Source organism: Rousettus aegyptiacus, unplaced genomic scaffold, assembly GCF_014176215.1.
Source record: "Rousettus aegyptiacus isolate mRouAeg1 unplaced genomic scaffold, mRouAeg1.p scaffold_m13_p_5, whole genome shotgun sequence".
NCBI lineage: Eukaryota > Metazoa > Chordata > Mammalia > Chiroptera > Pteropodidae > Rousettus > Rousettus aegyptiacus.
In genome coordinates, this window is record NW_023416308.1 from 27779757 (window position 1) to 27915823 (window position 136067).

The 136067-nt window shown below is 44.2% G+C and overlaps 1 protein-coding gene and 1 pseudogene across 2 annotated transcripts; one reads left to right on the forward strand and one right to left on the reverse strand.

The window, feature by feature from the left end:
• The first annotated feature begins 8084 nt into the window (after positions 1 to 8084).
• On the forward strand, positions 8085 to 118614 carry FLI1 (Fli-1 proto-oncogene, ETS transcription factor). 2 transcript variants are annotated; one of them, XM_016139147.2, is made up of 9 exons: positions 8086 to 8388; positions 67510 to 67718; positions 76549 to 76703; positions 81082 to 81285; positions 89609 to 89674; positions 111994 to 112059; positions 113395 to 113454; positions 115339 to 115386; positions 116617 to 118614. In XM_016139147.2, exons 1-9 carry the CDS (start codon positions 8371 to 8373, stop codon positions 117144 to 117146), a joined length of 1356 nt encoding a protein of 451 aa, XP_015994633.1. In that variant the 5' UTR covers positions 8086 to 8370; the 3' UTR covers positions 117147 to 118614. The 2 variants fall into 2 exon arrangements, with proteins under 2 accessions (XP_015994634.1, XP_015994633.1); XM_016139148.2 differs by lacking the exon at positions 67510 to 67718 and having other exon boundaries at positions 8085 to 8388; positions 116617 to 117939.
• LOC118603124 lies at positions 101051 to 101169 on the reverse strand (annotated as a pseudogene).
• Positions 118615 to 136067: the final 17453 nt, after the last annotated feature.

Here is a 136067-nt window from a genome sequence, read left to right on the forward strand (position 1 = left end):
AGTTCAGGCCTCGGACACCATCTCTTCTGTCACTAAAAAGGAGGCCGCGTCCTTCGTTGTCTTTGCCTCTGCCGGAAAACCTGTTTTCTTTTAGAAGCGGGGGCTCTGAGAGAGAGGCCCCTCTTAGACCTCTGGAACCTTGATCCAGTCTCCCTCCATAAGTGTGGTCCTCTAGCAGGGAAGATGGAGGCAGCTTGATGCTGGCGGAGTCTTAGGGTGGTGGCCAAGTCAGGCAGAAGTTCTGTGCCCTGGGGCCCCAGTGCTGTCGGCTCTGTGAATACGTTCCCTGGGCCCTCGACCTGCAACAGTGAGGAGACCTAGTGCGTTCTCTTCTCTGGCCAGGACGGACCCTGGTGTCCCTAAGTGTGAAGGTACCTAGGCTCTGGGGAAGTCGGATATCTCCTATTGTGGGCAGAAGAGGGTTACAGGACTGTAGGAAACAGATCTCCCGGTGTGAGCTGGCTCTATCTTCACCATCCCTGAGCCTGAAGCCTGGGGTACAGGCGCAGTGAAGGCACGGAGTACCTGACCACTCACACCTTCCCTGAACAGTCCTAGTGGATTGTAGCCTCCCAACTCTGGTGTCTTCTTCCTTTGCATTTCCCCTTTTCATCATCCCTCAATCCCCATCGTCTCATCCGTGCTCCACTCGCGGGTGACCGAGGTTTCTCTCATCCAGGTTGGTTCTTGGGCCTCCTCGACCCTTCCTTACCAACCCAAGATGTTTCAGACAGTCCCCGACACTTCGTCTTACGTCAAGGTAAGACTTGACAGCATCTTTAAACAGGTAATGACTCCCAAACCGCCCGGTTCCCTCGGGCCTATGGTTCTTCCTCCTTTCTCCAGGAAAAGGTGGTGGAGGAGGGTGGGGACCAGTCGGTGCTCTCAGCTGGTGGCTTTGGAGCTAGGGGTGCTCTGACCAGATGAGGGTGGCCCAACCCCTTGGGAATCCCTGACTGAGGAGGAACGCTCTTGGCCGCTTCTATTTGGGAGAACCGACGTGGCTTAGCTGGATGAGACATGCAGGGAAGCTGAGATGCCGGCTCCTGGACTAGAGAAGCAGCGTCTGGTCCCAATGGGTGTGCGCTCCCTGCGCTGGAGCACTGCGGGGTCAGTTTGTACGGTTGTGTGAGGGGCGAGAGTGTGCATGGGTGTGCGCGGGTGTGTGAACGCGATGTGCCTCTCCTCCCGGTACGATACCCCTCGCCTCGCCCGCAAGCTCACCTTCCTCCGCCCCACCCGCCCCTCGAAAGAACAGATTGCTAAATTTGACAGCACATCGAAAGTTTTTTTTTTTCTTTTCCACAACAGTTCCCAAGAATGTAAACAAACCGAGCGAGGCCAGGACATCTGGGTTACACGTTTAATGAAAATCGGCCAGCGGGGCAGGGCTAAGGGTGTGGACCGGGGAGCCCTGCCCCAAGCGGGGACGCTGCGAGGTCCTCACACCGCCCAGGGTAGCAGCCGGGAGTGCGAGACTGTCGAGCCTTCCCTGGTGGGGTGCAGGAGGGACCCGCGTGGTTCTACGAATGCACTCCCACCTCCTCCAGGTCCTGGCCCCGCCCCGCAGCCCCAAACTCCGCCCGAAAATGACCCGCGCCCTCTCGCGTGGCTGGTCCACGAAAACCAGGGTAGTGTGGCTGGCTGTAGGTACGTAGCCACGGCAGTGGGGCGCCAACTCTTGGGTCTGATCCCGAGAGCGCCAATTAGGAGTTATCCCTCCTCCCACTTCTCTAAAGAGAAATTCGCTGACACACGGTAGCATCTTCGCGCCCCCAGCCTGCGGTCTGAAGGAATTTGTAGTCACTGTGGGGAAGCCGGGTCTTGGAGGCTTAGCGAGGAACGAGTGCTTAATCAGCGATGAATGAATGAGAAATGAGTGAACTAATGTGTCGATAATCGGTAAACACATTAATGGATGGAGGGCTCCCAGGAGGTGGCAGAGCGCACAGATGGAGCGCGTTAGGGTTCTCTGTGTTCAGTTTTCCTGAGAGGCTAGGGGATCTGCAACTCCTTCGACCACCCCATCCCCATAGCCAATACTCAGAGCCCAGCTAAAGAGCTCATGCTTCCAGTTCTGCCCCAGGGCTGCAGACGGGGGGGAGGGCAGTCTCTCCCACTCACACGGACTCCATACCCCCAGGTACCCAAAGCCTCAGGGTTGACGAATTTTAGAGGGGGGAGTGGGATCCTAGGAGCCCGACCCAGGCCGAGTCCGAGAGAAAGTAAATTGGCTGGCGTGGGGGGTGGCGCGGTGCGACTCGCGGAGGAGGAGGTGGGGTCCGGGAGCTGTGGGCCGTCGGAGGAGCTACTCGCCGCAGGAGCTCTTTTCAAGGGGGGAAAAATGGATTTTTTTTTCAGCAGCCACAAAGTTTGTATTGTTGCACAAAGGGGTGCATTGATGACTGCGAAAGGTTTGCGTGGCTGGGACAATCTTGGGTCTGTTCCGCCGGCTCCCTGCGCCGACCATTTGCCAGAAGGGCACAAACAGGCCCCCGGCTGCCAAGCCCCTGCCGTTCCGAGTCAGGCACCGGCTCTGAGGTTGCTGACAAACACAGTGATCCCAGACACCCTGGCCCCTGGAGCCAAGGCTGTCCCCCGCCCCTGGCAGCGGCCTGCTTCTGAGACTCCACAGAGGGCTCGGGAAGGCACCAGCAAGAGAGAGCTGAGAGAGAGTGTGAGTCTGAGAAGAGCTAGGGAAAGGGAAATAGGGAACACGGGTGACTTTAAGACAGCGACACACAGTAGGTGAATCATGGTGGTAACATGAAGGTAAACCTTCCCTTTGCCAGGCCCTATTCTAAACATTGTATCTGTACTAACTCATTTAATATTAATAACCTTAGGAGGCAGTCCAGTTTGCAGATGAGAAACTGAGGTTTTGAGAGGTTACTATAACACAGTTTGTAGGGAGCAGAGCCAAGATATAAATAAGAATAAAGTTGCGCTTACTTACTGCCCGGCAAATTCTAAACTCTTATTTCATCTTTACAATAGCCCTTTGAGGTAGGTCCTATTATAATGCCAATGCACAGAAGACAGTAAGGCACAGAGAGGTTAATGAACTTGTTCAGGGCCACAGAGCTATTAAATGGAGAGATAGAATTCAAACCCAAGGAGCCGGATCTTTCAATTGGAATGTTCAACCAGGACGTTCTACTTGCAGATAAGGAGTGGAGGGCACAGGAGATCCTGTGGAGTAACCCTAACCGCCTACACACGCAGCGCCGGCACTGTGCAACGTATTAGCCAAAGCCCGCCGCAGGGCACTCGCTGAAGGCGCATGAGAGACTAGCAGAGTTCTCCACTTTCCCTCTTTAAGAGTTTCCCAGACCCCTTGGTTTCGCTTCCCCACCAAATAGCTTGCGAGTTCAGCTCATGCTGCATTCTGGGGGAGAAATCCCTGACCAGACGAAAGGAGGCTGGTAACCCCAGAATGTTCACAGCCACTGGCCCGGGAGCAGCATCTGGCCTGCAGGGCCTGAGCCGTTTCAAGGACACAGATCTGTACTTGGAGAATGAATGCTGCTTGGGGCGGCGGCTGGGTGGTAGAGTGGATGGAGACTGAGTCTCTCTCTCTCTCTCTCTCTCTCTCTCTCTCTCTCTCTCTCTCTCTCTCTCTCTCTCTCTCTCTCTCTCTCTCTCTCTCTCCAAGGCCTCTGTCTATGCGCCGCCGCAGGGTGAGGGTCCCTGCCCCTGGCTGGTCTCCACCTCTCGTCAGGCTGCCCTCTCTGGTCAGCCTTGGACTTCCTTGAGGTTTTCCTTTTCGACGCCGCGTGGTCTGGGGACCCGGCGCGGGAGTGCGGGGGCTCGCGGCGCAAAGACCCTCCCCTCCCAGGACCGCCCCTGGCCTCCCGCTGCCCGGCCCCCCACGTAGCGTATGGAACCCGCTTGGCGATCAGGCAAGAACGAGTGCGGGGAGCGGGCCGGGCGAGCAGAGGCTCTAAATCTTCCCTTCAACTGTGAGCAGATGAAGTCTGAGAAACAAATTCAAAGCAGGCGCGCCTGCAGAGCCTTCCTGCAGAAATATGCCCCGGCATTCAAGCGCATCCAGGGGCGGCTCGAGCTGCCTTGTTTGGCTAAGGTCAGACGAGACTCGAGTTCTCCAATAAAAATAAATCTCAAATTAATTATGGCCTCGAGCGAGGGGCCAGACACTTGAAGCTGCAGTTGTGCAGTCTGGAGCTTTGGCGCTCACTCGCCCATCCCTCCCCCGCGCCCGCGCTTCTCCCCCTCCCCTGCCAGCTTGAATACCCGCCGCCGCGGCTGGACGGGAGGGGCGGGGAGAAGGGAAGACGGAGGGGGAGGATCCGCCCAGGACGCTTGGTCAGGCCCGGCAACGCTCGGGGTTTCAAGTGATTGGGCTCTCCAGGGGTCCTGAGGGACCCCAAGGACCAGGCTCCGATTGTCGCGTCCTCCCACCCCCAACTCGGGCCGGGACCGAAGAAGCCCGGGAAGTCGCGTCTGGAAAGTCTTGACCGGGTCAAAAGGGCTGACATTGAGCGAGCCAAGACAAGTTTCACCCCGCCGCTCCCTTCCCAGGGGAAGCTGGACTTCCGCATCTTTGAAAATATAGTCAAGTGCGGAGGGTGTGAGGCAAGTCGTCCCACCAAAGTTCCAATGAAAATGCTCCAAATCCAAATGTTTCCTGAATATTCGCTCCCACGTGCCTGCTTTCTATAAGTGACCCTAGACTTAGAAATGTGAGACGGTCTGTTTTGTTGGTCCTCCTCCCCACCCCCCCCACCCCCCCCCCCCCCCCCCGCAACACCATCCCAGTTGATAGCTTTTGTTTTAAACGCTGGACTAGCTTCTTGGTTGTGAGCTTCCTCTGACTTAAAAGCCAGCTGGGCTGGCTGGACTGGGCACCGATGGCAGCCAGCACCAGCTCCTGGTTAGCAGCCCTGCCCAGTCTGGGAAAGGGAAAGGCAGGACAGTCTCTGGCAAGCCGGGAAAAAGAGTGTGTGCCAGTGTGTGGGCTGGGATAAGGAGTCCCTTTCTAGGCCAGGGTGGTGGGGAGAAGAAAGAGAGAAAGGAAAAGGAGAGGGAAGAAGTGGGGTGAGGGAGAGACTGAGTGGGAAAGGAGAGAGGAGGCAAGCGTTCCCCTCTTCCCAACTCCAGGACAGTTTTCATTTGTAGCAGGCCTCACCACAGGCTCTCTATCAATTTGTCTCAATGCAAACATTCGAAATATTCTCTTTGGCTGCTCGTGAAAACAATGTGAGCTGCCAGGATCAAACCATCTTTCCAGATGTCTGGTGGTAACCACATTAAACAGCTCAGACTTGTTTACTGTTGTGTTTGGTTAGGGCCTTTTCCCCCTTTGGGATTTAAAAAAGCAGCAGCAGCAGTACAGTTGAGCATCAAACCCAGAGTTACATAAGTGGGTGCGCTTGGCCACTGGCATATCAACATGGGATGGAGGGGGGTCTCATGTTCCCTCTGAGTCTTTTCAGAGTGTGTGTGTGTGTGTGTGTGTGTGTGTGTGTGTGTGATTCTTCATTCTCGGGGGAGGAACTTGTGAATGGCGGAGGTCCTTAGAAAGGGCCTGCTAAATAGCAAAAGTCATGGCACCAGTGCCAAGCGGTGAGTCACAAATTGGTGACAGTTATGCCTACGCCAGCTGCACCCCTCCCCCATCTTCGAAATTACAAAATTGCCATCACTTTAGTTTTACAGGCAGAAAGAGTACTATTGAGTTCCACAGTTAAAACAGGAGAGCAAGTCCTCATTTAAATCTAGTTCCATACTGTGCACTCCCAATGGGAGAGACAGTTCTTTCTAAAAAGAGTTGGGGGTGCTAGGGATATTGTTGTGACTACGATCAGTGCAATGAAGACAACCTGTCATTTGCCAGGCTGAACAGGAGCTGGAAAGAGAAACGTAGCCAACTGTCTTTGCCACAGAGGAGCCTTCTCAAGCACTAGGAGGAGCCTGTGTAGAAGGGGAGAGTCAGACTGGTATGGGGTGGCCATTAAGGGCCTCACTGTTTGCCCAGCACCAGGAAGGGGGCCTCCCGATAGTGGAGGTGGAGTCCTTTCTGCCTGAAAGAGGGGCAATGTGGCTGGGGGTTCCGGGTTTCTGGTCAGGTCCGGGTGGGAAGCGGTCTCCCTTCACCCTCCTGAAAGCCCTGTTGTCGTTTGAAGGTCGGCAGAGTCTGGGCTGAAAAGGAAACAATTTGGGGTTTGAAAGGATGTAATTCATTCTTCCTTTCCCTTTAACCTCTTTCCTCTCTGGAAAGCATGTGGAAACTCTGAAGGGAAGAGTGAGAGGGAGGGTGGCTGGGCCAAGGGGAGGAAAGGGTTAAGCCTGATTTCTTTTAATTGAACTCCAGAACTGGTGGCCCCAGGCAAAGGGGGGGGGGGGACTGACCCCGCTAGCGGTAACCAGATGTGGCGGTCCCAGGGGAGCCCTGGAGCAGACCCCTGGATTGAGAAGCAGACAGGAGTTGGAGGGGAGGGGGGGGGTCGGCCCGGCCCCCATTCCACCCCCCCCCCCACACACACTTCCCCATACACACACTGAGTCTCAATTGCTGGCAGCCTGCACCCGACACTCCAGGTCTAGTCACGTTCAGACCCGTGTCTGTATTCGAACCCAAAATTGGAGCTGAATTGATGAGACTAATTTCGAGAGAGGAGGGTGGGGGGAGGGAGGGAGGGAGGCGAGCGAGCTCTCGGGCTCAATTGCTCCTGAAGAAATAAAGAATTAATAAGTCACCTTTTTCGCCGTTGTGGACACCGTTCTGAAAAAAAAAAAAAAACTTTTTTTTTGTTTTTCTTTTCGATTGACTCGGATCTCTTCTGGATTTTTTTTTCCTCCTTCCCCGGGTGGACTCTTAAATAAAAGTGAAAAAGTCCAAAGCGTGGTCTGGAGAGCGTGAACAAGGTAACCTGTTCGGGGAGAAGGGAGTCAGACTGAGAGCGCCTGGGGGTCCCGTCGTTGTACCCGGACTTCTGATGTTGCCCCAATTGGAACGCGTGTCGGCACTGCAGGGGGACTGGGGGCCTCGGGGTAGCGCGCGGGGGGTCGGGGGTGGGCAACCTGGAGGGCGAAGGGAGGCTGGCCTTACGCTGGGTGGGGATGGTGGTTGGGAGCACGAGCCCCGGAGTCTCACTGGGGGAAAGTCTGAGTCTAGGCTGCGATGTTGGGTGTTGCGCTCTGGAGACCTGCTGACCAGCGTGGAGGGAACGTCCTGCCCGAAAGTAGGTTTCCTGGGATCTAGGTGGCACTGCGTGGGTGGATCTGGCCTGGGCACCTGGGTTTGGGCCACCAGGTCCGGTTAAGCGCCAGGAGTTTGACCCTAGAGAGCGCGGATAGCTGGCCTGGGGTACCGCTGGTCCCCGCCCTCGGCGGGCGCCAGGAGCTCTCCAGGAGCAGAGGGGTATAGGCGCGCCTCCCGGAGGGCGCCCGTCTGCTAACAATGAGCTGGGAACCGAGTTCGCGCTCCCGATGGCCCGCGTCTGTCCGAAGCCGCCCCAAGTCAGCGTAGCTGTGTGGGTGAGCCGCTCCTGGAGTCAGCTGTGACTCGGCAGCCCAGCGCCCCAGTGGAAAAGTTCCCGTTGGATACATTTGTAATGGTCGGTTTGCTTCGGTCTGCGTCTGGATCTTCCCGGCCAGTAGGCTCCAGGTTATCCCCAGCCTGAGTAAACTCTCCCGCCCCTCATCCCCCCCACCAAAAAAAAGTTTGACTCCGGCTGGAAAAAGCATTAATGAATGTATCTGTGGGAAGAAACGGAAAGTGAATGAGTCAGGAGGGCCACCTTCGGCCAACGGCCCCGGGAGAAGGAAGAAATCCAAAGGAGTTTGGGTTTGGACTTTGGGAGAAGGTGTTGGGGGTGGGGGGCGGTGCAGACTGCGGGAATCAGGCCGCGGGCGCCGGGCGCGGACGCGGGCATTGTTCCCAGCTCGCTCTTATCTCCCAGGAGCCAGCATCCTGTGTGCGCAGCGCATGGATGTATCTGGGCATCTTCGCATATATTTATATAATGTGTGTGATGCGAAAAGCAGGAGCAGTAGAGGGGAGGAAAAGGGGAAGAGGGGGCATGGGGGGGAGGGAAGACGGGGGAGAACAGAGAGAGAGGAGAGAGAGAGAGAGAGAGAGATAGGACTTCCTCTTCATTCGCAAAGTGAAGTCACTTCCCAAAATTAGCTTAAAAAAAGTTTCATCCGGTTAACTGTCTCTTTTTCGCTCCGCTACAACAACAAACGTGCATAAGGGAGCGCGGGCAGGGCGCTCGCGGGGGGCACGCAGGGAGGGCCCAGGGCGCCGGGGAGGCCGCGCCCCGCTAATCCGAAGGGGCTGCGAGGTCAGGCTGTAACCGGGTCAATGTGTGGAATATTGGGGGGCTCGGCTGCAGACTTGGCCAAATGGACGGGACTATTAAGGTAAGAGACCAGGCGGTGGGCACAGAGCGCCGGGGCTGGCCGGGGCTGCGGGGCGGCGAACAGGCTGGGCGCCGGGCGCCGGGGTCCCGGAAGACGTGGCCATTCTCAGTTGCTTCCGCGCCCTGCTTCGCGCCGTCTCCTCCCGCGCGCGGGTGGCCAGTCTCACTAGCGGGGACGACCTGCTGGGCTACCAGCCATGGGTGATGTCCCCCGTACCCCTTGCCCCAAAGCAGAGTCCGGCCCCCTTCCTCCGCGGTGCCACCCGGCTGCAGGCGGGGGCAGTGTGAATTCCGGGACCCCGGTCGCAGATCCGAGCCAGGGGCCGGAGTCCTCAGGTCCAGCGCTTCCCACCCGCAAACAGCGCCCTGGCCCGGCACTGTTCATTCGCCTGTGGCCGGCTTCCCCTCGACAGAGGCCAGAGGCGGTGGGGGCGGGAGCTACAGCCACCACCAGCTCGGGTCTCTGCCTGGTGGGCCCTGGAGCGGGCAAGTGGATTAGTCGCAGGAGAATCCGGGTGCAAATGTTTGTTTCTTGGGTCTGTTTGAGCTGGCTCCTCCAGATGGAAGCCCTGTTTACATGTCAGCGCAGGCTGGTTTCCCTTCCTCTTGGTATTTCTGTTGCCGGTTCTCGGCTCTCAGAGCCTCCAGCTCCTGGGACTAACGGGCCGCCCCTCCCCTTCCCCCGCAGGGGCAGGACGTCTCTCCGTAGCCTTAGTCCGCGTAGCGCCCCGCGCGGGGCTCCCGCACACCGCGTCCGGGCGCGCTCCCGCTCGGGGGAGAGGTCCCCGGGGGTAGTCTCAAAGAGGGTGCCGCGGCCTTCAGAACCCTTTCCTGTAAGGTGGCCGACCAAACCCTGCCTCTAACCCCTACCCTCACCCCACACCCCACGACTGGGTCTAGGTTGCAAAAGGCAGCCCAGAAACGCGACTGAAGGTCTGGGTTTCATGTCCGATCTCAGGGGGTTGACTGCCTCCTTCCTCTGGAAGGGGAAGTAAGGCCGGGAGCAGAGAGGAGGGACAACCCCTAGTGCTAATGGACTTGGAGGAGCGAGGGGAATGAATGGGACCAGGAGTCCTCTGGGCTGCGAGGCTGTGGTGCAACACCAAGCAAGAATCGGTCTGGAAAAACTATTAGGCTGGTGAGGTGAGGACTGGCAGAGCCCGCCATTCCTCCAGAACCCAAAGGAATCAACTGCTTGCTCAGGGCTGAATAAGAGAAGGCTAAGATGTTAGGCTTGGAGAAGTCAAGAGATTTTTATCATTTGGGTGGGGTAGTGGTTTTTATTTTCTAAGTTTTTTTTTTTTTTTCTGAAAGTCTGAAAGATGCTGACTTAAGTAAAAGACACCAACAGAAGGAACTTGAAAATCTGGAGATAAGATAAGGGGTTGTAATGGGTTAAAGGGTGCCTGTGTGATTCTTGGTTCCTCAGGTTTAAAGTGTGTGGGTGAGGAGTGGGTGAGAGAGGATTCCTATAGTGAGGGTGAAGTGGTCACTGGACATTTTATGCTGCTTTTTCTTCACGTCGTTGTGTGCATTAAAGTGTCCTTGTATTTCTGGTTTAGTAATAAGATGCTCCACTCCAGAAAACTCCTTCTCATTAGGACACTTACCACTTACACAGAAGGAGCCCCTCTGATCCGGAAGGGTGGTAACATGGCTCCAGGATCTTGATGTGGACATTCTAAGGAGAAGTGAAGCAATTTCTCCAAGATGCTCAGACCTCTAAGCACAGGCCCTGAGCAAAGGGAGGAAGCTGTGGTCTGCGTACCCAGGATGTGCTAACCTCTTTAGATACACACAGGGATTGTCATGGTAGGCAGTGAGAATAGGCTTTGACCAGGACTCTGGCACTTCATATCAAAAATGGGAGCGAAGGTCTTCTTTTTCATGAGGGTAATGGGAGCTTGTGAATCTCTCCAAACCCTTCACAGGAGCACCCTTGCTGTGTAGACCCACCCACAAGGCAATGGCTTTTTAAGCTATCTTCAGTCCCTAAAGTTCTAGAGGATTGAGTCTTTAACTGTATACTTTGATAGTTAAATTGTATGAAAGCCACAGCTCCCTGTTTATATGTGATCATTGGATCTTGAGGTTTCTGGTCCCCACTCCCACAATGGTTTAAACAGTGTTCTTGGAGAGGAGAATGGGCAAGGTGAGGCCGGCATATTCTGGTTTCTATGTAAAAATGTACAGTTCATTAAATCTGTCTGAGCTTCGAAATCTTTGCAAAAATGAAAGAATGGGACTAAGTTACCTGTAGAATCGCATCTTTCCCAATCTTCTCTATGCCTAAAATATAATGCTTGTATGTTCTTACAAGAACATGTACTGACGTCTATGAAACACAATGTTCTATAGTGATAAAGGTCTGAAGATACTATATATCATATCTAATCTGCAGACACAAATCCAGAATGTGTATTCCCAGTTTGAATGGCCTTGAGAAAACTCATCTTTGAGTAAATCTAGGATGTGATTTTTATGCACCTACATATTTTTTTCCTCAAATATAAGGCATGTCTATATTTCAAAATGCCTGTCAGTTTCAGTACTGAGGAGGTATTTGGTCCAGGATGCCAGAGAAGTCTGGATTTCTTTACAGAAGCCCTTTATTTGTGCACAATTCCATCTGATCACAAAAATCTCAATCTCATTGCCTTTGTTATAATAAGTCCTTCCGTATTATGTTCTCTTCTCATTTCCCAGAACGTCTCCTGGGAAGGCTCTCGACATTGCGTTGGGAACACCAAAGTTTGCCGGGCCATTTCACTCTTCTTCTGCCACAGCTAACCTGCAATATTAAACAGCACCCTACCCCACCCCTGCTCCCCACAGTGATATTATCAGTGTTGAAAAACACGTGATACTGGTTGCTGCTTTAAGAAATGACCTGGTTTCAAAAACTGCATCTTAGTTCTAAGCAGTCTTCAATCGAGTTTAATTATTACATCTGTGGAAGCTTGATTCGATGCATATGGCACCATTAAAGATGGCGAAACAATCAGAGAAGGTGCAGACATGTGAATGAAATAGGGAAACAAACAGCAGACTTGGAGTCAAGAAACCATGGTTCACTCTCAGAGCTCTGCTACTTAGTTGCTGATTGCCCTACAGTGAGGCACTTAGCTCCTTGAGTCTCAGTTTATTTATCTATGAAATAGGCCAAAGTATGTCCCTGACATAAGTCACAGTAAGGATTAAATGACGTCTGGTACCATAGTTGAATGCACATTGGTTAAATTTCTCCTAGGCATCAGGGCTAGGATTGGTCAGAAAATTAGATCATAGGTCTGGATTTACCGTAATATGTATTTCACTAATTCAACAAGTAATTATATGTTTCTTATGCTCCAATACTCAAAACTCATGTTTTGAGCAGCAGGATGAATACCTCCAAACAGAGATTTTACTTCTGTCCTCAAAAAGGGAGGCTGCCTTCACTTTGAAGAGTGAACTCCCGCCCACCACCACTCACACCTTTTCACCTTCATGTCACCTAGATCCATTTATCTGTCCCCTTGACCACATAGAATGGCTTCCCTCAGGTAATTACCAAATGGTGAATTGATGTTTACGTTTATTTTTGTGAATAATTGCTACCAAAAAAAAAAAAAAAAAAAGATACCTTCTACTTCTGCTTCTTTGCAATTTTAAGTTTCCAGATTTGCAACTTTAGAGATTATTTAGCTCAATATTCTCATGTTTTGGGTGGAAAAACTGAGGCCCAGAATTGTTTAATGAATTATCTAAGATCACACAGATAACTGAATCAAGGTGAGAATTCAGGTCTCCTAACCCTCAGGCTAGTGTTCTTTCCACTATACCATTAAGATTTCATTTGCTTTCATTACATTATTATGAATTATAGAATCCTTGAGGCAGTGTGTGTGTGTGTGTGTGTGTGTGTGTGTGTGAGAGAGACAGACAGACAGACAGACAGACAGGCAGACACAGAGATAGAAAAAGACAGAGATGGCTTTAAAAGAAAAATCATGGAGAATCCGGCACTTTGGATTAAAGACACTTCTGTTATTTAATGAAAAATGTATTACTACCATCTTGAACTAGTTCCATACTTTAAAAAACATTCCAGATTTTCAGATAGGATTTTTACATAACTGTTTTCCAAAAAAAATTCTCCTTTTCTTGCAGACAAACAATGTCTCCATTATCAGGAGACACCAAAAAATATAGTATGTTACTTAAATATAGTATTTTATTTAAATAGGCCCCTCTACAGATCAGGAACAAGTGGGCTGAATACCTGTTTCGATTCTTTTAATAATTGAATATTTGACTTTTTAAGTATAATACTTTCAGATGCATTCGAACATATCATATGGACCCACATTCCAGGCTATGTAGTAAGTAGGTCTTGAATAATAACCACATTAAATAAGGTTTTGGATTTTCAATGTCTTTTTATGTCTGAGGTCAACAAGTTAACTTGGCATTGATTTTCAAAGTGGTTGATTTAAACCAAGCCTATTTTCTAGAAATGTAACATTAGTCTAATGTTAATACTGAGTTGCCCCAGGGGGAAAATTTTTATGATGATGAACCACTAGGCAGGATTTCTTATGGACGGAGGCCTCTATCCTACCTCTAACTTCAAAAAATATCTCCAAATTGTAAGTCAACACTCTGGCCATTGGCAAAGACCTATTCTTCTCTGGAAGAAGTCTTATTCTCTCTGAAGCTTAAGAGACAGATTTTCAGATTAGCAACTAACTATGTAGGGTTAGAACTGAAAATCTGCTATTTTCATTCATTTTAAACAATGAGCTGCATTATGAAGTGTAGAATAATGTCTTTGTTTTGTTTTGTTTTGAATAACATGACTTTCTTTTTTTGGTTTGTACTTAAAACAGTCTAAGTCTATCTTTTGCTTGTTATTTTGTGACAAATTGAGAAGGCTAATGGACATTGGCCACTATGTACACACACACACACACTCACAGACACATATGCAATCTCACGAAATCTTCAACCAACTAACTATAGTAGCTTTTTTAGTAATCTCAGAGCTAGCTGTACAGGTGTCTTTTTCTTCTGTAGAAAACTATACCCTGTTTCATTTTCTGTTGCTTTTATGATATATCTATAGTGTTCAACTCATTCATGTGTTAATTCATCAGTGAGATGGTATTACTAAGTGATATCACTCTAATTCTTTTACTGACCTGATAGACCCAACATTGGTAGCCTGTGTACTTTGAGATGTTTCCCCAGAGGCAATGGATAGGGTTTGTCTATCTTCACGTTGTCACCTTAAGGCTATTATTTTGGAATTTTGACAGAATTAGACACCATATGGAATAACCTTGTGCAAACCTGGCTGGCTTTATGGGAATCTATAACCTTAGACTCACTGGCATTATGTTAATGCAAGTCAGTAACCATGCAAGTCAGTAAGTTCTATTGCATGACTGTTGTGCAGGGACTGAGCTAGGTGACTAAACACTGTCAAGATATAATGTTGGTGGCAAAAGGGCTGCTTCCCTGGAGACCTAACAGGAGGATAAACCATGTGTATGTGTGCACAGCAGAACACATTAAGTGTTATGTTAGCCTTAAGGAAGGAAAGGGCAATTTCAAATGGAAAGACAGAGAGAGCCCTGATAACAATAGTTATTTATATAGTCTCTTCTGTTTACAAAGGACTTTCACATGCACCCTTATACTTAATCCTCACAACAGCTCTATGGGAGGTAATATTGTCCCATCTCTGTTTCATATGGGAGAAATTAAAGATCAGAGAGGTTAGGTACCTTGCCTAAGATAACAGCTAATAGGTGACAGAGTTGGGTTTCAAGTATTCCAGAATACTTTCTTTTTTCGACATACAAGCCACACTGCCTATTGGCATCGGTAGATAGGTGGATCTGGACAGTGGCTTTGAAGGATGGGTAGAACTTGCATAGGAAGATATGGTTCAAGGTCTTTCCAGGAAAGTGTGGCATGTTTGTATATGTGTGAGGGGTACACATTAAGGTTAAGGTAGGAGTGGAAAGATTCTGGAGGACCTTAAATACCATAACAAAGAATTCGAGTTTTATAAAATATGTAGGAAGGAGGGATCACAAAATTTCTAGTAGAGGGATGATCTATTGAGCTGTACATATCTCTTAGGAAATGAATCCTTTCTATTCTCATACTTCTCCTTAGAAAATGGAGATGGGAGTGGCTCCATCACTTATCAGAGGCCACAAGAAATGAGTAGCAGACAAAATTAAACAACCAGTGATAGGTTTAGGCAACCAGACCGTGCTATCAGCTGTCTTTTAAGATATGTTTATTAAATATGGAGACTGGGGAGGGAAGAGAAACTCTATTTCACCAGATCCCATAAAAAATGTGTTTATCCTTTTACTCCCTTAAAATGTGCCTTCCTTCACAGTGTTCTGGAGAGTCTACCACAAGCTGCATTTTCAATTGGGTCCTTTCTCCTGGTCTACAACATTAGTTCCTTTTGAGAATAAGTCAGCAGATAGTAACTGAGAAGGGACAAAAAGGAAAGGTTGTTTCCCTGAGACTCAAATCGAATTTCTATGGAAATTCAGACAGGCCTGACGCACTGTCATAAGTTGGTTGGGTCCATTGCCTCACTTAAAAACACTTATATTTCCCCCAAAGAACCCCAAATTTCAGAGCATTATTATCATCATCCAAGTAGGATCAGAGATTAAGTGTTCAGACGCATTTTCAGATAATTCAAATCAACTTTACAGCAGCTTCAAATTTGCTTATACCTACAAAAATAGTGAACAAAAATTCTAAAATATTTAAGATAATTCCCATCTTTAGGGAACAACGTGCTTGCTATTTAGTATAGAATCAAAGTCCCAGAGTATGCAATTGTTCAAGCCACTTCCAAGAGCATGCAGACCTGAAAATTGAAATGCCTTCCCAGCAGTGGGGCCCATTTACTCAGACAGCGCTGTGTGTCCAAGGCAATGAAAGACCTTATGTCACATCTCAGTGCACACATGCAAGAGGCCAGAATTACAGGTGCCATGGGAGCTTTAACCTTGCATTTCTAGACACGTGTGGGTTTCACATGTCTACTGGAATCTAACATTCCAGTAGCAGAGTGTTAGGTCTGCATATATGAGTATTCATTAATTTTATGTGTGAAGGAGTCAGAGTGAATGATTTGCAGTATTGTTCATATAGCAGAAAGATGAAAACAGGTTAATATTATAAAATTACTCAGCTTGTGAGTTGTCTTTATGTTAATGGTGTTACAACCTATCTAAATGCACATATTTATGTGCATTTCTTATTGAAAAGTCTTATGCCTGAAGAGTCATTCTGTCTTTTGGCATTTATCGCTTAATTCATACTCATTCATTTATTCATTCAATCAAAGGTTGAATAATGCTGCCAGGTACAATATGCAACAGAACTCCATATAAAAAAATGAGAACAAGATGCCCATACTACTATTTCTTCCGGATATATAGAGAGCAAAAGTTTCTCTTTTTTATTTTAAGCTCTGGCTATTGGCTGTTCCAAAAGAAGCAATATTCATCAGAGAAAATCTTTGTTTGTGGCTTTTTATTATTTGGAAATTTAGAAACATTTTCCCAAAATTAACACCCAGAGTATAATTTCCTTTGTCCTTTCACTTGTGGTGATTCTAGGATTCTAGTTTATTGTATTGACATTTTTAGAAAAGTAAAGAATATCGAGAAAACTCCTTCTTGTTATTCTCCTTTGCTCAGCTTTAATTCCTCCATTCACATATTAACAGAGAAAAATACCACATATAAAGTGAAAAAATGAACACCTGAGAAAGGAAATTTTGCATACATAAAGCAAAGGACAAATGACTTAATGTACAAAAACTTTTTACAACTCAATAATAAAAAAACAAGAAAAATAAGCAAAAATGCTATGCATATAAAACAATGCTAGAAAAAGAAATGCAAATAGCCAATAAACACACGGAAAGAATCTCAAGGACATGCTTGAAGATATTTATATGAAAATAATGAAATTCAAACACTTATCTCCAGTGAAGATAACAAAGATCAGAACATCTTAATCATGCCTCATGTTGGAAAGAGTAAGGGGACATGTCTCTCTCCTACACAATCATTGGGAACATAACCTGGCATAATCATCCTGGAGGACAATTGGGAAACAACTATTGAGATGTTAAATATTGGTACAAATGTGTTAATAATTTAAATTCTAAGCATTTATCTTACGGACATGTTTATTCAGATACCAAAGGTATATATACAATATGTTTAGTGTAGTGTCATGTGTAATGGAAAAAATCATAAAGAATCTCCATATCCATCATTAGGGGACTAGATAAATAAATTATGGAAGATTCATGCAACCGTTACATGGAATAAAGTCAATTGTCTGTATACACTGATTTAGAAAGTTCTCCAAGGGATATTGTTACATGGAAAAAAGCAAGTTACAAAATGTGTGCTCCCGTTTCTGTAAAAAATTGAAAACAAACACATATATATGATTATTTATGTATAGATCATTTCTAGAAGAATATACAAGAAGCTATTAACACTGGTTGCTTCTGGGCAGGGAGAAGTAGATTTTTACTTTTTACTCTATAAACTTATGTAGCATTTGATTTTTTAAATCATTAGTATATATTACTTTTGTAATTTAAAAAACTGGCATAAAAAATAAAGAGGGACTATTAGAAATAAACTCGTCAAAAATGGGCTGGGCACCATCATTCTAGCCCAAACATGCTGATCTCAGAGACATTTAGATCCTACTTTATAGTAAATACAGAGAAAAATTGTCAAGTCTAGGATCTGGAGACCTGAATTCTAGCCCTAACCCTCTCCCCACAAATGAGTTATGGGGTCTTAAGCAAATCACTTCACCTCTTCGGTATTCATATAAAATTGCTCACGTTAAAGGTTTCTCATGTATAAATGGAAGTATAATTTCAAAATTTCCTTTCAGCTTCCATGTTTATAAGATGCTGATCTCAAGCATGCTTTAAAAACATTTCCTATTTTGGGACATGGATGACTGAGCCTCTCATAGGAGCTCTATCTGGCCCATGTGTCTCTTCTCCACAATCCAAGGCCTAAATTATAGAGTAATCTTCAAGGCCGGTTGGAGGCTGGGGCTCTTAGGGGGTGCTTTATGAATTTCTGTGAGCTGGTTGTTTTTGTTACCAAGTGACACTGGCGCTGTGCTAATCCCTTTGCATTAATGAAAACTAGGAATAAGGTCTGACTCTGCTTTGGGATCTTACACTCTTTTCCAAAATTCGGTCTCATTTAAAATTCAAAACACATTTGGCCCCAAGCTCCTTTTCCCTGGACTTTTAAAAAATGCTGCTTAATTGAAGGGAAATTGAATTTGTCTGGTTTCGATTCATTTACACTTAATTCAAACAACAACAACAACAACAACAACAACAACAACAACAGTATTTTGAGGACTTATTTGATATCCAAGAAAAATTTCGAGCCTCTTAATGAGTGTTCTGGAAGACATTTTTTCTTCTTCTTTTTAAAACAGGAAGTGGCGCTGCACTATGGGCAAACACAGGCAACCCCGAAAGGCTCCAATTCAGTTTGAAACTGTATCCCCACCATTTTGCATGAGCCCTAATGGCCTTAGCGAAGGTCTTTCTATTGCTACTCCTCACCTACGAGCAAGAGACTCACTCACTTTCCACCTAAAGGGGAATAACAATGAGGAGGAGCAAACAAAATCACAAGAAGAAAAAAGAATAAGCTATTTATCTAGGTCTTACTATGTGTCAATACTGTTTTAACCTTTGCAGACATACTCACATTTGATCCTTATAACAGTATTATGATGTATGTATTATTTTCATTTTGGAGAGGTGAAGTAACTTACCCAAGGTCATTTAGGTAGAAAGTGGAAAAGTAATGGTTTGAACTTAATCCTGTTTGCCTCCGAAGTTCATAGAGCTTAGCAACTGTGACGCTTTGCTAGATGGACACACATATCCATGAAGTTTAGGCTCTAAACCTAAGCCAGTTTTTGAGGACCATATAGGTTTTATTGTTATATGTTTCGTCTTCCAGTCTAAGTGACTCTCATCCATCCACAGTCTACACCAGTCAAATCCATGGTGTTGCTTAGTCTCCACCACTCTTTATCAAGAGGGCTTCAGCCCTGTATTTTCCAGGTGAGAGAGGTGCAGGTGCACTGAATAGCCGGCAAATGAGGGTGAAACCAACAGATTCTGTTTAATTGTAATGAGCTAATGAAATGATTAAAAAAAGGGCTGTAGCTCAATAGAGAATAGCATGTTCTTTGACCTGACAATGCTTCCTTTTCTACCCTCCTGCCTCTTCTCTCTCTCTCTCTCGCTCTCTCTCTCTCTCACTTTGTCTCTTGCTCTGTCTCTGTCTGCCTGTCTCTCTCTCTCTGTGTCTATCTTGCTCTAATTCTTGTTCTATTTTTTATTCTCTTTCACTCGTATACACACGTACACACATACTAATCACACTTAAAAGAAAAACAGACCGGGGGGGGGGGGTTGTTCTAAAAAACACAAAGAAAGGAATGTTTTGCAAGGTTAAAAGGAAATCATCGAGAAAGGCTAACTTCAGGCTCCAGTTTCTCCTGAATAGCATTTCTTGTTATTTCAAGGCTGATTGACTTATAACTGCATCCACAGCCACCTCACATCAGTTCCTTTTATCAGCCCAAGTGAGACTTCCTGTGGACTGGCCCAGCTTCCTGATGTATTTCCTTTTTCCTTTGGCAGAACAAAGAAAACCATAGCCCCAAGGATCCTTGGGACCAAACATAATTTAGCACTGAAGAACCTATTATTTTAAAATTTTCATTCTCAATACTAGGGCCAAGTGTCTGCCTTTGCATTTTCCCACAACATTCTGTACAGCATTATGATGGACCCCATGTGCAATTATTAGGGTCCACTTGAACTCCTCCTAGCTGTAGTGTGATTTCATTTAGAATGAAACTTAACTTCTTCTTCACTAACGCTGCATGAGCAACCCCCACTCCCACCCCATACACACACATATCTTCAATAGTTACATGGAACGTCTTTCTATATAGGGGTTTACTCTTTTTTACCCCACTTCAACATAACAGGTCAGCAAAGAAATGCTTTTATTTAGAGATTTCAGCCTATCTGTGTTTGAAGTTCTAACTCTAGAAATATACATTATGAAAAGAAGCCTCAAAGTATATCCACAGGTTCATCAAAGTCAATTGAAGAAGAAATTCCAGAAATTGAGATGAAGGTATTGCTTTCCTCTTTTAGCTGGAGTAAGCTATATCTTAATACTTGGCCTCACCACCTACTCTGCATATGATTTCTGAGAGACCTTCAGGTATAATCCAGGGTAACAAGGGAACACTACTGAGAGAGTTGCTCATATCTCCCAAGGCAAATATCATAAGTTGCCAACTTTTAGTGCCTCCCAATGCTCTTAGAACAGGTCATCATACAGGAGATAACCGAGGCTTCAAGATGTAATGAAAACTGGGCAAGAGACACTGGAAGCAGTACTCAGGTATTCATGCAACCCAAACAACACATTCCACAATAAGGGTGTTTCCAGGAGCAAAGATATAAAGACTTATTGACTCCACAGGCATTCATGCTTTCATTGTTCATTGGTCTTATTTCCTGACCTTTGTCTTAATATTCCTAGGGAACTGAAGACAGCGATTTTCATAGGAACCACCTAGGCAACTAAGTAATCACACAGACACCCAAATGTTACTGAAGTAGCCCTTACTCTTTACAAGGATCACTGATTGAGAATGAAAAACAATTGAAACTGAAGTAGAGCTCCCTTGGCAAGAGACGTACTGCTGAGACAAGAAGGATAATTCATCATGGTTAATTCATACTGATTTCATCCAACCCAATCTTCAATGTAATCATCTCTAGATAAAAGTAGTTTGGAAAGGTTTTTTCAAAGAGAAAAGTAACTTAGAAACTATGGCAGGAGGGAAGTGTGTGAGGGTAGGTGTGGGCATGACTGGGGTGCAAAGCATCACGTAACCTGCTTTGGTGATGCCAAGGGGAAGGGTTGGAATGACTGTGCCTATATGTATTAGCATGAGATCTTTCTTTTTGTGGCCCTATACTCTGCCACCAGCCCTGTACCCAGGTCTGCGATTAGTCGGGAATCCTAGAGCAAAGATCCATGTCATCTCACATACCTCCCCCAGCTCTGATAATGTTGTTTGTAGGAAATCATATTCCGACCTTGGACTTCTCCACAAAAAGAGCATAGTGGATCAAAGTGCACAATTAAGGTCAAAGTGCACAAGTAATCTTGTTCAAGTTGGGTCTTTGAAGCAACATAGGCCTTCCTTAGAGGTCAGAGACTTGAGAGGTACCTGTACTTTCTGCACTTTTCTAGAAAGGGGAGGGAGAGAGAACAGACTACTGTTTTTGAATGCTCTTTCAGTAAACTAGCATGAGGAGAATTTTCCCAGAGTGCCTCAGAGAAGACATCCAGGGACTTGGATTTGCTGCTCTGGACACTAGGGCCTCTAAGCTCTTCTTTCTGGAGTTTAGTGAATCTCTGTATACTTACTGTGTCTGTAGTGTCATAAAGGAATACCGTGAGCACCCCTCCCTGACTTCCCAGAATTGACCCTCAAAGGTCCTATAGACAAAGCCATGATGAAGCAGCAGGGCTGAGTTTTAGCTCATTAAAATTAATCATTTCTTCCTATAAGTTTGGACTGGGTATGACCCAGACTCTTTTCTTCCCAGAGCACCTTTTTTTTGATTTTTAAACCCAGTATGTATTTCATGGGAAATTTCACATGCCTGTTTCTGATTCACTTCCAATTAAAGCTCAAAAATGATGGTTTTGTAAGAGCTCTTTGATGATTCAGATTCTTTTGGGTTCTTTTTATTCCCTCCTAAAAGTCTCCAGAATTTTAATAAATGTTATTCAGGCATTTGCATGCTTAATTGTGCAAAGTAATTGGAAACAGGAAAGGATGTTTTACTAGTGTGCACAAAACAAGCACATTTATGAAGGGAGAGAGACAGATGCTTCAGTGAAGTGAACTGTGGAAAATAAGGGATATCACCGAAGGTGGGCATCTTGTTGTGCCCATCACAAGGAGGGAGGGGTGCTCTGAGCTCACATCTTCTGGTGGGGTCAGGAGAGTGTTACATGAAACATAGGAGTCTCTCCTAATGCAGCAGATCAGCATCACCAAGCTGTGAACTGAGTGGTCAGTCTCATCAGAGATGGAACAGGTGGAGTGTAATTTTCTAGATGCTAATGCTCCTTTCAACTCCCTTCTGACTGAAATGAGTTAGTTGTCTGCAATTACAATAACACTCATTCTACACCTCTTTCCTCTTAGTCATTAAAACTTTGATGATGAACCTATCTGGGTATACTTCTGCAATAAATGCAGATGAGACTGACAAAGCAGATCAATGCTCCCCTGGGAGAGATTCCAGACTCTAAGTATGTATCGGTCCCTCTAAAGTGCTAGAGTGAGACAAGGTTTGGGTAATCTAGGTCCTGGTCTTGCCTTAGGCTGGCTGGGTGACATTGGGCAAGATACTTTCCTTTTGTAACCTCAGTTTCTCCATCCACTCAAAAGGATTTAGACTAGCAGCAATATAATCTTCTCCCATGAATTTGGTTAAAAACTGGAGTGATGAGTCGCTTCAAGTTTCTTGAAGAAAGGCATTAATTAAGTACAGCGATTTGAGTAACTATTGGATGGCTTGTTACATGGTTATTCTGGTTGTCAATCGTAAATCAGGCAACATTTCCATTCTGAACTTTGTTTGGACTTTTAACTACAGAGAGATAATCCCTCCCTCTTTATTGTCAGGGGCTGGTTAGCAATATTCAGTCAACAAGACTTACAAAAATTTGTGTTCACACGATGTAATGTAGGGATGCTGTGTGCTATGTGGTATTTCTTGACACGAAATTTTTATTAAGGCTGGCAGTGAGATGCTGGAGTGTTTTGAAAATTATTTTGATGGTGGCAGAATGGTTCTGTGAAAGCCATATGCAGTCTGAAGTATCAAAGTCTAGGTTTAAACCCATTTATTAGCTATATGATTTTGGACCAAATATTAACTTTTCTAATCTTCTCCTTTCCTATCTGCAAAATAAGAATAGTAATGCAAATAATAATAAGTAACATTAAGTTTTCTGCCTGCCTTCCTAATTACAAGAATCAAAAGAAGTGTGGATGTAAAATAACTTTGTAAAGTGCTGTGAGAATGCTAGTTATGTTATCTTAGTTACTTCCATCCAGGTGGATGTTTGAATCTAACAGATAATAAATGTTGCTTAAATTGAATCTATTGGGTTGCTTTCTTCTATCTTTAATGATTTCAAAGACTTATTTGCATTGGTTAAATTCGTCAGTTAGCTACTTAGTCATATCTCTTTGCCCTTATAAAAACCATCTCCTACGAATGCACCAGTATAGACCAAACATCACATATTCCTCCTTTCCCTCCCTCGCATCCGGCCATTGTTCTACTCATGAAACTCCCATCCCAATCAATGGGGGTTTTACGTAAAAACTGATGGCAGGATATGAGTGCAGTTTCAGGAATTCCAGGCTTGTTCTACTGATAAAGAGAGTTGTGTCAAACAGAATAACATCAGAGAAACAAAATTCTCCTGTCCAGCCTATGCTACTCAGTTTTTTTTTCTTTTTTTTCTTTCTTTCTCTTTTATTTTTCAGGTTTGTCTCTGCCTTTGAAGAGTCAAGAGCCACCTAGAATATAAAACAGATATTTTTTTACAATGCTCCTTGTTAATAGTTTTTTTAAATGCCTCCCCTGGCTAGCCAGATATCTGCTGACTACTCTCAATCACCTGTGCCACCTCCTCTGTTACAGTCTCAGTGTCTTTGTGATAATGGGTTAAAGGAATACAAGGCCAGTCCTAACGTTGGTTGATTCAGAGATTTCAGTTATTCTATATGCTCTGCTTTACCACCCCCTTCCAGAAGGAAGAGTTTTCCAGCCTAAGAGGAACAGTAGAACTGAACTCCCTTGATTAAGGAATGTGAATTTGGGTCGTAATGGTCTGTGTTAAGCATTAAAGCTAATAGGTGTAAATGACTTAAGTGTAAGTGAAGGTCCAACAGAATGAAAGAAATTTTCCTTGAAGATGGTTCCCTGTTAGTGTTAAAGTCAAGGATGATAGTGACTCTTCTCCCACCTTCTGAGACTAGACTAGGCAAGTTTGGTCTTTATTCTCATCACACACCATCAGTAACATAGGAAAGGCTGTATCTCTGTCTTCTATGCTACATCACACAACCAAATATGATGATGTGATCAGAAGTGAAGTGAAGGAATTTTTGCTCCTATTCTACCCATGCTGAGGTAGCTAAGTAATAAAGAGAAAGAAAGGAAAATGAAGTTGACTCTTTTCATATTAAAGTATTCATCCAGGCATTTAGGATCTCCTTATTTTTTTTTCCTGAACATGTCAAATTATGCATTAGGGTTTTGTTTGTGACCAGAAGAATTGGGGTCAAAATTCATAGGGTTGGGCTGGACTTTAAGTTGCTCAGACATTGATCTGTAGTTTCTCAGGAACCACAATCTAGCTAAGACCAGTCCTACCATTTTATTCCCCATAAGAACAAAGAACATCGAGATCTTGCTGTATTGAAGGAACATTCTGTGTTTTTCTACACCAAAACTACAGAATGAAGGTAAAGAGATTAAAATTATGAAGGTCATCTCACACAATGGAAGTAAATGCAGCCTTATAGGAAACTCATTTGTTTGACAGCGGTGCCTGTCTTTGTGAAGTTGGATTATATACAGGTTCTGGATAAAATCGTCATCCTACCATCTTAACTATTTCTATGTCCTGCCTAAATAGTTACAGATTTGGAAATAACTAATGTAAAATTTTCTAATCTTTTTCAAGTAACTCTAAATTTCTGGTTTTAAATTGATTTAGGTAGAAGGGAGCAATATTTCCTTGAGCTGTGAAATGCTCCAACATCTCTCTTTCAAAAGTACTGATGTATAGGGAGTTCCTGCTCAATCTTTAGGACAGGAGATTTGGGAAAGTTCATCAGTACTTCTCGACTTTCTTAATGTTATCTTAAAGACAAAGGAAAGTGGACTATTAAGAAAACTGTCTTTATCAGGGCTGTGCCATAGAACTGTCTGCAAAGACGCAAAATGTTCTAGTCTGCACTGTCCAATATGGCAGCCCCTGGTTTAGCTAGTTATTCAGGTGGCTACTGAGCTCTCAAAATGTGGAGAGTGCAAAGAGGAACTAAATTTCAAATTTTATTTTGTTTGATTTTAGTTCATCTAAATTTAAATAGCTTCGTATGGCTGGTGGCTGCCACATTGGACAGTGCAAGTCTACCTAGTTTAGGTCCAAAATTATCTAAAATACGACTTCAGTCAGGAGGCTATGTTTCCATGGATTATACATGGTTGTTGTTATCTGAGTCAGCAATGTGCTGTCCACATGGAGACTAACACTTCCATTTACTCTTATGACTAACATTAAAGAAAACAAAATGAAAAGTGAATGTTCAGCATTCTTCAGGTACTACCACTCTTGGCCTGGAGCTAGAGCTAAGATTAACATTCAGTCTCCTGGTCTCATCACCATTTCCATGCTAACCTTTAAAGAACATAATGCTTTCTTTTCCCTTATATAAAATGAGCACAGGGAAGCTTCGAAATTTATCACAGAGATATTCACAAGCTATGATTAAATGTCTATGAGGCTTGTCAGAAAAAGGTATATAGGCATTTTCTGTATACCTTTTCATTGAAAAAATGATCTCGGCCGAAGAAAGTCTTGGACAACGTGGTGATTTCAGTTTCCTCATTTGTAAAACACTAGCATTGTACTTAAATGTTTTTTAAGCTCTAATGTTTTCAGCTCTAATGCTTTGTGCTGCCGTGAATATATGATTTCCTATTACATGAGTCTCTGTCCTATTAACAGATGATTGGCTTTTCTACTTCCCAGATCCTTATAACTCATTGTGGGAAGATTTCTCCATAAATATAAATTTGAACAAAACAACTTAATTTATCAAATAATTAGCTAGCATGGTGGCCTTTGAACCTCGGTTTTTCTCTAGTGAGTGTTCCCTAGGTTTGTACACTTGGTTGCAAAGATCCACATGCTTGATATCTCCAAGACACAATGCAATTTCTCTCTTTCCTTTGTGGCTCTTGCCCACGCATAATAGGAACATATGAGATGCTATATACACTGTGGCTTTGGAATTACCACGAGGAATTAACACCCCAGTTTTTCTCCAGGGGACATCTGACCTTGTTACTAGGCTTCTCTAATGGGCAAGCAGACCTATGGTGTCTTTCGCTGTGCAAGTCTTTAGGTTGACATCACTGCGAAGGTCAGTCTTGTGTCCATCATTTAATCAGTGGCTTCTGAGTTGAATTGTTTCAAACCAAGATGGACAAAGCCACAGAAAAACGAAGGCCAAGTTCTCTGAAGTCTAACTACATAATGGTTTTAGAGGTAATGAACCATCATGCCCCTGCTTCTTAATCACAATTACCCTCCACAAAGGATTAAATACAGATCAGCCCAAAGATCCCAGTGAATGCCCATAAAGTCCTCAATAGCCTCATGCTGATTACATATAGTCCATTATTATTTCAATATTGCTGCATGCAGCTCATGCATTTTTAGAAACATCTCTCTTTAGATTAAAATCTTCCACCTTTGTTTTTTTCAGATTGCATCAGGAATAAGGTGAGGAGGTGTGTGTAGAATACAATTCTCTGATTATGCTAATTTAGTTCCTCCTGTTACATCCTCTTAAGCATCTAAGAATGAGTTTTTAATGTTTTAAATGTGTTTAATGTTTGTTGTAAGCAACTTGAGGGCAGACACTATACCAATTTGTTTTTGAGACCCCAGCACCTGGCACATATTAATATATTTATCGAGCACCTTTGATGTGCTACATGCTGGGATCCAGTAGTAAAAAAAAAGACAGGCAAGGTTTTTACTGTGGCAGAAATTATAGTTGGGGAGGGAAGACAGATATTTAGCCAGTTATTATACGTACGAAGAGTTCTATGAAAAGGGAAGTATGGGGTGCTTCAGGAGAGTGTAATATGGAGACCTAACCTAGCCTCAGAGGTCAAAGGCTTCCCTAAGGAAGTGACATTTAGGCTGATCCCTGAATGATAAGCAGGAGTAAGCATGAAAGAGAATAGACCTTTGAAAAGTCAGCTGAATGAGTGAATGAATGAAAATGGCTGCTCTCCTACTGGCTGCTCCTTAGTGCTGCTAAATTAAGTATCCCAAGTTTAGTCATTCTAACAATAGTCCCTTCAGGCATTACCTGTGGGTCCGTAAGTCATTTTCTTAGCCGCTTTCTTCTTTATTAAAGGTGAGTAAAGTGTAATAAATAATATTGTGAGAGGACAGTTACCTTTGGAGACATTAGCAGACTAGTGTTTTCCTGAGGCCATAGAATACATATATATCAGTTGGTATGTTTTTAATATGCAATGCACCCAGAAATTTCAAGGGCAAAAAGATTCTGGAAGGCTTACTTCCACCTTTGAAAATCCCAACCTATGGAATCAGCTTGGTCTCAGCTTGGTATAACTCCTCACTGGCAGAGCGAGGCAACTCCTTGGCAAATAGAGCCCTGGAAACTGTGTTTGCCAGTTTTGATATGAATGGCTATCTGTCCCCAAACAAGGATCTGGGTCTCCCCATGCTTCAGCTTCCTCAAATACAAAACAGAGAGATTCTTGCAGTGATAGTTTTACCTCCAGGCAATGTAATAAGGATGGCCCTGAAAGCATTTTGCAAGATCAAAAAAAAAGAAACAACAAAAAAAAACTAAAAACGCCTACTGAAGAGGCCCAGATATCTATATCTGGTATTTGCTAGAATGTCAGAGAAAGCGCTCTGATCTAAGACTTTAGATAGGTAAACAACTGGGATTAGCTTTCAAGATCTTTTCTGGAAGTACCATGCCCTTTACTTCATTATTACTTTAAAACAACTTTGGCAGGAGGCATCAATAACGTCAATAATAGTAATAGTAATAATAATGTTTATTGAGTATTTACCAATAAGCCAGGCACTGCCCTGAGCATTTAATGCACTTAGCACTTTGGTCCCACCCCAGCCTATGGAACACATCTATTATTAGACATACTTTGCCAATGAGAGGAACTGAGGCATAGAAAATTCAAGTGACTTGCCAAAAGTTATGCAGTTAGCAGGGTCTGTCTGATCCCAAAGACTTTACTCACTACATATGTGAAATATTTCAAGCTTTTCAGAATAAGAGCTTGAGGTTGCCAAGTGACTAAACATATACAATTAATTATTCCTACTCTGGAATACAAGAGTGTTAACATTAGCAGTAGTTTATTTTTGCAATTCCTTTGGCCTTCTGGTGTTCCCACATGCCTCCGCCCCTTTTCCTAACTGTATTGCTCTCCTGTTGTTGAAAGGAGGGTGGGGGGGGGGGGAATCTATTTTCAAACATGTTCAAATAGAAAATGAATTGCATTAAAACTAGGAACAGCTGCAGTGAAGGACTGAAGAAGCTGAGGTGTCAATCATGTCTGATGAGAACTGTCTATGTGGAGAGGGAATGCTAGGACCTAGGCTGTTTCATTGCCAAAATCTTAAACAATTTTTAAGGATCTTTTTATTACCTCCCTTCTCACCACCCCACCTCATTTAGTTGGATGCTGTAGAGAGAAAACATTTTTACCTTCTCGAAATGGAAACAATAGACTTTGGCTGTGCTACTTTTATTTCCCCACTGGGGAATCTAAGAGATGACCTGATTGAATTCCACTCGTAAAGGTCATGCTTTGAATTCAAGGCAGAGGAAAAAGCGAAGAAAACACTTTTCAGTGATACCCCATGAGTCCTGAGCATGTTGGGCCCTCTCCTCACTGCACTGTCGTCTGCTGATAACGATAACGTGGATGACAAGCGGAACATTATCAAGACAGAGGAAATTCCCCGCTTCATTGTTTAAAGGAAGCCACCATCCACTCAAGAGAGTGTTCTTTTGGGCACTGGGCATCGGCACAGATTTCTCTGTTGACAGGCAGGAGAGGCAGGGCCAGGCTGGGGGTGAATTGGGAATGGGGAGCTGCCTAGCTGCTTGGAAGCACGTCTGTCCCTAATTTCATCTGGGAAGCACTGGCATGGTTGGAAATTAAGAAGGAATCGTTGCAGTTATGGCATACATAGGGGATCTCAGCCAGACTGTTAAAAGATGGAGACACATGGACCAGGAGGTAAACGCCTGATTCATACAATGTGGCCCATTGAGGAGTCACAGAAAAAGCACCAGGAGATTTAGAGAAGTTGATCTGGTTTTGAGTTTAAATTCTGGACCTCCTTCTCTCTCCACCCCCTCCCAGCCAAAATGTCAGAAAAAGGCCTGGTTTCCCTTTATGGAGTGCAAAATAAACAGATCTTCAGCAGCAGGAGAGGGGCCCAGTTCCCCAGACCATAATGCAGAGCTGGGGGTGGGGGGCCGTGGGGAGAAGCAGTTACTCTCTGTCTGGTTAGTATTTGGCATTGACTTTCATTTTCTCCAACCTCTGTTTTCTAGAAGCCTGCCTGTACGAAAAGTACAGGAATAAAAGAGAGGCCGATCTTGGGGGTTTTCTTGCCAGGCTTCAAAAGAGGTGGATTTTTGATTCTTGAGAGTTTGGGGATGCATTGGCCAAATTAAAAGTGCTTTGGGGAGTAGAACCCAGAGACTGAGGTCTAAGCTGTTTGCCTGTCCGAGGACACTGCTCTTCTGATGGAACCAGAGCTCTCAGGCCCAGCCTGGGAGCACGCCGAGCCCCGGGCATGGTGGGGTCAGCTGTGGTTAGCCTGGCCACAGGGCTCTGCATTCCTCTGGGCTTTACTTGGTTTGAATGGGTGTGACCACTCCTTTGCTCTGGAGAAAACTGAGACAAAGAATCTAAATTGGGCAGGATCTCGAATCTAATGACTTGTTTACAGATCCTGTACTTTTTCCAGTGCAGGGAGGAGGAAGAGGAAAGGGCAAGCTCGTCACTGTGGGCATGGCACATTGCTGTTTTTCATTCTAAGGAGGTAGGATGGTTTCAGAAACCAGCAGGGCATCTGCCTGGCAGCCAGTAGGCAAAGCGGCACTCTGGGTAATTTTCCAAGGTAGGGAGGAGCAGAGGTGGCCTTGGCTTCTGCCAACCAGTGTGGCTTCCAGGAGAATGGACTACTCTGGGGAGACTGCCTGACCCTGCCACATGAAAGGCCCCATCCCTCTCACTGCAACTTGCAGCGATGGGGGAGATTACCCTCTTCACCCTGCTCTAAGTAAACCCCAAGCCGGTGTACCCAGCAGAGAATGTGCACCTGTGATGTGGCCAAGGAAACAGTACAGGACCTGTGTAAGGAGAGAGGAAACTCCCAGAAGGTTCTCTCTAATAGGAAAGCAGACTCATTAAGGTTTTGCTATAAGGTGGCATTTATTTAATGATTGCCAAGTGTAAGAAATTCCTCAAAAAAAAAAAAAAAAGTGTTCTGCAAATTTGAGGACTTTTTCTTCCAGATTCTGGCAGTTCTGGAGCTCAGAGGTTGTGTTTTCAAGACATCTAGGCCCCTGGGGATTATCCCAAAGGGCAGTGTTGGACTGCAGGTGAGGGCAGGAGGAGCTGGCATCCATTGGGTGCTGAGCGCTTTATAAATATTCCCTTTACTTCACACACCAACTCACAAGGTATATAATTCAATTACTGTTTTATGATGAGGAGATGGAGATCCAGAGAGGTTAAGTAATTCACTCAAGGCCACACAGCTGCTAAATATGTCAAGACTACATCTCCTGTGCACCCTGTTCGCACAGGTTTTCAGGGTGAGACAGTGACCTGTACACCTGAGCTCTTCAAATTAAAATGGGGGTGGGGCCTCAGATGTGGTCTATTACCTCTCCTGGATTGTTTCAGTTGGATGTGGCCGATTCAAAATTGTGCTTCACTCTGTGAGTGGAGAAGGCCGAACCACAATGCATTGTGGGTTCTTGAGATCCAAAAGTTCTCCAGATCTTCCCAGGTGGTGCTGGGGATGGAAGGGGTGCTCCTGGGAGCCTCCAGACCCTTCTGGCAAGGAAGCCTCATAGAAAATGACATCTAGAGAACTCCATGTTTGATATGGAAAGGGATTCAAATGAAAGATAACATCACTATACTAACTACCCCACTAAACTTAATACATATAAAACTATAATAGCTAACACATACTTTCTATTTTGTCATTTAAAAACCCTATGATGACTACTAATTCATTTTAATACTGAGAGATAAACAGGGCAGCTGTCATAGCTGGACAAAGAGACAACCTGATGCAGTCAGTGGACGTGGATTCTACTCCCAGCTCCCGCCGTCGGCTGGATGTGTGACCCTGAGCAAACCACTTAACTTCTCCTACATCTACAACATGAAGGACGTTCTCTCCAAAATTCCTCACACTGTGGAAGCTGGGACACAGAAATGATTCTCCCAAGCTTCTGAGGTTCCCCCAAAGCTAACCATCCAAGGTGCACTGCTGAGCCTCACTACCTTCCCTTCCTCTTCTGGCCTGGCTGAAGTCTAACCAACAGGGAGGCCAGGTCGGTGCAAAGGAGGAGGTGGCAAGGTTTCTTTCCACTTGCTTCCTGCACCTGGAGACAAGAACAGAGACCATTACTTGGATGACTTATTGTTTAGAGCTTTTGTGTATTTTTTAACTTTAGGAAAAGAAACTTGCATATTGTTCAAATGTCAATTATTCCTCTCTACTACCTGTTCCATCTCACCACCTTGCAACTGGCCAATCACTGGGTAAATCTTAGTTAATGGCAACAGATTATTTATCTGCACCCCATGCTATAGGTGGAGAGTTGGTGAAATGGAAGAAGCTGCAGAGCAGCTGAGGTTGGACTCAGTGGAAAATCCAGAAGTGCAGATGTAGATCCAAATTGGGCTGAAAAATCTCATGAGATCAGGCTTTCTTGGACTTCCTGATTTAGCCTAAGCAGTATGTTCAACATAAACGAACTTTCAGTATTTTGAAACTTCCGTTTCTCATCTCAGAACCTGGAAGTAAAGAGCTGTTGAGAACATTTCCACAACTTTGGTCTTGGTTATTCTGGAGGCCAAGTCAACCCCAGTGATTATGAAGCTTTAGGACTCACTCCAACCACAGCAGCCCCCTGGGATGGCAGTGTTGGAGGCAGAGAGAGCGCTGGTAAAGAGTCCAGGCTTCAGAGACAGGCAGGACTGCATTCAGATTCTAACTCTGCCACTTCCGGCTATGTGACTTAACCTCTTCGACTCTGTTTCCTCATCAGTTAGATGAAGAAAATATATCATTTCATAATGTTGTGAGGACAAAATGGTGTGTGTGTGCACTCATGCTTGACCTCTTCCCTCTTTTCTCATATATATGTGTATGATATGTGCAAATGTGTATGTATGTGTGTCTACGTGTGCACATGCACATACGTATCTCTGTCTACATATGTACAAATGTGTGTGTGTATATATATACGCGTGCGTGTGTTTATACACACACATGTGTGTACATGTGTGTGCGTGTGTATAGTTTGTTTATACCTCAAATAGGTTCCCCTGTGAATGTAAAACAGCCAATTTCTGACAGATGTGGCATTTGGAAGTTGCTGAAATCTCCCTAATTAATTGTCAAATGGTGCTTTACACAAAGGCAGTAAGAACTCAGAATGCAGAAAGAATGAGTTCTGTGGGACTGGAGAGATTTCAGGCGTTCTCTACTGACGAGTGAGACATACACTGGACTTCACATGGGACTAGGGAAACTGTTACATTCGTCACATCTGCTTTTGCTTCCAGGACCTCTCTTGCTTTCCTGGAACAAGCTAGGATAATGCCAAGCGGTCAGGGGCTGTAGGAGCAAGGTGCTACTGGAGCACTGCAGTCATCGGTTGAAATGAACAGCCGTGCAGGGGGAGAAGGGACGGCAGAGAGAGTCAGGGGCAGGAAGGTAAGGTAGATCAACCCCCACCCAGCTCCGAGAGAGTGGGCTCCTTAGCAAGCCTACACTGATGTACTGCTACTTCTTTCCGTCCCTGTTTTTTGCCTTAACATATTCTTTTACTCATTAAACATATCGTTTAAGTATGTTTTGAAAACGAATGACTTCCAAAGTAATACATCATCTTTATATAAAATTTGGAAAATACAGAAAAATCACAAAAGAAAAATGCAAAAGTGCCCATAGTCTCTCAACCCAGAAACAACCTATGCATATTTTGATATATTTCTTCCCAGTCTTTTTAATGCAAATATGCAGAAATGTATGTCTTATTTTTATATAACCAGAATCATATTTTGCAACCTCCTTTTTCTCTTACCATTAAATAATAGATATTTTCCTGTATCATTAAATATTATTCTACATCACTATTTTTAATGGTTGTACAGTAAACCACTAAGTGAGTGTTAAGTGCTGGGCTTTTGAATAGTATATGTCATGTTGTTTCTCCCAACTTCTGGGTCTGGGATGGCATTTTGTAACAGGGCCAGATTTATTTCATTTTTATTTTAATAAAATATTCTTTATACATTTTAGAAATGAACCCACATAAAATGCTGAAAGGGAATCTTAAAGAAGTCATAGCGTCCCCTTCAAGTCATTGAACATTGTGGCACTGGGGTTGGGGAGGCTGGCCTTAGCTCACTTCCCTGGGCAAGCCCAGATGGAAGCCCAGCTGAGACTGGATCACAGGCAAACCCAAGACCTGGTCTGATAGTGCAGAGCCACCCACAACTCTGAATGTCCTGCTACCACGAGGCCTCTTTTCGCATATGCTGTTTGACCGACACATGTGTAGAGTTGCCTCTTCTTCCATTGTCAGGCTCCCAGTTACTGCTCAGTGACTCCCATGCTTGATACAGCTGTCTGCCACTCCTTTGCCCCTTACGGCAACAGGGTCAGCCAGGCTCGTTGTCAGAGAGAAGCCAGGCACTTTCTGCCTTCTCCGTGTGTGGCAGAGGTTGGGAAGGTAGCTTTCTGAGGGCTCTTTGTCTGGGGAAGGAGTGGACTGCTCTGCAGCAGGAGCCCCTCTGTCTACCCCTGCCCCCTGCTCTGCTCCCTCCACCCAGCCAACCATTTTTTTTCTCCTGCAGCCCCCACTAACCTGAGCACCTTCAGTTAATCTTGAGAAGCTGGAACCTCCTGGCAGCTTTGGTAGAATCTTCCTTCCCAACTGAGTGCTGACAAGTTTGTGAGTGAGAATTCTCTGTGAGCCACACAGGACCACTAACTATACCAGCTCACCCCTGTACGATGCCTACAGAGCTGGGAGAGTCAGACTCTTCATTAATGCCTCGACTCACATGGTGTCATTTAATCATTCATTCATTTTAATGACATGTATTTAGTGCTTCCTGTTCCAGACACTGTGCTGATGATGGTAGTGATGGGATGGAGGGTAAAATAGACAAGATTCCTGCTCTGACAGAAGATACAAAAATAAAAAGTAAAGCAACTAGACTAGAAGAGTCAATGGTGGAGATCTCAGGGGAACTATCTGCCAAGTCATAAAACCCTTTGATACTCCTCTATCTTATATTTGTCATTGGGATTCAGTCCTTAGCCTATTCCTAGCCTCCTTTGAGCATGGTTCAGGCTCCCAGCTCTCCCAGCTACTGAGCTGCAGAGAGACCTTTTTTGTGTGCAAAATCAGTTATGGGCAGGAGAGCGCGCCTGGCTCAAGCACACAGCCCCACAGACCCTTGTGGTCAGGGAGTTCCTAAATGAATTTGAACCATTGGGGGCTGGGATCTGTTTACTCTTGGCACACTGGGATTTCCTGTTTCTAAGAAAATGGGCTTAGATGCTCAGCTGCATTAACCAAACAACATGTTGACACAAATGAATCTGAAATTTGCCAGCTCCAGATTCTCTATAGACAGTCAGGTTCGGGAATAAAGGCATTTGGGTGACTTTCCAGACCCTGAAGTCCAAGCCAGATGACTTAGGCCGGTATTTATGGGGGGGTGGGGGGGTGGGGAGTGAGAGAGGACTTCTTTCCTACTCTTCCAGCCTAAAATCCCACTAAATGGCTTTAGAGTTAGATGCACTGGTCATCCACCAGCAGGGAGGGGGTGGGGAGACCTTTCTTTCTCTCTACAGATAGTCTTAGATATAGGTGTTCCCAGTAGCTGTGGAAGGAGACTCGGAAAGATTCATTCCCCCCAAAATCTCCATCACCAGTATCCCATCTGCCTGAAATGGTCACCATAAGCTCATTCCTTCAAGCCTGCAGGAGGTTCATGTCAAAATGCGGAAGTTCCTTGTCGATGTGACTTGAGTGACTGCATTTTCTATGTGAGCTTAGCATAGCAAAGTCCTGGCAAATAGGCAAACCTAGCAAGTTTTGACCGGGCATGGGGGAGGAGAAGGAGAAAAGGCTCAGAGGAGACAGCTGTCATTGGATGCTTTCCAGAGAGATGCAACTTAGGGAAGAGAGGGCCTCATGGTAGGAGTACAGTAGGAGAATGTCCGCACAAGAGGCAGAACAGGCTGGAGACACCAATTTCATGACTTCAGGCACCAAAAATACCCCATCTGGCTTGCTTACTACAGTTGGCTTCATATGGGGCTTTCGCACTCTTATACGTGGCCCCGGGGCACAGGCAAACCGCAAGGATTTGCCTGTTCAGGGCCCAGGGAAAAGAGCTCTCTCTGCTGGGGAGAATTGTATAATTTCTATCACTGTTTGAACCAAGAAACTAAGAGTAATGCTTCCACAGAAAAGTGCAACTATGTGGGTCAAAAATATTCAAATTATGGAGAATTATTTTCCATAACAAAAATTATGGCCATTGAGATGTCGCTAATTAACATTTGCTTGATCAGAAACTAGTCAGAAGAGGTAAAGTTCCCTTGAGAGAACCAGTGTGCAGAAAGGCAATGAAGGAACATCCAAGGCAGTCATTCGTTTTGTGTTCTTAACGTGTATCATGTACTGTGAATCGTGGGGTGGGGCTAAGGGGCTGTCCAAAGAATCAGGAGAAAAAACATCCATGACGACTGCATAGACATCCAAAACAACAGTGGAGCAGTTAGAGAGAGCAGAGGAGCAAGAAGGGATCCGGCAGGGTGAACAGGATAAGCCCAAAAACTTCAGAAGGAAAATCCCTGTGGGTTTGGACTAGTGTGGGAGGGCTTCCTGCAGGAGGTGCACTGTGACCCAGGAAAGCTCATCTTCCTGGGTATCTACATTGTTGAGTAAGAAATGGCCTGAATCGATGTCTTTACCAACATCGGAGGCCCAGGAGCATGGTGAGCAGCAATGGCTCTGGGTGAGTTTATGGAATTTGTATATATTTCAGAAATGGAAATAGAAAAACTGCATTCCTGGCAGCATATGTGTGCTGAGCTCTAAGAGACTGCCACATGTGGAAAAGAGAAGGAGGAGCGGGGGAAAGGAGAACAGGTACAGGAAAACCCTGCTTGAGATTCTAAGGAGTAGATGAAAGGAATGGAACCCATTCCTTCTTTCATTAATTTAATCATAGAACATTTATTGGGCACCTACTATTTCTGGGCAGCATTCAGCACTGAGAATGTAATTATACATAAGACACAGTACCTGTTTTCCATGAAGTCAAAGTCCCCCCGAAAGAAACAAGCATAAACGAACAGCAAGTGCTTTCACAATAGTATGCACAGAGTGTCACAAGAGACCAACCGAAGGAACAACTAACTCCTCTGGAAAGGGCTTCACAAGGTGTAGGTGACGATAGAGTTGATTTTTTAAATGACTTGGCATTTGTCTGACAGGGCATTCCAGGGAGTGGGCAGAGCGTGGACGGGAATGTGACCGTGGAAAGGAGCTTGCCGTGTTACTAAGAATGCCACAAACGTGGGACCGTGGTGGGGAAGCTGGAAAATAAAAATAATAATAATAATAATAATAATAATAATAATAATAATAAAACCCTTTTATTCCAGGCTACAGAGAATTTGGATTTTATGTTGTAGGCACCAAAAAAAATCAGTACGTGTTTTTATAAGAGAGTATGACAAGTGATATTTTATTCAATTCCGTTAAATAAGCACTTATAGAACACCTACTATGTGCAGATCACACACTGTGTGGGTTAGCTTTATGGATCATGCAAAGAAAATGTACCCCACAAAGGACCCCTGATAAATTTAGGAAGGAGTGAGTAGAAAGAAAGGGTGAGGAGAAACAAGACCATGAATGATTTTTATATAAGGTAGAAGTGGGTTTCTAGTTCCAGGAGAGACACAAACAAAGGTTTATGGAGGCAGAGATGTCCAGATCTGTCCCTGCCCTTCAGGTCAAAGCAGTCCTGAATTGGAGGCCCAACCATTTCTCATTTCCTTTCCGTGGTAATGTCACCATGATTCTACCTCCTCCCATCAGCAAAAGTGCTTATATTAGGCCCGCAGAGAACTACGGGGTTGAAATTGGAATGCCAGCCAATACATGAGATACGGAAGTCACCCAGAATGAGCTTGACAGCTGGCTGTCCTGACAGGCCTCCACGCTCGGCCCAGACTCTAGGCTGTGACTCTAGGTGTTCACTTGGTTTAGATAAAGACTATAATTAGCTGCCACAAATGCAGGTAAAGGTCGGAGGGGGAGGGGAGACCCGAACGTGAACAGTTTTTTCTGGATTCATTTATTCCTGGCTCCTCTCCTTGCCTCAAGCCTGTGTTCAGCTAAGTACCTATGTTTGCATCTACAAAGGGACCCACTGGATGTGTTTGATTCCTACGTAATGCTCGGAAACCCAATAGGGTCTTCCGTGTCTCTCTTCCCCTCCCTCCTTTCCTGTCCCCAGCATGGACACATAATATGTCCACATGTGCACACCTTCAAGCAGTACATAGGAAGCTGGCATGTCTTCTTCAGATTATAACCGAAAGTCTCGACTCCTCACAACTTACCTGTGACCACAGTCAGCCCAGGGCTCTGAGTTTCACAGCACGCATCATCAAATACCCATAGACCCCTAAAGGTGTCCAGGAGCCTTCCACTAACTGAAGCCTGGCAGAAAAGGTAGAGCAAGGACAAGACCGCCATGCAGACCTTGCGAATGTAATACATGATTTACAGAAAGACATCTTGTCATCCCTTTCTTTATTCTCTCTCCTTTTCTTTCTTTCTCGCTCTCTTTTTGAGTTGCCTCAGGGTTGGTGGTTTCAAAACTAGCAGCTGCAAACTTATGAAGGAAAAAACCCAAACCACAAAAACCCGTCTTGTGAAAACTATGTGTGCCAGTCTAAAAGTGGTAGGCCGTGCGGGAGGAAGGCTAGTGAGGAGGACAGAAGCAAGGAGTTTGAGGATCACAGCTGGGGCTTGAGAGTGGACAGCAACAAGGCATGGGGAAGTGTGAGACAAGTTAGGAGAGGAATCTGGAAGAAGCGAGGAGTCCTAACTGGCCAGGGACGCCTCGTAGAAAAGGCTCTCTGAATCAGCTGAGCTGTCTGAAACAGTCCAGCTTCCCAAATGCAAATCAGACCAGCTGTTACTACCACATTACTGGTCTCTTCTTCCAGAAGACCTAAGGTCCGCCTCCACCCCGAGTCCACTGGAAGCTTTCAAAGTACATAGTAATGTATATAACGGTGTCCAACTTCTAGCTCAGCCCCATCCTCCCAGCTAACACCCACTCATACTCACCCACGCATTCACACCTTTTACAGTATCACTGATTAAACAGAAAGATATCTCCCTAAACCCAGCCCCAAGCTCCTACTCCATTTCAACCTACAACTCACTCTAAGGAGTGGAGTGAAGGAAGGACATGGTGGAAGATCCTAAGACCTCTTAGAGAGAATCATGTCCTTGTCTGGCCCAAGACTAGGAAAGGAAGTCCTCAGAAGTTTCATTGAAAGGTGAAGTTCCTTGAGGGACCTCAACTGGCCTGGGCTGTTTCTCCTGACCTCCCACACAAGCTCCATATCAATATCACTTTTGGCAGGAGCAAAGAAGGTGCTTGAGTCATTTGACCAGGCAGTTGGGAGAATGTCCTTGCACCTTGCTGTGGATGGGGAGAGCAGGCCATTCATAGACCCACAGACAAAGACAAAAGAGGCCGACCCCGAAAGGCCCCTGTGGACCACTTTCATTGCTAGCACCGTGGTAAGAATGCAAAAGGGAGGACAAGATCTAGCTTAGAGAAGAAAACCCACGTGGACTCCTGTTGTGAAAACAAGGCAAAAGAAATCTAGTGTAAATTTAAGTGTGAGTATTTGAGGTGAAGTGATCACAACTGGGTGGGGTTAATGAGAGAAAGCTTCAAGGAGGAAGTTGAGTTCTGAGTAGAGGTTAAAGGAGGGGAGGGACAACGGCTGGGGTTGGGGTGGGAAGAGGAAGTGTGCTCTGTGGGGGAGGGTGACATTGCCTGCATGGTGGCCCTGGGAGCTGTGCCATACTTGAAGCTCCTACCTAAAGTTAGTATTAAAGTTAATACTTGGGTATGTTTTCAAGTAAGAAATGTAACATTATTTATTAAAGATAGGCATGTCATATAGTGGAAAGAACATAAATTTTGGAAGGAGTACGTTTTGGAAACAGACAGATCTGAGTTCAAGTCTTAGCTCTGCCACTTATAAGCTAGGTAACTTTCCAAGCCTCGCCTCGTGAACTATAAAATGAGGAAATTATTTCATAAGGCTGTGATAAGAATGAAATTAGATGAGATACAATGCTTAGTTTCTACCTGGCAAATTATAGCTCCTAAATTGATAATGACTAGTATTATATATTTTATAAGTTATAGATTAGAAAAGCAGCCACAGAAAACTGCTTTACCTCCTCAAAGGTATAAGAATAAGGAATTAGGATGTCTGGATGCTAATCGCAGCAGGTCAGGCCCTGTTTCCACCATTTAGTGTAATGGAATCAGTCAAGATTTAGGTAAATCCAAGTTCTAAGTCTATAATAGTGGCTGTAAATAGGGCTGATATACCAGGTTCAGTATATGGTCTACTGTAGACTGAGGCCTCAGTGCATGGATTTTTAGTCTTAGTTGATCAAGAAGCAGGTACGTTCAACCACATATGCTGACAAATATTTAACAACCAGCTCTCCAGCTCTGTGTAACATTCATCTCTTGCCATGGCGTAAATATACCCATTGTGGCTGACTTCAAGCTACCAATGGATTGTCACTGACTGTGGAGCTGGGAAGACAAACCTAGATGAGCCAGTTCCATCACACCACCGCGCCCAGAACCCCTATCACAAGGGCTGGCCATGGCCATTTCAGAGCAGAACAGGCACCCGTCCTCCATGCCTGACCTGGGTTTGCCTATTGTTTGTTAAGTAAAGGGGTAAGTAGTTGAAGGGGAGGAAAGAGCAGCATTCCTACTCTCTTCTCTGTCTTACACTGGGCAGAAGTAAAGCTTCCCACTTCCCCTCAAGACAGTTCCATACTGACTAGCAAGATCATTTTCCTCATGAGCCAAAACAAAACAAAAAGGGGGGGGGCGGTGGAGCGCTCTCTATAGTGGGCCTTGAGTAGAGTAGCTCTGCTTCGTGTAAAATCAGAAGGTACAGCCCCAAGCCCACCACACTCGTTCCAGAGCGTGAACATTGCCTCGCCACTCACTTTCCTTTGCAAGCGGATCACCTCGGCTTGGTCACATGGGCCACAAGGGAGATGATGAGGCAGTGCCCTGCTGGTTTTCCTTTAGGTGGCAGCAGGGTCTGGCTTCATCTTTAATGGATTATCTGGTGGGGGCCGTCATGAAATCATGAAATGCCAGAGCAAAAAAATCTTAAGACTGGTCTGCTGCACAGGTGAGGGCACTGAGGTCAAACTCCTCGGCCCTGTCCTCGATCTAAAATTAGACCTCCCTTTCTTGCCTGCTTTTGGGTGGTGCCACTATAGACTGACACTCTCATACTTTTTTCACCTCATTCCTTCTGTAATTCCTGGCCCCTCTGAGTATCAGCTCCTCAGGCAAGTGCTTTGTCTTCTGCTTCTTAATATCCCACAGGCACCCAGCATAGCCTTGGGCAGACTTGTGGTGCTAGCCGATAAACATATCCTCTCCTGTTTTTCAGTGAAGGAAGTGATAGAAGGGAGTGGTGGGGAAAGGAGTGGAATGAGGGCAGACCGCCCAGCTAATTCTGGGCTGGGATTCCTCCCTTCGGTCATGGGGAGCATCACTAAATTTACCTATCAGGTAACCCTGCATTACCGCGTCATGCTGAGGGATATCATAAACATGGAAAATACCTAATTCAGTTAGCCCCCTAGCTAGGGTGTGGAGTGAGGGAAATGAAAGGAACCTACATCTCTGCAGAACCTCTACTCCAACCATGAGAGAACACACCCTTCTTCCTGGAGTTCTCTAATTCAAGGAGTAGAGGCCCACATTGGGCCTCCATAGTGATGACAGAGCTGTCTGGGCATGTGCCGGTTCACGAAGAGCTGGCTGGGCTCCTGAGGGGATCCTAAAGATGAAACAGTTTCACCTTGCAGGGAGCATCTTTTGCTAGGCACTGACACTTTTTGTCAAGGTGTGAATGAGGACACTAAGGACACCAACAGGGCTCTGCCAGAGACTTTGTTATGCTCAGTATTAAAAAAAAAAAAAAAAAGTAAGGGGAGGGATTAATACAGTGACAGGAAGTGAGCTTATTATATTTATAAACAATGAGACCATGTTAGCATTTCAGGTGTCCTGATTTATCTAGCAGGTGGGAGGGAAGAACTGCTGGCAACCTTTCACTCAGGGCTCTGAGCTTTGGAACAGGATTTCCTCTGCAAGCTGTCGAAGATCAGATAAAAGTCTTAATCTCAGGCACACACAGCCACAGGCTTTGGCCCCTGCCACCGAGTTCTCAACTTTCAGTAAGGAGACAGAACAATGGTTTGGGACTCAGTACAATGAAAGAGGTGGGAAAAGAAAAGGATCAGGCTTGAGACACATGGGGTTTTCCATGGAAAATGCAGGTCCACTGAGCAGGCTTTTCAGGTTCAGTCCGACTCCGGTCGCTTTTACTCCCTTTAGCCTATTACTACCAAATAAAAAGTATTTGAAATAGATGCACATACTTCCCATCTGTTTTGAAAGGATGGAAACAAGAAGCATTCCCTCTGCTTCCTGAGCTGGGTTCTTCTGAACCGGCCCGGAAGAACGTGTCCCAGGCATTGGCTGGTGGAACCGGGAGGCTGGGAAAACTTATCAACTGTTCTCCTGAATGTTTGTACTAAATGGATGCCTGTGTTTTTCCAAATGCATCTATAACTTTAATGTCTTTTCAGAATAGGAAGAACCACGACTTTTAGGTGCCACGTTTACTAAGAGACACCCTTTTAGAGAGTGCTCTGAGGAACTGTATAGAACCAACGCCTGACTTCTAAGCAGTTCTAATCTCAGAATACAGAGTTTATCCTTATTGAATGAGCCAGCCAACTAAGTTAGCACAAAAACTCTATAGGACATAAATCAGTTTAAAATCTTGAAATCAGGGTCTATACTCTGCAGAAATCTTTCTGCTCTCAAAACCCACATTGATTTCATATTTTTGGTACCTCATCTCTGCCTACCAGTAATGTATTTGGTTATGTGGGTACTGTGCCAAAAAAGTTATATTTTCTCATCTAATTCTCACAACCTTATTCATCCTTATTTTACAGATGAGAACTTGAACCTCAAAAACGTTTCCTAATTTGCTCAAGGTCACCCAGTGCGCACATTAGACCAAAGCACTTACACCTACCTCTGTGGGACCGGTGTTTCAATAGCTCCACTGTTCCGTATACTCATTCGCCGTTTATGCAGCAGGGAGAGGAGCATGGTAAAGGGCCAACCCAAACTGCCAAAGCCATAGCCCAGCTCAAGAATATGCCTGTAGTCTAGAATGTTGATAAAAGAAACTGGCACCCCAAGAAAATCACACCCAGAGCAGTGAAGAAGGGCTCTGCACTGAGAGACTGTTCTCCTTTCCCCTGGCTGGTTCCCGTTTGAGGATGAAGCTGATCTGTGGGGTGGGCCCTACAAGCCTGGATACCCAGGGCTTTGCTGTTGTTTTTGCTGCTGGTAGAATTTGGGGAGCTAGACTGAGGGGTTTGACGCACACATTATAAATGGACACTCTTCTTTATTTTTCAGGAGAATGTAGTAGGGTGGGGTGGGGTATGGGGGAGGAAGGAAAGCCTAATTAATGAGTTTCAGGGGGGAGTCAATCTATGGAATGAGAGATTTTCCCAAATGGGCTGTATTTAGAGGCTCCTGGAAATTCTGCCTTTTCCCACTGCTGTTTCCCTTGGGGAAAAAAATGCACTGGTCTGTTCACCTTGCAAATGAAGCAACTAAAAAGATGTCATGTCCCTCTTCCTTCTCAGGTAGAGAGAGATTAATTTTACAGACTCCCAAGGAGCCCTGAGGAAAGGGCAGATGCTGTGTCCTCTCCCCGTGAAAAAGTTCATAATAATCTGTTCAAAACAGCAACTTTGGATAAACACAATGTGGCTATATATACACTCCTGGCCGTTTCCTGTCGCTCTTGCAGCTTGTGCAGGCTTGAAGGTAGGGTGAGGCTGTGACCAGAAGCCACATAGTGACATGTACATTAGCAGTGCCCTCTGCTTCCTGTGCTGCCAGCAACCTGGGCTGGAAGAGCCAGCACTGATATGGCCGCTGCCCCGGGGGGCCGGAGCCCCGCCTGAGACCTGTCTGGGGTGTCTGCAAGGTTTACTGTCCTCTTCTCTGGGTACAAATTGCCTCACCGTAGATAGCCGTCTTCGGTGGGAAAAACACCACCGAGCCAGCATGCACGTCTAACGGTCTGCTTGTGTAACTTTTGCACCACAAAACAAGAGGTCAAGTAAGAAAGGGTGGTTAACAAATTAAGCAGTCCTTTTTGTTAAAGGAGCAGTGTCAGTAAAATCTTCCTTCTTGAAGTCATGCTTAAAATCATTTGGCAGAACCCAAGGTTCAACACCACGTGATAGAAACCCACCACGCTAGAAATAGCAGCCATGATTCGAACTTCAGAATGGCTTTTCATCTTAGCATTTCAAAATACTTAAGTAGACATCTTGCAGTGTCATTTTGGAGTAACAAATGGGACTCTAAACAGTGAAATTTAGGCAGCAAAACATTCAAAGAGTTCTCCAAAACCTGTAGCAAGTCAGGAGAAGAGACCAGAACAGAATTCGCCAGTACCTTCCTTTCTCCTCCACTAAGCCACTGATTAGCACATTATTCTTGCATGCCCCTTTCCTCCTCCTCACAAAGAAGGTCTGGGGCAGAACCTCAAATCTTTTAAAAGCTTTTCAGGAAATTCTCATGTGCGGACAGAACCACTGTAAGTCTAAATCACTTTGACTCACATGTTCTGTGTGAATGGCTAGATTAAAACTCTGTAATTCACTCAGTCAACAAATATGGATTAAGTCCTTACTGTGTACCAGGCATTAGGCTAAGTCTGTGGGTGCACAAGTGCATACCGTAGACCCGAGATCCTGCCCTTATGGAGTTCAGTCTAGTAGGGGAGAGGCATGAATCACCCTATTCTACAAGTATATATATAATTGTAAACATGGTATGTATAACGGAGAACAAGTAAAGAGTGCTCTGAGAAAGAACTTAAGGCTGGAGGTGATTTAGATCAGGGGACTCAAGTAAAGTCCCTCTGAAGGTATCATATTTACACATAAATGATGAAGATGGGAGGACGGAATCTGCAATATTGCTTTTAAGGCATAACCAAATCAAGTTAGGATTCTAAGAAGCAGTTAGTTAAGCACCACACCCCTCACCCCCAAAGTAATTGCTCCCTTGAGCTTCAGTGCATTTGTCTTTGCCCAGCCACACCTCTTTCTCATCTTGATTTGGGTGGTTTATGGCAGGAAAAGAAGAAAAGTGAGACCCAGGTAGGTAGGGTCCTCCAATCACTTGATATAAAGTTTCTATTAAGGCATTTTATTGATTCCAAAATGTGTCTGAGAGATGTTCAAAGGTGCCTTTTACGAATTAGTGTGGGTGACGCTGAGCTATATATACACACATATGGGCCTGTTTGCCTCCGGACTTATCAGAACCTTGCATATGCAAACATACATCAAGAATCTCCAAGGGAAGCAGAGATGCGGGATTATTTGTGGTGCTTTCCAAATAAATATGATGGTAGAACAGGTTTTTCCCTGAACCCCTAACATAGGTTCTGGAACTTGAATCTGCCTAAGACTCACCTGGGGAGTGTAAAGAGTGCTGATTCGTGGGTTCCGTCTCCTAAGATTCTACTTCACTAGATCTGCAATGGTCCCAGGAAGCTTCATTTTTAATCAACGCCTCAATTGATTTTGATGCAATAAATGCAGGAACCACACTGAGAAAAACTAATAGAATTTGTTTTCCAAGGAGTATCCCAGCAGCTCTACCCATTTCTAAGGCAAGTTTTCTTGCCTTCCTCTCCTTCCTTTTAACCCAATTTATGCTGAATGAACATAGCTAAGTTATTGGGCCAAGACAGATTTTTTTTTTAAGTAATAATAATAATAAACAAAGTGAGTCACAGGCAGCAAATCCAGCTTTGGTCTAGAATCTGTTGGGTGTCACCCGATGAGCTGCAAGGACCATATTTGCCATTTGGATTCAGTTGGCAGTGACATCATGTGTGGTATAAGAAGCTGTGAAAATACAAGATCCAGCAGAATTCTTTCTGATGTGCCCATCCATCTGTCTTTGTCTAATTAACTACTCTCTTTGACTGCCTCCCTTCCTTTCATAAGGAACAAAGGTACCCAGAATGACACATCTTGATGCATTCATATGCAAAGAAGTCTGCGCTTTTTATTTCCTCTCCCTCTCATCACGGCCTACCAGAATGAAAAAGGCTGGAGAAACTGGCCCTTTTCGGAGAGGTGTCAGCTCCCACAAGCTTCTCCTATCTGGGTTGCCATCAGCAGCGTGAAGAGAGGGGACCCAGCACACATGATCATTATGGGGCTTGCTTCTAAGAAGCAAGGGTTCAGATTACTGTTACTGATGCCCCAGCAGCTTCCCAATGTACCAGGGCCAGAGATTTGACTTGGTTACAAAAGAAACAGGAGATGGGAAAGAAAAGATGTAGAAAGGAAAATGTGAGAAAAAAAAAATGTGTTCTGTACATTAAACAGCCCAGCCTTCTTCTGAGGACATTCGACCAAAACATCTAGAGAAGGCTGTATTTGTGCCATGTGCAGAGCCCATGATTTTAGTGAAAGACAGGCCAAAGGATGAGTTTATACACAAGTACATGATTTAACCTATTTAAAAGCTGAGGATGACTGTGACCCAAACCAGAGTGAGAGGAAGAAACCTGGTACATTTCTTCAAAGATAACTGCAATTTGAATGTGTTTGTCCTTCTGACCCACGCGGTTTTGCATCTTGGTGTGTTCTGCTTGGTTTGCACTAATGTTCTGGCTGGTGGTCATTTGCTCTTGGTGGCCAGTTTCATTTCCTGGTTTGAGAAAATGGCAGGGACGCCTGTTGCTCAGGCACGTTGTGTCACTGAAGGAAGTGTGCAGTTTTAAAATGTCAAAGCCAGCAGCCTCATGTCCAGGGCATGCTATCCATCACCAAGTGTCTCTGGGCCTTAATGAGCCCACTGCAAGTTAAAATGGTAACGAACAGATAAAGATCTTGCCTTAAACCTGCCTACAATCTAACCAAGAAAGCAAGATCAAAAGGGGGAGGGGGGGGGGGAAATGCCATCAGTATGAAAAATAAGTGTACTTACCAACATGGTGTTTTGGAGCAAAGAATGCATTAGAGAAAAGGTGGCCCCAGAGAAAGGACTGGGTATCTGGAGTCCAGAGAACTGGCTCACATCCTTCTACATACCAGCTTTGTGACCAGGAATGAGGTCTCAGCCTTTCAGAACCTTCCTTAATTCATCAGCAAAGTGGAGGAGGGAAATAATGCTACCAGTTCTCCAGTTTATTAGGTCCTTAAATAAGATTATAGATGTGGGAAGCCTCCTATTAAGATAATGTTTTAAACTATAAAATAGTCTAAAAATTTTAGTTATTACTGCTATAATAACAGTATGAAAGGAAATAAGTCTTAAAAATGCATCTTCTACCATTTCCATTAAAAAGAGAGAGAGGCAGAGACTGAGCTGAATATAGGGATTAAACCAGTCCAGGACTTTGTTCTGGCTCCTTGCTAATTGCTTAAATTCCTCTGTAATAACTGAAAGATTTAAGATGAACTTATCATTTCTAAGGTTTAGAGAAATCCAAAAAAATAATGTATTTCGAAGTTACCATTTAGTTTTAATTGTAGTTGGCAATTCTTTGAGAGATCAGATTGATGATCCAAAAAAAAAAAAAAAAACAGTGATTATCAGTATTATTAAGTCTTTAGCTAAGATATGCGAATAAAAGGTAACTTTAACACGTGTGTCTTTGTGATTTCCTATGTAGCTGAATGGAACAGAAGTCTAAATTTGGTTATATTTGGAGAGCAAATTGTGAAGTACTTAATGAATTTCATGGGTCTTTTGGAGCCTTTCCACCCTTATATGCCAGGTCCCCTGGGAACATCATATGATTCCCACAAACAGAAAGTAGTATTAGGAATCAGATGTTTTTAAATTTACCTACGAAAGTCTGAGAGACTGTTTAATCCAATTTTAAAGGGAGGACCTTGGAAGAAATAGGACAAAGGACAATTGAAGCAAGCAGCTAGTATTGGGGAGTGGTTGATCCTGGAGCTTCGTAGTACTGAAGCCTCCATCTGGTATCCAGAAGCCAAATCTCAGCTCATTGAACATCACCAGTGAGGCTATCTGGGTTAGCATTGAGACTTTCCTCTTAAACCCTTCACCCAACCCCACTAAACAGGAAATGCAAGCTACTTGAGCTGAACAGACAACGCCCCCCAGGGCCCCAACCCCCACCCCACCCACCATAAGTACATTATTCTTTGTTTTCCATTCTGATGAGCCATTGACATTCATTTAATATATGCAGGGCAATCCATTAGAAATTGCTAGAAAAAAAAAGAAGACCTGGTAATAATTTTTACACTCTGAAAACCTCCAATGAAAGGGGTAATGTGAATTGATAAGCTATAGCTTTTGATGGTGGCCTTAGCACTTTGGCTCCTTAAATCCTTAAGATATGTACTTGTAGCAGACTTGTCACACCTGAAATTTTAACTGTCTTGATGTACTGAATTGGTTTGTCACTTGAGCAACTTTAAGAATGTAGGAACCTGGAGAGCTTTCTTGAGACACACCCAAAACATGCCAGATACACATAATAATCTCCACTATAGCTATAACATCTAAAAACTAAAGCCTGTGGCTAATAGTTTGCCAATAAACTGTGTTTTTGTTTGCTGGTTTCCCAAAGCAAAAGTTCAGCAAATACTGTATATATGATCAAAAGAAAACTAGAAAGAATTTCTTTTTTCTGATTCTAGAAAAGATAATCACTATTTTGTCTATGTGCATACTTTCTGCTATAATACTATTTGTGTCATTTAAATATTTATGGTGCAATATTTAGCAGCTTCAAAATGTATTATAATTTATGTGTATTTATGCATGTGCAGGTGTGTTTGTAGGACCATGAAAAAGACTAAGACCTTTTGTCATTGGGAGTAGAGCCTGATTCAGCATCCTAGATCAGTTCAGCCCAGTCTATGTCCCAAAGGGTGATACAAAGCAGACAGCGATGCTGACCCTTCCTCTTCATACCCCAAGTGAACATTTTCTAAAGGATCTATAAGTGTATATAAAAAGAGTGTGGGTATCTTTCTGAGCTACAGAGGCATATTTCTGCAGTAGATTTAATTCTTAAATGGACTAGGACTTCTGAAGACCCTTTTGTTGAATCCAGCTTGCTACTTAGTGAGGATGGAGTGGGCCCTTGGAGCAGGAGAAAAGACTTCCTAGTATAGAACTGAGAGAAAGAAAGGCGTCCTGGGGGCCATCATAGCTCCATCCCCTCATCTGTGAAGTACACTTTCCGACCCACCTCATAGTGTTATCTTCAGGACCATGTTTTATTGGGAACTGGAAAAAAAAAAAAAGAATGCAAAGCACAAAATAAGGCATTCATGAATGAGACTCATAAGACAGACACAAACGGGGCGTGTTTTGCATCTCTCTAGATGGCTACCACCACACCTGAGCACCGGCCCTCTGCAGCAGGGCGCTTCCCTCCAAGGTCAGTGAGCTCCACAACTTGAATAAACCCTTGGAGGGAATCTTGTCTAGCCTCTCCATGACCCTACAGTCTCACTTTCCATCCTAGAAGTGGCTTTTAAGGGTTTATTGAGGTTTCTAAGATAAATCATGTGAATTGATATATCACTTTTCCCAGGAAACTTTCTTTTAGGCTGAGGTCCAGTTACTTTCATTATAATGTTATTTGTGATGTTTCTGTGAAGGGTTTGCTCTCTACCCAACTACAATGGTCAATCTCTCTCTCTCTCTCTCTCTCTCTCTAACGCGCGTGCGCGCGCGCACACACACACACACACACACACTTATAATATTGAGGGCTTGGCAATCAAGAGCAGAATTACTTAATAAGAATTTGTGGGGAAACAACTCGTAATCTTTACGTACATAAATAGTCATCAATAGTTCCCTGAGCTAAAGCCTCCCACAGTAGCACCACAGAACTTTGGAGCTAGGAGAGGTAAGTGTAGCCAGATTCTACCATTGTGTTTTTCATTTTAGTCTTAACAAGTCATGTCGACGTTTTACCTTAATACTGTGATTGTGGTTGTATAATTTTTAGACAATGTGCTCATTGGGGAGCAAACACTCTCCATGCTACCCTCATCTTCCCCCATCCTTTTGCCTTGGGTGCTATCTTGTTCCTTTCTTTCATTTTATGGAAGGTAAAATGGAAAATCAAGGAAGTCCTCTTTGCTTAAGACCCCGTAGCTATGGTCACTGTTGAATCGGAGGCCAGGGCTCTGGAACCCCTGTCTCTATGCCCTTTCCACTCTATATTACATCTTCAACAGGTACTTCTTGCTAATGCACTGTACTAAGAAGTCAGATATAGCCAATGCACTGAAATATAGGACAGCCAAGTCTCTGCCTTCCTTACATTACTCAAGTAGTGGAAAACTCAGAGCTCCCACCACCTCAGTTCATCCACTGATACCCCAGCTTTCCAAATGCTTCCAGGCAGGATGCCCAGATTCTAGGGCATTTCAATTTCTGGGGATGCTCTAGCAGCTGAACTTCTGCACGGGATAGAATGAACAGAACCCAACTTTAAAGGCAGAAGGATCTGGCTTTTACTTCTGGCACCCCCACTTCAAGTGGCGTGACATTGGACAAGTCACAAAACCTAGCTCAGGCTGTTTCTTTGCTTATAAACCATCTGTTCTACCTTAGAGAGTTGTCATGAGGGCTAGATAATGCAAGCCTGTGAAAGCATGTTAGAAAAGAAAATATTCTATAGGCAGATTGAAACTGTTACCAATGTCTGGTTCACCCTCTTATGTCCAGGACCGAAAACATCTTCTCTACTGATGTCAGAACAAAAAAGTTAAACAATGCAGAGACCCAGGGCTGCATTTCTGCTCTGAAGTCCCCTGTATTACAGTATCTAGGTTGGGATTTCCAGTGTGTAGACCGAAACAAAACAAAATGAAAAAAAAAGAAGAAGAAAAAGCAGCAGCAAATACTGCTTGGTTTTGCATTTTCCCTTCTGTTTTCTGATTAGAGTCTCTATGGTCTCTGAGTGCAGAGAGAACCTCAAAAGTTTGTGTTTGCTGTGGATAAGCACCAAACCCGATGCTTATCAGCGCTTATCTCCTGCAAACTCACTCTCCTCGGGGCTTCAAAGACGGGGAAGATCTCATAGCCTTGTTCTGAGGAGAGGCGGCTCCGGCTTCAGCTGCAGGTGTGGCCCAAGAGTCCTTGCTCCATCCGTAGGCACATGGTTCTCTTGTTCCTCCCCATGCAAAAGGAGGAAGCAGGAGGTTTGCCCAATGCTTAGGGATGGGTTGTGCGTGGGGTAGAGGGAGCAGCAGAAGAAAAGGAGCATTTTGAAACAAGCCCAGAAAGGCTGAGAAAGGAGGTAAAGCGAGGAAAGGAAAGGCAAACTACCTACCCACCCACTCTTCAACCCCACCCTGCCCTCACCCATTGCAGTCCTTAATCTACCCAACGAGCCCATTGCACCTTCAAAGGGTGTTTTAATTCCCATCATCTGCTCCCAGTTTATCGTCCTCCCGCCTCCTTTGAGTGGGCCCACTACTCTCTATTCAGAGATTGCTGGCCAGAGAGTGGGACAGTGGGAGGGAGAGAGTGGGGGGAGGGGGAGCCAGCATTTTATTAGGCTGTTGAATTTGATTTATTAGGGGGGAAAAATCCTTCGCTTGCTTGCCACACAGGTTATTCTCAAAGTGAAAACTCTATTTTACTTTGGAAAAAAAAAATGGTGAAAGTGCCTACAGTTATGAATGGGGCTCTTTGTTACCTTCCAGGTCGACAAGACAGACTGTGTGGTTCATGTCTGTGCACCAGCAAAGGAGTGCGGGGCCTGGGAGACAGATGTGGCCTTAATTGCATGGAAATATTAGAAGATCGTTAAGCCATTTTGACAGGATTTTCCTCTTGCTGCAGGAGCAAAGGGCCAGGTCTGAGCTGCATCAGGCCTGGCCAGACCCTCCAGCAGGGCCTCCTGTCCTCTCGTGTGAGCGACACATAGACTTTGATTCACTTGCCCTGATGTTAGAGGGAAGTCGATGCCTCCTTGTCATCAACTTCTACACATGTCTGTGCTCTATAAGTACAGAGAGTAATCTCCCTAGAAACCCTCTGACCCAGAGTGGGGATTGGAAGAGCAGCTGTATATTGAAGTGAATATTGAGGGATGTGCATGCACGTGCGCAAGGAGGGAGAATGATCAGATGGTCTCTAAACTGAAGGGTGCGCTCCAGAAAGGTCTCGAGGACCCACAGGGGCCCTGAAGAATAAACCTGTTGTCACAGCAAATAATGGTATTTAAGAAGGACATCTTTTCTATCTGCTACATTTCCCCTTGGAGTTTACATCTGATGCTCACAGAAGTAGTCCTGAAATTAAGTCGGAGAAATCCTTGAACAATGTTGGGTTCAAGATCAAGACCCCATCAACATAGTCAGCCTGCTCCCTCCTGGGCTGGGCTGTCACGCTCTGCTACACTTCACCCCCTCCTTCTCTAGTTGCCCAGGTTGTTTTCCGTGTGCTTAGAGAACATAAGGTTTTAACATTAGCCTAAATTAAAAATAATTAGGAGGATTAATCTGCTGGGAGGGGAGGGGAAACCCCTCTAGAATACAGTTTAGTAATCCCTCTGGTTTACGAGTGTAAATGTTTTAGATCAAATCTTTCTCAATTAGATCAGGCCAGCCAATGCTGACAGTTGGGGCCTGGAGTGGATTAGTACCATACAACCCTCCCTTCAGAGGGGCAAGGTAATCTGAGCATCTTATTTCTGGGAGCCACTTCTTCAAGTTAGGGTGGTGGGTGGTTGCTTAGATGATGTTTGGACCATGGGCTGGAAGGGATAGGGACAGGGTAAACAGAAAGGAAAGAAGGTAGAGAGGAAGGAGAGAATGTGTGGCAGCAAAGATCCTGTTTTCATGCAAATCTTGTTAACCCAAAGGGAAAAAGGGAAGGACCTCCAGGCTGTGCGCATCGGGGTTGCTGCTCTCCTAAAGGCTGAAGGTTTGAGAAGCACTGGTGATCTGTTCCAGGGCCAACAGCTCAGTGCATGAGCTCCAGTTTAAAATATAGTCACCCACCCACTGGGACCTGGGCTCTGGGGCCTGAGTAAACAGAATGCCTTCCGGCCAGTCAGGGTACAGCGCATCTTACTGCAGGATCCCTGGAGATGTCAGTACTGTTTTAGGACCCTCCAGTGAAAGACACAACATTTTACTAAATGCAGACAGTGTCCTTGAAAATCCCTCACAAATAAGAATAAGCCTTTGAGGGTGGTGGTGGCCTTTAGAGGATGGGACCGAATGTTTACCTGAGGCCCTAGCTGGCTATTTTTGACGGGGAAAGTCCCTCAGTACATTTGTTGACAGTCAATGAAGTGTTAACAGCCTGTCCCTGAGCCACATTCCTGCTCAGTTCACTGCTTCCCCCTCCTCTGAAATCCCCCTGTTCGCAGTTGGTTGTGCCATCTCTTTACTTCACGTCCTGCCACCTTCTCCTGAGGTGGCGCGCCGGCCGCTGTGCTGCTTTCAGAGGTGCTGCACTGAGGAAGCCACAGCCTCAGGTTGTTTCGTGAGCTCACGGTAGCTCCGAGCACACCGCCTTACACTTTTCCGAGTTCTTTGGTGGACCTTTCTTATTTAATTTAATCTTCACGATATACCATCATTCCCACCGTATTTAAATCAGAATCTTCTCCTACTGTTACCTTCCAACCAATGAGCACAGACAGTGATTACACAGCAGACTTGGAGCTGCTGCTTAGACGTCCAAGGTGACTCTCGTATTCACAAAATCAACTGCATCTAGTCAAATACTTAGTTCACTGCAGGGACAAGTCACAGCAGTGGAGAAAAAGTTTCTACAAATCTTCTCATTTCATACTAATCAAATGCCATTAAAACTCTCTAGTGTCATTTGTCTGTTTACGTATTTCTGACTTTTATCACAGTGCCTGGTACATAGCACATGTCCAGAAAATACTCGTTAAATGAATGAATGCATCAATGAATGAATGCCTTTTGGTGACAAATCTGTTTCCTGATCCCATAATGAGAAAGAATGTGTTAAAGAAATATCCGAAGCGACCTTTGCGTGTCCTGAGTGGCACATAGTGTGGCCACCAAGCACAAGTGTCTAGAACCTATGCTGGTCAGTGTAGTCACCACTAGCTATATGTGACTGGTGAAATTTAAATTAACTAAACTTAAGCGAAATTTTAAAATGTAGTTCCTCGAGCACACCAGCCCCATTTCAAATGCTCAGTGGCCACACACAGCTAGAGGCTCCTGACTGCACAGCACAGAGTTTGGAATGCTTCCGATTGCAAAAATTTCTATTGGCCAGCCCTGGCCTAGAGGATCGAATTAAAGAATTCAGTTTCTTTCTATGTAAAAGAATAATAAGCTTAGATAAACTCTTTTCATTGTTTTTGTTTGTTTTGTAGAGAATTTTTATGAGTTTATTTGAGCCAAACTGACAATATATGCCGGGGAACAAGATCTCAAGTGCCTCTCAATGTTTCTTAATTCTGATTTTATTATAAGACCAAGGTTGAAGAGTATGCTCTTGTTCTTTTCCACAACCCTCAAACTTTTTGAAAGATCATTCAGGCTGTTAGACCTGAAACCTTTCTTGGTTAAGGATTAGAAGGAGCAAGGCATCCCAAGGTTCCCCCAAGGGCATGTTGCTCCCACAGTTTACTGAGAAGGGCAGGCTTGGGAAGGTTGACATGATCCAGTTTGGCCTACTCATGAAAATCACCAAGCCCATGATGGACATAGGAGATCCGGAGCATGTAGAAGACCAAGCAGAAGGAGCAGTGTAAGAACCTGAAAGTCTTTACCAGTAGCTCCTGAAATAAAGGGAACCGAGCAGGGAAGAAGAGCTGGGAAGCTTTCTGATGAGGTATTTGTACATTTCAGGGCATCCCCATCTGGTAGGCTAGTTATGCATTTCCCATAAGTTTTTGGAATGTCAAGGAATAGGCCTCACTGCTACCAGGATGCGGGGCCTTGAGACAGACAGGCGTGGCTCCTGCCTGTCCAGAACACTAGTACCCTTTATAGAGTAACTAAACCAGTCTCAAGTCCCTAGGAGCTGTCAGTGGGCTTCAGTTGGGTTTTCTATTCAAACAGCTTTACTGAGATTGACAAAGAAAATATCTCCATGTAATCCCACTGAGGTGTTTTCGTTGGAAGACTATGGCAGGACTTGCTCACAAAGTATCTGCTTTTCCTATAGATGGATGCTGAGAGACAGGAAGCCCAGTGCCAGACTGCCTAGGTTTGGCTCTCAAGTCAAATAAGGATGAAGGCCAACCCAGTGGGCGACTGCTCTGAGGGTGGCTGCCAACCAAAAGGCCAGCTGTGCACCGGAGATGGAGCCTGAGCTCCAAGATGAGTGGATGCTTGGCTTCTTGTGTATAGCCGGGGCTGTCCTCGGTTCCCCTTACTTCCTCCCTGGAAGAGAGAGCAAGACGACAACCAATGGGCTCATGAAGCTAAGACACATAACTTATAGATAGCGTGGCAGCAGAATGCATCATCCAAACCAGGGTAAACTTGATAGTGAAAGGAACCATTATTAAGCAATTTCTGTACAACAGACAAAAACTGGGAGTACCCCAGGCAAATGGGGCTGTAAGAGCAATCCATTACTGATTTTGAAATTGAAGCACTGGCAGGGGTCTTCCAGATCATCGAGTTCAGTCCTTATATGTTATAGGTGAGGAAACGGGCCCAGAAAAGTGAAGTGCGTTTTCCGTATAGACCCTGTGAATTCTGAGAAGAAGATTAAGCTTAGGGAGTACTTACTATGTGACAGGCATCAGTTAGAATACTATTATTGTCCTCACTATTTTACCAAAAGAAAACTGTGAAACAGAGAGGTTAAAGAACTTTTCCCAAAGTCACACCTAATGAGTGGTTGGTGCGGAATCCCGATCCTGACAGTCTTGCTTCTTAAGTAGCATCTCAAAGGCGTTGGCACTCACCTGCTTCTATATGTTAACTCACTCAGTCCTCACATTAACACTCTGAAGTCGCTCCTGTCATTGTGCCCATTCTAAGGCTGAGGGACCACGACACACAGCTAGTAAGTGTTTATAATGCTAATAAAACCACAAAGAAAATTGATCCTTGAAAGCTCAAACTAGTTAGAGAGACAGAACACAAACCTATGAAGAACTATGATAGAGGGCAGGAGTTAAATAAAAATAAAAGTGATACGATAAGGCGGTCAAAAATAAAGTACTGAATCGGCGGTGGAGGTACTTGGAGGTATTGTGACAGGTTACGGTGGAGGGCTGCAGGGGGCAGGAAAATGTCCTGGAGCAGGTGGTGGGACTCACGGAGTTCTGGAAGGTCCCTTTTCACCCATCTGAAGCTCTACCGCTTCCAGGAAGCCTTCCCTAAGCGCCTCGCTCACTGTCATCTCAGCCCACGCCAACATGAGTATCTGTTCTGATGTCAGTCATCTCCCCAGACCTGAGATCCTTGAGGGCAGGGATGTGATTTTTTTGAGTCTCATGTGTCTTTCTCTCCCCTGTGCCTCACTGAATGCCTGACACTAGTAGGTCCTCCATAGAAGTTTGGTGAATAAATGAGATTTGATGAGACTGTTGGGATGAGGAAAGCGATTCTAAGCAGGACAGCTGGACTGAGCGAAGGAAAAGGACTGCTGATTTTCACTGAAGTTTTGCAGGTGCCCAAAGAGCAATCCAGAAATGTACATTAAACAGGTGTCTAAAGGTGAGAAAGGAGAGGGAGGTCTTATATAACAAAATGAGAAATTATTGAAAATAGAACGTTAAAATGCAGGAGAAAGAGCAAGAAGCAGAGAAGGAATGGGAGCAGGATGCAGGAATAAGTGAAGAAGACAGAAAGGAAAAAATAACAGAGGGTGTAAAAGGAACGGAGGAGCAGAATGAAATAGGCAGAAATGAGGCCAGGGCTACTGAGCCAGCCCCCAAAACAGACCTCCGTAGGCACCACCTCTTTCCATTACTCCCATCCTCAAAACTTTTGCCACGTGTCACTGCAACAATGTGGTAACCATATGCCCTGGGCTACAAAAGAACTAAGCACCTTGGATAGAATGGTTCATCCAGATGTGAAAGTTGGAAATGCTGCACACTCAGGACTAGATGGGCGTGAGGTCACCATGCGCAGCTCCTCAGGCATGAATCACGGAAAGGAAACGGCCATTAAGAAGTGGGAAATGGATTTTGGGGGTTCCTCTTTTCCCGATTCCCTGTGAGAAAATGAAATAAAATGGAGTCTCTCCTGCTATGCCTTGTCTGCCCAGCAGGGTGGGATGGCATGAAGCAGGATACCGTGCTTCTCCAGGCTCGGTTTGCTTTTGTCCTCTTGCCAGGGTGCTCCTTGGATTTAGCTGGAAGGAATAGAGCCAAGGGTCCCCTGCATGCATGTCTCTTCATGGGCTTCCTGTGATTGTAAGGGCACCAGTTGACACGGAAACTGTCACGTGGGGAAATTGTCAGATAAGATCATAGCTTCTAGGAAAAGAACCTTAAGTTGCTTGGGGGAGTGGTCAGTGGCTTCTTGTTTAAATTTGAACAAGAAACGGTCACTGGGTGCGGCTGGTTTTAAAAAATGGACAAGCCTGGGGTGCAAGTCTTAATCAAAACTATTCATAGCCAAGAGATAAATGGGAAGTCTGGCTAGCAGCAGAGGTGCTGGCAGGGGAAGGAAGGTTTCTGCATTTCCCATCATGCTGTGGGATTTCTATCCATTAATAAAAAGTATTGCATACCTACTAGGTGCCAGGAACTGTAAGAGCGACTGGGATGAAACATCAAATAGGAATCACATGGTGCATCTCCCTAGGGTGCCTCTAGCAGCACATTGGTCTTTGAGGGGAAAAAATGGGAAAGTTCCCATGACTCCAGGAGTCAAAGAAACACCCAAGGGCACATGCCACCTACATTTCCTCCTCTCCCTAATGCTTACAGAAAATTGCAGAAAGTGCCATCCCCACCCCTGGTAGACTAGCATCTGTTTCCCCCCTGGAGGAGCTCATCCTATCAGATCTGAACTGTGTCACTTCCCCTGTGTCCTTGTCACCACAAACCAGATTGAGATCCTTTAGTCCAACTACCGGTCCAGACCCATAAAGCCCGGGCCCCATGGGAAATTCTTCAGGCTCCTACTCTCAATCAATAAGAAAACTCAAGAACTTTATCCTGGCTCCCAGACTGTTCTATCATCCATGCTGCAGGTGACATAAAGATTCTGATGGCCTACTGCAGCCAAGCCTCGTAGCTGATGCTTCCTCCAAGCTTTTAGCTCTCTGTGATCAGGGCAGTGTGGCCATCTATCATCATCAAAGAGCATTAAACATTTAGTAGAAGACAGTTAAAATTTTCCAGGAACCAAGATGTTAGGTCGCACAGCCAAATAAAACTCCCCATTGACCCAGCTGGTAGCCAGTGCCTTTTATTAGAACAGTTTTAAAGTAGCACCCTATGGAGTGAAGAGAGTGATGAAGTGGTCTGCTTCCTTTGCCCTTCGCCTTTTGGCCCCTTTTGCAGCAAACATGCTCAGGGACACCCCTCTGGGGGACAGAGACTGCTCCTCGCCAGTCCAGATCTCCAACCGTCTTCACATGCCACCACCTGTGTCATCAGAAAACCACAGTGCTGCTCAGGGAAAACATTCAGATATGTAACCACTTATGTGACTTGGGCAACAGCGCAGCAACTCTTTGCCTTGGAGCAGGGTCCCTGAGGACCCGCTATGCCAGTCTTTGACCTTTTAGTTGTCCCTAGGGCAGAGACGGGAAAGGAAGGCCTTCAGAGCCGCAGCTCTTTAGCCACCAGTATAGAAGTATCCCAGTATTTTTAGTGACTGGCACAGTTGGACTTGTGAGACCAGGCAGAATGCAGTCCCGATGCAAGCGCTGAGCAGTGAAGTGTGTATGTACAGGAAACTTCTGGTGTTCCAGGACAGCTGCCTCCCTTACCAGCTTCTCCCATGGTTTGGGGGTTTTGTTTTGATGGTTGGCAGTTCTCTTTTCATCACCACCCTTTGCTCCAGCGAGGGCTTGATTTAACCCTTTCAGCCCATTAGAACCAGCAGGAGAATACGGTTTCGATTTCACGGAAGAGGACACCTAAGCTTCCTAACCATAGTAAGCCTCAATGTCCCACCTTCATTCTGCCCTGTCCCTTGGGCTCCACCTTAGGGTCAGGTCAACCGCTATTATCAGAGAGGAGTTTGGACCCCGGACTGTCAAATGTGACAGATTATATACACCTGATCATTTTTGACCCTTTTGCTGTCTCTGTTGTCATGGAAAAGAAGCTGCTTAAAGAAGCAGTCAGGCTCACTGTAAAGAAACAGAAAGGAAAGCAGACTGTAAATGTTCTCTTCCTGGGGCTCAGACTAACCTCTGTCCCCCTTCTGGTTACCTTCCATATTCAGCACTTCTTTCTTTTCAGCAGTAAAATCATTCTCTGTGGGAGGAGGATTTAACTTTGATCTTCAGAGATGCCCTTTAAATGTGGTTATGGTCAAAAAAGTGACTGTGAAGACTCAAAGTCAACCGGCAAAGGTAAATACCCACGGGAGACCTGGAGAAGCATCTAATGGGAGACAGTGATTAACAGAGGGCCACGCTCTGGATTTTGTTACATGTGTGCCTTTATAAGACCGAGACCCTCTTCTCTGAACTCACTTAGGCTCATTCCCTTAATTTATTAAACTCCATTAAATAAAGTACTTTCATCTGCAAGGGATTCCAATTCCATCTTCTGGGAACTTGGCTGGCTGCCTTTCTCTAGGTCATCCACAGCAGAAGCCCCCCTCCCCAGTAAGCGAAGATTTAGGTGACAGGGATGGGGAAAGGAGACTGGGGGAAGTGGGGTTGGGGTGGGGGAGAGTAAATTTTAATAAAATACTTTAGAAATCAGCCAAGCACTTTGAATTTCCACAGCAGATTGGCTATGTGTCACAGCCTAGGATTAGAGTTAGCAAACCAGAAACAGTTTGGGGGAAGAACAGAAGCTTTGCAGTCAGGCTGCCAGCTCAGAGGGTCACTAGTTGAAGGACCTAAGGCAAGTACTAAGACTCTTTAAGCCTCAGTTTCCTTTTCAATTATATTAGGATCCTAACTAACATCATTTGTGACATGGCTTTAGGAAGCCTTAGAAATACTGAATGAGGTAACAGTTATAAAAGTTCCTTGTAAGTTTCATGCCTTCAAATAATCCTTGTTCTATTTGTTCTTTCTATTTGAAAAAGTGGTCCTTGTTTGTTTTTTATTTGTTTTCTCATTGTTGTTTTGTCTGGAGGTAAGTCCACCATGTAGTTATCAGAGAATGAGGTCTTAATGTTGATATTGAGTCTCCCTCACTGTAGGAACCTAGAGAAGCTATGATTTGTGCCTCAGTTTACCCACCTGTCAGTCGTGGTGCTGGTACCTCCAATTTGGTGCCAGTAACTACAGTAAAAAGATACTCAATGATAATCCTGTGCTTCCTTTGAATATGGGTTCTCTTGGTGCTGATTAAAGTGATAACAGATGTTCCAGTGGCTACATAAGATGTTCCACTATCGCTAAATAAGAAATGACCTGAAAATCTAGTGACACCAAACAGTTGAGTTCCATCAACTTTTATCCGAAGATTCGTCACTCCCGGGTCTGGAGGTTGATGCTGGCTGGCGGCTGGTGGCCTCGGGTCCTCTCTGCGTAGGCCTCTCCACGCAATTCCTCTGCTTGGGCTGTTTTGAGCTTCCCCATGGGATGGTGGCTAGTTTCCAAGTACTAGGGGCCCAAGAGAGAACAAGAAGCAGGCAGAAGTCATAATGCCTTTTATCACTTTGTCTCGGAAGTCATGCAAGGTCACTTCTGCCACCTTCCACTTGTTGAGGCAGTCATGGAGTCCCTTCTGGGTTCAAGGGGAAGATAAATCAACCCTGCCTCCTGACTGGGAGTAGCAAAGATCTGAAATGTTGCTCTGGCCATTTGGGGCAAAGACAACCTATCAGACAGAAGAACGGCAGCCCCTGCACTGGGCCCTGTGCAAAGGTACTTTCCGTTCGTCTTTGGTGACTGACTGATGTTTTACACGTTCTTCCTTATCCAATGTTCAAACACTGCCTTTTCTTCCCTTTTTCCACCTGCCCTCTGTGGGATGGAAATAATGAGCAAGAAGTAGGCAGTCAGTGAGAAAAGAGGGAGAAGCAAAAGGCTTGAGCTACCTCACAGCAGCCACCTTCTCCTGATACTTTGGACACACTGTGGTGAGGCCTCCCCCATGTCCCTCAGCTACAGAGCCTGCTGGTTCCCAAACAGAGAAGATAGAGGACACTGCTCTCTAGAATCTTGTCTGCATTGTGCATGCTCTCAGGCTAGCAAGATAAGGGACTTTGCATCATTATGCAAAGAACACAATAAAAGGCCAAAGTTCCTTCTGCTTGCAGTGCCCCAGATGTTAATTTTCCTGAGGCCTGGTCTGGGAGTCAGGTGGACCCACCAAGGGGGGCAGGGTGCAGCAGGTAAGGACTTGGCGAGGGTGCTTTCGACATCCCTTTCCCTTGCCTCCAGCAGAGCTCCTCAGTCACTGAAACTGTCCTTAGAGAGTCCCAGCAGGAGGGGAAAGTACGGGAAGGAAACAGTGTGGGCCCATGACTTGGGTCAGTCCCCACGCTAGCGATAAAACTCGGCTTACTTGTAAGAATTAGAAAAAGGTTGAGAAGAAATTGGGACTTTTCCTTCTCTAACTCCACTTGGCTCATAATCGTGGATCATGTGTGTGTCCTTCCTGCATGTGGGACACTGGCAGAAGTTTCTTTCGTGTATTCCTGGATAGAATGGTGAGAACCTCAGCGCACCTCTGAAGCCTTCTCTGGCTGCTCTGGAGGCTATTCTATCTCTGCTTCAGCTAAGCCGTTTGTTCATCATTAAGATCAGCGGGGGTGTCATGTGGCAACGTCCAGGCCATATCCCTCTACCTACCACTCAACTGACGTGCACATGGAAAATAATTTTTGACTTAATCTAAGGAAAACAAATGTTGGGAAGATTCATCCCTTAGTATAAAAAAAGGAAAAGAAAAGATATATACACACACACTCACACATGTATTGCATGCATATAACAAATTCCAAACTAAGGAAAGTTTTTTTAAAATTAGTGAATTCACAGACATTCACAGAGCATTCCTCTGATATTCACTGCCTGTATGACGTATGAACAGCAATATGAGTAGGTGCTAGTCACTTATTATATAGATTATCTAGGCATGAATGCCTCTTCCTCGCATTTGCATGGCCATTTAATAGAGTCTTATCTTTGCCACCTAGAGGCCTGAAATCAGAAGCCAGGAAGATAAAGAGGACTGAGGCTGCAATGGAACAATGTCTGTGGTTTGAAAAAGAAGTGGAAACACACGAATGAAATAAGCTCTGGACTCTAGAAGCCCATGGAATTCCCTTTTCAAAAGGGGTGATAATAGTACATCCTTCATGTACTATTATCATGTACTTAACATCCTTATCTGTTAAGTTTGAACCTTAGGCAAACTTGGGTACTTTTCAGTAACTAACACAACTAAGAAGGGGGTATCTCACTGCTTTATCTTCTCTTTTCTGCTCCTATCTCTAACCCAACGGTTCCTGAGCCATCTCTCAGCATTGTGCTTCTTAAAAAAAAAAAAAAGAAAATTCAAATGTATTTACTATGCTCTAAGAACTTTAGGTGCTAGATTCAGGTACTTCGCTTATCTCATTTTATGTTTATTTTTGACATCCTTTAACTTTGGGATATAGACTGAATATAGACAACTGTTGGGACAAGGAGTAACCATGCAAAGTCTACCAGTTTAGGTATTATTATTATCCCCATGCTACAGATGAGGAAATGAAGTTCATAAAGTATAAATAAATTGCACTAGGTGATTCACGAATGAGCTTGGATGGGAACGCGAATCTATCTGGCTCCAAAGATTGTGTTCTAGGTTACAATAAACACTAGATAGAGTTACTCCGGAAGAGTGTGTTCTAATTAGGAAGTGAATGATAGTAGCTAAGTATCCAGACAGCAGATCTGAATTTTAATCCCAGATTGCACTCATGTGCTGTGTCACCTGAGCAAGTTATTTCATTTCTCTGAATGTCCACCTTTTTATCTGAAGAAATAGGGGTGATAATAGTACATCCTTCATAGAACTGCCGAGAGGATTAAATTAGATTATTTATGTAGAGTAAACAGTGTTTTGAATTTGATAAATGCCTTGATTATTATCTGCTGCTTTGATCTGTTTTCTATAGTGAGAACACAGGATGTATTATAAGTGATGTGCTAAAGGCGCCTTACCCAAATTGGATGAGAAGGAGAGTCTCACACCGAGACAAATTCCCCGTGCATGTACCTCTGCTGGCCCAGGGAGCCAATAGAGGATCCCGACACAATTTGTTTAGTATTTCTACAGGCATATATGGCCATCTGCTTAGCTCGGGACTCAAACTGCCACTCCAAGTAGATGTCCTTGCTTGAGCTCTCTGGTAATGACACTAAGTGTGCTGGGACACTTCTGTGCTTGTAGTCAAGGAACCAAGTACCTCCCTCTGGATCTAAGTCTCATTGGCTGAGGGACCAGAGCATCTTGAATTTTGGGCCTAGCCTTTCCAGCACTCGGCAGAGCAAAGGAAGAATACTTCTCAGACTCTAATAACTAAGCCAGCAAGGGCTTCCTTTCACAGTGACGACTACTGGGGCAAAGAGTAACCCCAGAGCTGGATGCCACACAGGTTTAGGGAGCCCTCGCCTCTATTTCCTACTTGGAAGTCAGTTTTTACGTAATATACACTAAAGCAACCTGGACTCCACAGGTCTTTAAAAGGATAACTTATCTTCCTGCGAATGAAAGGATAAATGTAGTATCCAAAGGCAATCATTAAATAAAGTCATTAAAAACCCAAAGAATTTAGGTCATCCTGAGAAGAGTTTGTGATTTTTTTATGCTGATGCTTTTCTGTATTTCAGTCTATCATCCCAAAGTTAAACACTTAACAATTCATCAGTGAAAAGTTCTTGTTAAGTGTTTAACTTAACAATTCATGCCTATAAAGAGTTTTAAGTTAAAGAAAAAAAGAGTTTTAAGTTCATGTAAGAGTTTTCATTTAAACTTCAAACGTTTTAAGAGTTTAAGTAAAAGTATACAGCTTCATAAGACATGCATGAACAGCAACAGCTGCACATGTGTAATAAGCTGTAAGTATGTAACTGAAATGTCTTCCAGCTCAGCGGTTCCTCACCTGATAAAAGCATCACCTTAGTGCCCACACCCACACCAAGCTGCCCCCCCCCCACCGTGCGTTTAGCGAATCCCCAGCAGTGACATGATGTGCTCACACACGTCTGTCAGCTGCAGTCACCCAGCACCAAGTTTTCTGTCTGCCTTTTCTTCTTTTATGTCTGTCTCCCCTCATTGTGCCTGCTGTCCCCAAAGAAGTGTGGAGAATGTCCCCCTGCCCCTGCCCATCAAAAAGACAGCAGTGTCCTTGCCGAGGTTCCAATAATAATGGGGTCTTGAAAATTTCCCAAAGCTCTCAGCTTTGAATGGCCAAAGTGGTGCTATTTCCTTTCAGAGGCAGTGAGCATGTTCTCCCCAGGTCTAATTTTTTGTTTGTTCGTTTGTGTTTTAAACCAGAGCCTCAAATCAGCTTGTTTTGGGCCTTGTCTATCCAAATCTGTCATTCCGACTTACTGGCCTTCATCTCCCTCTCCCTGCCCATATTTGGTTTTCTAATTCAGTCCAGCAGGCCAAGCAAGGAACCCTTTTTTCATCTTCCTCTTCTTCCCAGCCTCCCCCAACCATCAATTCTTTTCTCCATGCTGTTATGGAAAAAAGAAAAAGCCTTTTGTCTTATCAATGACTGTGAACAGAAAAGTATGTGTGTGTGCGTGTGTGTGTACCCAAGCGGTATTCTTGCCAGGCTTTCGGAAGCTCAAATGAGCCACGGGGCATTATCAGGGAAGGTTTCGTGGAGTAAGGAAGATCTGTTTTACCTCACAAAGTAGAAAGGACTAGCTGTGCATCCAAGTGAAAGAATGCTCCCAGCATAGTGACTAAAAAACTCTCAGATACAAAGGTGTTTGTAAGTGGGGCTTGTTTGGTGGGGCCATGAGAATCGTTAGCATTGGACAGGAGTTACAGTGGGGGAGTCAAACAATACGAGGGTGGACAGCTGGAGCAAAGCTGAGTTCTCGAAAACAAGCAGATGAAAATAGATTCACTGTGGTCAATAACGAGAGAGCTCCCCAACGTATTTGAGCAGGGGTTGTGTAGCAGGATGACAAGAGTATTTACAACTTCCGAGAGAGTTCTAGTTGACCAGGGGCTATGCAAGTACTGGCACAGGGAGAGTGTGGAAGTGTGTCATCACAAAGAGTCCAAAAGAGGAACTCAGAGGGGAGCGCACGTGCTAGACCCCTGCACAGACTGGCCAGGCAGGAGAAGCATGAGGGTTTCTGGAACAAATGTGGGTTCCCTCCTCCTGTAATGTTGCTGCTTGACTGAAGTTTCCTTTGACTGCGAATTATATTTTAAAGGAAATATCTATTCCAAAATGAGTTCAGACCGGTTTTGTGTCCTTTACCTCACCTACACTTTGTCCCACAAATTATTTCTTCTCACTGTGTACTGTTCGTTTCCTTAAGACACAATCTGCCTCCAGAATCCCCAGCTTTATCTTGTCTGCTCTCTGTTGCAACCTCTTGCTGTGAACCTTGGTTTTGCTTTTGGTCTTGACCACCCTGCCTTCTCTTGCTTCCTGCCCTACCCTCTGTGGGAATAATGATGGCCTTACCTCCCTCACCAGAGAGCATCACTATGCCCAGTCCTGCCCCCAGGCCTCCTTGTGTCAGTTATTCCATCTTCTTCTCCCCTAACCTAGAGGAAGGGAGATGAAAGAAATTCTTTAATTGGAAACTCCAAGATTTGTGCACTATAAAACAAGCATAAAAGCCCCTCCCCACAACAGAAGATGAAACCCAGTTCTTAAAGCTGATCTTTTCTTTGTAGCAGAACTGGTGACTGTTCTTCGCCTTGATTACTGAAAGGGTATTAATGGACCTTGGATAGTAACATTGCCCTGCTCTTAGCGTAAACCCTGAGAATTTCATGAACTCAATCTTAGCCCTCTGGAAGGTTACAATGTCATGTTTTTCCATGTGGGACCATAACACTGTGCCTGGGTGATAGTTCAAAACTGGTCTGAGGTATAGAGACAGGGTTGACTCTTAACTGAAATGGATATTGGATATAATAACCAAGAGTGGTCATTATATAGAGATAATGTATGGATAATGGATGCAATACCAAAGGACAGATGGCCTCAAGAAGCACAGCGTTTCTCTGAGCATGACACGAGGGCATCAGGTGGAAATGAAGAAGGGTCCTAACAAACTTTAGATCTGGATCAAGGTACATCCACTTGGGGAGGATATGAGCCTTTTACTATTGTACAGGCAGTTTGGCTTTGATACTGCCATCTCTGGCCATATCTATGCTATCCAAAGCTTCGGGATGCAGGAGACTTCCTGGAGCATATTCCAGTAACTCCTCCCTGATCCCAGCCAGAAACAGCCCTAGGAGAGAGCCTTTTTCTTTGAAGGGTGGCTGTCCTCCTGCTGAGGTTGAGTATGACACTGGGAGAAAGGGCAACAGTTAGCTGGTGGAACAGATTGTAATTGTACAGGTACAGGGAGAGCTTAAGTAAAAGTGGTGTGTTAGGGCCACCATAACAAATACCACAGACCAGGTGCCTTAATCGATGAAATTTATTTTCTCACAATTCTGGAGGCTGGAAGTTTAAGATCAAGGTTCAGAGGCCTCTCTCCTAGGCTTACAGATGGCCAGCCTCATGCTGCCTTTTCCACATGGTCATCCCTCTATGCATACACATCCCTGGTGTCTCTCTGTGTGTCCAGATAGCCTCTTTGTATAAAGATACCAGTCAGATTGGATTAGGACCCACCTAACAGCTTCATTTTAAGTTAATCCCCTCTTTAAAGAACCTACTTCCAAATATAGTCACATTCAGAGGCATGGCTGTTAGGGCTTCAACATTTGAATTTTAAGGGAACAGTTCAGTCCATAGCAGGTAGCCTAAGAGAGTCTTTACCTGAACACTAATAAACTTCATAACTAACACTGATGGGGTGTCACTTACTATGTGCCAGAGACTGTTCTAAGCAATTTTCATGTATTTTTCCATCTCATCTTCACAATCGTAGATGATATAATTATAGATTTAATTAATTATAGATTACTACTTTTTTTTTCCTGAAAAGCAGTCAACTTAGCTTGGTATAATTATGTGATATAGCGGGCAACACACCCCAGTCCATGACCTGAGGTGCCTGTGATTTGATGTAACTTGGAATAATGGAAGAATTTCATTATCGCACTTTGGTTGGTAGAAGGTCTCTTCAAGGCTTTCTTTCTCAGTCCATGATACCCACAACCAAACCTGTGTCAGGTGATGGGGCAGTCTGAATGGAAAGACAGTGCAACTTCTTTCAGAAGCTCTTCCCCTGACTCCCCTCCCCCCCCTTCTCGCCCCATCCTTGTAGCTGAGACTCCACCCTCATTTTGGAGCAGGTTGAATCCTCAGAATTCAGACAGGAAACTGTCACTGTCACTTCAAAGAGTCAGGCAACATAGCGTAATGAAGCACTCTGTCCCAGGGAGGCAGGCAGCTTCCTGTTCAAATTGTGGATGCACTCACACGGCCTGCACAGCCCCTAATCGAATTTCTGAGTGGTTCTTACAAGCTAGGCATCTGTACCTAGATCTTTGCATTCAATCCACCTATCAACTCTGAAAAAGCTATTTTTATTCTTGTTTACAGATTAGGAAACTGAAATTAGATGGGGCCACAACCCTGGGCACCACCCTTCCCCTACATGACCTTGAGCTAGATACTTAACCTCTCTGGGTGGGTCTCACTGACCTCACCTTTAAAACAAATACTTCTTCTCATATTCCTACTAGCTTGGCTTCTTCACAAAGCTAGTCAGAGGCATTTCTGCTTCTGCCTGGAAAAGCCCCGCGTTCCAGCAAAACCACAATACTCCATGCACATGCTGTGTAACCACTCTTCTTGGCCTCCTGCTCCCCACCCTCTTTTCTGAGGATCCCACTGAACACACTCCTGTGGGTCCCCATCCTCATTTTAATGCCCAAACTCCCTCCTTACCCAGGGTAACCTGCAAAGAAGCCATCACTTTTGCATAAGGGTAAACTTGCCCCACGTGTGAGTCAACCAGCATCTGGAACAGCATTCTGGGGGAGCCCTGGGTCACTCTGCCAGCTCAAAGGGAGAATAGGTGAAGAGTGACACCGGGCAAAGAGTGACACTGGGCTTTCTCTCTCCTTCTCTGGCCCTCCAGGAGGCTCTCTCGGTGGTGAGTGACGACCAGTCCCTCTTTGACTCCGCGTACGGATCGGCCCATCTCCCCAAGGCCGACATGACCGCCTCAGGGAGTCCTGACTATGGCCAGCCCCACAAAATCAACCCCCTCCCACCACAGCAGGAGTGGATTAATCAGCCGGTGAGGGTCAATGTCAAGCGGGAGTATGACCACATGAATGGATCCAGGTAAGCACACCAGGCCTGCGTGGCTCCGAGGCTGGGCATAGCTGCTGCCAGGAGTAAGGCTGGGGAGGCTCAAGGCATGCTTGCTCCCCGGTGTCTGAGTCAGGCAGGTCTGACCTAACTGGCTTCTGACACTGAGGGCATCTGCAGTAGACGAGGCTCTGGTGCTGGGGCAGGAAGCCTGAGCTGGTCCCTAGAGATGTGAGTTTGAGATGAGAGAGAGAGAGAGAGAGAGAGAGAGAGAGAGAGAGAGAGAGAGAGAGAGAGAGACAGAAACAAAAGTAAGGACTGGGCACAGAGCAGGGCTGTGAAGCCCACCTGACCTTCTGGGTCAGGTCCATGACCTCCTCTGCTAATGGTTATATATAGAACATCTATTTTGTGTCAGGCCCAGCTATACCTCCTCTTGGGATAACTTAGCGATAAGATATTCTTCCCTGTCCTATTGAAGATACTTGACCTCTCTGGGTGAGTCTCACCAGAGCAAAGATGACCAAACCATTCTTATAGTAAAAATTCAGAACCGATGACACTGTGTGAGGGAGGACACACCACACTTAAGAAGTGTGTTCAGAGTTGGTGGTGTCCAGGGAAGGTAATGCTGTGCTTGTAGAAGTAGAGGAAGAATCTGAGGAGAGAAGAGTCACAGGGGCAAGAAAGCACTCCTGGTGGACAGGTAGCCCAGGTTCCAGTCCTAGCCCTGCCCTTGGGCAAGCTTTCTGCATCTCTGAGAATCCACTTCTTCCTCCTTAAAATAGCGCTGGAGGATTTACTTCTTCACAGGCTTGTCCCAAGGACTTGTGCCATAGAGGAAGGGCCCAGAAAGGTGCCAAGGACTCCAAATGCTCAATGGGGATAGTGATCATCATGAGCAAAGATTCAAAAGAGAGAATACATTGGTCTCATTCATGAAATATCAGGTTATCCAACGGACATATATAGTACAGGGAGATAAACATGAGAATAGGAGTGGGCCTTGAGTGGCAGGCTAAGAAATTATGGAATTTATTCTATTTTCAAAGACTGATGTTAAGCATAGATAAGACATTTACCATCGTCAGAGCTGTGATTTCAGACTAGTGAGTTGGCAGTCATTGTATACAGAGTATAGGAAGAGGAGATTCAGAAAGATAAGTTAGTGAAAGATCCCAGGAAAGAAATTATGAAGTTCTGAAGGAGGATAATGGTAATGATTATGGGAATAAAGAGGGTTAGAAACCTGAAGGGCATATCAAAGGGATAATTAACAGTGCTTAGGCCAACAAATATAGAAGTGTGGCGGGCGTGGATATGTGAGAGGAAAGAATCAGAGATGACTGAAGCCTAGATGTCTCCATGAAGGGTGGTGCCATCAGGGCCACAGGGGGTGGGAGAAGAAGTGCTCTGAGGGGAGACGTCAGTGCTTCTTGTGAGATTCCTTGTGAGCAATCTGTAGAACAGCCAGACGAACATATCTGCTAGGCTTTGGAAACCTAAGCTCAGATAGTAAGTTGAGACTGGAATTTAGGTTTGGGCATCATCTCTAAAGTGCTTTAACTGTGAAACAGATGAAATCACCAAGGAAACAAGTCTAGAGAGAGAAGAGAGAAGGGTACGTGTGTGTGGCTGAGAGGGAGCCCTCTTCCAGACAGCTTCTGGTCTCAGACCTGCCGTGGGAACACCCGGCCCTACCACATTTCAATCCCACTAACCAAAGCCAGTCACTGGGATCCCAGCCACCTTCCCAGAGTCTAGGATTTCAGGAAAGCTTAGAGATTCTGAGCTCAGAGCCCCACAAATGAGTGTCATTCCACATAGATAATAAGGATAATGAGTTCCTCATAATGTGGGTAGGGTATAGTTTGTCAAAGATTTTTTCCATATTATCTTATCATTTGCTCCTCACCACTATCTTCTGAGGTAGATATTGTAATTATATTTTGACATATAAAGGTAAATCGGGCTTTGAGGAGGTAAAGAACTTGTCTCAGGATTTTGAGGAGGCAGAGCTGGCACCAGAGCCGATTCTTCCTGACTCCTGGCCTGTGGGCCACCTTCCCTCCCCCTCCCTTTCTGCCTGTGTGTTGTGCTTTTGCATTCATCTTCTCATTTCTGCCAACACCTAGCCTGGCAGCAAGGGGAGCTATTCAACCACACCTCCCTAAACCGGCCTGACCACAGCAATGCCCAATGCTTATTGAAAACCCAGATTCCGCCCTTGGAGAGTCTTTGGTCTGTTGTAGCCTGAATTCAGTCACTGCTCACCTCTACTGCCCCACCCTAATCAAAGCCAGTAGCACCTCTCCTTCTAGGTCACCCCAGTAGTATTCTGTTCTCCCCATTTCCTCTTGCCTTCCTGAAGTCTGTTTTTCACACAGCGGCTAGAGTCATCTTTTCAGGGTATTCAACCCTCTTGCTCAAAACCCTTTACTGGCTTATAACAAAATCCAAAGTCCTTCACATAGCCCCACCACCCCTGTGAACCTTCTTTCTATCCCCCTCCCCATCTCACTCTTTCCGTCCACACCAGCCATACAAGATTCTAGTTGCTTCTGGACCCCAAGTCCACTCCAGCCTCAGAGTCTCTTCCTTTGCGTTTCTTTCTGGAACATTCCTACTTCATCTAGTCAGACGACTCTCTTACTTGTTTTAGGTCTCTGCTCGAATGTCACTTTCTCAGAGGCCTTCCCTGACCACTTAAAATAAAATAGCACCTGTCACTCCACTCTGCCTTGATTCTTCTTCTTAGCTCTTCCTGGCTCTAAATGTAGGCAGGTCTTCATTTTTTTTTTTTCTTGGTAGTGCATAGCACATGGTAGGTGCTCAATAAATAGTTGTTAAATGAATAGGTGAATGTAGTGTGTGGTTAACCAGACTTAAAGGTGAAGATGTCCATTCAAAATCATGTAGGGCATTAGTTATAATCTGACAGAACGGATACCAAGGTCTGCTGGCAACACCTCAGGCACAGCCTGTGTCTGTGTTCAGCCAGGTTGTATTTGTGACCTGACTGTTCAAGCAAGCCATAAGCACTCCAAGATACTAGTCCAGGGCAAAGAGGGTCTCCCAAGGAAATCAATTTTCAGAACCCACTTGTCAGCTCCCCCCTGGCTCTGGTCACACCAGAAGCCAGCTGGAGGAGAGCTATGTGAACGCCGCAGAGAGCAGGCACCTGGCTCTGGTTGCACAAAGCAGCCTCTGCTTTTGATCTGCCTGTCTTGATTCAGACCATCAGCAGGTGACAAAGTAGGCTCAGAAAGACTGATGTATTCTCACCCCTGCCCCCCGAGAAACAAAGAAGATACAGTGGACTCTCAGAGCCAAGCAGGTTAGGCGCCACCATCGCCAGCACCTCATAAATATTTTACGTGTTCACATGTAAGGAAAACTGGTGGGCAGAGGGAAGCAAAGATTTTCAGAAAAATGTCCTTGTTTAGGATGGAACCAGTATTATTGATAATGGCACCTTAAATGCAAAAGATCATTCCTCACTTCAGATGAGAAAACCAAAGCAAAGGATACGATTTGGGATCACTTGGCTCATGGACTAGAGATGAAGTGGACACAAGCCATGTGTTGCTTTTGAGAACTTGAAATGTGGCTAATTTAAAATTGACGTGCTCTGCATGTAACATACACACTGGATTTTGAAGACTTAGTATGGAAAAAATGTAAAATAGCTCATTAATTATTTTTTATTGATCATGTTGAAATAATCTTTTGACTATACTGAGTTAATATATTTCAATATATTATTAAAATTCAGTTCACTTTTTTTTTTTTCAATTTTAAACACGCGGCTACTAGAAAATCTAAAACTGTATATGTGGCTCATAGTCTACTTTGAGTGGACAGCACTAGGCTAGAGTATTTTGGACCATCTTATGATTCAGAGCGAATTCTCTCCATGCTCGTTGATACTGTCGATTTCTGACTAACTTCTCCAGGCTTTCTGGAGCCTCCATAGATAGCTCTGTCTCTGGAGGAGATATTCTGTGGGCCTAAAGCTACAATGCCCTTTTTGCTTTTTTAACCCAGCAGCAAGCCATTTGGACCAGGGGCACAGGGTCCGGTGGAGAGACTAAGTTGAGGTCTGAGGAGCTCAGAGAAAGTCTAGCTTGCCTAAGCTGTGAGAGGTTTGCTCTCTTTCTTCGTCTCCTCCTGTTGTGGTTGAGCCTGCTAGGGTGAGTTGTTCTTGAAACAGCATGGCCCATGGGTTCTGTGTTGGATGTATACTTCAGCAACTTGATCCACACTGTGGTCTGCAAATAACTCAGCTGCATCCTGTCTCAGCCAGGGGATTGGGGAAAACATCCGTGAGAGAAAGAACATCAGTTTATGGAGGGGAAATGCAAGGACACACTTGTTTTGTGGGCCTGGGGTGCAGGACCTGAGTTCAGTGTTAGTCTGCTCCAGGACTCCCTAGTCTGGCCAAGCTGGGTTGGGGTGCCTAGAGACTTCACATTCCAGTTACAGGAAGGTCAGCCTTACACACCCTGTACCTCCTGTCTCTCCGACTATAAAGCATCTTCCAATGGGGCTTTGTAAGGTTCTGAACCTTGCAGTCTGAAGTATGTCCCACGTAACCTGGGTAGGAAGCTATTTGCAGTATTCTGAAGAAGCTATGAGTATCTACTATGTATGGAGATGTAAACAGCTACTAGGTCAAGGTGATGGATGGCCTTATTATGGGTGATTTCTTTTCTTAAAATTCACTTTTAACTCATCGTATTTCCTTTTCAAAAACAAAAAATCATATGCACACATCTATGCATGGATCCTAAGGAAATCCTAAGAAAAACACAGATCTGCTTAATTTTCGTACAGTGTACACATCATGTGGTAGACACATATGATAGATACTAATGCAACTCTGTGGCTTGGGTAGCCTTGAGACCTCACAATGAGCTATGTGAATTCTGGGCATCCATTGATGGTGAGCTAGACTGCAGCCTTGTGGATCCAGGTGACATACTGTGAATTGAATGGGAAGGTAGAGAAGATGTTTACATAGTCTAAAGGGATATTCCTTGGGAGGACTCTTTGAAATCACCTTGTTTTAAATTGCTTAACAGTTTGCAAGGCACTTTTGGAAATCAGTAGCAATCTTTGTAAAGCAATGTTCACTGAATGCACAAAACTAGAACCAGAGGAGTAGAAAGCTTCTATCCAGTGGTAAAAATAAAGGACCAACCAGGTCACAGCGTTCACGTCACTTTTGCTGTGGCTTCTACTGTCATGGCTTTCTGAGCCTGGGAGATGCTCTGAGCTACCCTCTTGACGCCACCACCTCCTCCCCGCTCTATTGTGGCAAACCCAGGCCCTCTTGTCTCCTGTCCCAGTGCTATCAGCTGCCAGTGGGCCCCAACCCCATGCGCAGGTCTCAATACAAATTAGCAGCAGTGTAGACAAGCTGAATGGCCAAACCTCTTCCCCTCCATCTGTGCTCCCCCTCCCTTCCCTCTTGTTTTTATCTGGCCTCTTCACAGGCGCCAGCTGCCTTATTAAAGGGCAGCCTTTATACTGTGCTTCACCTGGAGCCCCCTTAGCAGTAGCTGTCGAGCCCAATGGCTGCACACCAGGCGGGTGCTGTCTGGAGGAGGCAGAGTGGTCGAGAGCTTGGGAATGGAGGGGAGTGTGTCAGGCCAGCAGTAAAGGTACGGCTTCCCTTCCTTCTCTCCCTGAGCCATCAGAGTAGGGCCGGCCTGGCAAGTGTGGTGGTCCAGGGTGAGGGCCAGGCTTCTCCCAAAGGGCTCCACTTTGCAGATCCCAGCTGAGGGGTCTGGGACTGAGGACAGGGCCTTATTTCAGAGAATAAGCTCCCAAACAGATCACCTTGTCCGGCCGGAGAGCTGGTGCATACACAGCGGCTAGAGGAAAGAGGAGAAGAGGAAACAAATATTAGAGCTTCCGTGGGATAGGAAATGAGGTTCCAACCACTGCGTGGCTTCCAGAGGTCACCCCAGCAAAAGAACCCTGGTCTTGACCGTGGGTCTGACGTGCTCCTCTGGGAGCTGGCACTCCTGCCTCCTCAGTGCCCATCTGTCCAGCAGGTGCCTATCTCACCGCGGTGCTCACACCTCCTCTTCTTAACTGGTGACATGCCAGGCGGCTTTTTCTAAATGTTTCCTTTTTAAAAATTTATTTTTCTCTACTCCTCGAACCAGGGACTGGCCCTACCTAAAAAGTCACTTCTTTTCAGTGATTTCTGAGGTTCTCACTTCTCACCTCTGCATGGTAAGAAGTCAGTTTTGGGCTCCAAAATCCCCAGAGGCCTGGCTGGTGTAGAAAAGAATTTGTCGCAACTCAACTCCCTGATGCTTCCCAAGAGGAGTGCAGCCTGGGGAAGAGCAGCCGCTTGTCTGTCATGCCGCCCCCTGACAGACAGTGCTCTCCTGGCTGGAAGTGCTCTCCCCCTGGCCCAGGCCCTTACACTCTGGCTTCCTCCAGGGGACTGTGTGCTCTGCAGCCTCACCCTCTGCCACTGAGTTCCCAGCCAATGAAAATGTTGCTCTCTTGGTTGAAGGCCAACTTAATCCTCCAAACTTTTGCTGCACTTGGGTTGTTTCACAACTGACAAGTATGCTGAGAAAGTCTGCCAGACCATGGTGGCTCTGTGTGTGTACGTGTGTGCATGCATGCGTGTATGTATGCACGTGCGTGTGTGTGCATGGACATGTGCATGTGTGCATGTTGGGGTATGCATGTGTGTGCACATGCGTGTGTATGTGTGCATGCATGTGTGTATGTGTGTGCCAGGGTGTGGGTATGTGTGTATATGTGTGTTGGGGTGTGCAAATGTGTGCATGCATATGCATGTATGTGCATGTATGTATGTATGTTGGGTGTGTGTGTATGTGTGTGTGCACATATATCCCCTTGCGGTTGGCCACCAGGAGGGGGGCACCCAGTGAGCTCGACTAAAGCCCAGCTCAGACCCAGGACCAGGGTCTTTCAGGGACGGCTTCATCTCAGGCCAAGTCCTTCAACAGCAGAAGCCAAAGGCCAAACCCTGGTGAAAAGCCCTGATGAGCTACTGCCTCCCTCATACTGCCATGGGGACATTAAACCTTCAACAATCTGGGGCTCTGACGGCTGGTTCTTGGTTCTCTGCCTGGAAAAACAGTAGGCGAATAGTAAAACCTTAAATTCTAACATGTGTAAGTTATACATCTTATTTTCATTTTCAGCCCATGTTCCCTTCTGTAAGACATCAGGAAAAAATTACCGTCTGCCTTCTAATATCTCAGTGGAGCATTTATCTCCCAGCTATGATAAGTGATCTTCAATATTTTTTTTCCTTTCAGATTAAGAAACAAATTCATTTAATTTTCTTTATTGAATGTGCTCAGGACTCCCCCGCCCTGCAGAGTCCCCACCCTCCAGGGCTGTTGCTCCCTTCTTCTCTGTTAGTAGCTGCTTTCTCTGCCTGGAGCTGCCACCACAATGTTGCAGGATGGGCAGGACCTAATCTGGCATGGCCTTACTCCTTAAGGCCTCATGATGGTCCGTCCCTGCCTGTAGCAGAGTGAGGGAAAGCAATGGCCAGGCCTTTGGAAAGTCTGGAGAGGTTCTGTGGCCCAGAGTTGGACGGCTATAATCTGAACCTTATCTGAACTTCTTGGTCTGAAGGCCAGGTTTGGAGCTCTTGAGAGAACTGGCTGTCTCCCAGGTGGCCAGAACTGAAGCTTCCTGCTCCACAGAACCATGGCTGCAGCCTCTCCTTGGTCTTCCAGTTGTCTCCTTTGGTCGTGCTTCTGCCAAGTGGCTTCATGGAAGCTAGGGCAGGGCAGGATGGCGTTTGTCCTGGGCATACAGAGAGGGTCCATGATGCTGGGTGGGGGTATGTGGAATGTCCTGCCAGCCTGCTCTGGGCACCAGGTGGCCACAAGTTGGTTGTCAGCTCAGATCTCCAGATGGCTGCTCTTTGCTGAGCTGAAGCCAGTGAGCAGCCTCTGTGCACCTGGGATGCAAAATCCCAGGTGCTCATTGGGCTATGTACTTTGAAAACATGTTGGGTGATTTGCTCTGTCCCTTGCGCACTTCCATATGCTTCCCCTGTGAGCTTGGTGGCCAGGGCCGTAAAATTCCACAAGGGCTATATCTTCTCCATCAGGTTGAAGTTATTGTAGTCCATTCCTTTTTCATGCAGTGAGCAGCTCTCCTGCATGTGTTTTGACACTGAAGACCTGATTCCTGCTTCCACCTTTATTAGCTGTGTGATCCTGTGCTAGTCACCTCCGCTCTCAATATCTTGGAAGGTCGATGGGACAATCAAATAAAACAGTGTATGAGAAATGCGTTGAAATCATATACATGCAATAGAAATAATTTGTTCAGGAAACATCTATTGTTTATTTCCTATAGAAGGCTCTACATGTGACATCTCAGGAAATCTCCTTGCAGCAAGGGGATGGGGCACCTGCTAAGCTAAGAGTCACACAGAATGACAGTTCTAGAATTAAGGCAAAAACACTATGAGGAGCAAGGACTGATGTAAGGGCTGCCAGAGTGTAGGCTGGCTAGTAGCAAGGCAAAAAGTGTTAGCTGCAGGCAGGTGGGAGCTGCCATCTTTTACTGAGAAGTCCAGACTCTAGTCTGAGGAGCAGCTAAAAGTTTTTAAGTCCCATAATTACAGGATCGGACTGGGACTTGAAGAAAATTCTGGTGGCAGCATGGAGGATAGAAATAAGGCTGCATCAGCAGCATCCTTCTCATCATCGTTACACCAGGGTGGGGGCTCTGGGATGTGACTCCCCAGTTGTCTGAGCAGTAGGCTGGGGTGAGCCCCCGTGCTGTGCAGATGGCAGCGGCAGTGATGACTTCCTCCGGGCTTTTTCTCTTCTTGCTCTAGGGAGTCTCCGGTGGACTGCAGTGTTAGCAAATGCAGCAAGCTGGTTGGTGGAGGCGAGTCCAACGCCATGAACTACAACAGCTACATAGACGAAAAGAATGGCCCCCCTCCTCCCAACATGACCACCAACGAGAGGAGGGTCATCGTCCCCGCAGGTACTTTGGGAAGTGGGCTGCTGGCTGGCATCCACACTCTCTCTTCTGGGCTGTTGTTGAAGGCAGGCCTGTCTCAGTGGCATCTAAACCTTTTACCTAGTACCCTCTTCTATGTGGAAATGCTAATTTGGCAAAGTTGCACTTGCCTTCCCCCTCAACTGCCCTCCAAGACAGTATCTCAAATGTCACCAGAACCCTAAAGTGCAGATTCCAGAAGGCCCACCCTCAAATAGATCACATCACAGACTCTACGTCAGTGCCTGGTCCCATAAGATGAGGCCTGCAAGGCCGTCTGAACCCAACAGGGGTCCCAGGGACCCCCAGACGTGCTCACCCCGGCGTTTAAGGAGAAGCATGGCTACGGAGGTCTGTCATGCCTATCACGCATGTGCTTCCTGGCATTTTCAGGGTTCCACCTTTCCAAAATTATAGCCAGCTCTTTCAGTTTCAAAATAGAAATGACTATATTTAACAAATGGAGCGCCTTAACATGTGTGGAGCAAGTTATGTCATTATGTAAAAATAGCCTATTTTTCCTAGGTATTGGTGCTGTTGGTTACAGAAAATAAAATCATTGTTCAAGGCTTTGGTATATTAGCTGGACACTCTGCCTCGGCTAGACCAGCAAGTTCAGCTGCTTGGTCCAAAAGAGAGTTTGGAAAGTGCAAGGTGTACAGTTGGTGCCAGGTAGAAGGAGCTAGAACATTCAAATCTTAAGTAAAGTGAATTGTAGGGCAGAGATTAAAACTCATCTTACCAAAATAACTTCACCAAAAAGGCAAAACCCCTTCCATTTGGAAAAGGGTAAATGCAGTTGTGTCTGAGGGCAAGGATTAGACAGCTTCTCGAGGTGATCCAAAGGCATTTGCTCCTTGGTCTAGAAGACGTGGTTTCATGCAGGTCTCTCCTCCCTAGACCTTTGTACTTATTTTCCATCGGAAACTGTGCCTCACTGTCTCCTGGGACTATAGCCATACCCAAGTGTTCTGAGCTAAATTCAAAGTGGCAGGGGTAGGAGGTGTGGCAGGAGAGGGGTGGGTGAATAGGAAGGTTTCTGTGCCCTGTTGGACCTGAAAACTGTTCACAAAGCATTTTTAGTTTCCTTCTTCCACAACATGTGATCTCACAAAGGGAGAAGAATTGCTCCCTTTATTGAGCATTTTCCAGGTTCCAGGTACCTTGTAGACTGCTTCATCCACATTACATGACCTAGATCATTTAACACCTGGTCTCCTCCAGGACGCCTGCTAGGAATGTTTAGTTCAGGTGCCTCTGTAAGGTCCAAGAGAAAGGTGTCTTTTCTTTGCTCATCAAAAGAAGGCAGACATGGAACTGTACTAAAGTGGATGTGGTATGAACCTCTCCTTAGTCCCCAGAGCCGAGCCGAGCCTAGCCAAGCTACACCGGGCTGTTGCTCATTTCACATCAAACTCCCCTGCCTCGCCAGTGGCCAGCATAGGAAGGAGATCTTGAAGACTGAAAGGTTAGGGGATCAGAGATTGTCTCTGAACCAAATGTTGACACCAACTTATTTCTGTAGTCACTTTTTGAGGGAGATATGAAAAGGAGACAAAGATGGCCAGACTACTTGGTTGGTCCTTCAACTCTGAATGGGTACTAAAATGCTTTCAAAAAGAATAGCAAAATATCAGTCTTCAATGGGCCGTGGTAACTATAGCAGTAATAATGAAAATAGCTTAAATTTATATCAAAGGGATTCTAAAACACATTATGAAATGAATTCACTAGCTATGGATTTGCTTTGTTATTTTACCACTGGCTTGGTTTTTAAGCATTATCCTCAGACATTTTGGCTTCCTCCAGGTCAGTCTCCTGGATACGAGGAACAGTCTCATTTGGGCAAGTCCACAGATCTAGGCAATAAAACATCAGTGGAAGAACCGATTGAATTACGATGGGATTTTAGGACAAATATAAATGAGGTTCCTAGTTAATCAACAGGTCTAAGTTCAGATGGGAAGAAACTGGGACTAAATCATCCAGAAACTACATTTGGAAGAATTTAGTGTGATCCAAAGTGGAAGATTTATAATTCATTGTGCTGTAAAGGGAGAGAAATAATATTGTGATAGAGCTCAAAGGAAGGGAGGAAATAATAAAATAAATTAAATATAAAATCAAATCTAAGGCCTTGGATATAAAAGTGAGGAATTAGGAGAAGCAAAGGAGATGAGATGAAACAATGCTGCATAATCTAACACCCACCAGCCCCCACCATTTTTCTTTAGAATTTAGAAATGGTGCAAAATCATTTCTAGTTACCCATGGTCCATGCCTAATTGTTTCTGACCTGTAAAATGAAACTTTAAGAGGAGCTCTGATTTTTGGTTAATAGCAGAGTAACTCACAGGTGAATTCAGGCAGGATCACAAAAAGGCAAGAGAAGAGGCTTTGGACGGTGGTGGTGGGGACCTACCCTCTCAGCTAAGTGGGGTCCTGGGAAGACCTAGATTGGAACCCCAGCTCAGAATGAAACTTAAGGTTGGGCTAGAGACTTAACCTTTCAAGACTCCATCTTCTATCTGTAAAATGAAGATAGAAGCCATTTTGCAGGATTTTCTTGATAAGCGAAAAATAAGACATGTGGAGCACAGGCACATAGTCAGCACCCCAAACCTGGGCTGTTACTAGTTGCCAGGTTGTGGTATGACAGTCAGCAGTAGCCTGTGACCTGTAACTCCAGGTTCTCCCCTCCTCACCCTCGTCTTTCACCAGCCCCTTCACCTTCAGCACAAATGCAGTAACCATTCCTCGAAAGGGCCACTGCTGGGCACTTTACAAAGTAGACCCAGGCACTGCCACCCTGATTCTCACATATAAAAACCAAGGAGAAACAGAGAACCCATGCCAGGCAAAGGCAACCAGCAGAAGCTCTGAGTGAAAGTTGGTAGTAGATGAGGAGCGTCACTTCTGGCAGTTCAACTACTGGGTGTAAGGGAGACCAGAGAGCCTTGCTTCTTTTCTTTTGGCCACTCCTAATCATTCCAACCTGGTTCCCATTTTCACAGCCTCTTAGCAGGAGAGGGCGAGGTGGTTGAGAGCTAGCACAGATATTCCTGCTAAATAAACACGCTAATGAACAGGCCCAGTAGAAGCTGGGGCTGACAGCTGACATACAATGTCCAGTCTCCTCTCCTCCTCCAGGAAGCCTTCTGTGACTCTTCAAATTAACGCTGTTCCCTATCCATGATTGCCTCAACTACCACCACAAAATCTGTTGCTTAATTATGTTTTTTCCTACTTGAATGCTACATGTGGATATGTCTTTCATGAGGCCAAAAGCCATACTGTTTTCTTCTATGATGAGCACATTTAAAGTGTTTATTGGATTCGCTACTAATTGGATGATGAGGAAAGGAAAGAGATGGCCTCCAGAATGAGATAAATGATAAGATACAAGGGCTCTACCTACTGCGGAACCTGCTGGGTGGTGGTGGGGTGGGGGCTGCCCTCTCCACCAGCATTCGAGTGCACACACTCCCTCTCGCACACACCCCTGGCTGAGAAGGAGTGGTGAGGGTCCCTGGTGGAGGTGGCCTCAGCCCTTACATTATTTATGTTCACTGGAGAGCTAAAGGTTTTCTCTCTGACACCATTGCTCATCTCTGGGGATTCAAATATCCTAAAAACGTGACCTGGTAGAAATTTCAACATGGCTGTCTGCAAAAGGAGAAAACCCAGGCCGGGTTCATGTTAAAGACTGACACCACTGGGTTTCCATCTGCACAGACGGGCTTGCAGAAAAAAATGTGTGTACAGATGTATTCTCCCTATAGCCATCTGAGAGATCCACATCCTTCCATAAAATCATTCATGTTCTCCAGATACAAATGGTTTCCCTTTCTGAAGACTCCGGACCCTGGACCTGAGGAACTGTGTTTATTTTAATTTCGATGCCACCATTTCTCAGGCAAAGGTTTCAGTTGCCCTCCCGAAGCTTGAAAGACAGTGTCCTGTCAGGATGCGTAGTGCGGCATCTGCAAACCTCTCCAGAGTAGACAGTGGTTCAGGCAGTACCAGACGCCGTGAAGCTAGACGGGAGTTCTGAGAGGACCATCTGGGAGGGAACCCACTTTCCCCATGAGGGTCCGGGAAGAGGGAGAGAGAGGAGGAAGAGGAGGGGAGAGAAACGGGAAGAGCAGGAAGAGCATGTGGAGGATAGTGGGGGGGGAGGGAAGAGTGAGGAGAAAGGTGGTGGTGGGGAGGGAAAGAGAGAGGAAGACAGAGAAGAGAGGTGAGAGACAGAGAGAGAGAGGAAAAGGGGGAGGGAGGAAGACAGAGCGAGGGTGTCCAGCCTTCGTGGAGTGAAGGGAGCCGCTCGCCTGCAGCCCTTGCTAACAGGTCTTCTTCCCTGCAGACCCCACGCTGTGGACACAGGAGCACGTGAGGCAGTGGTTGGAGTGGGCGATAAAGGAGTATGGCTTGATGGAGATCGACACAGCCTTTTTCCAGAACATGGATGGCAAGGAACTGTGTAAAATGACCAAGGAAGACTTCCTTCGAGCCACCTCCCTCTACAACACAGAAGTGCTGTTATCACACCTCAGTTACCTCAGGGAAAGTAAGTGCCCTATCTGTTTCTGGACAGTGAAACACCCCCAGGCAGCCTAAGTCCCCAGGACTCAGAGAGAGTTCTGCAAGGCCCACTCTCAACCGAGACTAGCTCCCTACGGAGCCAATCCAGGAAAGGATATTGGGTTCCCTGCCGTCAATTTATGTTGGGTGGATGTTGCAGGCACTGCAGGTTTGTGCCTGTAAAGGTACTAAGGTTATATGGACTTCTATAGGTACTGCAAGGGGGCTGACTCAGTCCCTTAGTGTCAAGGAAGTAAAACAAGGAATAGAGAAAAAGTAGGGAGCTGTGGCCCAGAGGGGTCTGCCAGAGGCTGGTCACATACTTCCCAAGAGAAGCTTTTCCCAGAAACCCCTTTGGCCCATAATTATAAATGGGTGCCGTAGCTGGTATCTTCCTAAGCAGTGTTTAGAGTTCCTACAGTAATTCTGGATTCATGGATTTAGGATTTAAGGGTTTGAAAAGTTACACATTAACTTCTTCTTGTCCTTGAGGTCACTCTGGCCCCTCTGAACCCCACCTTTACGGCTGCTATCCATACACCTGTCTTAGCTAAACAGGGAGAGTAGCAGACGCTACAGGCCTCTTAGGATCTGTCAAAAGCTTCCTCCTGGTACAATCAGAAGGAAAAGAGCTTTGGTAAGGGAGAGTTTATGAAAGAAAGTGCATAGTCATCCAAAGGATTTCTCCAATATGAGGGTTCTGTAGCACCAAACTCTCAACAACTTTACACGTATTTTATTTGACATGAAACATACAGAGGTAGGAACAGAATTCCTTTAGGCTTGCTAATAACCTTTGCTCTAACTCTTCACCAGAAATCTAGGCCAGGTAGTACATCAATGACCCCAAGTATTAAAGGATTATGCTGTGGTCAGAAAAGATGGTATTACGGTCTGGGAGTTGAAGCAACAGGAAAACAGATGTGGACTTCTAATCGTTGGCCCTGCCCAAAGATAGACTAGCAGCCTCAGGATGCAGCGTTTGCTGTCAATGGCCAAGGCTGCTGGGAACCACGAAGGACTTCAGCTTCCAAGGGAAGGGGTTGGATGATTTTAAGCCCCTTCAAAGTCGAGATACTTGGACTGTGCCTCTGAGCTGCTTTTCCTGGTCTCCTGGGCTCTGGGTTAGTTGGTTCTTCATTTGCTGTCCATCGTTTAGTGGGTCTTCAACTTGCTATCCGTATAATCATCTGTGTGGGGTGGGGACACATACGAGCTGGCTTTAAACATTAAAAAAAATTTTAAATGCCTTCAGAAGCTTCCACCGGTGCCTCTGGGCTCTTTGGTCACCTCTCCGAGGCGCCTGGTAACCACTGGGAGAGTGTGGACGATGCAGTGTGTGTTAACACCAGAGTGATTACCTCATGTCTGAGTCTTGCTATAACATGAGGTCAGCCCGAGAAACAACCATTTCAAAAAAGGGGGACAGTTTTCCACCCAGTTATTCTGAGCTTTGGAGAATTAGCATTTTCTAACAACCTATGTTTCTCAGCCTTTAAGTGTTTACAGAATTTTTTTAAAAAATAGAACCTTCACATACAGTCCTGCAATGATGCTAGCTAGGTAAGGCAGGAGTGGAAGTGGGCTTGAGAAGGAGAGACCAGCAAGGCAAAACACACTGACCGAGTCTGCCTCTTTGCTTCTGCTGGCATCGTATAGCAGGAGGCCCAGGAATCACTGGCCCCTTTCCTTCCTTTGCGGGAGAAAAGATGAATAGCAGTAGCGTGGACAGCGTGCACGGAACACTTAGAGGGAAAATGTCCAAGCGCATTCTGACCTGAGGTGGGGAAAGCCCATTCCTGCCACGTGATCCCCGGGCCCTGCTTTCTGGCAGAGCCATCAGCAACACAAATCCCCACTAGCACTGACGGTCACTGAAGAACCCAAGCCACAGCCCCTGAAGTAAGACCAACACCTGCTCAAAGGGCCCAAGAATTTGCTAGAGTGGTCATTGGTAACCATTAAAGAGGCTCTCTGTTGGAGGAGGGCAGATAACACGAGCAAAGCGGCGAGCAGGTGGTGAAGAAGTAGAGGCATGGGAGTGTAGTTTTGGGGGATAAATGTAGGAGAGCGAGGAAAAGTGTGAATGGCTTCTCTTTTCCTTCTTTCTTGTTAAGAATATTTGTAGACATTAAGGAAGATGCCCCAAATATTTAAATAAATAAATAAATGAAGTTTCCGGAAAGGAGATTATTAGTGGAACAAATTTCCAGAGTTGAGAGGAGATGGAACAAAGCATATATGTAATACAATATTGAGTGAAACAGCTCAATAGAAAGTGGTGTGTGCATTGATATAAAAACCATATCTGCCCTCAAAAGCAAAAATTAAAATGCTTGCATTAACTTTGGGGAAAACATGCTCCAGCCTAGTATTGAACTAGTGTAGAGCAGGGGTCCCCAACCACCAGGCTGCGGACAAGTATCAGTCCGTGGGCTGTTAGGAACTGAGACAAACAGCAGTAAGTGAGCGGTGGGTGATGGAGCAAAGCTTCATCTGTATTTGCAGCTGCTCCCCAGTGCCAGCATCACCGCCTGGCTCCACCTCAGATCATCAGGCATTAGATTCTCATAGGAGCACTGGTCCCTGGTGCCAAAAAGCTCGGGGACTAGTCTAGAGGCCTTTTACAGAATCTAGACTTAAAATGACCCGCTATTCTGAAAAACAATTTTGATTCATGCTTCTTTTGAATTGGTGTCTACCTTCAGCTTCCAGCCTCTGGAGCCCTGTAGCATTTGGAGGTGGTCAGCCTGCTAAACCACTACAGGAGATCATGTGCTTGGTGGCTGTCTGCCGCTTGGGTTGCTGGGAACCCTCTAGTGTCTACCAGTGTGTCTTTAAACACCTTATTGTTTTTCCAGACTAACTTTCAGCGGATGTTTTGTGCTCAGGCAGGGAGGCCAGCACTTTGGGGAAAGAGATAGAGGCAGCCAAGTAGAGACAGGGGGAAGGAACACTAATGTCTTGTGCTTTGTCACCTGTCTTTTTGTTGAGGAGGAGCATGGGGTTTAAACTTTGCAAGACATGGAAGGAAAATAGCTGAGCTCCTTGATACAGATGGAGGAAGTACCGTGTGGCTAAGAAAAGTCAACAGAGAACTGGCCACCTGAGAACTTAGCCGCATGTCAGAAGGTTACAAATCCTTTCTGTTTCTCCAAAGTGCCTGATCTTTCTGGACTTTAGTAGAAAAAAAAAAAAAAAAAGAAACTTTGCAGGATAAGACCCTCTGGCATTACATCTACACTTGCACAAAAGGTGCTTGAGTATTTATTCCAGTCGTCTGGTGGTGGGGGGGGGGGGCGGGAAGCTATACTTTAAATGTTAAAATAGCAAATTTTAAATTACAAGTGCATTTTCTAAAGGGGAGAATCAACAGCAACACCCTAAGCTCCTCTAGACCCTCTCTGATGGCCTGGCATGTTAGCATTGATCCAGCCTGCCTGGAGGTGCTGGCCTTCAGACCTTGGCTTTTCAGCTATTCCCAACGGAGTGGCTGTCCTCTATACTGTCCGTCTGTGACACTGCCCATTTTCGAAATGTGAAGAGGACGGTGAGGACTGGGCCTGGGAGGATGCACACAGTACTTAGGATGATTCCAGAGTCTCCTAGGAATACCAGGTTTCAGGTGTGTACATCTTCCCAGGTGTCACTCACTTTATAAACAGAGGATGCCCCCTTGTGGACACCAGGTAGACAACTGTTTATAATCCCCATTTTAAAGCCAAAGCCACTGAGGCCAGGAGTGCTTCAGAACTGACTCAAAGTCGTCCTTCCAGCAGATAGCAGCCTGGCATTTCAGGCCCAGGCCCCTTAAGTCCCAGACTGAAGCCTGGCCCACAGCCTCGCCCCTGAGGCGAGGTGAATAAATGGAGCGCGAGCTGACCTCACACTCGTCTTCCCTTTGCCGCTTTAGAATCGGCCTCGCTCCGCCAGGGCTTCCACGTTGAGAGCCAGGCCACTTTCCCCACAGCATTTTCTGTTTTTGTTTGTACCAAGAGATAAATGCTTTCCGAAAACTTTCCTGCGGCCTCCTGGAATGAGGCAGATTAAGCCAAACCTATCGCCGCACTAACCCTGTCCTTCTCCCTTCCCCGCGGCGCCCCACACTTTGGACCTGACTGGCGGGCCCACAGTATCTCTCTCAGGCACACCCCCGTTTGGCAGAGGCCGTATTTACAGTCCACAGGCTGCGGGAAATGAGATTGGGCCGGACCTCAAAGGAAGTGAGAGCTGTCCCCAACTGGCAGTTCAGACTCAGATCCACAGGGGGGAGTTTGGGGTTTCTGGGAGCCCAAAAGGTCCTCGGTGGGGCAGCCAGAGGTAAAGAAGGAAAAAGAGTCACTTTTTATTTCACATAAAGTTGGGTTCTATATGTATAACTGGGTCTGACCTGTGAAAAATACTAAGAAATCGTTTTTAGTGGCGGCCCCAGAGAATGAAATATGTTGTGTGACAGGGAGACCACAGAGAAGGTATCTATCTTGATTCCCGTTTTTAATTTAAATCTAATGGAAAACACATTTTGCATCTTGCGGCCTTTCCACCAGCAGCCTCAGATGGTCGGGCAAAGGTGATGGGTCCCGGCCATTCAGCGGGTGAAGTATCATCCCTTCCAGGCCCCGGGTCTGGCCAGGAAAGGAGAACAGGGTCCCAGTGAACAAAGGACCAGGTTTCCCTGGATGCAGCAGTCAACCAGGCCTTACTTCCCTCCTCCCTCTGCTCTTACCTCCTCCCTCTGCTCTCCCCTCCAGAGCCATTGACTGAGAGAAAAGGGAGATCCAGACTCAATAGGCTGACCCTCGGGGGAGGGGGCACTGGAGAATTCTCTCTGAGGCAGGACACAAAGGCTTTGGCACTGGGACACCGCTGTCTGCCCCGCTCCAGGTGTCCGGGATGAAGAGCAGGTTAGGTGGGGGCAATATGGAGCTGAAGAAAGCCCGATTATTGGGTTCTGCCCCACACCTGCAAAGCTGGACTCTGCTCATTCCCATCTTCTTTCAGATCTCAAATACTGTCTCCAGTGGCAGAAGTACTCACAACTGGAGATTTATTTTGTCCTCATGTTTTCACATTAGGAAGACCATTCCATTCTCCACAATAGCCACTTCATGCTTTTCAGGGCCCCAAATAAATAGATATACACATATTCCTGCATACATATACTAATACGTAAACAAAGAAGCAAGTAAACATTTTAATTGAAGTATAACTTACAGGCAAGTGCAAAATTCATAAATGCACAACTCGAGGAATTTTCACTAAGTGAATCGACTCCCATGCATAAGCACTCCCAGGTCAAGGACTCGACCAGAGACCCCCTTGTACCCTCTCTCTGTCACTGCCCCTTCCTCCCCAAAGGTAACCACTGTAATAATTCCCAACACCCTGGTGCATGCTATCTATTTCTTAGATTTAGTCTGGAAGCTGCAGGGTCTGTTGGTCCAGAATGGAACTCCTGCCTTCTGGGCTTTCTGGCTGTGTGATTCTGGGCAAATTAGTTGACTTCTCTGAATGTTGATTTCCTCAACTGTGAAAGGGGCATCATGTGATACTGACTTCCCATGGCTCATGTAAGGATTAAGTGAGAGACTAGACATAAGCGTCTAGCACGGTGAGTGGTTCACGAGTATTGGCTTCCTTCCACCCCATCTCAGCCTGTTTGATCTGACGAGGGGGTGTCAGGAAAGTGTAGGAACTGATCAGCTCATTAACCCCATGCAGATGGAGGCTCGAATCTGGAGAAAGAAATCCGAAGCCACAGAGCAGAGCAGGAGGCCAGGCTCCTGGGAGGAACTTTTCACATCAGAACAAATTCCCTTAAAAAAGAGTGCAGTGCCACCCTCTGTAGCCTGAGGACCTAAATAAGAATCAGAGAAGAGAATGTTAGTCTCTTGGGAGGATGGTCAGATGCCCCTAACCAGCCCCTCCTAGGGAAGGCAGCCTCTCTTTATAGAAATGAAACTTGAACCACGAACAGTCTTCAGGGCGAATCATTTTCCTAGGTTACCATGAAATATGTATTTCATGCAAGCTTTGCAGAGGTCAAATGACCCTTTCTCTTGGCTTTCTGGGAGTTTCCTGTGGAATTCACGTGTGCCCGAAGAAGAACTTTCACCATGAGGGAAATTTAATAAATGTGGTTTATCTAAGCTTCGTGCTCTCAGCTAAATCTGCACTAATGACTCAGGCAGTTTGTTCCTCCGAGACCATCATTTTTCTTTATTTGCTCCAGCCGTGAGGTTTCAGCCTGAGGGAGAGAATGTCGGGGACAGAGAGGCAGACATTCTTGGTTTTACTCCTGAGACTTTTTTCTATTCCCTTGGAACGTTTGGTTCCGTTTCTTAACCTCCTTCCAGTCATGGAGGATTATTTCTTATTGCAGCAGAACCCATTCATAACTCTAATTCCAAAGGACAGGACTACTGCTCAGCAAGCTCTTTTATAAAAGTTTATTGTATGTAATTGTGGTGTCTGTGGGAGAAGGCATATAAAAATAGTAATGAACATAGCTAGCATTTATTGAACACTTATTATGAGCCAAGGTCTTTCTGAGCAATTTATATGTATTATTTAATTCAGTCCTCACAACGCCATGTTAGTTAAGTGTTATTAGCCCAATTTTTTATATAAGGATTCTGTGGCTTAGATTAAACTGATGGAGGTCACAAAGTGGTAAAAGGTGGGTCTAATTTTAAACTTTCATTTGCATAATAACTGTATTGAGATGAGGTTGTCCTAGCCTCACTTTGCCCTTAATATTTTTGAGAATGGAATAACCAAATGCATGTAGTTCTTGGATGTTACTTGCAGGTGACTGTCTCATTTCTAAAATAGTATCCACGTATCCACACTCTGGCAACTAGCAGGCATACTACCACCAGCCATCACTCCTCTTTTTTGTCTAGCATTATTTCAGAACTAAAAGTAAGTCTCCCAAGCCAGAAGTCATAGGTCCTAGGCAGCTGGATGATTTTTATAAAAGTCTCTCCCTCGCTGTCTGGCCGAGAAGGGCACACATTTTCTCTGAGGCACAGAACCAAACGCCCACAGCTGGGTGAGCAGCAGCTCCACTCCTGCGTCCCTTCTATGACTTGAGACTAAAAATAGGAGTGTCTGAGAGGCCACTCCCTGTTCCAAGCTCTGGCACCCAAGTCAGTCCACTCGTCCACAGGGAAAAGGATTGTTTTGAAAGATTTTTTTAGCCTCAAACACCTATGTCAAGTTTACTGTGTCCTTAGGCAGATCCCAGCTCTGGCCTTGATAGCATTTTAGAGTTTTCCCAGGAGAATCTCAAAGAGAATTGAGGGGGGGAGGCGGTGGGGGGAAGCCTACACTTTACAAAATGAAACTCTTGAATTTGCTCAAAACTAAGGAACAAGACTAGGTTTGGGGAAAAGGGGAGAATTTTTTTTTTATATGCGACAACAACAAAAAACTATCAGGCCTTTAAAATGCCTACACTAGTGCCCGACACAGACTAGGTCCACATTAAAGTTTAATATTAAAAGATTGTATATCAGCATCCAGGGATGACAGAAAATTCAATGTATTATGGCTCATGTTTAGTTGTGTTCTCTTAGACATGTACAAAAGGAGGCAAAAGTTACTACTGGAAGAATCATCACCTCTACCCCCTTTCCAGCCCCCAAACACTCCCTCATCACAGTGACTAAACGCCTTTCACGCACCTGTGAAAGAACCTGCACATAAACTCAGAGCCCATCATAGCAGGAGGGATTGTACTGTCTTCTCCTCCAGGGCCTGGCCAGCTACAAACTGCAGGCCAATGCTGGCCAACTCTGGCCCATGCACAAAACAAAACAAAAACAAAGAAGAATGTGCGGCAGAGACTATATTTAGCCTGCAAAGTCTGAAATATTTACTATATGGTCTTTAAGTTTGCCAGCCTTGCTGTATGTAGTTCAACCCCTTCATTTTTCTGATAAAGAAATCCAGGGTAAAGTTGCTTACAGGGTGTTAGTAGCAGAAGTGGGCCAGGCCCCAGGGTTCTGATTCCTTGTCCTTTGTTCCTGCCACAACATGGTATGGACTCCAAGAACTTCTGACCCATAAATGGCTGCTGGGGAGGGCTTGTCGTGTCTCACTCATAAGCATTCTGTGCTAACTGACTCTGACTCTAACTCCAGGAAACTATTACAGTCCCCAAAATGGATTACATTAACTTTTTCTTTGAACGAGTCATCTGTCCCTTTTCTCCTCACCTCATCTCTTCTCTTCCCACTCCATTCTCCTACGCTTGATCTCAGAAGGATGTCTTGGTTATAACCTGCTTTTGCTTTCCCTTTCAGGTTCACTGTTGGCCTATAATACGACCTCCCACACAGACCAATCTCCACGACTGAGTGTCAAAGAAGGTGAGTCTATTCTCTCATGCACTCAAGTATTTTCTTCAGTACCGGGCATAGCACAGTTCCATGCTGTAAAAATGGGTGTGGGGAGCCTCAAGTCTGAGCACCAACTCTCGTTTTACTCAGCTTTTTCTAGCATACAAGGCGAGAAGCCAAAGCTGATCCCACTTGCGCCACTAGTTGCAAAAATTAGACAAAGTTTTAAAATACCTTGTGATAATATCATAGAGATATGGCTTGAAGTTGTCAGTCCATGAAAGAAAATGTGTTGGCTTTAGAATGAAAAGGATATTGCTCGTTTTCAAAGCTGAAAGTTAGTTCTTCTCAGTTGAAGATAATGAAATAAAGATTTCAGGAATTCTTTGCAATACCACATTTTAAAGGTTGTTTTCTCTTTCTTAAACAAATTTTAGCAATTCCAAAGTGGTGATTTGGGGATTTCATCTAGTTGGTTTGGTTTGGTTGAGAGAGAAAGAAAAAAAAAAAAAAAGAGGTTTCAGCAAACAATTTTTGCCAGTAAGGATTTTAGTAAACATTACAATAACATTTCTCGTTATCTTTATTTATGAGACAACTTTGTAAAGATTTATCACTCCAGATACTGTGTTAAATTCCAAAAATTTAAACAGGTGAATGATGCATGGTTTAAGGGAGAAAATGAATGAAAAAGAAATTCACCCAAGGCAAAAGAAAAATTCCTTGGAGGAGGGAACTTATGTGTGGAGTCTTGAAGAATGAAAAGGAGTATGGCAGGCATTCTCTCTGCCTAGACTCTCCTTAGCTACTTTTTCTTTAATGCACACCTGCCATAATATAGAATAAAGGCAGAAGTTTTCAGTACTGGTTGTATGGAGAGTAGTAGCACAGCATAATATTTCAGAGAAACACAAGTTTCTATGGGAAGAAACTTTTTGAAACTATTTGGTTCAAAATTTTCATGGGTTTGGAGGAAACAAAGACCTAAAGAACCAGGATGTCTTGGCCAAGGTCACACTTTGATCACATAGGACTTTATGTTTCCTGTTAACAATTTATAATCAGACGATGACCAAAAATTTAATGGAATAAATATACGTGATGAATCTGATTGTAAATTTGTGAGTTTTGTATACTCCTTTCTTCCCTACCCTACCCTGGGCTAGTCCTGTTTATGCTACTGTTTTCCTTTCCAAATCAGATTTATTAAATTTTACCATGAAAACTGAAGTTATATTGACTCATTCTATAGTCCAAGTCACGTTTTACCCGATCCCCTATTTAATATCACATTGCAAATATTTATGAGAGAAAATGTATTATAGTGACAAACACTCAATTGGAGGTTAGGGCACTTTTGGCTTACTTTTGGGAAATAACTTCACCCCCAGAACCTTAGTTTCCTGTGAAATGATGGGGCTAAATTAAATCAGTTTGGGTTAAGCCCAGACTTTTGAGCTCTTAGCTTCTAAAGTGATAACCTCGAAGCCACAGGTGAAAGCTTTGCCTTCATTCAGAGCCATTCGCTTCAATCTATTTCAGTCATGGAACTTCATTTCATTTCCAGATAGGGACTCACTTCTTGGAAGGAGGAAAGGAAGGAAAGACAGAAGGAAGGAAGGATGGAAGGAAGGAAGGGAGGGAGGGAGGGAGGAAGGAAGGAAGGAAGGAAGGAAGGAAAGGGAGGGAGGGAGGAGATCTTTGAAAGTTCCTCCAGTCCCACAGGCTAAGTCCTACTGACAAAATCCGTATTAACTAATGAGACTCTGGGTCAGAGCCAATGCGAGAAATTTTGATATTGGGTTTAAAGTACAGATTTTAAGTTAGAAGCTAGTTAGTCTGAATTGAACTGCATTAATAACCAACTTATTATTCCTCCAGGGGTCTTAGGTTTCGGCCCTCTCCTCTACCTGCCATACTGCATTTTCTTCCCTTGGCCCTTTTGTTTACAGTGAGTGTATTTGTAAGGCCACTGGGCTTATTCAGGCATTGCAGGAGCAGCCTGCTCTAGCTGGGTAGCAACCCCTCTTCTAAAATGAATAAACTGTAGTATCCAGGCAAACGCATGCTGCCAGGACCTCATTCAGGTGGTGCCGGGCATTTATCTCCCAACATCGGCCCTTGCCTCTAGAGACCATTAAGGGTGCGCTTTGCAGGTGCATCTTTTGTCCCCAGTAACGCTTTCCACTTGAGCTGTCTTGCTGCTCAGTTGCCTCCCCCCTTGTGAGGTGGTCTGAATCTGTCTGAAGGGACATCAGCTACAAAACAAAGTACATTAGCAAGACAAAGCTAACTAGGCTTCTCTCCCTCCATTTCACCCTCCCCTCCACCTTGCTCTCCTCTACTTTTCTCTAATCTCTACCTTTATTTCTTAAAATATGAAATGGAAGAATAAAGAGAACACATCATGCAACCTTGGCTCTATCTTGTTTTAAAAGATACATACAGAGCCCCAAACAATCCAGAGTTCATCTAAAGCACCAGAGCTGTGCGTGTGTGTGTGTGTGTGTGTATGTGTGTGTGTGTGCTGTGTTTCCCATAGGGCAGGTGCTGGCATCGTGCACAAAGGAAAGAAGTTGAAGAGATGATGTCTATTAATGCTTCTTCAATGCACTTATCAAATTAGAATACCTTTTGACTTTAACATGGCATAATCACCCTTCCAGCTTGTCTCTTGAAAGTGATTGCATTCTCTAAAGGTTATTTGTGCTCAGGAAGTAAGACTGGTTTTTAAAAATTAATTTATAACAGTCTTTAAGCCCCTTAAAATGAAACATTCTGTAGTCAGAGACTGGACCCAGCTAAAACAGTTGCACTCTCTCTACCTTTAGTTGTCAAGGCTAATACCCTTGAATAAAATAGGATGGAAGCAATTATTGCCTATTTGCAATAGCAGCCACACTGTCATCTAGTAGGATTCTGTAATGCCTCAGACACGATCACATGCCGTGCCTCTGCTTTTGAGTCTGGCAACATTTCTGGAAGGTATATATCATTATCTCCATTTTGCAGACAGAGAAAGTGAGGCTCAGTGAGATTAAGTGGCTCACTGAAGGGCAACACAACAATTCAACAGCAGAGCAAGGACTCAAGTACAGGTTGTAGGTTTCAAAATCTCTAGCTTCAGATGGTCCCTCTGACAAACACAGTCTTTTCCTTCTGACTTTTCATAAAAAGGATATCTGGCTTAGGTGTAGTTGGGCAGAGATTTGAATTTTTTCCCATTATTTTTGTCTGTTCCTGCAGTTTTCCTACTATTGTGTCGATCTCTATCTATTCTCTTTTCCTAAAGACAAATTCATATGCAACCCCTATTGGCACTACCCCCTAGCCCTAACTGTGCAGAGAATCACCAGAAAGCTTTTGAAAAGTACTGATGCCTTAGAGCTAATATTGTGTGACTGCAGTCATGTGAGGCACTCTGAGGAGGCACACGGAAAGTGGAATGGTGGTTCCCAGGCAGTGGGGAGGCGGAACGAGGAGTTACCGTTTGTTTAATGGGGACAGAGTCTCATTCTGGTAAGGGAAAAAGTTCTGCTTCTGGTGGTTGCAAAATGCGAATTTACGTAACGTCACTGAAACACACTGAAAAATGGTCAAAATGATAAATTCTGTGTTTGTGTTACCACAATAAAAAACGCAAAAATAAAAATAAAAAATACGATAACATTTTGAAATATCGATGACCAGATCCCTAACATGACTAATTAATGAAGATTCTTTAGGAGGGACATGTGGGCACTGGAAATTTTTTTTAAGCTCTCCAGCTTTCTCTGATAACCTACAGCCAAAATTTAGAAGCCCTGTTGTACATTGCAAGCATAGACTAGAAAGGGGAAAACAAGATTCATCTCAGAGCCACCACAGGTTTTGTTGGAGACACACTGGGCAGTTGATCCTGACCTTTCATGGCCCCATATCAACCTAGCAAAGGAAGAGCAGGACCTATTGGTACACTAATGAAGGTGTAGGTTGAGTGAAGGGACCACCTGGTCATGATCAGTTCTTTTTCATCCTTGTCACTGATGGTGGTGTTATTATCGCTGATGTGACAACTTTACATTAGTGCATTCAGTTCACATCTCAGAAATTCTTTCCTTATATGCCATTATGTGTATCTAAACAGTAGGGATGTGGTAACTTGAATTTATAGGGAAGACACTGGGGTTCCAAAAGTTGGTGGCCTCTCCAAGTACATACAAGTCCTGGAGCCAGGACCACTCCAAACCTCATTCTCATTCTTTCCGCCCTCCATACTGGGGTGCAAGTGCATCTGCCAAGGTCACAGGTCAGAGTTCCACCTTGTTTTCAGGGTAAACCCTCCCCTAGGGCCCTCCCTGTGGCCTCAGCTAGACAACCAGCATGCAAGAATCAGCGGATCTCTCCTTTAGAGCTGCTTTGCATGCCTAAACCCTCATTTCCTCGGGTTCTCATGCGGGATCTGTTTAAATACCTCTGACTCTCCAAAAGTCAGAGGATATTGAGCTCCTTGTTTATTAACTCCTGGAACTCATAAACCCGCCATGGCCCGTGTAGCCCTGAGCTTCCAGCTCTGGCCTGGGAAGCCATTCAGGACTTGCTGTTGAATGCAAAACTGCTTTCACTGTGGGTAGATTATCTGCCTGCAGAATGGCCATCTCCAGCAGTTTCCTTGGCTAATGGATAAAAGGTCTGTCTGCTTACACGTTAAGTATGGGAAAGAGAGCTGGAGAAACTCCTTTCTGCATCCTTTATAGAGAAATGCCTAACAGGCACTGAAGATCATGCTAACGAGAGCCATGCTTCTCTCAAGGAGGTTTCCAGATGGCAGGGGCTTGTGCATGTCGCAACAACCCTTTGCAGCTCTTTACTGTTGACCAAGCATTGGCTGGCCGATTATCTCATTTACGCCTCATGTCATGCCGGTGAGATGGCAGGGCTGGTATTATTATTCCCCCATGCTGTAGAGAAAGTGAACAAAATGATAGGGTTTGTTTGAAGTCTCCCAGGTCTCAAAGCAGAGCACGGCTCAAATGTAGGTCTCTGGTGTTTTTCCTCCCTCCATGCTGCTCACATTATTATCTTAGCATACTTAATTCGAGCATCTGACAACATCTTAAACAGTTTTTAATTAAGGCTCTCGATTTACCTAAGGCAAGTATCGATCTCCTATTTCAGCATTATAGCATATTGATTAAAAACCCGTGCTCTGGACACAAATGGACTGTGTGACGTTGGACGAGTCACTTACTCTTTTCTGCATCAGCTCATGTATAAAATGAGGATAATTTTAGTGTCCCTGCAGGGATAACATAATACCCACGAATAACAGCACAGTGTCTGACACACCAATAAGTGCTCAATTTAAGTGAGATCCATGAATTATAACAGTAATTATATTATTATCGCAAAATAATTAGAATATTTTTGAGGGCTTACTATACACTAACACACTGCCAAGGGTTGTGAAGGATACCATGCCATTTCATATGATGTGGTAATATCAGATGAGACAGCCAAGTTGCTTAAAATCTTATTAGGAAGAGACACATATGGAACTCTTGAGAAATAATATGAAACTACAAATCATCAAGTAGGAAAATGCATGCTATATACAAGAAGTTCTCTGAAAGTAATGAAGAGATGAAAAATCATTAAATGCTAAAGTTGAACATCCACTCCAAACCTTGCAAGTGACAGAAGAGACATGAGGCCAGAGAAGGTGTGGCCTCAGCCAAGGCCACACAGAGAGTAAACAGCAAGTGGCAGAACTTGAAGTCACTTAATGCCTTAGTCGGGAATGGACTTAGACTCTGTGATCCGTGCCCTTCTCCACCCCATTCATTCATCTCTTCATTTATTAAGAATCTACTACATATGGGACGCTAGGCTGAGCCCAGGAAATATGGTGCACAGCCAGCACCTACCCTCAGGGGCTTATAGTCAGAGATGCAGACAGGTCAGTAAGTAATTAATACTTCGTATTGGAGTCTGAGTAATAAATAGATCACCAAACCTTGCCATTTCCTCCTGCGTTTACATCCTCTATAGGGTGTCCTTTCTGATTTAATTTTAGAGGTCAAAAGGAGGCCTCCGGAAATAGGAAATATGCAGCATCGTAGTGCTGAAAATGGATATGAAAGGAAGGGACAATGGTAGACGCTGAAGACAGCAGCCAGTGTGCCTGAGTCTGTTCTGTGTGTGTTTGTGTGGTGGTCGGGGGGCGGGGAGGGGGCGGGTGCTGCGGTGCTGAGGGCTACATGTCTTCAGATTGAGATTTGGGGCAGGGACCCAGGTGAATTCCTGGGAGTGTGTACAAGTATGCCCTGAGGGAACACCAAGGTCTCAGTGTGACGTGACTGTGAGGAAAGGAGCTTTGGGTGGGACTCTTGGTGGCTAACATGAAACTGAAAGACCAAGTATGCTGGATGTCTCAGTGTGAGACAGGAAGCTCAGCAAAGGAGCTGAGAGCCAGGGATTTGCTTCAAAATAACTAAGGCCAAGGAGGGGGAGTGAATGGGAGTAGAGCTGAAATAAGATCGGTAGTGAGTTCATGCTTGTTGAAGCAGGATGAAGGGCCCTTCAGGGTCCAGTAGACTTTCCTCTCTGCTAGTCTATATCTTCGAAATGTTCTATAATTTAAAAGCTGACCCAAGAAGCATTGTTTTGATGGGAGAAAATGTAAATGAGTGCAGAATACTTATTGCTAAAGCTATGCACTGGATGTGAAGGAGGGCGATGTGTAGGAAGGTGGGCTTTGGGCAGCATTCTGAGCGGAGGGAGGCTGGGTGGAGTGTTCCCTGTGGCCGTGGGCTGTGTACTGTTGCCCTGGCATGTGGGGGGTGGGCTGGAACACATGTGCCCATAGGAAAAGGCCTGTAATGCGTGAGGTAATCTCCTGTTATTTTTAGGGAGTAAATAACATCTCTTATGCAGCAGGTTATGTGGCTCCACAGGCTCTGTCTATGTCAACTAACATGCACTTAAATTGGAGGGTATTGAGGCCTCACAGGAGGGCCTGTTAAGAACTTTGTCATTATATATTTTTCCTTTATGATGAAATACCTCTAATCCATTTTTAGCAAAAGTAGGGGTGATTGCTAAATGCGCGTGTGTGTGCTGTTTCTGTGGTCCAAAGGCAAGATTTATGATTATAGAATAGACAGTAGCTTGCTCTCTTGCTTTTTTTTAAATTGTTTTCCTTTGAAATTCCAGAGTTAATGTTTTGTCTGCTTTCGATCTGACCCTCTTTAGAGAGCAGCATATTTGTGTGCATGCGTGGGTGTGTTTGCGTGTGTGCGTGTGTGTGTGCATGCATGTGTGTGTGTGTGTGTGTGTGTGTGTGTGTGTGTGTTTACCAGAGAAAGAAAGAGAGAGAGAGAGAGAAAGAAAGAGAGGGAGCTGGAAACAAAGAATCGTTGTCTCTAAGCCGTAGCAGGCAGGAAACCCCAGTCCTCAGGGAATTCAGCCAGCCAGCCCTGTCCTGGAGTCAGACTCCAGCTCTCTGAATTCAATTTGACAGCTTGTCTGGGACACTTTCTAAGTAACCATTATCCTTCCTTTCTCTAAGTAAAAGAACTGTTATTTTTTTCTGTGGGTGTGCTCTGTGCGCCGTTATCGCACACGTGTGGGTTACACAGTGACTAGGACACGCTTTCTCTAAATTATTGGAAACACTTAGCTTGTTTCCTAAGACAAGTGTAAACTTGTTCCAGGATAATGAGGCAAACGATTTTTAATATTGTATCATTGCCTTTTGGAGGCAGATATAGTGGAATTTGGAGGGGCACTTCTTTTTTTCTTTAGTTCCAGTTAAGGCACAAATTCCCTTATTTGAAGGAGCTCTTCCATTTCAGGAATAATTCAAATTATTCACATTTTATTCCTTTCAGGATTTTAAAATATGTATACAAAGGTATCTTCTAACAACCATTCTCCTCAGTTTCTGTGTTCGACTGATTAATCAATTATTTTAAAGAAATACATCAACATACATCTCACTGCAAGAGAGAACTCAGAGGGACATGCACGTCAGCCTCGGCGCCCCGGGAATTGTGCAGGGGACAGGCACAACCAAGGTGACCCCCTGGAGTTCAAAGCAGGCACTTCTCTGTTCTGTCTCCTCCAGTTACTCAGACTAGTCGACTTTGCCATCACAGTGTGAGGGATTCTGAGGCGAAACCAACTCTTCTGTTGTGCATATTTGAAGGCTTCCCAGATTCGGCTATGTAGAGTCGTCAGAGGCACAAGTCCCAGAACAGTCTAGATCACTTCGGGGTTCAGAGATGTGCCAGCTTTGCCCAATAAGACAGTTTTGCCTATGTAGGGTCTTACCAAAAAGTTGATCTTTCAAATGTGAATCGATTCCTGTCTAGTCCATTTTCAAACAGAATATCGACTGTTTCCCCATCTCTCCTAGTCTGTCACACCCTTTCTTCCCTGTCTCACCCCACAGCCCATCCATATCCTAGGACACCACACTCCCCATTTAGGGCCCAGGCCAGATGACCTCTCCTCAATAGGGTCTCATCCGCCCCCTTTTCTACATACTTTGCTTGGACTTATTGGTTTTCCAGTTTAGTGTTCAACAGATTCTATCATAACAGTCTTATTTTGCAAGACTTAAAGCATTTTGGAGGTAGAAATTTAAACAAGGCCATTGGATGGATGGATGAAAATTATAGGTAAAATGCCTTACACTACTCCCCCTAAGAGTTTTCTGTAAAACCAACACTTCATGATGTTTCTAAACATGAGAGTCACATTTTGGTTCCGTCTACTGCAGATATGGGCATGCTACTTACCCTTCCTCTCTACCTTGACTTAAACTTCCCCTTCATTTGACCCCAAGGAGAATCCTCTGAGCTGCCATCAGTCCTACCCATGAGTAGAGGGAAGAGATCACCAACACCTGATTTCAATCACAAGGTGGCAGGCAGTTCTATTTCACTCTTTAGGCCGATTTTATTTTTAATCAGCTCAAACTCGCATTGGCGGCCCTTCAGATCTGGGTCTTCTTGCTATATGTGTCAATGTGAAAAGAGGCCAAGGACAGAACCGAGCGAAGGAAAAGTGGTATTGCAGGGGAAATTGAACTTCTGCTCATTTCAACCTTCCTTCCCTTCCCTTTCTTCTCTCCCTCCCCCATAAGGATACGTGCTAAGACTTATTAAGTTTTCACCATGTGCCAGGAACTTTTCTATTCTCTTCACACTTATACCTCACAACAATCTTATTTAGTTGGTACTATCATCATTCCCTTTTCACATATGAGAAAACTGGGGCACAGATAGCTTAAGCCCAAATCGCAAAGCTAGTACGAAGCAGAACAGAGTCCGTTTCTGCAGTCCCCTCCCCGCCCAAATAGTGACGAAGCTCCACAGGTGCCTCTTTCTATTCCATCCACCGCCCTGTGGAAAAGTCCATTTCTTCCATAAAGCTGACATCATCCAATTGTTGAGATGATATGATTAGATTAATGGATTCCTTCCATGGTCCAAAATATCAGGAACCCGACTCAATATACTCAGTTCTTGCATTTCACAAAGCAATTTGGTGATTTCACAGATGTCCTTTTCATTATTATGTTTTATAATTTGTTTAATATTACTATTTTTTTGATATTACATTTAAGAGAATAAAGAAAAAGATTTAGAAAAGGAACTTATATACTGAGTAACACTCTATCAGTAAAGATTGCAATAAACTTAATTTTTAAAATGAGGGGAGGTGGATATTTGGTCAATAAATCTAGTCATGAAATTTCCCTCAAATTACAACAGGTGAGCAGTCCCTTGCCTCTATAAGCTTTATTGACCCATGCTTCTCAAGGAGGAGAAAGAAAGGTATCAGAATCACCTGGGACCATTTTAAAGACACATGCCAGCACGTTCCAGCAACCTCCATCTATTCTCAATTCATATGTGCCATTGGTAGCTGAAGAAGCTGAGGAAGAAGTTGGAGCTTATCATCTTTGTCCTTAGAATAAGCTCTTCCCATCGCTTCTGAGATCTTCTCTCCCCACACCACCCCCACCACTGAGAGCCAGGGCTTTACTTGAATATCTAATGAAGAAGAAACATCCCTTCGTTACTCTGCATTGGTACCCTTTCTGCCACCATAGTGTTGGCCCTTTCTTGTCCCTGTGTCAGAAGGCATCCAGGTCCCTGGTCCTAGTCTTGACTGCTTAGAAGTTCCCACATGGGCCTTCCTGTCCTCCTTGGGCATGTCTTTTGTCTTTATGTTTATTAAAGCTGTTCTTAGATGCTCCCTGGAGAAATCAAGAATCTATCTGATAGGCACCAACTTGCTCTGCAGCAGTAATATTGGTGACAGTGAATGCATGAGCCAGGCTACATTTTAATAAGGGAAAATGGCTTTAAGTGAACCTCAGACAGGAAGGGGAAAAGGTGCAGAGCTGTGAGAAAGGTATTTGGGAGCAACTTGACCTTTAGAGCACCCTTGCAGTCAGATTCAGCCATACAAAGGCTCTTCTCACCACTGCCAGGGAGGGGCCTCCCATGACCATGAGTGCTCAGTGGGGTGGAGCTCCAACAGTTACAGTTACACCAATGTCTCCGTGGCATTTCACACTTGCTAACTGAGACATTCGGGTTATGCATTTCCAATTCATCTCCAGATTCTTGACTGTTACTATTTTAGGCCTCCCATCTCTACCAAGTTTCACTTTGACTCAGACATTTCATCCCATTCCAAAGAGCAAAGCTAAGATTCAAAATGAAATTGGCCGTGGTTGATGTAACTTCATTTCCATTGCCATGTGGCCTCAGTTTTTATAGAAACTAGAAGTGACCCCTGTTGGCTGTTTTGAGGAGCGAGGGTCCCAAAGTACTTGGGAAAGAACAGGCCATGTCCATAAGTGTTCCAGATATCCCATTGGTGGCCACCTCAACGCAAAGTATTACAAATACATTCATTTTGTGGAATAAACTGATTAAGAAATTCTCCTGGGAGGTCGTTTGGGGGCAGTAATAGCTGGAAAGTATTTAAAAGAAGCTTATTTAGTTTTATGCTCATAAACCAAATTCTACCTATTCATCTACCTCTCTATATGAAGAAAAAAGAGCAAAGCTTCTCTCCTGCCGGAGGTGCAGGGTTTGGAGCATCTTCTAGTGAAAAGTAAAGATATGGATAGCATTCTTTGCTGTTTTAATATAGTTCTTTTACAAATGTAACCGTTTACTCTCATTAGCCAAGTCCCTATCTAAGCTCATGAAGAATTTCTTCTTTGGGAAGGAGATAAAGTCTTCAAGGATCTGTAAACTGAGGGTCAATAAAAAGTGTATTCTTGTTTTGGGGGGTTTTGTTTTGTTTTGTTTTTGTTTTGCCAGGCAATCCTTGGTCGACCTCACATATTGCAAGGGCCTTATCAGCTTATAAGTCCTTATTTATTTATTTATTTATTTACACCTACAGCACCTGGTCTTCCTAGGTGGTCTCCCATCCAAGTACTAACCAGGCCCGACCCTGCTTAGCTTCCAAGATCAGATGGGATCAGGCTTGTTCAGGGTGGCATGGCCTTAGACAATAAAAAGTTTAACATGCCTCTTTGATAGAGTTCAATTTCTTGTGTCAGTTACACTCTAAAGAGAAAGTGGTAATTAAGTGGGGTTATTACATTATCAAAATTCAACACAGGCTTCAAAGCCCAATTCGAATTTTTTCCTTATTCCCAGCACTACAGTCTCTTCTCTGAACCTTACCACATTCACAAGGTATCCACAGACCTAATTACCTAATTACTACAAGATTACCTTACAGTCTTTAATTGTGAATTTTTTCCTGTACCCTATTTCCAGGCTTATCAATATTCAGTAAGTATCATTGACAATTGACAGAGTTATTGAGGAAGTAAAATCTAGTCTTTCACAATCAAATATCTACTCAATCCTTTTGTTCCACTAAAGAAAGAACCAGAGGAAATTAGCTTTGGTCAAAAAAAGAAAGATTAACTTCTCCTCTCCAATAAATTAAAATATGGAAGAGTATAGCAGCTATAATTCTATAGGATACTTTGGAGTATATGAAGCATTTTTATATGCACAATCTCAATTATTCTCAACAGAACTCTGTAAGGATTAAACAGGCCATTTGCTTTTCCAAACTCTTAAATTTTAGAGGAATTATTTTCCCCTAAGTATCTCCCTTTTATAGATTAACTGAGCTTCAGAGACATTAAGTCACTTGCTCAAATTCACACAGCTCATAGCTAGCAGAGATGTGAGGCAAACCAAAGATTTCTAAATCCCAGTTCAGCATTCTTTCTATTACAATGAGCTCTCTTTGCTGTTTGGAACTGATTAAAGAGAAATTATGGAATTCTTTCCCATGAAAATTTTTGAGCACCTTTAATAACACCACAAAACAACCTTATGCTTGGTAAGATTTAGGTACCACTCTTCCAAAGAGATGAAAATTGTTCTTGGTATTATTTTGAAAAATATTTAAGCTTAAAATGTCTTCGGCCTGCCTGTAAAATAATTATCAGTCCTGCCCAATATCCTAAAGGAGTTTAGAGAAAGGAAGTTTTTATGCTATGACTCATACTTTCAATATCTATTAAAATTCTTATATGTCTTTATATGATTTCTTTTGGGCTTTAGGCCTCCAGGCCTGTGCTAATTTGCATGTCTGGTTTAGATAATGTCTGAGGTAGCTTCCAGCCTGAAAAGAAGCCTCTGATTCTATTATGTTAAGTGGGACCACATTCCACCTACTAAGATTTAATAGTTCTTTTTCTTTCACTACTGTGCTCTTGTTGTGTAGATTCAGGACTCAGGGTTGGAAGAATTTCATGCTCACCAACCAGGCCACAGAGATAGCCTCTTCCTTCAAGATGAACTCACCTGTTCACTCTTCCCACACTGACCCCAGAGAATTGCCCTTTCCTGAAAACCACTTCAGATCCAGGTCAAAAGGCAAATCATAGGAAGGGTTTGCATTTTAAGTTTCTTGATTTAAATGGCAATTCTAAGTCAGTGTGAGTCTAAGACCACACAGATTTGGCAATTAGCCTGATTTTACACATGCAAAAATTGTTGAACTCTTTACTAGACTAGGCTCAGCTCATCTGTTCCCTCACCCGTATATCAAAAAGACATTGTTAAATTTTTTAGCTGATTTTGTTGTCTTCCAACACAAGGTAATTCTCATTTTAGATAAAGAACTAAATAAAAAGGAATGCACTCTCCAGAAGGTCATTGAGATCAATGTAGAGTGGATCACTTTTCATAAGAAAATTATAGTGTTATAGAGAGCTCTATTTTTAAAACATTGGAAAAATCAAGTCTTTGCTCAACTTATTTTATTTTAAGTGAGGCCATCCCCAACCCAGTACTGCTTACTCTTCTTCCCGTGTTTTCTTTTTCTCCAAAGCATTCATCACTTTGTAATCTACAATGTAGTTTACTGTTTGTTTGAATATAAGTTCCACTGAACCAAGATGTTTGTCTAGACATTACGAAGTCTCTCCTTATCCACAGAGCATACATCCGAGACCCCCAGTGGACACCTGCAACCCCCAATAATAATGAACTCCATTTATACTACATTTCTTTCTTATACATACATACATACATGCATACCCATGATAAAGTTTAATTTATGAATTAGGTACAGTAAGAGATTAACAACAATAACTAATAAAGATAGAACAATTATAAAAATATGTTGTAATAAAAGTTTTGTAAATATGGTCCCTCTCTCTCTCAATATCTTATTGTAACTAATGGCTTGGTGTCACTCCTTTCAGGGGATCCCTTGCTGAAGTTTTCGTATAGACTCAGTGCTTTCTGGAGCAACACATTGCTGTCAATCAGAACATGTTTTCTGTTCCTGTCTTTCAACCACAATCTGATGCCTCTTGCATCTTAACTATGTACTTATCACACACTGTGACTATAACTTTTGTAGTTTGGGGTGCAAAAGCAAATCTAGCAAGAATTTCATCTTCCTTTTTCACAATTTCACGGATTGAGTGTTCTTAATGTAGATCTTAGTGACCCCACCATACAATTTTTCTCTTTCTTATTAAATTGAGAACTTTCACCTTTTCACTTAAAGGAAGCACTTTATAGCTTCTCATTGGCATATTTCAAATTTCCAGCATCACTACTCCTGCGGTCTGGGGCCGTTACTAAGTAAGATAAGGGTGACTTGAATGCAACTGGAGCGATACGAAGACAGTTGATCTGATAACCCAGAGGGCGACTAAGTGACTGAGGGGCAGGGGGCATCTGCAGCATCGAGATGCTGGACACAGGGATGAGTCACGTCCTGGCCAGGACAGAGCAGGGCAATGCGAGATTTCATCACGCTATTCAATGGCACACAATTTAAAATTTATGAATTGTTTATTTTCCATTTGATATTTTTGGACTGTTGGTAACTGAACCTGCAGAAAGTGAAACCATGGATAAGGGGGCACCACTTGTATTTGTAGCACAGAAAACTGTGTCTGGCACAATAGTAGATATTTAACACAATTTTGTTAAGTAAATGAATGTGTTGTAGGTATGAGATATTGGTTAGGTCCAACAAATTGGGGGAAAGGAAGAACCTTGGGATAGGAGAGGGAAACAAAAGTGATAAAGACACAGTCCCTCTCTGCCAAAAGATCATCACCGAGCAAGGGTGATGAGTACACAAAGAATCGCATGAGAAGACTAAACAGGACAAGGGCAATAAACACGAGACTCTCACAAGTGACCTTTGACTTGCAGAACTTTGGAGAAGAAAAAGACGCAAAGCTTAATTGCGCACAAGATTGGGACACAAGATTGCATCTTCTATTGCCAGAAACACAGAGCAGCAACCTCATTTTGAAATGTCAGCGTGAGAGGTTCAGACCAGGGCTCTCAGCAGAGCGGAGGGGGTTGAACACAGACCACCTCTCATTTATCCTCAAGCCCTGTCACCTAACTGAATTGCTAGGTTTTCTTTTCCCTACCCGGCAGATCTGACCAAAAAGTATGCAATTTAGTTGTGTCTACATGGCCCAATGTGGAAGGGAATTTTGGCAAACATCCAGTTAATCTAGTCAGTATGAATCGCTTTTCCACACAAGGCTGGCTCAGAAATCCCACTTTGAGGCTTTATCAAAATAAAGAGGTCATTTAGACTTCTATGTCACTTAGACACTGAGCACATAGGAGAAGCAAAATAAAAGAGAGGTCCGGGCTCGGCAGGAAGCTTTGCATGACTGTGGCGGGGCTGTGCCTGGTGAATGTGCCACTTGCCTCTCCAAACTTTTCAGACTTAATAACCATCCGCTTTTTCAAGCACTTTTCTCATATGTCTTTTTTCCCTTTGCACTTATACTATCTTAAACAGTACCTCCATTATACTCCACGCAGCAGGGCCAGTTCTGAGCCGAGGCGCTGTTGGATTCCAGGACAAGATCCTTGAGCAAAGGAAATCTGATCCAGGATGTTTTTTTCTATGAGTTCCAAGTTTGAAGAAAGTCTTCCCTAGATACTTCCCCCCTCCTGAGGTCTCAATGGAAGCCTGGATCCTCTGTCGCCCTTTGGAAAATAACACGCCACTGAGGTGAAGGCTGGGCTGTCCCCACAGAACAGGTTGAAATGAGGTGAGGACCCAGTTCTGAGCTCTAGGGCTAGCTGGGCAGGGACTTGGGGGAGCTGACAATTGGGGGAGCAAGAAGGGTTCTAGATAACACTTAAGCCTAATATACCAGCAGACAGTCCATAGCCCGCAGCCCTCACTATCTTTTAGGACAGTGTTCCTCAAACTGTGGTTCAGAATAATTCATTTCTTCTTTTAAAAGAGAGCCACCCTTTATTTCAATTTGAGAATCACTGATCTGGCACAGGAGTGGAATTATCCTCTCTCCTGTATGGCTTCTCTTCCTTCCCAAGGCCTTCCTTAATGAGCTTTTTAACTCCAGTTCATCAAGATAAAGTTTTTAGAGGTATAAGCAAGATTAGAAGACTACATGTATATTTTTAAATTGCCATTTATGAAATGCTTGTTTAATCCTCATAGCAACCCCTTAAAGCATTTGTAATTAATCCATTTTAGAGAAGCAGAACCTGAGGTTCAAAATATAGAGTAATCTTTTGACCAAGATCACTCAGCAGAGTAAATGGCAGAGTGGGATCAGAATCCAGGGAAACTGGATTCTAAATACCATGTTATAACCCCTGAAGTAACCCCAAGGCCCACGAAGGAACCCTACACCTTGCATAACTGTTCATCAGTATGTGCTAGGTGCACTGTTTTTGAAGTGGGAAGCCAGGCCAGTAGGTCAGATATCTGGCGTGGTCACTGGCAAACGTTAAGGTGGAGACAGTGGCCAACAAGAAGCTGATTCTGAGTTGTAGGTTGGGAAGGTTCTAGAAGCAGAGCAGCCTTTCACAGGTGGAGCACAGTGTCAAAGGCAGCATGGAAGTGAGCCCAGAGGAGAGAAGCCTGAGTTGGGTTGGTGGCCTGTAGACTCCTCCCCAAAGACTGAGCCATTAGAAAACAGGACTACAGAGAGAAAAGGGGTTTGAGGGGATCATCTAGCCCAATCCTCTACCATCAACAAGGGTGTTGCTCCATATGCAGTCCTTCCTTGTGAGAGTCTGAGTGATGTCTCCTACTGGACTTGGCTCTTTTTTAGGAAGTTCGAGGCTGTGGGTTTCAAGGTCCCTTTATTAGAGCTTTTCTCCCATGTCATCCTCACGCTTTCAAGAAGGGGTCTGGAGCTAAGAGAAGCTTCCGCTCTGAACATGAGCAGCCTTGCCCACTCCTAAGCTGAAAGGTTTGTGTTTAGAAGCTGAGTTTTCCAACGATAAACAGGATTACATGCTGCCAGCCTACTCAGCAGCAACCGGAACTTCGATGAGAAGTTTCAGGGAAAATACATCTTTTTCCTTCAAGTAATTGAGAGTGTGGCCTTATGTCACAGCAAATGAAGAGAAAGGCTCTTGTGTGCTGGTGTCACTGCATCGTTGGCCTCTGGGTGAGGTCATGACAAAGCAGAGAGCTACGTATTACCTAGGACACTAGGCCTTCAGATGGGGAACTGTACACATCAGAACAGAAAGAAACGTCTTGCCTGAGACGTTTGGCCATATTTCCAAGACCATTTAAAAGCTTCACACAGAAACTGAGTTAACACTGGGATGTCTATGAGGAGGTCATGTCCAGGAAAAAGATTTCCCCTTCCAGCAGAAACTTTTCAGAAAAAAGTCTCCATGCTCATATTTCTCTACCCAGGGAGGCACTCCTGGAATCTAAGAGGCCATTTAGTGACAAATTCAGCCACACTGAGCATCACATAATAGAGATACTGTTCAGGTCATTATATACGTGAGGCAGAATCCTCCACAATGCCTGGCAGTGCCCAGATTCTTCACAACAAGGCTCTGGTCTCTTGTCTGTTTGGGCAAAAATTGATCTGAAAAATTGTCTGAAAACAAACTCCAGGCAGAGCCCTTTTGGCGACTCCTCTGGAAAAGAATCACAATAAGATGTGTCATTTTGGTACTCTATAAAGCTAGGAGGCGACAGCCTTTACTGAAGTCAAAAGTGAGTTTGTTAGAATCTGTGCTTTTCTGCTGATGAGGCCATCTGCCACCACACGAAAGTTCTGAGATTGTCAATTTGTCTGCATATCCCTAACGGTCACATTTTTGCACCCTGTGCCCTTGGCTGCTACATGAAGCTTGTGTTTTCAGAAGTCAGATCTCAGAAAACAAACAACAGGCACCATATTCAGGGTAAGGCAGAGGAGCTCAATGCATACTCAGGTTGCTTCACGGATCCACTGGAGAACTCTCCACACGCTGACCAGCAGCCGGGGGTCAGGCCAGGGAGGGATGGCATTTGTGCAGAAATGTGAGGAGCTCGGTTAACTTCTCGAGCCAGGCTTTTTCGTTTTGATTATAAGCATATTTTTGTTTGCATGTCTGGGACTACAGCTGACCACACTGCTAAATTTTTACTTGCATAATTTCTGGTAGAAAAAAAAAAACACCTCATTTCGACAATGACATTAAAAATATATAAAGTAAAATGCAGGCCACTTCAGTAAGTGGCATCCAGTCCTTGACTTCCCTGTGGGAATAAGTGTTAGCTTCTGCCTTGTAACAGGTGGACTGTTGTCCATTACGTTTAGAGGGCACACAGAGTTCATGCAGTCTGCACTCCTCGTCATCCAGACTTAAGTCACCTAGAGACCACTTAGTGAGGAGAAATCAGGGCAGAGGCCTCAAATTCTCTTCAGCTAGTGAAATAGTAAGCAATAAAAGGAAGTGTGTATGTTTAGCAAGAAGGAGAAAATATTGGCCCAGTCCATTCATTCAACAAATATTTATTGTGTGCTTCCTCTGGGATAAATACTGTTGTAGATGCTTGATTATATCAGAGAACAAAAGAAAGATCCCTGTGGACCTGACATTCAGCTGGGAGATGCAGACAATAAACGACATTCAACAATTAATTATTGATTAGCTGATCAGTGGTAAATAAGAAGTAGAGCAGAGTAAGGAGGTAGAGGGGAAGGGAGGGAGAAGTTGATATGTATTGAATAGGGCTGGTGAACATGTTTCTGGGTCCAAACATCCAGAAGTCAGATCTCAGAAAACAAACAAGGCACCATATTCAGGGCAAGGCATATGATGCAAATAATAGTATTACTTGCTAACATTTTCCATGGCTGACTCGGTGCTAGGCACTGTGCCAGGCATTTACTTAGATATCTCATTTAATCTGCAAGGCTGCCTGGGTTCTCTGAGTCTCCAAGGCTAGACCTATGCTAGACCTTGGTTCTTGGCTTTGATCTTATCCATCTACCTATGCTAGACCTTGGTTCTTGGCTTTGACCTTATCCATCTTTATGCTTTGTCTTTGCAGTAGGACTTACTTCGGAAATACTGGTTTTATTTAAATCTTACATTTAGTGGATGTCCCCGTGAAACCCCAGTGCCCACAGAGTGCTTTTGTTAAACTCCTCAGTAATGGACTTGGTTTGTCCTTCGTGGCTCAGGCGCCAGGGGCAGGACTTTCCATGCAAATAGGTGGGGATGAAAAAGCAATGGGAGTGAGACTTACATTCTTTATTGCTCAGATTCCACACACTGCTCCCTGACTGTTGGCTAAAGACAGCAGCCACCAGCATGACTCTTTGCTATTAATGTCTCTCTTAACTTCACCTTGAGGACACAATTCAGACAGATTGCTACTAGCCTCTCTGTCTCTATTGCTTCCTTTTTTCCTACTAGAGGACTTACGGGTTGGTTGGGACTGCAATCATCTTCTCAGTTAGGCTCCCCACCCCCAACCCCTAGGTAGGCCTGTGGGAGAATCACGTCCTAACAGCTTTGCAGGTCCCAATGTATCGCTGCCAAGATGGAGGCTGATGAACACTTCCTGATAAGGCATCAACTTCAAACTTAGAGTTACAGAAAATGGCAGCCATCAACCACCCTCTGTTGGTTACAGGGAATTCATCCATGCATTCTGTAACTTTTGCACATCTACTCAGTCCCTGGAGCTACAATAAAAGAATAGGAGGAAAAGTTGATAAGAAGTCAATGGTAATGATAGCCTTAGCCATAGTTTGTGCTAAAAAAGATGACTCTGGATGCATGTAACATAGCTTTAATATAGAATGGAAGCCTTCAATAAATGAATGATTGAGTAGAAATATTGATTAGAAAACTATGAGACAGAGATTTTCACATTACAGCAAGTCAGAAGGCAAGTCAGGACTTCAAATAACACACACCAATTCCTGGAACTTAGTGATTTGTTTTTTTCTTTTTGCATGAACTTGTCACCTTCTATTCCACTTTCTGTTCTGTTCCTGCTAGATTCACCTCCTCCAGGCACTCCAACCCATTCTACACACCACCACAAGCTTCGTTCTTCACCACACCCTGCTTTCACGGCATTGCTGCATGCCCAAAACATCTCTGGGCTTCCACTGGCTGTAACCCAAGGTCATTAAGCTTGCTGAGCTGCCATTACATGGCCTTGAACATGACCTTGGCCTTCTCTTCTAGCCCTTTCTCCCTACCCATTCCTCTACTTCAGTCCTGCAGTTCCCCCATGGTTATCCCCCAGATATCACTTTCACATCTCACCACCCACTTCTTCCTTATTCCTGCCTGCATTATTCACTCTCTTCTCTCTAATAAGGTCTTACCCAGGTCACATGGCCCCAGTTACACTCACTTCTCCCTCCTTAACCTTCAGTAGCCTGAAAGTCTCCACCACTTTTTAATCAATTACCCATATTTCCTCACAATCTTAGTTATCTTCTCATATATAAATGTAAGGACAGGGAATGCATTTCATATTACTTCAAGTCCGCTCTATGGCCAAGCACACAATACATTGCAGAAATCACTCTGAAATAAATTACTGGATACCTAACCAGCATCCCCCTACCACAGAAAAAACTTTGAAGAATCTCGCCTTTCTTTTGGCTTATACCAACATTTCACACACTACAGACCCCTGCATGACAGCCCAGAAAATGCCCATGAGAGCCTTCAACCTCATTCCAAGCTCGTAAACAAGTTGGGTTTTTGTTTTTGTTTTATGTTGTTTTTAAGCAAGCAGAATAATCTATGTGCATGAAGAATTGTGGGGGTGGGGAGAGTCAAATAAAAATAAAAACAGACGACTTAAATGAGTTGATCTTTGTTTTCCGCATGTCCCCTTCCCTGCTCTTCCTCCCCCATTGCCACCATCCTCACTTTCTGTTTTGCTTTTCATGCCAGTCGCTAAAGACTGTAATTTAAAAACTGCACTGGCTTTTCCAGAGCCAGGAGGAATGTGCATCTGCACGTGGATTTTTCCACAAGAAAATTGTCCCTGTCTTTTGGTTCTTCTTAGCCAGAAACAATGAGAACAGACAATCAGATGAGCCCATCCATCTTTGCAGTTCTTATTCTAATTTGAGAGGCTCAGAAGGGGTGGAGGGGATGGTTTGTGTTTCACCCTGTTAGGCTGTTGTTTGATGAGGTTTGTGCTCCATTTGTTCGGATGGTTTTCATGGTTTCTTTGTTGTTTATGGAAAGACTTTGAAAGTCATAATTCTGTATCCTTAAGCTCTTCTGCTATTTCTGCTCAATGTCTCAACGGGACTCACACCACGAGAAAGGAAAATGGGAAGTTTCCAGCCAGTTAGGGAAGCCATTTCTGAACATGATTATGGAGGCATGTGGATTTTTTTCAAGAAAGAGGTTGGGATCATAAATGTTTGGGTTCAATGAAATAGATTCCATAGCAATTTTGAAGCAAGGTTCTAGTCATTTCCAGGCAGGAGGCATCTGTCTACCCCTTCGTTTGTTTTTCAAGCCCCCATACCTCTGGCCTTTTTCCTTCTCTGTAATCCTCAGGCCCAAACTTCTCCACTCTCAATAGAAAAGCATGAGGGGCCTGGGAGAACCTGGACTGTGCTCACACTTCCAAGGTATCACCCACAACATCAGTGTGCTAAAGAAAGGGGCTGGAGTCAGCCACCTGAAACATCATGGGCCTGAGCTTTCTTCCCATGGAGTCTTGAATCTGCCCATCTCTTCAGTGCTGCTATAGACAATTTTTTTTTTCTTTCCAAACTTGCATTAGTTTATATATGTAAAAAACTTCACATATGTTGTCTCATTTGGTCATTACCTCTTAGCCCACTGGAACCATTTTAACAAAACACTATAGATTCGAGTGGCTTATAAACAACAGAAATTTATTTTCCACATGTCTGGAGGTTGGAAGTCATGGTCGGTCGGGTTCTGGTGAGGGTCCTCTTCTGGACTGCAGACTGCTGACTTCCTGCTGTGTCTTCACATAGGAGGAAAAGGGAAAGCTGGCTCTACAACCTCTTCTATGGTCACTAATCCCATCCCTCAGGGCTCCACCCTCATGACCCAATTATCTCCCAAAGACCACACCTCCTGATACCATCGCATTGGAGGTTAGATATAAACATATGAATTTGGGGGGAACATAAACATTCAGTTCAAAACATTTGCATGACTCTAGCAAGTAGATAAATCACGTAAATTTTTTTTTTTATATTACAGAAGGTTGAGGCTCCGGGATGTCTTATGATTCATCCAAGGTCTCACAACAAATAATGCCAACTTGAACCATTCCTCAGACTTCAAATTCAGGGTTCTTCCGGTTGGTTACTTAGGCTCCCAATCAGAGTGTCCGTGTTCCTTCCACTCACTCCACCCTTGCCCCAGGGAAAGAACACACTTCCAAAATTTAGTGATGCTTAAGAGCTAATGTTGCATTAACTTTCATTTCTCCTGGTTACTGAAAGGTCATCTTCGTGCAGCCTTTGTGAAAAGCAGGAGGTGCTTGATATATGACAATTTGTTGTTTTTCATTAGATCCTTCTTACGACTCAGTCAGGAGAGGAGGATGGGGCAATAATATGAATTCTGGCCTCAACAAAAGTAAGTAAACATCACTCTACCTTTGGGAGGAAAACATTTTTCCAAGGATGGGGTCGAAAACAAAGCCATGGGTTAAAAGAGGATAGGAATGAGGATTTGTTTTCCTGTTTTTTTTGAGTAAACATCAAAATTAACTGCCAATTCAGGGCTCATCAGTGATACCCGCTCTTTGAAAGAAGGTGTGGGGTTTTCATTCAGGTGTTTTGAGTTTTGTTTTGTTGCCTTTGGTTTTGGAATTATTGAAGTCAGGTTTCTCTAGACAAGGCTCTGTGTGAGAAGAAGGTCACTGGATTTGGATGCTGTCATTTAAATGATGAAAACAAACCCTCTGTAACCTTGCTTCTGGAACTGTGGAGGCTTGGTCATTCCAACATCATTATCCCTATTTCATAAAAGGCTAAGATGTAGGATAATCTGATGAGGAGATGGAAAGAGTCTGAGACATCAAATTGAGTTGATGTCTGACTCAAAATCTCCCTATAAGAGAGAAAGGAAAGAGAGGATTCAAAATTCTGAACCAGAATTTGTCAATCTTGCTATCTCCAGGAAGTAAAATACCAAGCACATGAATGGAATTCTTTCAAGAAAGAGGTTAGATTACAAATTAATGTCCCAGCAATAACCAAGTTCCCTTTCATTATATGTATTAATTACATGTTTACTATGTGCCCAGCACTCTGGGGTTTACAAAGACGAATCAGGCATAGACCAACAGGGAAGAGGGATCACACACACAAATCACTCTTCATCCGGGTGGTTCTGAGGAAGCCTTGTGGACCTGGAAGCATTTGAGTTGGCTCTCGAGGAGGGGCAGGATTAGGACTTGCAGAGATGGGGAGAACAGACCCTTCCAGAAGGGGGGGCCAGGAAAAGACATCAAGGTCCACATGTCTGACAGTCAGCAAAGACTCCAGGTTCTGGAATTTAGGATGCGTGAAGGGAAAGAAGTCTGGAAAGGTAAGGAAGGGAGCACGAGGGACACTATAAAGATCGACCTTGATTTTTTAGTCAATGAGAGGTCACTAAGGTTGTTGGACGGTGGAGTGAGATGGGCTAAACCGGCTACATACCATATGATGCCCCATTAACATGTAAGTTCTAACAGGAGCTGCTGGTTCATAGTGATCTCTAGCACCAAGAATAGCGCCAACACATATATTGTAAGTTCTAGAGAAATATTTATGAAATAACATGATAAATTAGTGAGTGGAGAATGAATGAATGAATGAATGAGAAAGCAAATTTATCTTCCTTCTGAGAGGCATTTGACAAGATGTTTCTCTCCTCTCATGAGTAGTGGCCCCACTTACCATATTTCTTTTTCTCTTGCCGCAGGTCCCCCCCTTGCAGGAGCACAAACAATGAGTAAGAATACTGAACAACGGCCCCAACCAGGTACCTGTCCATGATACCCTCTTCTGCTTTTTATGCAACTGTTGATTCCATGAAGTCAACTGAGGAGGGTTTAAACAATATGCTTCATTTGTCATCACTTTTCTCTTCCAAAAAGGGTCCATGTTTGACTCTCAGTAATAGATCTGTAAATCAAGTAACAGGTACTAACAACAGGTAGAGACTTGTGAAATATCAGAGGTGAAAGGAATATTAAAGATGAAATTTTCCAATGCCTCATTTTGTAAAATAAAGCAACTGAAGACCAGAGAAGTGAAGTGATTTGCTAAAACCCACACAGCTAGTTTATGAGGATTATAACCCCACCTTCCCAAGTTGCTCTCCAAGCCTTGTATGTTTCACCAAACCTTAGTTTCAGAAATACTCTCATTCTGTGATGGATCTACTTAACAATTTAGGCATGGGAATCTTTAAAGCCACGGAATTGGACATTCTCAGTATTAGAAAGGAGCTTAGAGACATCTAGGTCTATAGCATCCCTCTGTTACATCTGTCTTATGATTACCTCACTTCTACAACAGGGAGCTCACTACCTAGCTGGGCTTAAGTCCACTATTTGAGCCAAAGTCCCCCTCCCTATAACTTTCATTCAAGCTTCCTAGTTTACCCTCTGGAGAAATCTTGCTCCTTCATATACCTAAAGATGGCTTTTGTGCCATCTCCCCACGCCAGCCATGGCTTCTTTATGTGACATAGCTAAGATTAAGTTCCGAACAAGCCATTTGCTTAAGGATCGGCAAACACTGTTTTTCATCTCCACTGAAGATAGAACAATAGAAAATTGACTTACAATTCATCAGGAAAGTTAAGAAAGAACTTGCTGACTATGAAACACAAGCCAGACAGAGAGGATTTGACATAGAGGATTTAAAGAATCCCCAAAACAACAAAATCAGATATGGCCTGCCAAAAAAAATTTTAGTTGTCACACTGTATATGAAAAGAATAGGCCGAATGGCCTTAAAGACTCTTCAAGTTAATTTATGGCTATAAGTAGAAACCCTAGATCATGTTGATTTTTAAAAACTGAAATTATAACTGTAAAATTAGTAAAATTTTAACAAGCATTTGACAACTTGGCCGAGTTGTAATCCAGCTCTCTACCATGATTTCCTCACCTGAGAAAAAGATGAAAAACCTCACATAAAACCAATATTTCAAAGATTTTTTAATGGCTAAATAGTCACATAAGTTCTAAGTAAGCTGAGATATCAGTAACGGTCATATTTTAGTTAAAATACAGGTTCTGGTTAGTGTTGACACTTCTAAGCTTAAAAACCACAGAATGTTGTTCTAGAAGGGAACCAAGGACTCTAGTAGCCCAGCCCGCTCACTTGGCAGGTGAGAAAACTAATACCCGAAGATTGTCCAATGAGTTATTTAGTTTATAACAGCTAGGGCTGGAACCCAGGCTACTTGATTTTCAGGCATGTATTTTTTATGCTACATCAGAAAAAAGAGATCTGTAAAGTTTTTAGTAACAGACAGAGCTTTTAAAGATCAGTAATTATTAGACCTTCTTTAAGCCCATTTAATAAGCCATGTTTACCTTATTCATTATGATTAAATATTAGTTCCTTTCCAAACAGTTTCATTACTCTAAGGTAATGACAGCATTATCTACAAATTGTAGACACTAAATGCAAAAGAAATGATGTTACTACTATTCCCTGTAAATACTGAGATGAACCATAACTGTGATCATGAGCTTTTGAGGTCTGTAAATAAAAGCAGTCAAGTTGTCTGAAATTAGGCTTTCCTATGATACTGAAATAAAGTATAAACCGTTGGGGTATTCTTATTGTTAATATGTTGTTTTTCTATTTTTAATAACAGTGAAGCAAATTTTCTTTTTCATTTCCATAGATCCATATCAGATCCTGGGCCCAACCAGCAGTCGCCTAGCCAACCCCGGTGAGTTGACTTTGGCCTGCCAGGTTTTCTTTCCAGAATGTTCCATTGCTTTGTGAGGTCACAGAGACCTCTGTCCTAAGCTCAGACACCTGACTATAAAGTAATGTGTACTTTTTTCCTTGAAATGTTCAACATCTGTTTCTCTCATGTACAAATGGGAGGTCATGGCTTGCTATTCAGTGGCAATAAATGCCCATTAGCTGAGGATGTTTCTGGAAAATGAACATTAGCCCTGGGGTTTGGATTAGTCGTAAATGGCACATGTAGAAGTTTCAGTAGAAAAAGATGAGCCAGGGAGGTGGAAACAACTCCAGTGAGCTCTCAGTTATCTTCCTCGTACAAGGTACAAGTGAATAAATATTCCAAAGGCATTTTATTCTTAACTTTCGAATGTGTTGCAGAGCTATTTGGTCTTATGAAAGAGATGTGTCCCTGAAAGGTTGCAGGAAAAAGAAACTTGAAAATATGTTTTAAGAGTTTATTATCACAAATAACTCTCAAGTGAGCTCTAAATCAAGAGCGCTGAGCATGTGAGCTGATAAGCCCTGTGCAGGAGTGAGGCCCACACCTCCTCATCCTGGGGAACTAATGTTGCCAGGGCCCCTAGGCCCATTTTTCAGTGCCTGGCCATTCCTGCCCAGATGGAAAAGAAGCCACCCAGGTCCCTCTCCTGTTGCTTTTCTCTCTGCCCGTGTTCTTCTCTGTAGAACGCAGAGCTGAGAGCCAAGCTCTAGGGCTCAGCCAAGGAGCATTCCATGTCCTGTCTAGCCTAAAGTCTGTGCCACACTTTCTCCCTATAACTCTGACAGTAGTCCCCTGGTCCAACTCTTTTACTCTAATGGAGACTACCTGTAAGGACTTCCTCACTTAGCACAGATTCATAGTGATTCAGGCCTTTATAGAAGAAGAGATTCAAAAGTCTTGCCTAAAGGGATGGATGTGGCTTGCCCAAAAAATCACATAGCTAGTTTGGGGCCATCTTGTACCTCATTACCCACAGCACATTTTACTAAGCCTTGGGGCAAATTATTTTAAGGTCTAACCATGTTTGTGATACCAATCTCAGTGGCAAACAGAAAAGCAAGTCAACAGTGAAAAGAAGGGGCTGTCCAGTAAATTCTGAATGTAAAAGGAAATAAAGAGTGAGAGGATCTTGCATTTTGGGAATTAGATTCTGACTCCCTCAGGCTGAAATATTCTGTTTTCTCCGGTTCCTCTCACCGTCTGCAGGAAGTGGGCAGATCCAGCTGTGGCAATTCCTCCTTGAGCTACTCTCCGATAGTGCCAACGCCAGCTGTATCACCTGGGAGGGGACCAACGGGGAGTTCAAAATGACGGACCCCGATGAGGTGGCCAGGCGCTGGGGGGAGAGGAAAAGCAAGCCCAACATGAATTATGACAAGCTGAGCCGGGCCCTCCGATACTACTATGATAAAAACATTATGACCAAAGTGCATGGCAAAAGGTATGCCTACAAATTTGACTTCCATGGCATTGCCCAGGCTCTGCAGCCACATCCAACTGAGTCGTCCATGTACAAGTACCCTTCTGATATCTCCTACATGCCTTCCTACCACGCCCATCAACAAAAGGTGAACTTTGTCCCTCCTCACCCAACCTCCATGCCCGTCACTTCCTCCAGCTTCTTTGGAGCAGCCTCACAATACTGGACCTCCCCCACGGGTGGAATCTACCCCAACCCCAATGTCCCCCGCCATCCTAACACCCACGTGCCCTCACACTTAGGCAGCTACTACTAGAAGCTTAATCATCGGTGGCCTTCTAGCTGAAGCGCCATTCTTCACACTTCCTGGAATACTTTGGACTCTAAAGGACATATTTGGCCTTGAAGAGGAAACAAAACTGGATGTTCTTTCTTGTTGGATAGAATCTTTGTATTTGTTCTTTTAAAAAATTCTTTTTTTTTTTTTTTAATGTTGGTAACTTTTGCTTCCTCTACCTTGAACAAAGAGATGGATAATTCTATGGGCCAGTAGGCCAGTTTGGATTCTCAATCTCCTATCATTTTATGAGTTGAATATTTAGATTACTGGAATGGTTGTACCATGGTTCTACAAAAGAAACTGTAGATTTTCTTTATCTTTTTATGACCAAAGCAGTTTCTTATCAATACACGGGTCATATCATGGACCTTGTAGGGTTCAGTATGATAAAGAATCATGGACTTAACCAGTTATGCTCTGGTTTGAGACTTAGTGAAAATAGAGGCAGGAAGCTTATAATCTTGTTTTAGGAAGATCAAATTCAGTGGATGGTAACTGGAACATTGGTTGTATGGCCAGTGAAGTTTTCACCCAACTGGAATTTAAAAGAAAGAACATGTATGTGTATTTAAGAAACCATGGGCATTGCAAAATTTCTCAGTGGGCAATATGTACTATGCCGACCATTCTCTCTATAAATAGTCAGGATGTGAACTAAGAAATGTTAATGCAAATGCAGACATTTCTGAAGGACAGAGAATTAAATAACTTTTTTTTTTTTTTAAATAATGACAGTGGGTCCCAGAACTTAGAAAAGTCTTAGGGATTTCTAAAAACAAACAGATCCGCAAGCGCTGTGCGCTTGTCAGACCATCAGTCCAGAGTCACTCATTCAGAAGGCAACTTACTGTATAAATTATACAGAGTTATTTTCCTATAGCTCACAATATTAAAAAATAAATAATTAAAAAATTAAAAAGAATAAATAAACGAGTTGACCTCGGTCACAAATGCAATTTTACAATCAAATCAGTGGTTGTTATTTTTTTAAATGTAATTTGTACATCTTTTGTCAATCTGTACATTTGGGCTGTTTGTATGTTTTTATAACTGGTTTTAAAATGCATAGTGTCACTGTTGCTGAAAAGAACACAGGATGTTTAAGTCACTGACTTACTAGAAAGAGATGCACTGGTGCAGTTATTTAACAGACATGCACGAGCAAGCAAAAGCAATCCATTTAAATCTTTATGCTTTGGAAATGTTTGAAAGTAACCGTACTGCAATCATCACGACTTTGAAAAGAGCAATCAAACCTTCCCTTGTGTATACAAGGGATTTTCTTTCCTATATATGCATCATATTTTTTAGATATTAAAATATATATAATTTTGCAGGTAATCGTTGACTTTTTTTAAACTATATTAAGTGTTAAGCTGACAACTGTCAATGAAGACTATGTTGTAAAATAATTTGACTAAATAAATTGTGCCTTTTTCTCTCAGAACTAAGGACATTGTTTTCTTATTTATCCCCTATTAGGTTAAAGGGTTTTCCCAGAGGAAGTTTTCTATTTACCTCTTGCACCATGAAGATTTTTCAAATATATATACCGCATTACAGTAGAAAGTGCAAAATCAATATAGTTTTGATTATGTTTTGTGTTAGGGTTCTCAAGAGGAACAAAACCAGAAACCAGTATGAGATTAGATCGAGATCAAGATCGAGATGATAGAGAGAGAGATATGAGAGAGAGAGAGAGAGAGAGAGAGAGAGAGAGAGAGAGAGAGAGAGAGAGAGATGATGAGGAAATAACTTAGGTGATTATGGAGGCTGAGAAGTCCCATGGTCTGCTGTCTGCCAGGTGGAGACCCAGGAAAGCCAAGGATGTAGTTCTAGTCTAAACCCAAAGGCCAGGAGAGCTGATGATGTAAACCCAAGACTAAGTGCAGCAGAAGAGAAATGTCCCAGCTCAAGCAGAGGGGTGATTTCCTTCTTCTGCCTTTTTGTTCTATTCAGACTCTCAATGGATTGGTTGATGCAGTGAGAAAGGCAATCTCCTTCACTAAATCCACCAATTCCAATTCTGACTCCTCTGGAAACACCCACACGTACATATCCAGAAATAATGTTTGATCTGGGCACCCTGTGGCCCAGTCAAGTTGATAGTTAAAATTAACCTTCACATTGTTGATGATGTTTGCAGAGATTTTTTTAATGTTATTTAAATTTTCCTCCAGCCTAAAAGAGTTTCTTAGGATGATAGCCAAGGCCATGAATAATCCGTGTCCAAGAACCAGTACCAAGCAGACAGGCCCATCTAGGATAGACTCAGACTTCATTCTGTTGCATCCCCCAAGCTCCTCAAATCCTAGTGACTGTCCTGCTGATATTCTGACAGAAAATAAAATGGCCCAGCTTCCTCTGATCTCATGCCCAGATTTTATGGTTCATGCAGATTTTTAAGGTCCCAAGGAAGACCTTGATTCAAGCTGCTTCACTGTTAAGTAACTTGTTTCGGTCCCTCTATTTTATAATGAAAGAGAATGAGGCCTAGAAATTCCTTGATATTATGAGAAATTAGACTATAATATTCCCTAGGTATTGCTGAGTACCTTCTAGATAATATGTCTACCTAGACAAAATGTGATGTGCTCCAGAAAGATGGCCTCCAATTTCTTTTTTAACTTGCACCTTTCCATTAAAAAATTTGTTAAGCAAATATTCTCAATATATGCACACTGATTTATGAATCATATATACAAATTGTTACATTATCATTATTTACATTATAAAATAAACACAAAATAGAATATTTTAAAAGGTAATATAAAAATAAATCAAAACTGAAATTCTAATATTTTCTTCCACTTTCTTTATATCGCATATCTCCTATTGTCAACGCTCAACAAGAAAGTTAGTGTTTAGAGGAATCAATGTGTATGTGCACATCTGTCAGGGTTTTCTATTGACTTCTAAGAAAGGAGAAAATTAAAACTTGGTATTAGTGGCTCAAGAAAGAGAGAAATCATGAAGGTTAGGTATGTTTAAGAATAGTTTAGCTGAATTCTTTTGGATGTCTCCATCTCAGCCAAGCAATTTTGCCATCAATCTGCAAAGTATTCATTGGGGTAAATGGAGGCACATAAAGGAAACTCGTTCCATTGGGAGTTCTTCCTTTGAAGAGGGTTTCTTTATATGTTCTTGTTCACCTAAAAATAAAAAAGGCCTTTCAAAATGAGAGGAAACAGCATTTATTGAAATCAATAAGAATAGCTATTCGGGAAATACTGATTCAAGCAGAAGCCCAAATAGTGTTCCAATTAGAAGACAAAGACAATGGGTGTTTATAAAAAGGGGAGAGGGAAGGGGAATAATTACATCAATGAAGGATATTTCTATTGGTGCAGGTAACCAAACAGAGTGATACTAATTTAAACAATGTTTTTAATTTTCAGTCTAGTAGTCATCAGCCCAATAGTCAGAATAATTGCCTTTTGTTTATCTTTGCAAACAGTTCCTTGGTAAACAAGGTGGGTTGGGCCCACTTTAAAGGTTCCTGTGCCCTATTTTCACATTCTAAAGATCTGAGACATAAGACCTGCAAGGCAGTTCCTCTGACTTGGCAGCTCTGGCTCCATTTTAAAGTGGCTCCATATATATTGTTATTTACACCCCATTCAAACACTGACTTACGTTTACCAGCTCTACAAAGTCTTGGAACTTTGACCAAATCTTGCCCCTTGAACTTGTTTCTCAGTGATTTATTACACATTTAGGGAGCTAGTCCACTCCCTAACAGGACCAGGACACCATTTTCTCCTTAAAAGCATTTGAGTGGAGGAAGGGCTGGCATTTAGTCCCCTATAATGCCCAGATTTAGGATTTACTAGCTTACTCAAGGGCATCCAGCTGGCTAGTGGCAGAGGACAAACAAGATCTTTGCCCTCCTGGCTTCTAGTTCTGGATTTTCCCCATTCAATCATTCTGCAATGATGCCATGAAGTTTATTTATTCTAACAAACAGTGCGAGCCAAGCAGAGAGGAGCGTGGCACAATTGCGAGCGGTTCTACTGGAACTGGTCTTCCCCGCAGTTTAGGATACTGGCCAACAACCCTTTTGAGCAGGAGGTCATATTTTTTAGAGTCAAAGAATATTGTTGACTCCTACACAAAAAAAGCTATGTTTTCAATATCTCTTGTTGGGCAACATTTTTAATGGTCAATGGCCGCCAGAATTTCAATAACATCAAAAATGATTATTATTTTATTCAACCAGTAATATCTGCATGCAATTGAACAATAAATATGCACAATGTTTATTTAGTTCATGGGTAATTCATAAAGTATGCACCCTCAGATGGGGTGTGACTAATTTAGGCCAAATGAGAGCAAAAGGTTTTGGAACGCTGGGGCAGAAAGGAACATCTGTCTCTCCTAAGCCAAGGTGCCACCAGGCTAAGGCAATGGTTGTTGAGAGAATAAAACAAAAATAAGAAAAAAAGAAAGAAAAAAAGAAAAAGAAAAAGATAATACAGTGCTTTCTGTAAGTCACCTGTGGACTTAATTTCACACTCTAATTCCTTTAATATCTATTCATTAACAATCATCATGTGAACATGTCACCTTAAAAACTATTGAAAAGCTAGCACTTTGGGGAGCAACCCTTGAGCCTGGCGGCCCTGCTGTCCGGCCCTGCTCCCTCATCTGGCTGGGGATCTGCCACCAGGGTTCTTCCACCATCAACAGCAGTGCTGGGCTTGTGTCCAGCACTCTCTCAGGAGGAGGCAGTAAAAGGGTGCTTAGTATCAATGGGAGAAGGAGGTAGGTAATAAAGAGCTTGAATGGGGGGCCAGGGGGTTGGGGTCTGGTGAATAAACAGAGGCTTCAACTTGTATCCAGAAAGAACTTTGTGTTTTGCAAAAAAGTTCACTGGACACTTCATCACATGGAAAGCTACTGAAATTGACACTGCACTCCTTCAGCCAGGGAGTCAGCTAAAGGATTATGAAAGGTTGGCTGATTTCAAGACTACAAATCCCAGGCTCCCTCGGGGGGCGAACACTTCAGAGAGGAAGTGGTTTAGCCAGTCAAACCTCTAGGGTTTCAGCCAATTGAGAAAGGATATGGAGGGAAGCTTTTAAAAGGAATGTCAGCTCACATGCCTGGGGTCTGTCTCCCTCTCACTCTTACTTGGCCTCCTGTCTAATTGTTTCAGTCTGTCTGAGCTGGTAAATTCCTAAGCACATAGTCAATTTACACTTAGCTTAAAAGCTCTAGGGGGAAACAGAAAAAGTTTCCAGTGAGACCACTCACTTACCTACAATTGCTAAACTAACCTTTTAGATTTTAACTGGTTACCTCATGTGTTTTCTTAGTGAGAAGTGAGGCGATTTAGGTAGATAAATGAGCAAAGATGTAATGCCAGAGGACCTGAGTTCAAATTCTGACCCCTCCACCTATGGTGCAACTTCTCTGCACCTATGAACCAGGGAACTGAGCAATAACTGTCTCCTGCAAGAGTTCCTATGAGGTATTAGATGACACATGTGGAAAACCCTTTATAAATTACTGTATAGGAAATGTATATATATAATCACTGCTATCTGCTAGTATTTGCTAGGTTTTTCCAAGAACTTTTATTAAGTCTTTGTTAACTGGTGGACACTTTGTTTAGAGAGTTGAGTACAGTGTAGATTTTGTTTTGCGGTCAGAAAGGCATTTTCCAAATAAGTGAATAGTAGGAGTAATTGGATTTTCCAGAGAGCCATTGCATTTTCCGCAAACACGGCCCCACTGCGCCCCTCTTGGGCTTCTGCCCTTCACTGGCTCTGTGTGCACCTAACGTCCACAGAGCATGCTGCCAAGCTTTAGGGTGCTGCAAGTAAAATAAGATTGTTATGAAGGAATGCTAAAAATGCAATTTGTCAGAAATGCTGGGTTGGGTTTTTCAATCAGCTGAGAAATAGAGGCCGGGAACTGGGATTTTTTGCTTAGTAAGCTTGGATCCATATTGTTTGCATAGCCAGAGCAGCCTGTAAGCTCCATGAGAGAAGACACTATTTTGTATGCTGCGCAGGAGGCAGCACACATTAATTGGTCCGTAAAGAAATGCTAAGTGAATACGTAAAGAACAGGGATGGGGTCACAGAAACCAGGCTCTGAAGCCGAGTATTTCCACTGCCCTAATTTTAGTTTACTATCTCTGAGTTGGAGTTCTCATCTATTAAGTGAGGATTATAGTCATAATCGTACAAGGTTATCATGAAAGTTATATAAGATACTGTAAGTAATATATTTTGTAGGTTAAAAAGAACTATGAAAATGCAAGATAGTGTCTTGGTGGATAGGCAGGTCCTCTTTATCATTCAAAAGTCTGTACAGATACCTGTTCTCCTCTGATATCATAAGATAGAATTCAGTCATACTCCTCTATTCTAGTGCATATTATGAATATGTACTTTTAACTTAAAAATTATAGAAGCCTGATACAGTCAAAACTTACAGAAAAGTTGGAATAGTGAAAAGAACATTTTTTATCGAAATATTTGAGAATAAATGCCAACCTGATGCTCCATCACAACCAAGCATTTTAGTGTGTATTTCCTACAATGATAATATTCTCCTGTGTAATCAGAATCACATATTGCTTTCGGTTATCACATTCTTTTAGTCTGAAATACTCCAAAGTCTTTCCTTGACTTTGACTTTGGCAACTTTGAATATTAAAAGCCAGTTATTTTGTAGCATGCCTTCTAAGTTGGGATTGTCTGGTATTTCTTCATGATTAGGTTTAGGTTAGGCATCTACGACAGGAACATCAGGAGTGATATAACTTCCTTCTCCTTGCAGCCTGCATGTGGCACACAATTTCAATTTATTCCATTATTAATGAAATTCATATTGACAATTTGATTGACATGGTGTCTGCCAGCTTTCTCCACTGGAAAGTTACTCCTTTCCCCTTTGTAATTAATGAGAATTTTGTGAGAAGTTACTTTGAAATTATATATATATATATACATATATATATATGTATATATATCCCATTTATCATCAAATTTCAATGTATTCATTCATTTATTTATATCTCTAAAGACTCATGGTTTCCTATTGTATTCAGTGGATAAGATATGTTCTTATCATTATTTATTTTGAGGATTACATTGTCCCACTGGGAAGCCATTCAAGTTGGCTTCTGTGTCCCTTGACATGTTCCCATCAGTCTTTGAGGACTTGCTTGCTTTTCCCACAACAAAATATTTTGGACTTACATGTCCCAGCCCCGGAGTCAGTCATTTCTCCAAGGATTCCTGGTGCTTTTTAGTAGAATATGATGTCTAGAATCCAATATCTGGGTGCTAGGTATGCTCATTGCTATTGCAGTACTGCTTCTCTCAGGCCCTCTCAGTGGACAGAGCTAGGCAACATATGTTTATACACACATGCGCACACACGCACACACACACACACACACACACGTACACAGACACTCATATACATACACACATTGCATTAGTCAGGGTTTCCAAAGAACCAGTAGGACACATATATGAAAAATTTATTATAGGAATTGACTCAGGCAATTACAGAGGCCTGCCGTCTGCAAGCTGAAGAACCAGGAGAGCCAGTTTTTAATTCAGTCCAAATGAGTCTGAAAGCCTGAGAGAATGGGAAGCCAATGGTGTAAGCCCCAGTATGACTCTGAAAACCCAAGAACCAGAAACACCAATGTCCAAGGACAGAAGAAGGTGGATGTCTCAACTCAAACAGAGAAAAAAAAGTTTACTTTTCATCCTCTTTTTATTTTATTCAGGCCCTGAATGGATTGCATGATGTCCACATTGGTGAGGGTGATCTTTGCCAGTCTACTCTTTCAAATACTAATCTCTCCTGGAAACACTCTCCCAGATACACCCAGATATAATGTTTTACCAGCTATCTGGGACCCCTGAGCCCAACCAAGTCTACACATAAAATTACCATCATATATGAATGGAAATTTAGATATGGACAAATTAGATAGATAGATAGATAGATAGATAGATAGATAGATAGATATAAATTTCTATATGTACATATATTGAAAAACTGGAGTTTACTCTGATGGATCAATTTCCAGTCTAAAACCACAGGTTTTCCCCTTTCTCTATTCATAACTCCCTTATTTGACAATAAGCAATATGGTTTCCATTAAGCGCACTAAATGTACTTACTTACCAATCCTTCTGCATGTAACCAGACTCCCATCTCTGTTGCACCCACATCCCCAGGTGACATGTTCCTTATTCCTTTCCCTGCTTTGGCTCTCGATTCCCATCCCGGCCACCCCCACTCTATGGGCACTCTCCTACCCTACACTAGTGTGCCCTCCTCACCCAGTTCGAGCCCCGACACCATGAGAGGCTGCTGCGCCTTTCCTCCCTGGTGTAAAGAGGGTGTTCTCCTCTTTCCTCCACTTGGGCACTACCACCACACTCCAGGATTCTTCATGTGGATGCCATTCTCGTCCTATTGAAGTGCTGTTATCACCGCACTCTGATACTGACCTTGCTCTGCTCCACCAATTCAGGAATAAATACTCCAGGAAGGGAAGCCACAGGAAAGGAAGGGAAAGGAAAGAGGAAAAAGAAGAGAAGTGGAAAAAGGGAAGATCCATGAATATGCATTTAAAACTACACAAATCTCACTGATGAGTGTATGTCTGGCTGTAAGTGGGGACACGGGACCACAAGATTCCTTATTTTGTGGAGTTTGCCTGCCTCTGCCTCCCTCCCCGCCCCCACCCCCACACACATATTTTTGTATCTTCCGATATGCAGAATCTGAAGAGTAGTAGAAAAAGGAGAGGAAGGGATGGGAGTTAACCAGAGAGGTTAAAGAGCTAGGAGTTAGTTGGGAATGGGAGCTAGGTGGAGAAAATGAAAAAAAAAAATCTTGTACTAGTATCCAGGGGAGAGATTGGAAGGGAACAGAGGACAGGATAGGGTTGGTGAGTGTGGAAAAGTGATGTTCTGGGATATGCCGCTAGTGTTTTTTGATTGAAGCTGGGGCAGAGAATGGCATGACTTTGTTGTTACCTTTGGTTGTTGGGTGGTGCTCAGACACAGCAATTAGAGACATCAGGATCTACTATATTTAAAGGTCTTTGTCCTCCATTAGACTATAAGGACACGAAGGGCAGGAACTGTGTCTAATTTCTTCTCTTGAATTCCTAGCACCTAACAAGTGCCTGCTTTAGAGAACATCTGATCCATGCCTGTTGTTTGTCAAACTGCACCCACTGGGCAGAAATGTCTGAAGTCCAGCTGCTCCGTCACGGTTAACTCCAGAGAGACACAGAGAAAATAAAACATATGAGAGAGACAGTTAAAGTGTAAGCCCAGGGCGCTGCTATAATTTGCAGGTGATTTCTGCTGAGTCAGGGTTTGGGGCTAATTGGTTTCCCCAGAAGATTTCTTTCTCCACTGATTGTGATATTTCTCTGAGGCTCTGGCTTTCAGAAATGTTTAATCAGACATCGCATGTATTCTAGCAATACTTTCCAGACACTCCGCTTTTCCTGACAAACTTCTCTTTCTTTGTTCTCCCTGTCTTTTCAGGAACTTCTACTTATCTAGTGTTTTTCAGAGTAACTCAAAGTTTTGTCATTAAAAAAAAAATAGAACATATGACCACCAGAAAACCAATTTGCATCCATTTGAGAACTTTAAAATGTGGAGAATGCAGACTCTATCCAGAGGTACTCGATCTATAGGGAAGAAATATGAACCTGCCACTAATTTCTGAAAAGTAAAGTTAGTTGGATTGTAGCTTAAACCTGCCTTTAAAAGAGTGTTTGTGATTATTCTCAGTCTTTTCCTTTCACACTGCATCTTTACAAATGTCAGTGATTACCTGATCAGAATCCAAGACACAAAACTCTAATGGGTCTAATTTTTCAAGTGGTTTCAATCCAGCAACCAGATCCTGGGGGTGCTGGTTATGCTCACAGCCAACTCTCGAAGGAAGGTTCTAGACAGATGGGAGTGAAAAGAGCACAGGAGGGGAAAGCAGGGTTTCCATCCCCATGATGGGCATCATGGCCAGGGACACAGTCATCTCTCAGTTGCATGCTTAGGAGATTTGCATTCCTAGAAGATGCCAGCCATTTACCTATGGAGAGGTTTGATTAATTCCAAGAAGGACATGCTGAGTAAGGTTTCCAGAAAACTCTGGAAGTGCCATAAAAATCATATTTACATACAATGTACACTTAGGTTAAATCTTACTTTGCAGGACATATCTAGTTTTCAAGAGATTTTCAGAGATTCAGTTTGTGGAGGGTTAATTACAAATGGCCCCACAGCTTTACATTGGCAAATGCCCAAAAGACAACAGAAGGAAAATTGGAGTCTAAACTACAGCATGGCCTCGTAACTCACATGCAGTAGGTCTCTGAAGGGAGTTTACTCTACCTTCGACATTTTGCGTAATCACAGCAGATGGACAAATGTCCTTTATGCATGAGGGCCTGTTGGTTTTCCTGAGAGAAACTATGACAAAAAAGATAGCGGGACTGGTACTTGTTTTTCTAGGAGAATCTTAATGCAAAAAAATATATATATATATTAGTTTAGTCATAATCATAGCATCTGTAGAAGGTGAAAACTATCCCTCACTAAATCCTCAACCATCTTAGTCTCTGAAAAAAAAAAAAGAAAGAAAAAAAAAAGAAAAGATTGACCTAAGCATGGAATTTCCTGGTCTTAGTGGATTTACGACCAAAACTCTAGCCATGGATGACCCAGGTCATAAGTGCTAACTGCACAGCAAATTCAATTACTCCAAATTCCAACACACCACCCTTCTTCCTGTCCTTTACCCCTTTCTCATCATAATCTGCCCTAAGCCATCAACGCCCACTGGGGTGTCTGAGCCTGAGTGTAATCTCTCAGAGAGCTCAGAGCTAACATTAATGCTGAGGACATCTCATCAGAGGGAGAAAGCCATGTTCTTGTTGAAGAGCAGTGACAATGATCAGCCCCAGCCTGGATCAACCAATACAGAGACCAAGTACATCAGTCCTGTCCGCTCTCTCCAGCCTTCTCCTAGGACAGAGAAAACAGCATTGAGATCTAAGAAGTAATTTTTCAGGACTTTAACATGGATCTTCTGATACCACGGAGGAAGAAGGAAAACTCTTGAAACGGTTTTATCTGCTGAGATTTTGATACCATGGTGCAGGCAACATGCCTATCCTTGGTCTGCTCTTCCCTCCCTCTTCCCCTGGCCACATGTGGTTAAAGAACATTATTTAGACAGATTTCATAGAAGGTGGTGTCTTTGGGTGGTAAGTGTCAGGCATTGGCTCAGGCTTTCTCGAGAACTAAGAATTTACTGTGAAACCCTTAAGGGGATGAGAGAGACAGAAATATTGTAGAAATGGATAGACAACTTCGTGGAGCCTGAAACAAGAAAGCTTCTAGAGTCCAAAGAATTCAAAGGAGAGGGGAATGCTCCTACCTTCCTGTGACTAAGATACCTTCTTTACATTTTCTCACTTGTCCTCCCACTGCCATGTCCCTCAATTTCCATGTTTCCCAGTAAACATGCCCAGCTCTTTTCTTGCTAAGCTAATTGCTGTCGCCTCACTCTAAGCACCTCAAGGTTTACTTGAAGTCTATGGATTGGTTGTCCTTGAGTCAGAGCCCAATGGTGGTGGCCAGGAGGGTCAGTTGGTACAGAGCAGGCTTTTTTCCAAGGTGGGGCTGTGGGCATGGCAGGCACCCGGACTGGTTGGCCTAAGCTGTCCCTAGTGCCAGAGTATGGGATGACCCAGTGTAGCACCTCCTGTGAAAAGAATCCCAAGCCCCAGCTTCCAGGGTTTATTTAGTCTCCATGCTTCAAAAGTCTTAAATTATGTATGTAAAGTCTAAAAATGCCGTATTACAACAGGATACTACCTTTCCACTGAACATAGATTAAAACATGGCATTTGGGGAGGAAGGTACTAACGCTGAGTAAAGTGTGCTATTCATTTTCTTTTAACTTTTACGACAACCCAGTGAGATGGGCATTATCCAGCCCAATTCATAGCTGAGGATTCTGAGGCTCTGAAATTATGTTAAGAGGTGGACTTGGACCTGGGCCTGAGACATTATGTAGCCATCAATACCTCCTGACTCTTCTCCTTGACACCTGCCACAGAGGAGACAAACTGGCCCAGAGGGAAGGCTGTTTCCACCTCAGTGGTGAAACACAAAGACCTTTACAGTTTTCAAATCTTCACATGCTTTTTCCTGTAACACGCATCACTCTCCTCTTGTTTACTGTTATATCATCAACCCATTGGAATGTAAGCTCCATGAGGGTAGTTTTCCCGGATTCTGTTCCCACCAGCATTCCCGCATCTAGGACCACGCCGCCCCGGTAGGTGCTCAGTGTACATTCTTGCACGGATGGTGTCCTGTGAGGTGGGCACAATTTGATGTCCACTGTCCAGGTGAGGTATGGGAAGTCCTTCTGAGGGTCTCCACTTCTGAGTGCACTTGGCTCTGCTTCATCCCAGAATCCTGATTTGACAAGGTAGCTGCTCTGGGAATTTCTAGAAGTCTTCCTCAGCGGCAGCATTTGGCCCATCAGAGAAAAGTTTTTAATTTATTTTGTTTCATTTGGAGGAAGGTTTCTGGAAACCTTCCCTCACCCCCACACCATCCCCAGCAAGCAGCCCCACCCCCACCCTTACCCAAGGGCTGAGGTGATGAGGAGAGAGCCAGGTCCAAGGAGAGCAGTTTCGCCCTGACCACCCAAGTCCGTGAGCCCCACAGCCCCATCCCACCCCCTCCCCCAGCCCTCTGTGAATCCAGCCCATTTACAATTCCCTTTGAAAAGGTCTCTGTTTGGGTGAGTTCCGTGGGCTCTGCCTAGAGAACGGCAGATTATCTGAAAATAGGTGTTATTGATTACAACCAGGTGGTCTTTGTGGAAAGGGGTCCACTTGAACCAAAATAAATATTTGCCCTCACAAAGAACAAGGCGGTCCCTGTGGCGGGACGGGGGCGTGCTCGCGGCCCCTTCTGGCCCCCGGGCGCGGGCGCGTCGCGGCGCAACCGGATTGTGTTTCCTCAATGGGGACAGACCGCGCAGGGGGTGGCCGGGGGCGAACAAAGGCCCCGCCGGTTCCAACGCCAAAGGCTCGCCGCCCAGGCCGACTGCGGGCTCGAAGCCTGCTCGGGCCTTGCAATTGTATTTTCTTTGGCTTTCTGGCGCGCTCCTTATTATTTATTTCTTTTCCCTCTGTTTTATTTTTATTTTCAAGTTGCCGGCAGGACTGGATGCCGTCCATTCACCCCGCTGCCTTGGAGCAGCGCACGCAGACGGCCGGAGCCGGCTCAGGCTCAGCCCCACCGCCCGCCCGGCCGCCGCCGGCTCCCGGGGAGGGCTGGGGCGCAGCCGGGGCGCGGAACTCGGGGGTGTTGGGGGATCGGAGGTCTCGGGGCAAAACAGAGTGGGAGGGTGGAGGCGGGGCGTGGGTGAGTAGGGGCGAGGAGGTGCTGTGCAAGGGGTGGGTGAGAGCCAGGGGTGGGCAGCGCAGGATGGGGGTGTGCCAGGCTGCGTCCCTGCCTGGCTAGGGCAAAACAAATTCAGCTTGACTGGGAGCCCCTCCCCAGTCCAGAGTTCACGTGACCTGACAGTTGAAATGTGGTTTTCTTGAAAAGATGATAGTAATTCAGAGCGAGATTTGGGGCTTAGTTCTAGAGGAAGCTGAAACTTACTCAGATCCCCTCTCATTCTCTGTGCAAAGTCTGCCCCTGCCTCCTGCCCAGGGTCAGCACAAACGTCCTCTCAGGGATGCCCCGGGCGTTTCTCTTCCTCTTCTTCCCCCCAGCCTCTGAGAAGTCATATCTTGCTTGCCCTTCCAGATCCCAAAGCTGCCCCTCAACAGCCAGTGGTGGCTAAGCGCGCCGAGGTGCATCTATGGAGAGAAAGGTGAGGGTCCCTCTTCTCAGTCAGTGTAGGGAGGCCAGAGTGCGGGACCATAACCAATATCTTGCTTTAAGCAGTCACGCCCCCACCTCCCTGCAACCGGAGGGTGTTGTCCAGTGCCCAAGAGTGGAGTTCTGGAAGCTGGACAAGCTATGGGACATGGAAAGCAGGAAAAGCCTCATCCAGGGCCGTTCTGGAAGGCAGGTGGAAGAGCTGGGGTCAGAAAGAAAAGAGACTCAGAAATAACTTAAGAAAACAGAAAGTCAAGGTCGGATCACAGGAGGGCAGAACCACTAAGCTCACAGAAGCAGGAAAGGGATCAAAAAAGAATCCTGCATCTGTGAAGACCTTGTATTGCAGACCTGGTGCATCGCCCTGCTTGGGAACAAATGATGATGACACCCTAACCCAGGCATCCTCTTTATTCCCTGAAGGAGACATTCCTGGTGGCTGCTGTTGAGCTAGTCGTCTATTTGCTGGCAGTGTGCTAAATGTTGTAAAGCAGAATTTCAGGACAGTAATACCTATTTAAGAAATATCTCTGCCTCTGTCTCTCTTTGACATTGATTTCCCTCCTCCCCCAAATCATAGCAAGAGCTATCACGAAGTTCCACATGGGATAAGCAGCATGTGGCAGGCCAGTTCCTGGGGAGCTAGGAGGACTTCCCAGTTCAGAAGGGGACTCAGAGGGCACGGAAGGACACCAGCAGATGCGTCATTTCTCCTGTGCACCTCAGCTTTCCCCTGGGAAGTCACTTCTGAAAAGTAATCCTGGCTACCTTGCCTGTGTACCCTCCGAGCCCCAGCATCACCAGTGAGGACCAAATAGTTAGAGGAACCTCCCACATCAGGATTAGGTTGACTTAAGACTTGGGAGCAGATGTTACCTTGTCAAGGTGGAAATAGATGAGCAGGCTCCGGCTACAAGCAAAGCAGTCCCCAGACTTGCAAGAAAAAGATAGATTAGTAGTAGATGGTTTCTGTTCACAGCAACGGTCACCAACCTACGAATACATTAGGTGACAACAAGAAACAGATTTTTTTTAAGAGCTAAAAATGACCTTTAAAGGCATGTAATTCATTGATTCCACCACTCATTAGGAAAAACAGTGTCTGGCATATGGGTCTTTGGAATCACCTAAGTCTGCAGTGAGGCCCAGTGCTTCTGCCCTTGGCTCAGGTGCTCTCCGTGATTTGGATACAGCTTGACCAGGAAGATACCTTCTGTGGTGGGCTAGCAACTGGCTCCTAAGAGGGTTGCAGAAGCTTGGGGGCCTGATTTGTAACATTTGCTGATTTCCAGGGTTTAAATACTTCTGCCATGGCCAATGTCAGATGACCAATGTGAAGACTCTGAACTCAGAGCTGGGAAGAGATGAGCCAATGGACTCCTGTCACTTGGACCCCCCCGAGAGACTGGCAACAATGAAGTGGCACAGTTGGAAGTAGAGCCAGGAAAGGAACCTGGACTCAGGGCTCTGCCCCTGTGCCACACCATGCCTCACTGTCCTCTTTTAGCAGAAGTCATGGCCCTAGAGTCCAGAGGTGGGCCCCACACACCGGAGCCTTTGACCATGGCCAGGATACAATGAGGAAGCAGAACAAGAAGCAAACTTGTGCCCGACTGTCCTTCCTCTTCACTTTGCGACCGAGTTCTTAAGAATGTGGTATGATTGGGAAAGAATCCAAGTGCCCGACTCCTGGGGCTTTTGTTCTTTTGGGGGAAAGTACGAGAGGCAAGAGAATGATTCTGGGAAATGTGGGTAGAGTCTTGGCAAATTCTAGAGGTCAATTAAAAGGCATTTTTACCAGCTGGCCTTGGATGATTCTAATCAAGGCCTCAGAGACACTGCGGCAGCACTGTGATGGGGTAAGTAACAGAGTGAGCTTATGCTGGGAGAAATGGGACAAAGAGAAGCATCTGGTTCATTTTTTCATGTTTCATTCAGAGCTGACTTAAGAAAACAACAGAAATTAAGTTCATGGGAAAACTACATTGAAAAAAAGAAAGAAAAAAGAAACAATTGATAAGATCCTTCTAAACCCTGGAAATTTAGAAATGGTTGCTATTTGGAGACCTTCCCTTACGTCGAGTCCAGTTTCTAATTGTTCAGACGTCTGCCAGTTCTTCCTTATTCAGAGCTCTAATTCACAGAATCATAAAATTATAGAATTAATTCAGAGATGAGAACAACCCAAGTCACAGAGAGGTAATATAATTTGTCCAAGATTACACAGCTACCTATTAGTTTAGCAGTTGCTAGAATTTAAATTTCCTAGATCTAGTCCAGGCCTAGATCTTTATCTAGAACCTTAGATACTATAATGTAACAAAAGCTATCTTTGGTTAAAAATCATTATAAGAGAAATGCATGGCTATAACATAAAATCCATAAAATATAGAATATTAAAAAGCAATAAAAATGATTATAATGCTACCACACAGATAACTACCGTGAATCACTTATACTTGCTTCCACCAAGACCAGTGATCCTCAGCCTCACTGCATATTAGCGTCACCAGGAAAGCTTATAAAACTTCCTATGAAGGACTGAAAAATTCCAGCACACAGGTTGTACCCTTACCCCAAGGAATTAAATTAGGATCTACATGTATTCGTTTATTTTCCATTTCCCTCCATTAGAAAGTAAGTACATAAAGGCGGGGCCCTTGACTGCCTTTTCTGTAGCTGTATCCCCACTGCCCTTAACAGTCCCTAGAACAATGGGCCTTCATAGCACATTTGATGAATGAATGAACAAATGGATTTTTTTGTTACATCTTTGTCTTTCATGTATATAAACACGTATATGTGTGTATATGTTTTAAAAATATATACTTTAAATTTAAAACAATTTTTAATTGAAAAACAGTTTAATATTTTTGGTTCACACCTCTTTCATTTGACATTTTGAGAACATTGTCTTAAATTGTTACATGGTTTTTAAATGTGATTTGTTGTGTGTCATGCTCTCATATCCTGGACTTTGGACACATGTTTCCTCTTCCTGGAGCACTTCCCTCTCTTGATCCTTACCCTCTGTGCTCGGCCATCATTTGATTAACTCTTCTTCATGCTTCAGGTTTCACCTTGACATCCATTCCTCAAGCAGGCTCTCCTTAGTGTCCCAGTCTAGATTAGGACCCTTCGCACCTGTCTACCCTTTGACAACTGTGTTTCTTGTCAGCTGCTTCTAGAATATGAGCTCCACAGAGCTCTTAGAGTATTTTGTTTTCCAGTATGTCTCCAGGACTTTGCTGACTGTCCAAATATTTGTTGAGAGTAGCATAGTACTCCACCTTATTATAGGTCCATACTGCATTAACTCATTTCCCTGCTGTGGTGAACTTGGGTTTTTCATTATACTATGGATAATCCTGAGGCAATCAGCCTTGTGTATCTCTTTAGGTGAATTAAGCTATTAGGTGTCTGCGGTAAAAATAATCCCATAAAATAGAATCTTGCTTTACAATTAACACGTGTTTTCCCAAGTGATCTCCATAACCTTGTCTGGTTATTTTCCTCGTCTTACAGATGAGGAAGCTCATTCTCAGAGAGGTTAAGTGACTTGCCAAAGTTATAAGAAAGAAAGAGTCAGGATTGGAACCCAAGCCTCCAAGAGACAGAAGTAGGCCTGTTATTGAGGAAAACCCATGAATTTTGACACAGCATGACCTGTGCTTGCATGGGTGGGTTGTTCCTGTCTCCTAAGGTTCTTATAAGGATTAAATGAGTAAATATATATAAAATTTTTATATATAACTATATACCAGCTTTGCCCTTGCTAGCCTCATATGGACTTTGGGCAAGTATCTTAATCTGAGCCTCAGTCTTCTCATCTGTAAGATAGGGATGATAAAATTATCAGCTTTATTGCAGAGAAAATGTAAAGCACTTGGACTCTAGTAGACACTTGATAAATAGTAACATCTTTCTCTTTGCCAGTCTGACCTCTCTAGGGTTGAAAACCTCGGCAATTAAATCACAATTTAGTTTTCCAAAGCCCTTCAGTCATTTTATCAGCCTGGCAATGACTGGATGCCCCAGATATTTTATGTCTCTCTGCTAAATATTCTAAACATTATAATGGCTATTAAAGAGCTTTCTGGGTATGCCACGGCCGGCTCTCTTATACCTGTTGGAAGCCAACTTTTCAATCAAGGCACTTTCACTTTTGTGATCTGGAAGTGTATGGCGCCACCTGCTGGCCAGAAACACACTGCACTATAATGACAAACCACTTTTGTGAGTTCCCCTCCCTTTCACCTTCCTCTCCAGTCAGTTCAATAATATGTACAACCTGTTTCTACTCTCCTAGTCCCCTAGTAGAATGTCTGAAGTACAGGCTAGGTTAGCAAGTGACTCTTTCCAAGGTCCATTAAGACGCACTGGACAGGCCATTTCCTGCTGAGGCCCTCAGTTTTTCCACTTGTAAAATAACAGAGTTAGGATTAGGGTTTTCGTAGGTCCTTTTCACTTCAATGCTTCTAGAATTCTGTACAGAAGCAGTGATGTGAGGAAAGCGAGATATTTTGTCCTAGGTTAAGATGAAGGCTGGGAATAGAAAACAAAGGAACGAAGGGAGGATCTAGAGAGTGTGAAATGGTGAGGTTCAGGCAGAGAGAATAAGGCAGTGTTGAGACAATGTGCCTGGGTCAAGCTCCATCTTGTTTTGTCTTAGCCCATTGTCATCAGAATCATCATCTCAGCTTCATCATCAAACTACCATTTATTGCTCGCCTATACCAGGCATTTACCTATATGCATTACATATTATTTCATACTATTGTCCTTACAGTAATACGTTAAGATAGGTATTACAATTATTTACAACCAAAAAAAAAAAAAAGGCAGTTTAAAAAGGTTAAGAATTAGTTTTAGATAACACAGCCAGAGAATGGGAAGCTGAGTTTGACCGTCTGTCTGTCTTCGAAGCCCCTAAACTTAATGCTCTCCTCTTCAGCTCTCCTCTTTTATTACATTATTT

What these genes read in the sequence shown, in the direction of transcription:
- FLI1 (XM_016139147.2), top strand. An exon ending in CCTCAGTTACCTCAGGGAAA is followed by an intron (nt 81,286 to 89,608) that starts GTAAGTGCCCTA and finishes TTTCCCTTTCAG; the next exon opens with GTTCACTGTTGGCCTATAAT. An exon ending in CAGTCGCCTAGCCAACCCCG is followed by an intron (nt 115,387 to 116,616) that starts GTGAGTTGACTT and finishes CACCGTCTGCAG; the next exon opens with GAAGTGGGCAGATCCAGCTG.